The sequence below is a fragment of the Ambystoma mexicanum genome, chromosome 2q (assembly GCF_040938575.1).
Source record: "Ambystoma mexicanum isolate Mex_15411 chromosome 2q, UKY_AmexF1_1, whole genome shotgun sequence".
NCBI classification, from domain to species: Eukaryota; Metazoa; Chordata; class Amphibia; order Caudata; family Ambystomatidae; genus Ambystoma; species Ambystoma mexicanum.
Genome location: NC_090924.1, coordinates 104652074 through 104773969, shown reverse-complemented (window position 1 = coordinate 104773969; position 121896 = coordinate 104652074). Strand labels below are relative to the sequence as shown.

At 45.5% G+C, this 121896-nt stretch overlaps 1 protein-coding gene and 1 pseudogene across 1 annotated transcript; both read right to left on the bottom strand.

Annotated features, from left to right (window-relative positions):
• Nucleotides 1-14905: 14905 nt before the first annotated feature.
• On the bottom strand, nucleotides 14906-78009 carry LOC138569193 (V-type proton ATPase 16 kDa proteolipid subunit c). The gene is made up of 3 exons (XM_069646952.1): nucleotides 77592-78009; nucleotides 59815-59998; nucleotides 14906-15806 (listed from the first exon to the last, which is right to left on the bottom strand). Exons 1-3 carry the CDS (start codon nucleotides 77656-77658, stop codon nucleotides 15602-15604), a joined length of 456 nt encoding a protein of 151 aa, XP_069503053.1. The 5' UTR covers nucleotides 77659-78009; the 3' UTR covers nucleotides 14906-15601.
• Nucleotides 78010-93754: 15745 nt separating this feature from the next.
• Nucleotides 93755-112604, bottom strand: LOC138568669 (serine/arginine-rich splicing factor 9 pseudogene; annotated as a pseudogene).
• Nucleotides 112605-121896: the final 9292 nt, after the last annotated feature.

Sequence of the window (121896 nt, the reverse complement as noted above, 5' to 3'; positions counted from 1 at the left end):
CCTCTCTATCAAGCAGGAAGCCAGACACCTAGAAAGTGTGACAAAAAGAGCCAATGTCACACCTGAACACTGAAACGGTCAACAAATACAATATAGCCATACACAATGCCAAAGCCAATCATTAACCCGAAACTGCCACTAATCACACAAACTATTCAACATTGTCAAATCCCTCACCAAACTATCATCCACACCACAATCCACTGCAGTATACAACTCCTTTATGGACTACGTCAACTCCAAAATACACATTAGCCAAGCCCTCCCTCTGATAGACCAGACCCGCCCCCCTACATCAAAACATTCCAACCGATCGACAGACTCCCTAATCACCCTTCCTACCAAAACAAAACCAGCACACTTTCTGGATGCCACATACCCACCAAGTCGCATTGACCTGCATCGCCACCCTCACTCCCCACTGGCTCAATATGAGAAGGTATTGAGTTTTGGAAGAATTGGGCTCGAGAAAGTGGGTGTCCATCCAGTTGGGGATGGTGGAGAGATTGCTTTTGAGGATGAGATTTGGACATGTATGTGGGTCATCTGTGTATTGGGCGAAATGGCTGTTTTGCAAAGTATCTGTTCCAGGGATGCAACATATAGGTTGAAGAGGCGTTAAAACGGGGATGAGGCTTGTGGGACTCCATACCTGACCGGGTGGGGTCAGAATGAAAAGGTGGTATGGCAACAGTGCGTCCCATCAGTGAGGAAGGAGGTGAACCAGTCTAGGAAGGTGCCCGAGAGTTCCATCCTGTGGGACAGGTCGACTAGAATGGCATGGTTGATGGTTTCAAACGCTGCAGAGAGGCAGAGTACGAGCAGGGCTGTCTCTATCAGTGATATTGTGGAGCTCAGATTATGCGTAGCGGTTTGTGCTGTCAGTTGAAAGCCAGATTGGAAGAGCAAGTAGGTTCTATCTGGTGCGAGTTGTGACAAAGCATTCCATGATTTTGGAGCGGTATGGCAGGATAGTGATGGGGTGGTAATTTTTAGGGAGAGTGGGGTCGAGAGGTTTTTTGGGGAGAAATTCATCCACTTTAAAGAGGCGATAGTACCCATCAGACAGTTCTGCCCCTTCATCAACTCCCCTACCAAGCGTCCATCCTAATCCTCCCATTTCAACCTGAAAAAAATGTAACTTCAGTTTCACTCCTCCCTACCCCCTTTCAACATTTGAAACTAGTAAGGCGCTCCAAGACCATTTGAGTAGGGCCAGCACTAAACAAACAAAATGAATAAATGATAGAAGAGTCTGGGGTAATCCAGAACATTTGGCAGGAAGACTTACAAAAGGAATGCTACGAGGCAAGTTAGCTCTAGGAGAATCCTAATTGCAGGCCAAATGTTAGAACTACAAAGGGCATTCTGCACTTTTTATCTATTTGGATTTAAGAGTAGGTGTATTAGCTATGCAATACACTTACCAGCAATAATCTTTCTGAAGCTTGTATCTGCTTAGAATCACATGCTTAGTCTGCATCTAGTGGTTTGCTAAGAGTAGAACATTGGTCTCTCAAAATAAAAATAAAATAGGCCGCTGACTGATGTTCCCATCACCACCCCTCCCCCAGCCCCCTCTCCCCCCAAAGATCCTTCATGCATAGACATACTCTGTCATTTTTAAGGGATGTGTGTGCAATGCAGTTATATATTTGTACCTGCATTCTGCTTAGAATCACATGTACTCTTGCAGGGAGAGTACATGTGATTCTAAGCAGAAAAAAGTTGCAGGAAGACCATTATTGGCAAGCAATTGGTCTTCTGGAACTTGTGAGCCTGCTTAGATTCACATGCTTCGCATGGCTTAGCAAGCAATATCTGATGCAGGTGATGGGAATCCCAGGACAGTGAGAATTTGATCTTGCCTTTATATCCACAGTAGTGTCTTGTGAAGTAGTGAAATGAACTACAATTTGCAGCCTTGCAAATCACCTCCAGTGGCACTTTTGCAATAAATACCATGGTGGCTCCTGAGCTGGGTGCTGATTGTATCGTGGGTTTAAAAGCTAATGTTTTCTTTGCAAGTTCATAACAGTTGTATACAGACAACCCATCTAGAGATTGTGGCTTTGGAAACTGGGTCACCTTCCCTACACGCAGCAAAAGACAAAAAGAATTAGCTCGCTATCCCTAATTCCTTGGTCTTGTGTGAATAGAACAGGACTACTCCATGTACAGTGTGTAGTGCTCTTTACGCCTCCATTTTGGTGGTTAGGGAAAAAAGAATGGTAGTTCTATAGACTGTTTAACATGAGATTCATTTAGGAGGGAAATGTGGCAGTGTACGAAGCAGTACCTTGTTTTTATGTATGAGACAAAAGGTTGACATACTGAAGGCCTGTAGTTCAAACTACTTATAGATGTTACTGATTATAAACAAAATCTTGGTAGGTATATTCTTTTAACACCTTGCATGTAGGCTTTAGCCACACGGACTCTTCCCCGCACCAGGCTACTTCTTGATATCTCATAAGCATAGTCCACATATATGAACCTTTGAGTGAGATGTGAACTAGCACCAAGTCTAGAAGGAAAGGGAGGCAAGATCCAATTTGTATAGGCATACAATCAATGGTGTTAACACTTTGAGTTCACCAAATAATAAAACATTTCCACCTGTAATAACAGTGTCCTGTATTTGGTTTTCTGGCTCCCTTGAACATTTCAATACATTTGAGGTAAATCTAGATGACCAAACTTTAGGACTTCAGGAGCCATGCTGCCAAATTCAATGTCTGTGGGCACAGATGGGTCAGCAGGTCGCAGTTTCAAGGGTGGTTGCATGGTCATCTTTAGAAGGCGAGGATACATGCTTGTCTTGCACACATTGGTGCAACTCATAAATATTGCACTCATGAAATAGTTTGTGTAACACTTTGTAGAGTAATGGGGTGGAGAGTACAGCGTAGGCAAATGTCCATGACCAATTCACACATAGCACATTTCCTAATGACTCCTCTTCTGAGATTTCCTGGATGCAAAAGGTTTGGCATCTTCTGTTTTGCACTGTTGCAAGCAGATCCACGGTTGCACTCTCCCACAGCCTGAAAATCAATTTAGAGCAGTGCATTTCCCATTTGTAAAATTGTTGAAAAACCCTGCTTAGGTTTTCTGTCCAGTGATGGTGTCGACCTGGAACATGTTGCACCTGAACGAAAATCTCTTGATGCACCACTACCATATTTCTTGTGCTAGCATGGTCTGTGCTTTTTAATGTGTTCCTCACAGTTTATGTACAGCACAGCCTTGGTGTTCACTTTACTGATCAAGATGCTCCTGCTGTAAATTCATATTGGAAAGATAGTACCATCTTCATTCCTAATAGCTCTAACAAGTTAATGTCATTTTCTTTTTGGGTCCACGCAGCCTTTAACATTGCACATTCCTCTTTCATTACCACCAGTAGACCTTCCCAGTGGGCCAATACTTAAGACCATTACCTTGACAACCATTGATGGATGATTTTCATGTTTAGGCGCACATGTGAAACTGTAAATTCACCATCATACGAAATCCCTTTATGATTTTACTGTTACCTGGACACCTTTCTAAAAGCAAGTTTAGGAATGCTTGCACCTTTCTGGTGGCTCCCATGAATGTTTTTTTTCTGAGGGGAACCAGGCTTGATTTCATTACATTTATGTTGAAATCCAGTTGGAAGCATAGGTCCACTTTTTTTGTGTTGAATAGGCAGACGCACTACAACTCCCTTGTGATGAACCAGTCCATATAAGGGCAGACCGGAATGTTTTCCCTGCGCAGGTTTACCACCACCAGAAGCAGACAACGTGCTGACTATTCCAAAAAGGTAGTACCGTGAATTGGTAGCAACTTGAGGTCTTTCACCTCGCGATTTTCTGTGAGCTGAAAAGTATGCATCGTTCATGTAGTGCAGTCATGAATTACCCTTAAGTGGAATGACCTCTTGCAGTGTTGCCATTCTGAATTTTTGGTTTAAGAATAGATTTGCTGTCTCAGATCTAGGCCTGGCCTTTTTTGGGTACCAAGTAGTAAAGATTGAATACTCTAGTTTACCTGATGTGGATGGATTTTCTCTATGGCACCCTTTTGCAATAGCAGTTGGTATGAGCTGTGGGGCTGTGACACTCAGTATATTCTGAGACCAGCACACATGGAGAACCACTTCCATCCGTAGCAAGTCAGTGTTGAAGAGGCTCTGGCCTTGGCCGGGAGGTCCTTACATTCCACTGGTAGTGAATGATGTCCAAATTCTAGGGCTGCCGGAGCCAGGCCCTGCACTTCAGCAACACTGGGACGTGGTGTAGAATCACCCCCCATTCTCAGGAATTAGTGGCAGCGTGAACAGCACCACCAACAGACAAAGCAGGTCTGGATACCAGATTGTCATGGCCACGCCAGAGCGATGAGCATCCTGCAGCAAGTGTGTTGATCACACATAGCAAGAAGGGGAACGGAGGAAAAGCTTATACAAAAAGTCCGCCACAGGAATGAGAACACCTCCCCCTTGGTCCTTGGCTGTGGGAACATGCCAGCAAACTTCTGACGCTTGGAATTTGTCACCGTCGAGAAGGGGGTCGACCTGAGGTTTCCCCATTGATAGAATTATAAGATCAACTTAGTACTGGCGAAGCTCCTGCTTTTGCAAAGACTGTAGCTCCCTACTGAGCGAGCCTGCAATGGTGTTCTTCGTGCACACCAGGCCAAAAGGGACAACAAATATGTCCTGACAAATGGGCCAGTGCCGCAGATCCTGGGCCTCCCTAGAGAGCCGGTGAGCACGTCCCACCCCGTTTCTGGATGTAGAACATGGTGGTGTTCGTGAAGATCCTCACCACATTGCCCCTCAGCAACACCAGGAAAGACTGGAGGGCCCAGAAGGCGGCCCAAAGCTCCAGGACATTGATGTGAAGGGTATTTTCTTCTGCCAACCAAAAAGGCCCGTCGTGTTACTGTCGGTGTGTGCTCCCCAACCATCCAGAGACGCATCCGTGGTGACAGTCTCCTGGTAAGGAGGGACTTGAGACAGAGCCCCTTGCTTGAGATTAGGGCATATGCCCCACCAGTGCATCACCCATCAGAACTCAACAAATCCAGCAATATCTTCAAGAAAACCACATCCTAGGCAAAACACAGTCCAGCTTCCCACCGGGACATGGGACTGAGTCAGCCCTACTTGATCTTAAAATTCAACTTGGTGACAAAGGCAAACCAGCACTTCTCCTAGACTTGTCCGCTGCCTTTGACCTTGTTAACCACAACATCCTAGGCATGCACCTAAAAAACGAAGCACATTTCTCGCCAGAAGTCATCGCCTTGGTGGCCTCCTTCCTAAAAGGAAGACTCATGAGTCTTCTCAGACACTGCATCTGCCTCCCGCATCACCATCCACTATGGTGTCCTTCAGGGCTCATGCACTGCCCCCACTCTACAATATATTCACCCTCCCGCTCTTCAATGACCTCGACTGTCGCAACATAGCGTACACCAATTACACTGACATGACACAGGTACTACTCCCACTAATTGGGCCCTATGAAGATGCGGCAGCCCCAACCAAAAATCTATTCAGCCATCCAGACCTGGATGGCCGCCAATGGCCTTTGCCTAAATGTCAACAAAACTGAGCTCCTAGTAGGTACTAGCGAAACTCAAGCTCCCACCTCAATACAAAACCTTCAACATTGACAACTCCACCATTCCAGTCTGACTGTTAGAACCCTAGGTGGCTATCTAGACTCACTATCCATGTCTCGCCAGGTTAACGCCATGGCTTCCTTGGCCGCACTCACCACTAAAGTAATCAATGCAGTTAAGCCCTTTCTCTCCACCATAAACTGCTTATCCATCGCCAGAGCCACAGTAGGTACCAAATTGGACTACTGCAAAGCCCTATTCCTAGGCACCTCTGCAAGAAAAACCTGAATAAACTTCGTCACCCAAAACAATGCCCTCAAGGCAGCCCTGAACATTCCCAAAATGGACCATCTCAAGCTAGTAAAGATGCCCACTAGCTACCAGTTAAGGAACACATACTATTCAAATCCATGGCCATCAGTCATGTCTCATTAGATGCACCACCATACCTATCCAAAAGGATCACACTCAACTCCAACAGACCCCACCTCTCCAATCAGCTCTGTGTACCCATGTTCAAAAGATCAAAGCAGGGGGTCCAGTTTTCAGCAATTGGCACCAAAAAAATTGGAATGCCTTGCCCATCACACTTAAACGAAAGCTCCTACTACACCTTCCGCAAAATGCTAAAAACCCCTACTGTTCTAACCAACCTGCGGTATACATGCTGTTTCCTTATAACCCCAGTAACAACCCAATGTATGCTCTTTATTTCTGCAACTAGGTCTTACATCCGTTTATCCATTGTCCTCACTACTGTTATGTTACCCATGTAAGCTAAGCAATCTGTAAAAGCACCACGATGCCCCAGGGCCGCTTGAGCGCTTTATAAATGCAAATAAAGAGTGAAGCAGCATCTCTTCTCCTCGGTCATGGTGAAAACGCATGACGTAGGCCCAAGCCTGGGCCTTCTCGAAATGCAATGGAAGATACTAGATATATGATCTTTGCCAACAGTGGGTCCATCGACCTCCAGTCAAACTATCAAAAACCTTTCCAAAAGTGCAATATCAAAACTTGCTCAGCAAGCAAGACTAGTCCCAAAAATCTGAAGATGCCCACCAGGTGTTGAGCTTAATGTGAGGACTGTCTTTGGACAGGGGCGGTATAACCCAAAGGACAGTGATTGGTTCAGAGGAGAAAAACAGTTTAAGCTTAAACTGAACTGTTTCTTTTATTGAGGATGCCCAACCTGACTGAATATTCATGAGCATGTGAATCCATGCCAGATCCTGTGCTGAAACTCACCTACTGTCAGGGGGATAATTCTTCCAAGCATAAATTCATTGGCCCTTTTTCCTGGTACTGGTATTAAGCAACTCTGGTGCCAGTTGCCCTCGGGTCTGAAGATGCAGGCTTCTATTTTTTCTCTCCACTCTTGCATTAACAGGCTTAGAAGGGACACGGTTTGGTAATAAAGGGGCAATTTGCTTTAATTGCTGAAAGGAGAGAGATAACCTGGAGGAGAAAACCATGGTATCTTCTATAAAATCCATCCTAATATGGTTCCTCCAAATATTGCGAAGCATTCAGCTATCCACTGTAGAAGGTTTGAACACCAAAAATGAACACATGTAAGCTATGAAATGACTGATGGGTCGACCTCATCTGGGGGATGTAATTAATCAGGGTCAATGTCTTGGCATTACTAATTGTGGATCAGAGTCCTCAACAACCTCATGGTCAGGAAGTATCCAGGTGAATGTCCATTTGCGCTTGTTTTTCAGGTGGTTAAGGGCGCAGTATGGCTCTCCCCTTTTCAGGGTGGGTCTTGCCTTTCCATAAAGGATATATCTGTAATATGGTTACCATGAACTCCTACTCTTCTGGGCTTCAGTTCTGGTGGTTGAGCTAGAGCTCAGGGGAGGGGATTGAAATTAAACATCTTGGTAGTCAGCCGTATGGTCTCCCTCTTCCCTACTACTGGAGTCTCATTGCAGAAGTGTTTTTTAGCATCAAATTCCCCAGGCGTGGATGGTTCAGTGTGGAAGTTAATTTATGTTTTAAAGTCCCCTTTCATGTTGGTTCAGTGTGGTCACTGGCATGTGTTTGACTCACCCTTGGTTTGCAAAATTTCCACTCAATGCCACGGGTTTCAGTTCAATGCCTCCATGCTTTTCTTGGCTTCGTCAGTTTATGGCTTGTAGCAGTTTCGATCACCAGGCGACTCCATAGCCTGCCCCAAGGTCACGAGAGCTGGGGGGGGGGGGATCTGCTGTGGTACCTTGTTCAAAAGCACTGGGGAGAATCAGTAGGGGCCTGCATCTAAAATACAATTTGGACATCAGATGCTGCTGCCCACTCCACCCACAATGCATACAAAGCCTAGTGCTTTTGACAGCACTCCAGAAAAGTCGCAGGTTTACATTTGACACCCTCGGCAGCAGCGTGGCAGACAATAGTTGTCTTGGGAGACAACTATTACACACCTTGTGTGCCTCACCAGGGAAATTTCGAATTACACTGGGTATAACTGAAATGCTGTACTTCATGTGAAACATGGGGGAAATCTATGAAAGCCTATTTAAGCGTAAAAATAATTCTCTAGGACTGTAGGGTTTTAAAAACTGATCTAGGGCCTCCACTCCGAATGTTGAGATATTTTGTCATACTGTACTTCAAGGTTCTAGTTGAGTGCAATGGCACCAAAAATCCTCTCACTTGCTGCCAACCGATGGAGAAAAACCACTCTCGAGATAGCAAACCATGCAGTATCTTGGGTACCTGTACAAAGTATTGGAATAGTGTGACAGAAACGCCCCACTTTTCTAATCTGTGCCAAACACTAGATGGTGAACTATGCAATGCATGTGAACACGTAGATTCACAAGCTCCAGAAACCCATTTACAATACAAAGAAATAGCAAACAGTGCGGTTTTGAACACCAGAGCCATTTAAAATCCTATCGGACAAGCCAATTTTTGCCGACAGCCCTGGGATTTAAAGCTATGCTCCACGATATTAATTTGCCATAACGTTAGATCATCATATCAGCCAGGCCCTCTTCGATACATGCCAACATTATCTATTTTGGGACAGTAGTATAGTACTTAGACTGCAGTCTGGGACTTTTGGTCCCGAGTTTATAATGTGGAAATTGAGGGCTAAAAGTCCAAGAATGCACTAGTCTCCGAAATGGATGTATGCTCTGGGTTGTGGCGTACTAGATTAAAGCTTTGAAGGCCACCTCAAAGCTCATCACCTCCACATCTGCTGCTAGCAAGCTACTGAATAAATCTAGACCATTAGTAAACACATTTCAAAGACCCATTTGCAGTCAGGGGTGGGAATGCGGGTCCAGACTAGTGCCATAGAGTTATTTCAAAGTTAAATTATGCTGCACAGCAAGTCATGCAAATTGAATAGTCCCCCACATCAGGTTTGTGTATACCACTTTATGAAGTAGTTTCTCCATTAGCAATTTCATGTGTGGTAGAACAATTGCAGCACAACACAAGCACTACTTGTTTAGACAGCCACTGTCAACCTGTAGTTTGAAACCAGTGCCAGGTTTTTGATAAATCTTGTCAGCCCACAGGGGTCTGCAACCTATGGCTCTCCACATGGACTAAAATCCCATGGAACAGGCTTGCCTTGGAGGGGAGTTGTAGTCCAAAACATCTGGATAGCCAAAGGTGAAGCTATTCAACAGGTCAACTGAGCATGGTCAATGACAGATTAAATTCAGCAAGGTCATGTTGTTGTCATTGATACTCTGCAGCCTGCACATGTAGTTTTGTGAGCAGAGTCCTCAGATACGCCCAGTTTCCTGTAGTAAAAGGAAGGCCGTGTTCTCGTTCCATCTTGCTCATATTTACATTTTTATTAAAGATTTAATAAACAAAAAGCATAACAAAAGTGAAAACCACAAGAGTGGTCAACTCAAATCCCCTACAGCCTGCACCAAACCCTATAAAACATCAGAATTGCATGAGAAATCAAACAATGGCACATTATCATAACTTGTGGTATTGTCGAAGCATCTCTTATAACAATCCAGCCAATCTTTGGTCTCTTCCCTAATCCCCTCTTCCCATAGGAGGGGGCAATTAAATGTTACCTTCCCCTTGTGCCAGTGGAGAATCAATTGTCCCAAGTTACTGAATCCTTTTGTTCTCCCACCCCTCCCCCATGCATGCAGGTTCCACTTTCCAACTAGCAGGGCCCATTCTTCTTGGAACACCCGCAGGTCAGTGACTAGCAGTGAGCTTTTTCATTATGAAAATAACAGCTTTGGAGTTCCCAAGCAGCCCTACTCGCCAGTGTAATCGATTTCCATTTCTGGGCCATTGCAAATCACCATTATAGCCTCACATACTCAAAACAATTCATCTTCATTTGGTGGGGGTATTCCCAACAACAGTCTACCCCCAGTTCAGTTTGATCCGGCTCAGTTCTCAGCAAAATATCTTCAGGCAAAACCACCACATGTGGAAACGAGGACCAATTTGATCATATGCTCTTGAACGTAGCAGGGATGCACGTTTAAACATTTGAGATCCTCGGAAAGTCTAAGCCATGTAACATTTTGAAATAATGCTCTATGGCAGACGTGAATAAGTTACCGTGGAACATATTAATTGTAAATTAATCTGATCACTTTGGATTGGCATGCCAGATTTGCGTACATTTATCTTCAGGACAGAAAATGGCCCAAAGGTTGAGATTGTAAAGTGCTGGAAGAGTGATAAGATGTATGCACATATATTGTCTGCAAATAAAGACAATTTTTACTGCCCAGAGGGTCTTATCTCCCCTCCACCCCCCAATACGTTGGTTCGCACATATGGCCAGCTGCTCCATTGGCATTACATAGAGCAAGGTGAGGGGACAGCCCTGCCTCATCTCCCGCAGGATAGGGTGATCTGGGATGTTAATGTGCAGTTCACTTCAGGGAGCTATACAGGGCTGCTAAAGTTCTTCCCAACACCCATGTTTTCCCCCCAATAGACTTCGCATCACCACTCCACCTTACCCACCATAAGACCAGTGCTGCCTCAAGGCCCCTACTTTGTTCCACATACACAAGGTTGGTCTTCCTAATGTTGGACCCGAATGCCTCCCCTATGAAGCCTACCTGGTCCCCATGAATTAAATATGGGAGAGCACTCAAATTCGATTCATTACCCAGTAGTTTAGCCAGAATTTCATGTCAGTGTTTATACCTCTAAGAGGCAGGGCCGGGGTGTCTTCACCTGGTCCGTTTTAAATAACCATTATAGCCCCCAACGTGCCTGGAAGTGAACCCCCCTACCAGAAGATCATTGAAAACTTGCACCATGTATGGGGCTATAAGGAATTCGTACATTTTTATTAAACCAATCTGCAAGCCTGGCACTGGAATAGAGTTCAGTAACTATATGCGTTCTGTTCTAAAGTTTAAAAAGCGTTCATAGGCGTCCCTATACTCTACCTAGGTTTCAGGGCCATAAACTTGGCCTCCCCCTGCCTCTTGATAAATCTCCCTCAGCTTCCAAGCCAAAATCTTTGTGTCTTGTAATAGAAGGGTTTTGAGCTGAGATGTTTCCTTTTAGCTCTGCCATCCTTGCTGGAGACAGGCCACCCGTTTGGGTGCTCCTGGTTGCATCCTTAAGTGTTTCCTTGCAATAACTGCCTGCCCCGCCGTAGGGTGGCTTTAAATCCTTCAAAAAGAATGAGAGCCAACCTCTAAAACATGTGGGCTGTCGTAATGATTCACTGCTGAAAGACATTTCCATCTCCCTTTATTTCTATGTGCCAACCAGTTCTCAAGATTAACACAGACCAAGTCATGCTACCACCTTCCATTCAGAGACAGCTCATGGGAGTCACCCGCAGACAAGTGAGGTGTCCACCAATCCTAGTTCATTTGATGGACTAGAGACTTCATTGACCTGGGTGGTGGGCATCTGAGAATCCTTGGGCCTCCACCATGTTAATATCTACCCCACCATCAGTGGGCTGCTCACAAGGACCCTTCAATTCGCATTTACCCAGTCCCAGAAAGTGATCCGACCTTCATTCATACAGTACACTGATCACAATGTTATTGTGCTCCCTTGTAATTGAGCCCTTATAAAATAGAACGACCTTCCAGATCTGAGAACCTTGGCCACCACCAGTCCAATCTTACTAGACAACTAGCATCACACCTTTTTTGTCTTGGCTGACAAGTGAAGCTCGCCTAATTCCCTGAATTCCATCTCGGTTCCTTCCCCTTTAACCAATGGGTTTCCTGTAGAATCAAGCTTAGACCATTTAAATTCCTCACCAGTGAGCGTTTTGGGGAGGAGTTAACTACTTGGACATTCAGAGAACCACCAAATAAGACTAGCCATACACAAAGAAGTGTACCTCAAGTGAAGCGAAGCCTGCACACTAAACTGCAATTACCAGATGCATCCACACATCTGCCCAAACCCATTCCCTCTACCCTATTCCTTTGGATTACACCCCCCTCTCCCCCCGCCCCCCCCCCTCAAGGCATCCAGTCTTAACTTACTGCCACACCCCACCATGGACTGGACGATAGTGCTCCAGGTCACCTAGCCTAAAAACACCTTTCATGGACATGCCCCCACCCCCCAAACCCTAGAGATCCAGAACCATCAAACAAAAGAAAACTGCATTTGAATATTATCACTTGTGTTCCTTGAGGTGGTATATTGGCCCAGCTCAAGTCGTCTGTTGGCCCCTGTGGTCCAACACTCTCCAAGTTGGCATTCTTTGTCTTGGTTTGACTTCTGAGTTTTCTGGCGTCAAGTTCGGCTGGGACCCTCTGGATATCTTCAGTGATCAATTTGTACTCCAATGACAGTACACCCACCCCACTCGAGATCGTACTCTTGTCATTCAGCCATTAGAGAGTGGATTGCACATTATGCATTCGCCAGTGTGGAGGCAAAGTCTCAAAGATCATAATTTGAGGTACCCATGCACACCATGCCAACTTTGAGCCTGGTCCAAAAAGCCTTTCCTCTAGGTTAATTGTGGAATCTGGCCAGGACGGACTGCAGCCCCCTTGCACTCACTCCTGCTCTGTGAGCAGGGTCAAAATCTTGGGTTCATCAATGACGTCATCCCTGAGCAGCTTAGCCACTTGGTTTATACTCGGAACCCCCTCCAGTTATTCCTCACTCCATTTTCAAAGTCAGTAATTTCCGTTTCTCTCCTTCCACATTCCAACACTATCCATCTGCATTTCCATCGTGGCTCTACTCCTTGAATACAAACTAGACCAGAGGGTCAGCTGGCTAAGTCTGACCCCGCCCACTTTTTCCCCATATCTCAGCTAGCAAGGAAGCAATGTCTTGACAGCCACTGGTTTCTTGCTCTTTCGCCATGACAGTTTGATGCATCCCCCGGCATAGACGTGGTGTACTGACACTTTTAGAGAGAAATAAGACTCACTGATGGGTTTGTGTGCTAGCAGGACTAGGGGATAGATTGCTATCCCCATAGCTATATATCTACTGGAGTGGTAAACCTTTCCATGTTGGCTACCTCCACGCCCTCAAGAGTCTTTAAGCCAGATGTCAGCTCTCCTGCTGGGCTGAAGCTGTAGTCGTGGCCAATTGCTGCTGGGTTATCCCACAAGGCCAGGATCCTGTCACCAGTGCAGTCCACCGAGAAGCCCCAATTCCACTAGGCCACACTTCTATCATGAAAGTATAAAGCCCTTAAGTCTCTTTGAATTGCTCTCCCCCACTTCTGTTCAACTGGTCGTTAATACTCCCATCTTCCCAGGCCACTGCCAAGGAAGCTTGGTGAGGTTGACACCACTCCCCGGATTAATCCCCAGCAGCTATCCCACAGTGCTGTGTAGCGCTCTTCGTGGACCCACTACCTTGTGGGATGTTGTGCAGCAGTGTAGTTAGCTCACCACTGCAGCAGTGGTGCAGTCTTGAGGTACCGCTAGAACTATGCCAGTGGAAATGTGTAGCATTCTTCTACATGTTGAATGTTAAGCATGGAACTTAGAATCTACAATGTGGAAGAAAGGATGCAGGCATGTGGGTCAGTTGAGAAGAGATGCTGGTGGGGTGTATAGGTTTTACAATAGAACATTTAAGCCACTTACCTGGAGGATCATTTCAGAATCTGTGTCCAGGCAGATATTCCTGCAAATCACAATCAATTAAATAGTCTCCTGGGGAGGTGGGTAGCGGGGGATCTTTTAGGTGGCTGACATCTGCATGGCCCCCTGGTATATTTGAAAGAATACTCTGCTAGTTTAACCTTAATGTGGCTCATTACTTTTAGGTCTGAAGGAGGCCAGTGATTGATTTATGAATCAAGTTCTGGCTAGGAACTTGAATTTAAAAATGTAAGGCAATCGGCCCTTGAGTCTCATTGGTTAAACCCACTGCTAGGTACCAATCTGCCCTGTATCTTCAGCGATACCATAGAACAGTTTACATCATGTAGCGCTTATCATGGAGACTGCAATTTCTTCAGTCGTGAAATTCCAAAGTCAATGTTATTGGCAATTAAATGGTCATTTAATCATGTGCCCATATTTAGCAGTCCCCTGTGCACATCTAGGCCAATGGCACTCTTAGAACCAATTCTAATCAGTCTTCAGAGACTTTACAGAACAAGCCTGGGTACCGAAACTCACATTCAAATCCATAAAAGGATAACAGCACAATTAAGCTAAAATGCACTATAAAAACAATTTGCCAGCGAGTGCAAGGACCTGGAAAGGGAAAACCAACAACTGAAAGGGCGACTTAATGCAGATGGTAGTCTCATGCATGGAAGATTAATTCCTTACTAAATTCACAAAGTTAGAGCAGTCATAAATTGCAGAGACAGCAAATGGTATTGAAAGGGGTGCAGTGGTGCAGTTTTATTGGAGGATTGATGAAATTATGATGCTATCCATCATAGCTCATAGGGATGAATGTAGGCCAAAATCCCTACATCAATGTGGAAAGACCAGAAGGTAGTCTCTGCAGAAATGTAGTCGGCTTCAAGTAGTGATTATGTGATCACTAGACTTCACCTTTAGGGTGCAGTGATCTGCACAGTCAACATACATTTCTGGGCACCAAAAAGTGAAAAATGCCATACCCATTAAAATCCTGGCAAGACCCCTGAAGTAGATGCTTTTTATTTACTGAATAAAATCCTAGTATTGACAAATATAGCAGATCTTTAGGCCGTTTGCATTGACATCAAGTTGGAGGCACTACACCAGTAGCATTTTCATCGCCCCTGCAGCATGCCCCATACTCGGTGACTAAGAAAACATTCAGAGCATAGTTCTAATCAGACTTGGGAGCAAAACAGTCAGACACGTAGTTATGGTGGAGGGAGTTTTATTTGGAAAGGTCATAACTGAAACCCAACACTGGGTGCACCATCAAATGTTGCATCATAAGTCAACGTTCATTTTAAAACTCCCCCCCCGGCCAATAACAGACTGGCAAGTTCAAAAACGTTTGATCTTTGTATTAAAACACAAACAGAAATCACGCCAATTTTTAGGACACTACAGCAATCTTTACCATCAAATTGTTACATCCAAGGAATTCAGTACTTTTCACAATGAAACCCCACGTGTAGCCTAAAGCTAGACGAGATATTATATATGCAGTCTGAATAACCGGGAGGGGAGGAATGAGTGGGGAGAAATTGAGAAACAGATCATATTTCAAGTATGACAAATTATCTTAATATAAATAAACATCAAGTGAAGAGGAAAAATTACAGTTCTAATATCTATACATAGATTACTTCAATGGCAAAAATGGTTGGAAAATTGCACACAGACAAGCTACCCCCCACGCCTGGACACTAGGCTAGGGAGCCCATCCAATTCATATTTAATAAGTACACACAGACATGGTCACTAACATACATTGCGCATTTACAAGAGATCCACTACCAAATTGAGACGACTGTACACATTGGAGATAAAATGGGCTGTTTTGCGTGCTTTGCTGCACGATGTGATACTCTGTGGTCAGATTAATTTCTTGCATGTTGGTTACACCCTTACTTTGTGGAAAGGATCAAAGCCACAATGAGACCGTAGAGACCCAAGACCTCAGCAAAAATGAGAATTAGAATCATGCCAACAAATAACCGGGGTTGCTGTGCAGTCCCTCGCACACCTGCATCACCCACGATGCCAATGGCAAAACCAGCAGCCAAGCCACTCAGGCCCACACTTAAGCCAGCTCCTAGGTGAAGGAAGCTCCTGTGGAATAAAAGAAAAAAAAAAAGTCAATGGCTTAGCAATTATATCAAAACCCAAATTAGCACATTGAACCCAGAGGTATCGGGGTGCTTAAGGTGGTTGGTTAGAGGGGGTTGCTTACATAGTAAATTACATACTAGTTACAATATGCATGGTAATTAACAGGAAGGTCGGTAATGCAAGGCTGCCAGGTCAGCTCTGGTAGGTTACATAGCAGGCAGTGCAAGGCTGACTGGTCCAGATGGTATGGGTGGCTGCATTGGGTGAAAGCCATTGAGTAGCAACAGCTCATGGTGTGAGGCAGTATCGGTACGTGGCAGAAAGGTCCCGGACAAATATGTCAGTCGCGAGAAGACATATAGGAGTATGCAGTTCGAAAAGTCATAGGGGGAGGATTGTGGCCCCCAAACACAGGTTACACCTTCATGACTGAGAAAGCTGCACCTGGCGTCTCTCTATGACTATGTCCCTGCTTTAATGTCAATTTTAAAGGGTGAAGCCTCCTTGCCTTAGTCGCAGCGGGAACGCAGCGAGTAAGTGAAAATGTAGCATTGCTGCAACAGACGGGTCCTTGAGTGTGGGCCACAGACGTTCACCTGCCGCCTCCCAGATTGGCTGCTCGTTCCTGAAGTAGCCCAATCACTGCTCGCTCCTGAAGTAGCCCAATCACAACGCGAGCAGGCAGCACACCAACTGCTTGTGGGTGAGGTGGCCATTTTTATATTCATTCTGAATCGGTAGGGCCAAGCGTAGACGAAACACTGCAGATCGCAGTTTTAAAAGCACATGGCACTCAAGTGAAGAAAGTTGCACGCTGCGTAGGAAGTAATGCGTGCCTTAATCCCCTGTCGGCCCCGACAAGACTCATGATCTTCCTTCGCAGAAACTATACATAGACATTATGTTTTGCAAATGGCCAAGCATTTGTACTTGGCTAAAGGACAAGGTGGTATTTGTACACTCCAGCCAAGGGCAATATGGTGCCAAGTAAGATACCTAGCTTTGCCCAGGGTTCATGCTAAAGCCACTCTGGCAGCTGCTGGGGGTACCAATACTTTTAGCACCTGTGGGGATGATAAATTTAAGCAGTGCAGACAAAAAAAAAGTCTTCATGGGGTAGGAATGGCACTCTAGCCACACCAAGCAGTGTGCTGCAGTGCAGTCAAGATGGGAGTGGTCAGGAAGGAAGAGTGCATAAGCTGCTAGACCTGGGCAGGGCAAGGACTGAACATAAGCAGCAGTCCGGGGAAACCACTGACTATATTGTAATCAAGTGCCCAAATGGCACCATCCTTACAACCAGTAGTCATTTTACGTGCTAAATGATAGTGACTTCTGTAGAGTGAAACCGTTCACTTCAACCAAATGGTCATGTGGAAATTAACAAGACATCTCATGAGGTTGGCTAATGCTTTAGGCATGATATCACTTACCTACAGCAAGTCCTAAAACAGGAAACCGTAGCTTCTAAACTTACAGAAACTGTTCACACCTACTACAGAGTAGGTTCTGATCCAGTTTTAAATTACTGATGGTCTAGGGAAATCTAATACCATCTGTAACGATTTTTCCCCTCCAACATATGCAACCCACATTCCCTTGCAACCTCATTTCAAAACATTGGGTGGGTGAACATAGGATAGAAATTATCCTATATTGTGAAGGCCGTGGAGAGTACTCATTCTCCATAAATCAACCATGCTACCATCACGTGAATCCTTGCATTTTAGATTATATTTTCAGCTTCACCACTAAACCTCCTCCCCACCTTTGCAGGAGCGCAATCCAGTAATTGACATTCACACATTCTTAAACATGCATGTGTAGTGAATGTTGGTCTAATCTAGTAGATTGTGGTGCTCCAATTTTATGCTCGTTGTGGGTCAGCTCTACACATCTGCATTTCAGCTGTCCATCGCTCTCTAGGTGGAAGACTGCTGAAACTCAATCTTCATGCAACACTTTTGAAGTGAATGTTTTTGCAAGGCAATGGTCTGATCAGCTTAGCTGTTAGTTCACCTGGTCATTTGGAGAATTGAAGTGATGGAGGTAAAAAGGAGCGGAGAGTCAGATGCAACAGCTGGGAGGAGGAAGAAAAAGGGGAGATTTGCCTATAGTGCATAGGTACAAAGTGTTACTAACAACCAGTTTTCCCATCATGGTACTGCACATTTGACTGCAGACATACCAGCTTGTTCAACCTTGTTTTGTGCCAATCTGCTGCAGGAAGGCGGCAGACTAACCTTGTAACAGCCCACCATCCTCAACCCGTGTGCAGCAAGGGTCTCTTAACGAGGGTGGCAGGCCTTAAATCCTTGCATGTCCCGGTGCAGACAATGCTGCTGTTCCTGAAGTCAGTTTCATGCCGAGGCCTCATGACCAGTCCAGAGAGGTACTGAGGGGTGCACAACAAGGTACGATTTTTTGGGATGTATATTACAATGCATTATCACCATTGTAGGGAGGTGCCAAGGTGAAGGGGGAATAGAACCCCCCTCCCAACACCAATGAAAATGCTCAGAATGCAGGCTTTCCTACAGCCAGTGTTCAGAGCATGCTCATTGGTGACTGCAGTTACCAGGGTGCCAATGAACAGTAATTAAAGTACTGGAACCTCAAAAATAAGACTCTGGAGCAGATTCTTGGCTGCAGTGCTCTAGAGTACTGACTTACTAAGCAAACCATCTACTTACCGATTCCATTTACTCTTGTAGGTTAGTCAGGCGCAAGTGCAGCCTTTGCGCAAAAGAGCTTAGGAATGCAAATGGCGATTGTAATTTGGTTCCTAGATGGAGAACGACTTTTTCTTAACTGTGCAAAGCAGTAAGCTTTTGCAGCACAAAACCAGTCATACCCTTCCTTTTGCAGAAAAAATGTGGGGTGATTACTCTAACGGATACAAATATAAGTGGCACTCGAAACTGCAAGGTCCCAGTACATTCAATTAAAACATGCCGGAATTCTGCCTGGCCTTTGTTGCAAAAACTAAACATCCTGCTCTTGCTGGCACCCCTTCCAATATTAGTGCCCCATTGCATAGGATACTAATCAAAGGTAAATCTCGATCAGACAGGGAAAAGTTCTCAAATAACCTGCTAGGGTTCGGTTCCCAAGTGAACATGTGAAGGGTGTTGGTGTATAGGAATCGAGTGATTTGGTGGAGATCCAATCTGCCTCATACTCAAGGGATCCAATTTTCTGCACTTAAAAAATGTGCACGTGTTAGAGGAAAGTAGACTCAACTTCATAAATTTAAAAACGGGGGGACATGTTCCATCTTAGCCACACCACCATAGGGTTAAGGCCCAACCAATATCTGCCACACCCATAGAAAGTGCCAGAACTCTGCCATAGAATTCAATCCATCTGTTTCAGGCAGCAACTTTTGCATTCTAAAAGCTCACCAATTGAGCAGCTGTGAAACGACCACCTGTGTTTCACCCTACATTTGGGCAGCATGTACCAAAATCTTTAGAACGAAAGATTATTTATTAAAAATGAGCAGCCGTAGAGATCAACAAATCCTTGTATAGTCAGTGTATAGCCCTCTGAAGACCAATGGCAGTACAGGCAAACACCAGGATGTTAGCATACAAACATTGAATATGTGCTTGGCCAGTTGCCACTGTTTAACAGCAGAGCTCTATAGCCATACTACTTTATGCCCACACCCATTTGAGAGTCCTGCAATTCGCCCACTGCTGCAAAGGTCTTCTAAAGCACCTACCTCTGCAGATCCCCGACCTTACCCTTTCTGTACTGCTCAGCCCAGATCTTGCATCCATCAACACAAGCTCCTATCTAACACTGCTTGGCACCATGCACCCACTGCAGCTACACTCCCATAAAAGCTCCTTCCCACGGCCCTCACTCCTGCCATACACCCCACCCGCCCTCCCCAGAGGCCTTTATTTCACCTTCTGCATTCTCACCTCCTCCCCCGAGGCATACACCATACTGTGGTTTCACCCTGTCGCAGATCACCACCACACTTTAATTCATGCCCACAGATAGTGGTGCAAAGTATCCTAGACCACTCATTTGCCAACTTCACTACCAAGATCCCCATCACTGGCAAACTGGTCCCTGCTCCCCTCATCCATTGTCTGTCACCCATGAAGCTGGACCTGGCTCCCCTGCAGCTTTGATAAAGATGCTACAAGTAGTTCAGACCATCCTTCCCCCCCCCCCAATTTCTACATGGCTACCAAACTCCACTGTCATTTAGCAGCAGTATACACCACGCACAGCTATTCCTGAAACCGTATCATGTGAAACACTATGAATAGCCTCCCAATAGCGACCAGTCACTAAAAAGCCTGGTTTCTAAAACCAAGGTTTAAAAGCCTACATCTAGCTAAATAAACAAACCTATGCCACCACTACAAATGTGCACACCACAGCCATCCTGGCTCACGACCTTTATATTCTTATCATGGCTCTAGACATCCTTGCCATCACAAAACCATGGCTAAATTCAGTACCACAATAACCGATATCCTTTCAGTCAAACTGACCATCTCCGACACCATCACTCCTTTGTTGCCCCCAACCCGCTCCTAATTTACCTTATACAAATCTTGGGAGCCCACTTCTAAAACAATTATCCTAGGTGATTTTTAACCTGGAATACAACAACCCGACCGAACAAACAGCCATGTCAGTAGCTAATTGGCTTGGTGCGCGAGGATGCCTACGTGTCGGCGCACCCAATCGCAATAACGTCACATCATAGATTGTATTGCAGCCCTCATCTGCCAGGTCACTGTAAGGTCTAACAGCACATAGTGCACTTCACAATCTCTCCCATCAGGCATTCCACACCCGCCACCCTATCGCTGCCCCACTCTGGCCTGCAGCTCCAGAAACCTTGCTCAGCTCTCAACCAGCCCGAATATACTTGCTGACCTGTACTTCAGCCACTGTTGAAGTGTTAGTGCCACAAAAATCCAAATCATTAGCAAACTTATGGTTCTCTTCAGACCCCCCCAGCTCCCCTCCCCTCCAAGTGCTCAATGCAAAAACCTACAATATTGTTAGTTATTTTGCATTTATATAGCGCCTTATATACCATTGGTATGGTCTAAAGGCGCTGGTAGGTTGAACGCCCTTGGGAACCGAAGTTCGGGTCAGTAGAGAGGGTGAAGAGAGTCAAAAGGTGCGTGTGCGCACAAGGTATGTGTGCAGCTGGTGCGGAGTTAATGTGGTAGCTGCTTCTTAGCGGTAGGTGTGGTGGTTGAGAGGTCAGGAGAATGTGTTCGCTCTGGCAGAATTTATCCAGCTCGAGTGTGGCTGCGTTAGGCCTGAGGAGAAACGCCTGGCTGGGGGTGTAAAACCAGCGGTGGTTACTTAGAGTGATGGGGAGTGAGCGGGAGATGTTGATATGAGAACAGTTATACCGAATGGTGTCATAGTATCCCTGTGTTCTATTTGAGTGGTGGTGTAAAGAGGAGAGTAGGCGTGGGGTGTGGTATGATATATGTTCTTTCAAATGTTCCCGCATACCAATGCATATTATGTACGTCACGCAATTTATGCGATCAGGTACACACTCGCGCATTCATAGTTCGTCTTGGGTGCTCTAGTCTATCCCTCATTTTCAGTGTGCTTCATGCATGCTCTCATGTGTTCCATATGCATGCACTCCCGTCCTCCTCGCGCATGCACTCCAGTCTGCCTATGCGCTCATCCGGTCTGCACGCTCATCCGGTCTGCTCTACGCAGGCATCCGCTCTACGCAGGCATCCGCTCTACGCAGGCATCCGCACCACATGTTCTCGTCCGCTCTACATACATTCGTCCGCGCCATACAATCTTTCGCATCCAAACCCGTCCACACCCTTGTTCAATCCGCATGCTCATCGGATCCACACACTCATCTGGTCTATCCACTTATCGGCACAACATACTACTCGTCTGCTTGATATATTACTCGACCGCTCTACGTATTTGTCGGTTTACATTCGTCCGCTCCCCTCATTCATCCCTTCTATGAATTCACCCGTTCTACATACTGATCCGCTCCACCCATTCGTCCGCTCCACCCATTCGTCCGCTCCACCCATTCGTCCGCTCCACCCATTCGTCCGCTCCACCCATTCGTCCGCTCCACCCATTCGTCCGCTCCACCCATTCGTCCGCTCCACCCATTCGTCCGCTCCACCCATTCGTCCGCTCCACCCATTCGTCCGTTCCACACACAGACACATACACATCTGTTCTGCAAATTTATCCGTTCCATGTATTGACCCCCTCCACACACTTGTCGGCACCATATTCACTCACTCCAGATATTTATCAGCACCAGACTCATCCATTCCATACACTCATTTGCTCCACCTTCTCATCTGTTCCACACATTTGTCCTCTCTACATACTCGTCCGTTCTATGTACACCGCTCTCCTTATCGTGCTCGTCCGATCCATTCGTTCATCCGTTCTACGTATTCGTCGGCTCTGTTCTACGTATTCGTCTGTTCCACACACTTTTCTGCTCTGCGTACTCGTACGCTCTGCCCCACACTCAGCCATGCCCCACACTCAGCCATTCTCTCCTCCGCCCTCATCCTCTTCATTCATCAGCTCTCGACACTCATCTGATCCACGTGGTCATGCGCTCTACAATCATTTGCTCCCCACACTTGTACGCTCCCCACACTCGTACGCTCCCCACATTTCTTCGCTCTCTATGTGCCTCTGTTCTCAGCGCTCTTGCGCTCTGCACGTCCTTCTGCTCTACACATAACCGCTCTCCGTACTCAGCCGCTCTCTACAATCATTTGATTCCACATCTATTTGTTCTTATTATTCATCCGCTCACCACACTCAACCATCCTCCAGGCTCATCTGCCAACAGCATTTATCATCCATACTCATTCGCTCTTTTCACTCATCCACTCGTGCCCTCCACGCTCATCCGCTCTCCACTTTCCTTTTATTCAGTGATTCTTTTTCTATTTAATCATTTCCCTGTTTAGATCTACCTTATTCGTTTTAGTTCTGTTTGTCAGTGTAGGTTATAATCTGGTTAGTATAGCCGGTTTTTTTTTTTTTTTTTTTTGGTGGTTTGTTAGGTCGGTGTTATTGTGATGATGCTGGTTTGGGGCCGGTTGGTTTTGGGGAAGAGCCAGGTTTTCAGTAGTTTGCGGAAGGCCGTTAAGTCCTGAGTTAGGCGGATGTGGGGAGGGAGCGAGTTCCACAGGGTTGGGGCCAGGGCTGAGAATGATGCTCCGCCTAACCTGACTGAGTTTGTTTTAGGAATTACTAGGAGGCCGGCTGAGCTTGATCTAAGGGTGCGGGTAGGGTGATAAGGTATTAGCTTTTTTTTAAGATAACGGGGTCCAGTTTTATGTAGAGCTCGATGGGTGAGGCATAGAGTTTTGAAAGCCACCCTACGGGCTACCGGAAGCCAGTGCAGTGTCTTGAGGGCTGGGGATACGTGGTCCCTTGGACCGAGCGCAAGAAGCACTTTGGCTGCTGCGTTTTGTGCCCTGTAGTTTATTCAGTTGGTAGGCATGAATTCCGAGGTAAAGGGGTTACCATAGTCCAGTCGTGATATGACGGATCGCGGAGACTCTGTTGGGGAATGAGAGATATGGAAAGATGCGCCTAAGGTTTTTGAGGTGGTAGTGGCAGGACTTTGAGACATTGTTGACTTGGCGCGAGAATGTTAGGTCGGAGTCTAGGGTGCACCCAAGATTTGTTACTGTTTTAGAGGGGGTCGGTGAGTTGCCCATGGCGGGTGGCCAGGGTAGTGGGTGCGGAAGAAAATCTGAGTTGCCGCAGACCATGATTTCTGTTTTGGAGGGGTTTAACAGGAGGTGGCTTTGGGTCATCCAGCGTTCGATGTTAAGGAGGCAAGAGGTCAGGTCAGGTTGGGAGTTGGGTTTCGAGTTTAGGAATTTTAGAATTAGTCGAGTGTCATCTGCGTAATTGTAACACAGGATGTTGTGAGCACGAATTATTGGTGGGAGGGTGATCAGGTAGAGATTGAACAGGAGGGCGGATAGACATGCTCCTTGTGGGACTCCTGTGTCAACTGGTCGAGCTTGTGATGTAAAGTTGGAGAGTGTCGTTATTTGGTGCCTGTCTTTGAGGAATGAGGCTATCCATTTAAGGGCAGTTCCACGGATTCCTAGGGAGTGGAGGCAGTCAAGGAGTATTGAGTGATTGATCGTGTCAAAGGCGGCTGATAGGTCGAGAAGGATTAGTGCAGCGCATCCTGCAGAGTCAGCAGTCATTTTAAGGTCATCCCAGATCGAGGTTAGGGTGGTTTCAGTTCCGTGGCAAGATCTGAATCGTGATTGGGCGGGGTCTAGGAGATTGTTGGCTTCAACAAAGGCATTTAGTTGGGAGTAGGCTGTTCGGTCAATGAGTTTGGCAAGGAACCTGGTGTTAGAGATGGGGCGGTAGTTTTTTGTGTCGAGTGAGGGTTTTTTTAATCAGAGGTTTGACGTGCACCAATTTGAATGCATCTGGAAAGATACCGGAAGAAAGGGAGGCGTTTGATAGATCTTGCGTGTTCTCCTGCGCAGGTGGAGGCAAAGATTTCTTTAAGGGTTGTGGCTGGGCAAAGGTCCAGTGGTGATCCAGATGGTTTGCGGTCGGATAGGAGTTTGAGAAATTGTTCTGGTGATATTGGACTGAAGGATTCGAACGTTGGTTGCGTAGGGGGGGGTCGCAGTTGGTGGGCTGGCCGGTACGGGCTGAGGATTGCCTGGTGGTTGTAAGAGAGCCAGTTTGGTGGTCAGAGTTTTTGTCCTTTCGATGGCCGTGGAGTAGAAGTGGAGGGAAAGTGAGTTACATAGTGATTGTGACGCGGTCGGGATGGTTGTGTTACATGCCGGTTTGGTGAATTCGGAGATAATTTTGTGAAGTTCTTTGCATGGGTTTTTGCAGTTTAGGATTCGTGAGTTGTAGTGGGCTTTTTTTGCTTTCCGGATTTCGGCTTTGTACCGATACAGGTGTCGGGCCAAGGTGGTCCTGTTGTCATGGGTTTTCTCTTTATGCCATTTGCGTTCTAGGTATTTGTATTGTCGTTTAGTGTTCTTTAACTCAGGAGTGAACCATCTGGGGAAAAGGCCAAGTCGGGTTGATGGTTTGCACGAGGGGGTCAGGCGCATCAGGGATGAGTTGAGCCATGAATCAAAGGCCTCAGGGGTTAGTTGGTTGTTGAGATGGCAGGTAGGTTGTGGAGACTGGAGGAGTGCCTCAGCTAGGTCCGGGGTGATTATTAGTTTCTTCCAGCTTTTGCGTATGTTCGGAGGTTCAGATAAGAGTATGGGAAGGGGTTCAGGTGAGTGGATGGCGAACGAGAGAATGAAGTGGTCGGATCAGATGATAGGTGTGGGCGGCATTAGATGAATCAGTGTGTTGGAGCTGAAGATGGCATCAAGAGTGTGTCCTTTATAATGAGTCGGGCCGTTTATGTGGGGTTGGAGATTAATTGCATCAAAACCGTCAATCAGGGAGTATGTCATGGGGTTGGTGGGAATGTCGAGCCATATGTTGAAGTCTCCAAGAAGGGTGAGGTTGGGATGGTTTAGTTGGAGGGTGGAGATGGAATCGCAAAGGTTGTTTGCGAAGTGTCTATCGTAGCCAGGGGGCCTGTAGATTATTAGGAAGCTGTACGAGAGCGAAGGGGAGAGGTATAGTTTAACAAGGAGCGATTCGCAGGATGGAATGGAGGGTTGGTTGTCAATGATTGAGGCGCGGAAGAGGGATTTGAAGACGAATGCTACCCCTCCTCCCCTGGACGTGCGGTTCAGTGGGATGAGGTAGTAGTCCGGAGGAAAGGCTTCATTAGCGATTGGGCCGAAGTCATCAGAGAACCAGGTTTCAGTGATGAAAACTAGGTCTGGCAGAGGTGAGGAGGTCAAAGATGGAATGTCTGTTTTTTGCTACTGATCGGGCGTTAAATAGGATGCAGTTCACATCGGCAGCTAAGGATGGTCTCGGGGCGGTGACGGGGGGCGTGGACGGAAGAGGGTGGGTGATGAGATGGGATAGTGGGCGAGCAGTGAGATTGGCAGGGTTCGGGTGGGGTTGGGAGGCTGCGTGTGATAGGATGGTCGGGTTTTGGTTGGGGGTTTGAAAGAGGGATGTTGGCGGTTAGGAGTTGGAGTTGATGAGAAATCGAGGGAGAGGGGTTTCAGGCAGGGAGAAGCCGCGGGGGAAGGAGGGGATTGCGGGATAGAGGTGATGGGTCGAGACAGGGGAGGCGAGGAGTGCTGTGAGATTGAGGGGGACCAAGAACGTTTCCTCTTTAGTTTCTTTGCTGTGACTGGTGTGTGGGAGAGAGTGGGGGGGGGGGGGGGTCGGAGGGTGAGCAGGAGGCAGCTTCGGTTCTTGCTAGGGCTAGCCGTGCAGTTTTTAGGGAGAGGAAAGGGTGTGGTCGGGGGGAGGGTGGCAGGGGTATGAGGGGAGGGCGGGAGGTGGGTGATTGCAGGGTGGGGTGTGCTAGGTATGGTGGAGCGGGTATGGGAAATGCTGGTGGGTCGGGGTGGGGTTCAGGGGATGAGTGGGTGATTCGCCATCGTGCTCCCCTGGCTTGGTGTTTGGAGAGGGGAAAGTGAGGGAGGGTGAGGGGGTTTGGGAGGGGCAGGATGGGAAGGAGGACAGATCGGAGGAAGGGGGTGGTCCATGGGAGATGTGACTGATTCTGGTGGAGTGGGTGCACTCATGATTGGTGTAAGCTTTAAGGTTGGTTTAGGAGGGCTTTCTGATTGTAGTTCTAAGATCGGTGATGAGACGCTTTTAGGTACACTCCAAGGTTCAACTGCTCAAAGATGGTATTAGGTTTATTTGGTGCTTTTCTAGTAGAGTTGTAGATCGAGATTATTTTAGTTTATTGGGTACACTTCTAAGTTCGTTTGTCCCCAAGGAGGATATTCGGTCAGCCTCTAGATTCTATTTGCTTAGAGGGGGTGTTAAATTATTAGTCATAGTTTTAGATTCTATATTATACAGTGGTACTGTTGGTTATACTGATAGGATTGAGTAGGGCACGGTAGTGGTGGACTTCAATTCACCTTTATACAGGGACGGTGTTTTGCATGGATCTAAATCAACTTTGTAGTCACCATTTTAGATTCTACATTGCGCAGTTATACTGTTAGTTATTTCTAAGTTAGAGTTGCATAGACAGGTTGTTGGGCGCACTTCTAGATTCACAAATTAGCCTGTTGGGTACACTTCTAGAAGCAGCTTCTAAACGCGCTTCTGGATTCAACTTTTCTGAGGGGCTATTGGGCACACTTCTAAGTGCACTTTTAAGGTCAACTTTCCACAGAGAGGCAGTTGGACACTTTCTAAATGCAGCTTTTAAATGCAGTTCTAAGTTCAGCTTTCCCATGTATAGGATCGCATAGGAAATGCAATTTTCTCAGAGAGGCTATTGGGCGCGACTTCAGAGTATAATTGCAAACACTTCTAAATGCAACTTTCGTCTGAGGGGCTATTGGGCGCGACTCCTAAGTGCAGTTGGGAACATTAATAAACTACTACATGTAATTTCTTAGAGAGGCTATTTGGCGCAGTTTCAGAATACAAGTGGGGGCACTTCAAATGCAACTTTCCTGAGAGAGGCTATTGGGCGCAACACCTAAATGCAATTGGGAACACTATTAAATGCAATTGGGGGCGCTACTAAAAGCAACTTTCCTCAGAGAGGCTATTGGGCGTAACTTCAGAATGCAGTTGGGAACAGTTCTAAATGTAACTTTCCTCAGAGAGGCTATTGGGCGCAACACCTAAATGCAATTGGGAATACTATTAAACTGTAATGGGGACACTACTTAATGCAATTTGGGAACACTTCTAAATGCAACTTTCCTCAGGGAGGCTGTTGGGCGTAACTTCGGAATGTAATTGGGAGTACTTCTAAACGCAGTTGAGAACACTTCTAAATGCAGCTTTCCTCAGAGAGGCTATTGGGTGCAACACCTAGGTCCAATTGGGAACACTGCTAATGCAATTGGGAACACTTCTAAATGCAACTTTCCTCAGAGAGGCTATTGGGTGCAACTTTTAAATGCAGTTGAGAACACTTCTAAATGCAGTTGAGAACACTTCTAAATGCAGTTGAGAACACTTCTAAATGCAGTTGAGAACACTTCTAAATGCAACTTTCCTCAGAGAGGCAATTGGGCGCAACTTCTAAATGCAGTTGAGAACACTTCTAAATGCAGTTGAGAACACTTCTAAATGCAGTTGAGAACACTTCTAAATGCAGTTGAGAACACTTCTAAATGCAGTTGAGAACACTTCTAAATGCAACTTTCCTCAGAGAGGCTATTGGGTGCAACTTCTAAATGCAATTGGGAACAATGCAATGCTGGGATTCCGAGTTTAACTATAGAGGGATTGATGCTGTGTTAGAGGGGTAGTAGGGTAGTATGGCCTGAAGTAGTTGCTTCTGGCCCTGCCCTTGCCACACTTGTTGTTGGCTTCTTGCTTCTCCTGCGGATACCTGCAGATACGATCTGGAGCCGTCTAGTTGGAGCCGTCCTTTGCCTTGGGGTCCTTAAGCCGATGGGGCTGCCGGGCAGAGGCTGCCATGGGGAGATTGGCTATGAATGGAAGTCCCCTTGATGTGGCCAATGGGAGGGGGTGGGCGGGAGCGGGAGGCGGGGAGGGCCGGGGAATAAGGAAATGGATGCGGGGAGAGAATGGGAGGTGGATGGGCTACCGAGGGGGCAGGGGGACCACAGATGCCACCAGGAAGGACCAGCATGGTCAACACGAAGTCCAACACCTGTGAGATCATTGCCATCCTTGGAATTTGAAACTCCTAGCCCACCTGTCATGCACCAAAGATTAATCGTGGTGCAAAGATTTTCACAACAGCATGTTGGGCAAAATTGACACTCCCTGGAGAAGAAAAAAATCCCTGCTCAAATCCTCTCGCATGTCGCTAACGGCCTCTTCGCCCACTTTGTCATCAAGACCTGCCCATGTTTTGCTTCACCAATGTCTCAGAAGCCGGAGTCAAACCCATTTTTAAAAAGGTCTTAAACCATCAAGATGCAAAAGAGACTGCCTAGTGGCCCTCATCTGAGGTCCTGGCACCCCTTATATCAATGCCTCCTTTTTCACCTTCGTAGTCCCCACGAGCCTCAAGTAAGCCTGGGTACTCCCTCATATTAAACATATCCTCACTAGACCCCCCCCATGATTGTAGCTACCACCCTATCTCAGTCCCTTTCCTACTGAAAATCGTGGATAGCACTGCTGCCGATTTCAGCATTATCTAGCAGCCAGCCATATCATTGGTATGTGCCAGTCAGGGTTCTGCCCAGGCCATGGGGCAATCGGCACTACTTGAACCAGCTCGAGATCAAGGACAAGCCTGCCCTTGCTATTCCTTGATCTATCTGCTACATTTGACTTGGTGGAACAAGATCCTTTGCAGCGAACCTCTCAGCAGAGGTCACAATGTGGCTTTCCCCCTTCCTGTGCAATCGATCCATTAGAGTAATTTCTGAGAATGCTAGTGCCGCCTGCCACCATCACCTACGGTGTACCACAAGGGTCCTGTGCATCCCCAACCCTGAATTTTCATAACCTTTTTGACCTAGACCACCTACACTATGCTGATTTACTCCCACTTTCCAGCAACTAGTGAGGACTACAGTCTACATGACCATCCAGGCTTGGATGGCCCAAACCGCCTTTGCCTGAACAATCCTCTTGGGTCCCTCGGCTTGATGCCTAATCTACCTACAAAATCAGCATCCGATCCCGTCTCACCATCTGTGAAGATCTTTTTTCTGGATGCTACACTATTGCTCACCGAGTGCCATCACTGCCTCCACCACAAACCATCCAGATCCCTCCTTTCAATGGACAGTTGCCTTAAAAATCACCAGAGCTACCACTGGATCAATGCTGGACTATTGTAATGATCTTTGGAGGAACCACTGATCGCAACAATGCAGGTTATTCAGAACATTGCCATTCGAGCTGCTCTAAATATACCCAACTAAAGCAAATCACCTCAGCAAGGAGAATCCCCATTCGCCAGCGGATTCTCTTTAAAACTTCAAATGCCGTTCCAATGATGCCCCCTACCTATCACAGAAAACACTAAAGCAAATTAATTCCCCTCTGCCTAGCGACACATCCAGCCCCAATTTAAATGTGCCAAATCAGGAGCTGTTAGATTCCCTACCATTGCAGGGACACATGGAACTTCCCGCCAACCCTGCAAGCTGAGCAGTCCTACTGCACCTTCTGGAAATCACTAAAAATATTGCTGTTTGCCTATTGATGGTAACGCTGATTTGCTGTATATGCACAGTCTTTCTGACCAACAGCGCCTTGGGCTTGGTGTGATTTTTAAAATGGTAAAAATGTCTGGTGGAAACTCATCGTGTCCAGGGGAGGTTGTGGTTCTGACTCCTAATCACTCAATTGGAACTGAAAATTACCCTCCTGAATCAAGAGCTGGTGTAATCGGTGTCCCCACAAGGAGTTCTGCTGATCAGTTATGGGATGCTTGCAACTGCTGAGCAGCATTGGACCCGAGCCAACTTGAGTGGGACCCACAGCACAAAAGCAGGCTGCACGAGCAATGCATGCCTTGCACATCCAGCCAGCAGTGAATGTGTAGGACCAGGAAGAATTGCCCAGTAAACTAGTAAATCAGACCTGGGCGAAGCACAGGGACGTGCATAGTTTGTGCTAAACCACGCCACTAGGCTGAGTTTAGCCAAATGCACGAGGCAGGCTTGGTGTTCAGTACAGTCAACAGTAAAGTGTTATGATTGCATAGGGGCCATAAAAGTATGAAGTTCAACACTGCTAGCACCAATGGATTACTGATTTTAGAATGCAACATAGTCATACATGTACTGGACCACAATAATGCTGCTGAAGTCAGTAGCCACGGAGTCTTTTGACCACAAACCTTAGAAACCAGTTGGTCACTAAAGGTTTCATCTTGCAACTTTGGACAGGGTAGTCTACAGTTTCTAGGCTCCTTTGCCCAAGTAATGTAGCTATGTTATGTACAAGCTATACATCTGTGGTGCATGAAGACCCCCGCCTCACACCAGGACCCTACTTGCAACACTAGGACTGGAAATGTGAATAGGCCTCGAGTAGGGGAAGTTGCTGAAGGCTCACAGGCTGAAAGTTTGAGGCTTCCAAAAATAGTTGGGTCGGGCACACAGACTAATGTACAGGTCTAAGATGGCAGTTTCATTTCATCCACCCAAGACTACTATTAAAGAGTGGCAGTGTTAAGCAATATTGTATGTAGTAACCATGTGGGAGACTACACCGGTCTGGTCCTCTTGGCAATGGGTAACCCAACCTGGTATAGGCATGTACTACTGCCTGAGTAGCCAGGCCCATCTCAAGAGGGGTCAATGCGAGCTGTATGTGCAACAGATCACAGTGACAGGTATCCAAACACTTAGGGATTGAAATTATTTAAAGTAAGCTGCCTTTAGAAAGGGCAATATGCAGCAATAAAATACACTTAAAAATACTAAAAAGTAGATGCCCTTCTGGGATGTCACTACCAATAATCCTGAGGTGACATTTAATAGCTAGGACACTGGACATTGATCTATCACTTTGAAAAGGTTGGGGAAGGAAACAAAGATAAACAAGTTGACAGGTCGAGTAATCCCAATGGAAGTATAGTTACCACCCCCCACCCCGCCCATCTATATAAGTAACGAGTTTGAGGGACAGATACACAAAGTCAAGTCTGCGGGGAGCCAGGACAGCCAAGCCAATTTCAACTGAGCAAAGTCTACGGGAGCTGAGGCACCTGTGGAAGATGCACATGTTATACTGGAAGTTTGTAGAAATTAATCACTGTTGGGCTGGGAGGCTTGTGAAAAGCAAATATGCAACCAACTGCAAAGGCCAACTAATGCAAGTCTCCAGTGAGAGCAAGCAAGCTCCCAACAAGAGGCAAGTACACCTAGTTAGACAGTACATTAGGTCTGAAGAAAAGGGACTAGCTGGTTTCTGTTCTTGGGGTCCTGCAGATCATGTGCTCACATCTGGGGACTCTGCACTTTGAAGTTCAGCAGCAGCAATGGGCTTATTCCAGATCAGTTTCAGCTACCAGTCAATAAAACACCCAGGTTCTTGGGCACCTTGTGGGATCCTCAGGGTTCTGGGGTCCAGCACCGAGGTGGGTCAGGCTTGGGTCGTCCTGCTTTGAGTCGTCCTTGGGATCTTCCTAGAGCTGGAGTCCAGTCCAGTTAGTTAAAGACAATGCACTTGTTCCCTGGCACTTGCAGCAGGGAGAGCCAAGTTGGTCTTGGGGTCAGTTGGTACCACTTAACCAAGGGAAGTTGTCAGTTCCGTGCTTATCTAGTCAATTTGAAACTTGGAGCTTCAGCACTGTCCAGAGATGTAAGCCCAACTTTAGAAGTCCATCCCTAAAATGTATGGGGCTTTGTGTCCAAATGCAGCATACAGGTTTGTGAAGGTGGAAAAAAAAATGAAGGTAGGATCTCTGGGGTGTAGTGAAAGTTCAATGGTTAGGGGACATGTTAATCTAACTTGAAAAAAATACTTTCAGAGTGCTTGTGTAAACAAGCAATGGCAAAGCCAAGTTACCAAAGCTGTGTTAGGATGTATTGCTACAACTCACCCCCCTAGTCTGATCCGTCACAGGGCTCAGCAGGTCTGTAAAGGGTCTAATGTTGCTTTTCCCACCGCCCAGCCTCAGCCCTCGATTCCCAGGGTTCACGCAGTTCTCTGGACGACGACTAATTTTGGTGCAAGGGATTCCAGTGAAGCAGGGCCGCCAGGACGCAAGTAAGCAGTTCCAGATGACAGCCACTGATACTTCCCGCAGTCAAACTTCATCCCCATCTCTGGTCCCCTCGACGCTAGGACCATGAAATTTCAGAGTAAGTTTGGTTCCAAGCTTTAGGACAGCAGCAGAAGTTGATTGCCAGGCCTTCCAAAGGGTCTCTGATGGTCGTGCAGCTGTATCTCTAGAGTGGGTGCAGGGGTCCCCTTATCCTAAAAGCCAGGTAAGAGCAGAAACTTGCACCAATAACTGATCAGTAACACTAGCGGCAAAACGCATGCATACCACAGACACACTGGCACCAGTTTGTGGATTGGGACCACAGTCCCAGCCCACTCCCTGGCAGCAAAAAAACCCACCACTCGTAGCCTGCCAAGTGAAAAACTTGTGACATGGTCATGTTTGACCACTAGCCACAGTTAGTAGCCAAAAGGCTAAAACTAGAAGTCACTGAAGCCACCAGCATGTCCATTTAGCACACCTAGAGTAACCAAAAATCCTGAGTGTTAATCTAGGGCAAAACAAATGTACTCCATAAGTTACTAATCAACTAAGACACTACACTAAGGAAAACTGTTTCCCAGTGGGGACAGTCTGAAGGCCATGTCAGCTTCCCCGTAACAGATTAGTAAAAACCAGTGTAGTGAGGCTTCACTGAAGATCAGGTCAGATGCAAGAAAGCAAAACGTGGGGGGGTCCATATAAATTTAAGGAAAAAAAAAAAAGGAATACAAACGTGTGTTCCTTTACTCTTAAGTTAGCAGCTTTGATATATTTAGGGTAAGTCCATAGTCTTTTTTCTATGAAGTTGTTCCTCACATGCTTGACCCACAACAGACCCATAACCCCATCCAAATTGATCACCTCAAGGATCAAAATTAGGATTTGTAGATCATGAGCAAAAAGAAGCTCCTGGGTATCTGGCATCACCATTAGTGGGAGCTACTGCCTCTGGGAAAACGGGAGCCAGTCCATCGTGCACAGCAAATGTAATATATGGGCAAGAAGCAAAATCTAACTTTTGCCCATTACATACTATATGCCCCTTTGGTGTGCCTTTATTCTCACATTCCCAAATCTGCACAGATACCTGTATGGCGAGTCAAGTTTGCTCCTGGTAGCTGAGGGTTTAAAGCTAACCAGGCGTCCCTTGGCTACAACTAGGAGCTAAATAGCTCCCAGCTTCAGGCAATTTTGAACCCCGTCAGCTACGCCAATGCTTTGCAAACTAGGCTAGGCTTGCACCATACACAATATTGGTTTCATTTGGAGCTCAAAGGGCCCACGGCGACCTCCATTTGTTTAAAGGCATTAGGAGTCACTGAGCTAGCAGGATTATACTGGTTTTCACCCTTAATCTTGGTCATTTATATAGCGCCTATACACTTAAGCGTTTCAAAACGCTTAAACGCATGGGAGAGAATAGGCATCGCCATTCAGAATGGGCAAGTGCTATGTATTTGGTGGTACAACATGGAACAAAGCGGACTAAAAACAGATAACATGACAATTATTGTACATGCCCAACAGCCGTTTCAATAACGCAAGAGCTATACATAAGGGGAGGGTAAGACGAACAAGGCAATGAGTCAATCATATGTGCCCGACAGCATTTCTGATGGTGATAAGTGCATGAGACATGTAGGAGAGGAGATGGTGTGGGGAGGAGTGTGTGGGAGAGGCACGATAGGCACAGAGAAAGACTGCAAATGTAAAGAGGAAGTAGAAAAGGGGGGCTGCACAGTCCTGTCCAGTCTCTAGGAGGCTGGGTGCCATGAATGTAAACAAAAAGGATCGCGATTATATCACAAGATATAAAGAGCACCGCAACACAATGCAAAATGGATGCCGTGATTTAAAAAAGGCAAGGAACACTTCGATTTTTTTAAAGAACACAAGTGCAGTGTGAGAAGGAGAGGTAGAGAGGCAGCATGATATAGCCAACAGTTAAGGTTAAGGTGCAAGAGGAGGCAGTCAAAAAGTTCAGCCACTCAGGATCCACAAGCGAGCAAGGAGGCCCAGAAGCCAAGTTAATTCGAGAGCAGGGTGTACCAAGCTGCTGTCGCACGAGTAGAAATGTTGAGAGGGTAGGGTCCAGCTCAGACAGGGGCCATTTTGCGGGCTTGTGTAGGGGCCGACACTCCATGCCTGCCAGCATCTAATAGGGACAGAAATCAAGCCAGCCAATCAGGGGCAGTGTGACCGCTCCCATAGTAACCCTTGGAGGCACTATGCCGAGGAAGCGGTCCACCATGATGGTAGAGGCTACCTTGTACGGTGTAGCATGCACCACAAAAACCAAGAAAGCAGCACAGGGAAACAAAAGATTTAAAGGATGCTGCGGCTATCCTGGAAGTAATAAGCGCTGGCATTCTGAAAAGCCAGCCACACGAGTCGTACCTTCATGGATCCAGACACCAGATTGTTAGAGTGAGGAGCAAAGTGACCACCGCACCCCCAGCCGAAGCAAGAAAGGCAGGAAGCACATGGGGCCTGGGACTTTGTGTAGGGGCAGACCCTGCCTGCAGGCATTAGAAAGGGCAGGAAATGCAGCAATCCAGCATGGCCAGAGATTCCTGCTCTATTAGAAGCAGCAATAACTGCCGTTTCCTGTATACAATTAGCACAGGTGAAGGTTTGTTGAAGAACGACTTGACTCCACCACTATTTTCTATGTGTTTGCTACCTGTGTGACCTCATGTTGACACCCCAGGCCAACAACTTTTGGCGTTTAGTAAAATTAAACAGGATGGACTTCATTTTACCCATGTTAGTATGAGGTGAACCTCCCTGAATTTACTCATGCACGTCAATGTAGCCTGCATTCCCGTGTCGTGGATAGAAACAGCGTTGTCTGCAAAGAAAAGTGCCAGGTATCTGCCCAATTTGGGTAGATCACGACACTGCGAACAGGGTGGTAACAATGTTTCAAGAGGAGTGAGGATGTACCCCCAACACGGGAGTCAACCCCCTGCCAACCCATGGAAACCCACAGCTTTGCCAGTGATTGAATGCTCATAAAGAGATTGTATGGCAGGGCGTGGATTGAAGCACCAGCATTGGTCGCTTCCGAGAGCCTCCGTGGAGAGCCAGAGAATCCTGTGAATATCTGCAAGGCATTGAGCAGTCTGCATCACTGATCAGCAGAGCTTGAGGAGTAAACAGCAAGTCTTGAGAAAGCAGCAGCAAGGAACTTTGCACACAAGCCCAGATATTGCTGATGCGACACAGAATCAGCCCGCAACAGTGCTGCACAAGATGGCGCCCACTACAGAGGACAGGGAATGAGTACACTCCGCCTGTTCACACCATCTGAGACACTCCATGTTCAGATAGGAACGCAGCTTCTGCTCAACTAACACATGCTACCAAGTCAGCAAATTATGAAGTAGGGACCAAGACGGGGCCCAGGGAGCAGAGGCACAGAATTCTGAAGGGGAAGTACATGATCATGGGGGACCGAAGTGAGTAGCACAAGACCGGATTGCGGTCAGTACTGTGTCCTGAGCTACAGAGGGACAGCATTAAGCTGCACCCAGACCCATCAACCCGCAAGATAAATCCCTGGTCCCTGCCCCCCCCCCCCCACCAAGCCAGGAGACCACTTCTCTTGCACCCCTGATGGAACTGTGGCCACAAGAGTGAAAACAAGCAGCGGGTACATGCAGCTGCCAGCCCTGTCAATCTCAAATACGAATCAGGAACCTGGGCCTCGGAACTGATGGAGCAGGCTATGATCTCTTCTGCTCTCCCTACTGCAGGAACACTCCTATGTGAAGCCCAGGGGGCAGAGAAAGGAGGCCGAGCAACAGTCTACATACACAGTGCCTTGAGTTTGACCCAAGTAGGAAACACCAACCCCACCAGCAAAGCAGCAAAAACTGCAGATATAGCCATGCTGTTGCAGCTGCACAATAATGGCAAGAAACCAAAGACGGGATGCGGCTCGATTCACTCACCTGAGAGGCCAGTAGGCCCATGGGCCACGAAAGACTCCAAACAAATTTGGAATTACATGACGGAAATCTCATCTTTGGTGGAGTGCTTAGACAACTGGATGATGGCGTTGGCGATTAGAGTCAGACAAACCAAAGACCAATCTCTGGACCAAGCAATGCAGAACTGCGAAGGAAGATAGGTCCTGACAGAACGAAAGCATGATAAAGAGGATATTGAGAACCAGGGATTTAAACGAGAATTAAAGGGGTACCCTATGTGGGCAGCCTCTTTCAAACACTACCAGATTGTGTTAAGGCAAGGCTGCTGCTAGATCGAACCCACAGGCTGTGGAACTGCAGAGGAACCTCCACAGAAAACCCACCAGATGTGAATTCCAGAGTTCACTTCAAAGAGATTATGGCTGCAATCCGAGGGCAAATTCACCTTCCAACGGGCACCGATACAAGTCTACCAAGACCTGGCAACAGCGCAAAGGCGTAGGGCTCTCAAACCCTTGACAACGTTCCTCCAAGACCAAAAAAAAATGCTGCTGGCTGTTCCCTGCAACCCTCCAATTTACATATTAGGGCAAGACAATTCCTTGTAAGAATGTAAGAAGCTGAAGGCTTCAAAGAATCAATCTGCTGCCCAGATAACGTGCTCAACCCTTCCAGTGAAAATCCCCTAAAAACCACTCCTTCAGCGACAGGTCTCCCGGGTTTATCTGGAAGGGGTAAAGTGCGGATTGCACCGAAAGTAATGACAGATTCTGCCAAATGGGGGATGGATGCTCGTAGCACAGGCGAACATTCTCGTCTGGTTCAATTTCACAAACTCCCTGAAGTGGGTGTCAGCGAACAAGCTAGGTGTCCTGCTCTGCTCCCTGCTACATCTCTTCGGCAGCATGCAAATTCTGGACGAACAGTCTCTCCCCTTTCAAAACCACCTTGGGATTGGTTTGGTACCTCCAGGGAATGAGCCCATGCTTGCCATTAAATACCCCGACTTTCACACAGGCCTCAGAACCACCAACTAAGAACTGGAGTTGGGGAGGGTTGCAGACGCCCTCAACTTTGAGAATGGCACACCATTTGCCTTTGAAAAAATGTTGGACTGACATTCTCATATACCCAAATCTGCCATTCGATTGCCCAGCCACTCAACAAGGGGTCACAAGGGAACTCCTTAAAACTCACGCTAAAGGAGAGCCCTCAGAGGAAACCCTTAAGACTAAACTGCTGCAAGGCGATATGCCAACTGTACAACCTACATGCATTGCTCTGTGGGAGGCAGCCCTGGGTCACCCAAGGGACAAACTTGGGTTGACATCTGGTCCAGGAACAATTCAGCCACTGAGGTGTTACCAATACCGCAGTACACCTACACCACTTCGAGAATTCTCATGATCCCAAACGCTGGAGACAATGTGGGGCACAGGGGTCCATTTCCATGTGGTGGACGTGCCCTATGGCTGGGAGGAAGTGACCAAAACAAGAGCAACCCATGTTGCATTACTAATGAAACCGGTAATTCTACAAGGCACTCCACATCTAGAGAGTTACCCAAAAACTGGAACTACCAAGCTAATTACTTAACTCCTAGTTGCGAAAAATCACTTGTAGGTGGAACACATAGCAGGGGCCACAGCTACAACTATGGTGGGTCAGATCTGGGATATTTGGTTGCAGAAAGGCAACTGCAGCTACAGAAGGAACCACCGTTTTAGACATGTGCCCCAATGCCCCCCCCACCCCACCCCACAATTAGGACAGTCTTTCCAGCGCAAACACCAACCATGTCTGGTGAAACTCTTCCTGTTGCCCAAGTAATGTTACAGGGCGCCACCCCCAAACCCCTTAGATCATTCTAGCCCAACAATGGTGTGCTAGGGAATGGAAACTGGCGGGTGGGCTCATAAGCTGTTGCAAGATTGATATATGCAACCGGTTTCCAAAGTTGTAAAGATTATCCAAGACCTGCCATAGTAGGACGCAGGACACCATCAAAAGCAGGCTTGATGTATATTCCACAATATGCTATATTTTTGCATGATCATAAACTTGGTGCACAGTGCCCCAGCCATTTTTAAAACCCTGCCTCTAGATTAGGTTAGTCCACCCATTAAGAGTTTTAAAATCACCATGGCAAAGATTTCCAGTGCTGTCAAGTAGGGAGAACACCAGGTTCTGCCCCACCCCCTGTGTTTAGGGGTGATGGCAACAGTCAACTTTCCCCAATTCAAAGATGGGCAACTTTTAAAAGGAGAGATTACCATGCTTGACCTGCATAGTGCAGATGCACACCAATGGCCCTTGTCGTAGCCTGTTTAGAAGCAATGTTCCAAATCATGTGCCCTTCCAAACAAACTGGAATTTCAGATTGGGAAGCATGTGGAGCCCTCCACATACAAATCATGCAACAAAGTAACATGTGTAGGCATTCTCAGCGTCTGGAATAAGCCCACCCAGTCTCCTTGCTGTACATTGGGTGACAAGATGACAAAACCGCCATTAAATGGGATAGGCTAAAGACTGGCCGAGTTTCCAGAGATATTGTGGGACAGTATTAGTATTGTGTCCAGACCTCAGTTCCATAGGAATACAGGTCTACATCATTAGGGATCAGCCCAACACTAGCCTAGCTGACAATTCAAAGGACAACCTACAGCGTGGTTCGGCATGTGAATCAATTAGGATCCCAATGAGGGAGGACTACAGTTAAGTAGGCTTGATTTTTTTAATGGTGTACAGAACTAAGCACCTGGGGAGTGGGTCCAGGTTAGCATTGGACTGCTTGGCAGACAAATCAGATAAGGCTTGCAGAACAGTCAGGAGCTCAAATATCCCCATTGAAAAATTGGGGTTTGAAAAGGTGAAAGCCACAGAAAACTACTGCAATTCTGCTGTAGAAGGAAATAGCAGGCCCCTTACCAACTACTAATGGAGAAGTTTTCTTTTGAAGGCAGCGATTTGATGAAAACCACCAGCCCCTTTGCATCCAGACAAGACCTGGGCACATTGAGACGCTGGGTATGGCATATTCTACCTGGATTATTAACCAAGCACCTTGCGACAGCCTACTCCCAACTGACCCGGACTACGTTCCGAGGACAACCTACCAGCTCTTTTGGGGTCATACCAATGAGAGCGCTATATAAATGCCAAACATAAAAGACCAAGACTTTCCATGACCAATTTATCCCATGAGGTGCCTAGGCTCAATGTGGCATGGAAGTTTTAAACGAGAACCACATTGAACTCAGGCTGGTCCATGAGAATCATCCTTAGACAGGCCTCTTGCAGTAGTAAAATGCAGGATGCAATGTTAAGTCTAAGCCTGGTAGATGGTGGGTATTGTGAAATTTCATGACCACCTGCTGAATATATGGATCCTCCCCCCAGGGTGGGGTCAGGCAAAGCTCCCCTGCAGAAGAATCTAGGACTGCGCCAATAAATTGAAGCTTTTGGAAGTATCAGGAGCAACTCGAAATTGAGGGCGAAGCACAGCCTGGAGAGCGTGGCAGGTGCTGCTGAGATGAAGTCTCAGCATGGTAACTAACCCGTATAAGCCAATTGTCCAGGTAGGAGTAGAAGCAAATCCATCCCCTCCTTAGATTCACAACCACCGCCATCAACTAAGGCCTTGGATGGGAGGTCAGCCCAAAAATCAGTACTGCCGATCTGGCCTGGTGGAAAAATGTATAGCAGGCCAACCTGTGACAGGGACAACTCTAGGGAGCTGTAGCCAAACCAGTTCTGGTAGCAGTGATAGGCAGTCTAGGCTAAGATAGAGGTGGTGAGGTTGTAACAAGGTCCACAATGAGTACAATGTATAACAAATGCACTTAAGACAGGATGTACAGAAATAGTAATTAGCCAATAGTAGAAAGTAGAGTGCTCACTAAACACTGAATAAAAGCGATACATGACATGCATTACTTACCGTAATAGCATTTGATTTTATCTGCTTATATTTACATGCTGTGCATAGTCTTGAGGACCGAAAGGGGAAGTCGACATGGGCGTGCTTTAACAATACCTAACGTGACATGTAGTGTACCCAAAATCCTTCATGCGTCAAGGTCCCTGGTTGTGTTTTTTCCGCTGTGAGGGAGCCTTATGACTAACGTGAGTACAGATAGAAAGTGAGGTCCATGTTCCTTATACTCCGAGCAGGGAGTAAGGGTGGGCGCATGTGAATCTAAGCAGATACAATCTGAAATGCTGTGAGTAATGCACGTCTTCTGATGTGTCAGCTTAGAGCCACATGCGGTGCATAGACTAGCGAGCAGTGGAGGTGGGGCGTGAGACGGAAAATAGAGGTACCACATGTCCCACCTGAGAATCAGGCCTGAGCGAGTATCTAGGCAGTAGTGTTTTGTAGAGTGTATAGAACTCCAGGTTGCTGCTTTGCAAATGGATTTGAGGGAACAACTGCAATGAATGCTATGGAAGCCCTAGTGTGCTCCAAGCATGAAGGGCAGATCTCTTGGCAGTTTACAATCCACTGAGATGGCCGCCTTCGAGAAAGTCCTGTTCTTTAACAGCAGCCACTGAAACAAAAAATGGATGTCTTTCAGTGGTCTCGTCTTTTCCAGATAAAAGACAGCCTGCGCACATCAAGTGTGTAGGCTTCTGCCATCTTAGTGGGGTTCTGGAAGAATGCGGGTAGTATTGGTTCACATGGAATTTTGAAATGAATGTAGGCGCAAAGCTAGGTTGAGTGCGCAAACTTTGTGAAGTGACAGGTATTTAACTGAAAGGGCCTGTATTCTTATTGAAGTGACTGCTACTAGGATGGCAGTCTTGGCTAGCCTTATGCATAGGTTCAAAGGAAGACCCCAATAGTCTAGTTAGGACCACATTTAGGTGCCAAACCTGGGAGCTGGGTTTGAAGTTGGGGGATGAAGTCTTTTCACCCCTCCCATAAATGCCTTAGTCGCTGGGATCTTCCACCACACCGTTCGTGACGTAGTGTATGCTGAAAGTGCAGCCAGGTGGACCTTCAGGGAAAGCCAGAACCGAGTATAAGACAATGTGCTGACAAGCAGTCTATAGGATTGATGCTCTAATAGCACCAGATAAATAAGCATTTCCAGTTGGCGTTTGGCTGTCTAGCCTCTCCAAGAATGCCCATGCATCTGAGGAAGTTGGAGCCAGACCAAGTTGAGAGTTTGCGGGCAAGGATGTAGTGTTTCCACGTGGTCTTGCAAGAGCATGTTGTATGGGCATGTAGCTTCATCGGAAGAGTGAAAACCAGGGTTGGCGGGCCCACATACAGGCCACCAGAATCTGGTTCCTGGTGCATCTTGTGCACTATCAAGTAGGCGATAGGGGAGGAAAAGGGTAGCCAAATTTCCCTGACCATGTTATCCAGAGACTGTCCCCCTTGGAGCGGTTCTGGGGATACCTGGAGGTGTAATCTTGGCATTGTGCGTTCTCCAGAGTAGCAAACAAGTCGGTCTCTGGGAAGCCCCATTCTGCAAAGACAGATTTTTTGTGTAGTTGCCATTCGTATTCTGTGGGTCGAGGAAGTCTGCTGACATCTGACAGAAGAGCGAGTTTCCATGGAACATGTTGAGACAGGAGGAACATCTCGTGTTACTACCAAATGTTATGGGATAGTTTGGATAGCCCTGGAGTGTACTCCTGTTTGCTCAGGTAATCCAGGGCTGTGGTGCTGTCCATGAGGACCAGTACCGTCTTCCCTTGTAGTTGTCTGAAGAGCTTTTAGGGACTTGAACACTGCTAACAACTCAACAGATGTGTGTTTAGACGCCATTGCTGGGGACCAAACACTGCGATGGAGGTGAGCCCACCCAGTCAGATGTGTCCGTAGTGAGAAAGGATTCTACTGCAGGGCTGGTGAAGGGTTCCCCGCCCCCTTCAAGGGGTTTCCCCCCCTTGACCACCACTGCAGAGAGAACGAGAGTTGCTGAGACAACGACTAGATGGTCCCATTGTCTGCTGGCCTGACACCATTGGCTGTTCAGCCAATATTGCATGGGGCGCAACGCGAGTGTGGAAGTAAATTCAGGAGGCCATCATCCCCAACAGTCGCATAGTGAGGGATTTGGAACAGCACGTTGGAGCAGAAAACAAGGCAGTCCGTCTGAATTAGAGACCCCAGAAATTGTTTGACTTGGCTGGGTGTCTAGGCTGATTGAGAATCCCAGACTGAAGAGTAGATCTACTGTGTTCTGGGTGCTTGAAAGGCATGTTCTGTAAGAATCCCGTTATTAGCCAGTCGTTGAGGTATGGCTAGAATGGAATGACTGCCTGCGCAGGTGAGCCGCTACTACCGCCAGCACCTTTGCAAATATCCTTGGGGCTGAGGCAATGCCGAAGGGAATGATTTTGAATGGATGGTGTTTGTCCTCTATGAACCTTTTTTCTGTGCACTGGCAAAATTGAAATATGAAAGTAAGCTCATGCCCAATTTTGCCATGTAATCCTCGTGTTAGAGGGATTACCTTTTGCAGTATTGTCATTTGAAACTTGTGGTTTTACAAATTTGTTTGCTGGGTGCAAGTCGAGCACAGAGTGCATGCAAGATCCTTTTTTGGGGTACAAGTACACTGAATAAATACCCTTCTTTACCAGTAGAACAATGTGAAGGGGGGAAATGGGAAATATTGTCCTCGAAAGGAGCGGCAAGAGTTATCCCTCGCTGCTGATAGGGCCACTGTTATCTGGTTTAGCGACTAAGGTTTCATGTTCTTTTTGCAGTCTCTAAAGCCTCATCCACCGCCTTTCCAAACAGGTTAGTTTGTGCTACTGGCTTGTTAATGGGGTATGCCTGGGTTTCAGGTTTAAATCCTGAATTAGTTAACCAAGTGGGTCTTTCTTTTTAGCAAGGTATTTTGGGCCAGTGTTAGTCCCTGTAGCATCCAGGGTGTTCTTAAGGTTTTGATTAACCAGCCTCACTGCAGACAACCGCCAGCAGGCATGATCGTGTTGGCTCTGGGACTTCATGTAGGCCCTCCTGGAGCAAATTCCACTGGGCGTGGCTGTAACTAGCCAGCAATGTGGTGTTAGATATCCTGGTGGATTAATGTGCTACTGTTGTAATGCGCTTCCGCAGGGCATACAACTTCTTGCAGTGCCTCAGCTGTAGACAAGGGTACCCATGCTCTCTTCCTAGTTGTCACCATTAGGGAATAGGTAGTAGCATGTCCCCGGATATAAATCGTGTCTGTACGCGAGACTAAAGCGTTGCGACTCGTGGGTTAAAAAGCTCCCAGTTTAACAGAGGTACCGCCTGTCTTGAAGGTGGTTTTTCTTTCAAAATATCCTCTAGAAAGTTGGTGTCTTGTAACGCCTCGAGTGCCAAGCTGAAAGTGTTCCGCTGCTTTAAGGATAGCACTGAATGCCATTGATGAGGGGCTTGTCTTGTAGGAGGGGAGGATCTATACACTGGTGTGGATCAGGGGCAGAGTGGATGGTGCCATCCATGATGCCTCACCCACTGGCTCATCACCCCAATTGGGGGACTGGTTTATAGATCAAAAAGATATTCTCCCTGATCATAAGGGTCAGGAGGGAACTCCTCCGGCTCTGTTAGGTCCAACACCGCATCTGGAGCTTGGGTGGAGGTCTTGAAGTTCAGACATTAGGGTAGTCTTCCACTCTGCCTTTCAGGGTTGATTAAGTCCACAAACTTGAATTTTACACCTCAAACCGGTCCCCTTAAGGATGACCCGGTGGGGCCTGGATTACGATGATTGCAAGACTCTTGTGGATTTCCTGTGCATCGGGGAGAGATTGACATCCCCAACAGCTTCGTCTGGGTTTTCAGCACAGCAGAAATCTATGGTGCTCTTATGAGGCGCCTTGGCGACCTTATGAATGGTGCCGATACCCTTCTCACTGGTGCTCCCTAGACTGTTGTGGGAGGGCAGCAGATCCAGAGGACTGGCAGGTTCCAGCGAGAATTCGGTGTACCTGCAGGCGTCTGGGCCCCACTCAAGTCTCAGTGGGTTGTGACTTTTCCCCCCCTTCTGTGGTGTGTGGAACTTGGCTGTTCCATAGGTCAATGGCCTCCAGATTGGAGCCATGGCCGTCGCTGTCTCAAGGCGCCTGCACCGACGGGGGAGCTACACTGCCTGCTGCATCGTGTAGGCCATCCAGTTTCACTCTTCGATAATTTAACGTCTTCAACCGTTAAGTCAACAGGACTGCTCATTATGATAAGAGTTACTTATTACACCTCCAGTGAGTCTGCAGGGATATTTGCAAGAAATATTTTAAAAATGTGTCCTGCCCATAGCTCAGTTTAATAGGGACAGAAAACAACCGGGAAAAGAGGGGCAAAGGAAAAGCATTCTACAAAAGAATTAGAACCCCAGCTCCCATTCTCCCTACTGGAGGGCTGAGGCCACAGTTGACAGTGTCAACCAGAGCACCAGACACTGAAATCTGCAGTCATCTTCGGCGTGCGGTGTAGAGAATGACTAATATTAGCAACTGGAGGTTGTTAACAAAAATCTCTTAGCAATTCGAGCTCCACTTAAGTCGACCAGCTAGCTGGGTGGAAAAACGGAGGGACCTAGACGTGTGAAGGATTTTGGGTACACTAGACATTGTTACAAGCATCGCAATACTCGATTACCACTAGATGTCAAGAGTATGCACAGCATGTGACTAAACAGATTCAGAAGCATCAGAAATACATTTGTTATAGGGCGTAATGTTAAAGGTCATTTGTACCGCGCACTATCACCACTGGAGTGGTCCCATACAAGCAATGACAAAGCCAAGATTGTTAGAATTGAGGTTTATTATAAGCCCACTGACTACGGGTAGGTAATAAGCTGTAACTCACCACTGTACTCCGATTCTTACCCAGACTTGGCAGGACAAAGAGATCCGAAGTTGCTTTTTCTGCTGATAGCCGCAGTTCTCAATTTGCAGGGCTTGCAGGTTCTAGCTGCTCTCCGGTTGGCGTCTGTTGCAAGGCCACTCGTGCAGCAGAACCCCTCTCAGGACTGGACTTGGGTCAGGTAAGCAATTCGGATAGTGGTCACTGCAGCACAGCAAGGCAAAGGGAACAGCCACAGTCAGACTCTCCCTCCGATCTCAGGTCCCCTTGGTGCTAGACGCTGGAATTTTGGGCTCCACCAGGACAGCAGCAGAAGTTGGTAGGCAAGCCTTCCAACGGGTGTGGTCTCTTTTCTGGGTCTTGAAACTAGATTGGTTTCTTGGCTCCTTCAGGTTTCTCCAGGATCTGAGGAATGGGTGCAAGGGTCCTCATCAAGCGCCAGCAAAAGCAGAGCAGCTGCCTTCTCTAGCCAGGACTAAGACACACACACACACACACACACACACACACACACGATCCAATCAGGACCACTGGCAGCACCATCTTCCCAAATGTCCCATCTTCCCAAATATCTTCCCTAGAGCTCTTCGCTCATCTGCCTCCAACTCCCTCAGTGTCAGTCGCTTTGCTAAGCAACGAGTTGGTGGTATCTCTCTCTTCGGCAGGGGCCTCCCTCTGGAACAGCCTTCCTGAAACTTGAGAACCATCTCTGGTTTCGTAAGCACCTCAAAACCTTCCTCTTTCTCCCTCTCTCCCCTGCTGAATTCCTGGCTAAATCTGCAGTTCTAAACCACCTGTCCGATTCTGGAGCAGGCACTGCCAGTTGCACACCTGCACTGCCTCCCCTGCACCAAGGGACTGTCCCCCTACCAGCACTTGTCTGCGCTTACCTTGCACTTGCCACCATATGGCTGTTATCTTATTTATTCTACTACCCCTTGTACTGCACACTGCCCCCCCTCCCCACCCCTTCCAATGCACTTGTGCGATCTGAATGACACCTGGCCTAGTAGGATAGTTTGTCGTCCCTTTGTTTTCCCCCCCCCCCACCTCGTCGCGCCTTGAAAACACTTGTGTATAGGCACGTTATGAATGCCATATCATTCATGCATACCACACACTGAAACCAGTTTGTGTATTGGGACCAGACAGTCCCAGCCCACAACTTGCAAGCCAACAGCCCTCCAGTAGCCCTGCCAAAAGCTACTGCTTCCCCCAGGCACAGGAAGCCTTATATATAAAAAAAAACCATTAAAAGAGGACAGGTGAAAACCCATGTGGTATGGCCACATTTGGCCACTAGCCACAGTTAGTAGCCAAACACAGTAAACGTCCCAAAGTGGGAAAAGTAACTGCTGCCATCAGCATATCCTTTTGGCACACCTAGAGCAACCAAAAATCCTCTTTTAGTCTAGGGCAAAAGAGAGTACCCCATTGTACGAGGATAAAAAGTTAATACAAAAGTAACACTAAGTGAAACATGGCAGCCTTATGCGTTTTCCCGTAACATAAGAGCAAAAGCCAGCATACTGAAGCTTAAGGCTTCACTGCACTAAAGTACAGGTCCGATTCAATCAAAACGTTTGGGGGGGGTTCCATAAAGATGGAAAGGTGCAGTAAAGTGAAATTTCCTAAAAATGACAGAACCATACTTTGTGCTTGGGATGTATAGGCACATGGAAGTATGCATCCCGATAGTGACAACATCCAATCCAGGAGAATCTGGACAATCAGCAAAAGAGTTAGCATTTTCAACGTGTCCTTCCTGAGGAACTATTCAAGCACCAGTCCAAGATGGGTCACAGACTTACTTTAATTCCTCATTACGAGTAGGATCCACGATTACTCTCCAATACAATTCTATTGCACCTGTCCAACAGGGTAATCACTTTAAGAGGATCTGGTTGCTTTGCAGACAATTCGTAGGCCTTATGGGAATGGTAGACATCAACACTGGGCTCACTGGGTTTCAAGTAGCAAGCATCTGAAGTAATGCTTGGCCATTCTTCCAAATGCTCCGTTTGCCTCCCACCACAGTCCTGTGGACTAAGGCCTCAGGTTTTGGCCTTGTGACTGTGACTGCTGAGTATGGCAAAGAGGCAGACGTTGTGGGTAGCTTTACAGTTTCCCACTGAACCCCCCATTCCTTGCAAACCACAAGGCCGTCTCCTCCAGCCCCTGAGAAAATGTCCCCGCTCGCTCTTCAAAGCAATGAATAAAAAGGATCACCTGCCAGAGGACAAATTGTTTGCTCTGGATGACCAACTTGCTGCTCTCAGCTATTTACAGCTGCATTGAAGCCTGCAACTTCTCCAAGCTTCCGCCAGTCAGTGGTGCGCCTTCAAATCCAGCTTGATCATTCCTGCGCAGCCACGCAAATATGGTTAGCACTTGCTGCCATAATGCAATCTGTATGTCCAGACATCTCCATGAAGGAGCTGGGTTTGTGGCAAAGTTAGTCCTGGAGGAGTTTTATATGGTTCAGTTAAGAGCACCCTAAGAAGGTGGAGCCAAGGGCAGGAAGTAGCTAGAGGGCTGAAGTGTAATGGACTAGAAGAGTAACTAAAGGGACTCAATGTTCATTAGAAATGCTGAAGAGTATAAATTAATGCTCGCCTAGTCGAATAGAATCAAGACTCAGAGCTGGGTGCCGGGGTAATCTTCATTGGCAGTACCCCTTTATAACCATTTAGGGCTGCACCCTTGGACCAATTTTTAGCCCTTGGGGCTATTACCCATGAAATCAGGAATAAGGCGGTAGACTTATGCAAGAATGTTGAGGTAGACCCTCACATTGAGGTCTTGAAAGCCAAATAGAAACTTAACCTTACAGCCAAAACACCCTCAAGGTAGGCAAAAATGTCCCTTCATCTGTGGGAGACCTACTGCAACTGTGTAGTCGGAAGACAGAACTGCATTATTGGACAATGTATAAAACCCCAAGTGTAAAGATAAGCAGTGTTACTGGAAGTACATGACATGAGTTAGGCATCTCTGGATAAGGATTCCCAAAGAGGAACAGGTATTTTGTGAAGACCAAAAATAAATCTGATGCAATTGAGAATGCATTAGATTTTTAAAGGACATTTTGCATGCAAATTAGTGGAGCAGCAATGGTGCTACCTTTGTAAACTGAATTTAACTGTTGAAATGTCACCCCACTGGGGGATGGTACTCAAGCAAAACAATGATTTATGGAGGAAGCAACCACCAAAAGAAAATCCATGCTTTAAGATATGCATACAAAAGGGGAAAATTCTTCAGAAAAGAGCAGGTCCGAAAATGCAAGCACTACCACCCCCGCTGGATTAGATACAATCTAATGTAACCAGGTGTAATGACCTCAAAGTTAGAGCCCTAGGACCATGTCTGAATATTGGTACACTAATATGAAATGGATTAATTGCTAAGGAAATACAGAGCCTACCAGCAACACTCGCTAATAAATAAACTGGCAGAAGTTGCAATAAGTGGCACATAATTCCACGCCAATATTTCAGAGATCATAAACAAGAACAGTTTCCTTGTGGCGGTATGGGATAAAGTAGCTCTAGACAATACAACTTGTTATACCTGCAGAACTGTAGTATGTCCTATGACCGAACTACGATAGCTTTGAACACCCCTCTGGATGCAAAAGAAAAGTACTGCCATTCAAGCGTTTGTTGAAATTCCACATCAAATTGGCAGTTCAGGATCAATGAAATGTCCATACATCCAGAGTCACTACCCGGGGTGCAAAGTCACACCCCAACGAGATACATAGATAGACTGACCAGGTTAGATTACCGAAAATCTAAACAGAACAAGTGAGAGAACAAATGTTTTCTAATGACAGGTTGCAGGGGCTTCAATGTAGTTCTATGGATTTACTGACTGAATCATGTGCACTTAGCTTGATCTCCAGAATTATGGGAATATACTGCCCACTTATGCAGGTGTGGATCTAGATCAATGGGCCGATTCTCCAGGAAGACGAGAAAGACTAGTGAGACCAACGTTCAGGGTTCAATTTTAAAAAAAAAGTTAGCTTGGCTGGTTGTCACTTTGTTTTGCGATCCCCAAGTCCAATGATCAGCCTAAAGAAAGAGGAATAAAGTGCTTTGGCCCCCTGATCCAAGGTTGACACGTGGCCATTCCTCACCGATCACCCCCAATCAGAGCACAATTTGCCAATCAGAACTCCGATGATGCTCCAATTACTTGGCAGTTCATTACTTAAGAGATCAGTTTCATCAATATCCTTACTTCTAGGCATCCTCTGTACAGACAACCAGCTGTACAACCTGCTAAGTAAGGCAGAACATATCATGCAGTTCTGGCCCAATACATTCTGGCTCCATTCTTCTAGTCCCATAAGATATGGCATTTATAACGTGCCTATGCACGTTTGCTTAAAGACAAACCCAAAACCCATATACACATTCCTATATGTCGCAAGCAGTGAAGCCTGCAAGAAAGAGTATATTGACAGGCAAGAAAGCCCCGTTTGCCAAGTAATAAGGCTATGGGCTGGGCAGATACGTACCGTCTTGGAAGCAAGCCAATGCAGAGCAGCATGATTCAAATCCTGGTCCCATGTTTGCTGAACTCGTCATGAAGCACGATAAAGAACCAATTTAATTTTTTTTTTTAAAAAAAGTGCTGCTTACTCAGTGCTCAATTACAGCAGTACCTCAGCAAGAAGTGGACACTGCACGCCCATGCAGTGTGCCAGACAAATTCTATTCTGCGCGATAATCATGTAGGACATTCGTCTTGATGGAAATACTTCCTGTTCTGTGAACTGCATTCATTACTTTTTGGTAGAAAAATAATGTAAAAAACCACCAGGCTGGAATGTCAGAGTAGCAAGTCAAACTAAGAAGCCACCGTTTGGGTTGAGAGGTTATGGGCTCATAAGGGGGGAATCCAAAAATTAGGCAGTGGATTCACGTTTAAAGGTTTGGCAGGGTCTGTTTTGGGCAGACACTAAGATTAGGAATGTTTTCCCCCTTAGCCAACTGCAATTAGTTGAGGGAATCTACGCATCTACTTTGTAGTTTCCCTTCCTCATTCTGCAATCAGGCACGTGACTGCCGGCGCATGAGGGAGGCCAGTCTGGGCTGTTGTGCATTTGGTACGCCTCCCAGGGTTTTTGCACTCGTGTCTTCCCTCTCTGGTGTTGCAATTCTGTATTGGTTCCCTAATCCTTACCGGCATGACCTGCCCATGGTCATAGCATGCTTCATTTTTGGACCTGCCTGCAAGACTTTCTGGCTGAACACCAAGCCTAGTGTCAAAAGGTCTGGAATTACTGGAAAATACAGCAGTGTCTGAACTAGTCCCTCCTCTGCTTGCTAACCTTTTACACTCAATTTCACACACACTTTTAGGCCAAAATAATGATCATTTTTACCATTACAAACCGTCTAGTTCCCCCAACAGTTCAACTGAAACTTTCTAAATCTTGGTTCTCCGAGGAAATCCTCACTAACACTAAAGAGACAAAACAGGCATGGTGAAAAAACATGACTGCACCCTTGCTCTGTATCATAAGGTGGCAGCTAAGACTGCCATTACTGTGGCTAAACGAGACTTCTATGAAGAATGCCTCAAATCTAGCTTTTCTCCATCTTCGGGACTTAACCAGGGCAGAGAAAGAATTATCCTTCCTTTCAGAGTGACCAATGGTGCTCTGACATCCAACCGGGCCTAGTGATAAACTGAACTCTCCCCGCAGTAAAATGGCATTACCGCAATCTCCTTCCTGGCCCACAAATAGTATTCCTACCTTTTATGTTCCTTCCAGCCCTTTTAACTAAAGAGATTAGTCAAGCTAACCTGACAGTCTCTTGCCTCAAACCTTCATGTCCTGACATTTGTCCTCAGTCTAAAATTAAAGAATCATTTGCCTGCGTGGCGTGGCCCCTCTGGTTAGATGCTTTGTTAACTCCTTTCACCACTTCTACTTCCTTTGCTTGAGTCTTTGAAAAAGTTGACTAAAAAGGCGAGCCATCGTCCTGTCCCATCACTGTTACTTTTCTCATGAAGATGAGAAAGTAATCCAACATAGAAAACCTCCTTGGTCCTCTCCAGTCTGGCTTTCAAGCTCATGGCACAGACTGCTCTGGTAGGCTAATTTATGCCACATGCAGACCCGGGTCACATTACTTATGCTCAACCTCGTCGCAGCGTTTGATCTTGTGGCTCATTCTTGGCTGCTGGAAAGGTTGGGAAATATACTATAGTAGCGCTTTACAATAGTTGTCCTTTTTGGGCCCTAGATCTGCCTGTGTGGCTTCCAATTGCTTTAATTTCCTGCAAAACCTCATATGGTGTCCAACAAGGAGCCCGTCTTTCTCCCACTTTCAACATGTACATTCGTCCTCGCTTTCAACTATGGCGACGATCGTTGGGTCATCATTAAACTTACTGGCAACTATGAGAATGACCTTCAGAAAATTATTCTTATGCCAATCTCCCCCCCAAATCTCACGGTCCGTCATTTCTCAAAGAAATGACCTGGGGGTAGATTAGTCAGCTGACGCCTCCCTCTGGAACTCCCTGCCACAAACTTAATGAACCATCTCAGGTACTGGAAGCACCTCAAGACCTTACTCTTTGCTTCCGACTTGTCTTATCTGTTTCACTTTGGCATCATGCATCCAGTTGCCTCTGATCTTTGGGCCCCCCCACCCCCCTCCCCATCTGTGCCTTAAGGTGCAAGTGCTAGGAACAAATGGTTCGCTGTGCCGAATTACCCATTTCCCAGGCTTTCCAGAACAGGTTTAGTGGAAACCAAAACACATTTTTATATGGTTACCATTTTGAGAGAGGGCACCCCCCCAAACAGGACATGCGTGGACGGAATGGAAGAAAAGGGTAGGAAAGCTGAATGGGAGGACAAAGGCATACAAGTTGGAAAAGTAGACAAAATTCTAGGTTTAGCAAGGGATGATTTGTGCAGGTCAGGCAACAACAATGTAGGGAAACATGGTTGGCCCGGTAAGACGATGGCTTCTGTGAATTTTGAGAAAAATAATGCTCTGCTATATTCCCGACTCTTCCAGTTAGGAAATCACATTTTTAGTAATGTTCCACAAAACAAGCAATACCACAAGCCAAAAATGCAGCCATGGTACACAGGAGTTTTATGCTTAAGGTCCAAACAGACGTACTTAGCAGGTGTAAATAAGGAAAACAAGTGGTGAGGAAGGGCAAGCATACATTTTTTTGAAAGAGCACAGGCAGACCTTTTGATGGGTAGGTGACTTGTGTAGGTTACAAATAGTATAGTGCCTAGGTCACATTTGGGAAATGAAAGGGTTGTGTGACAAATGGCAGCAGCAAACGGGTAGAAATCTTATGAAAACAACGCCAACTCAACAAATGTACCTTCCCACAGGTGTCCTGATGCAGTCCCTCATGTTGGTGCACACACCCGGGTGCAAAGGGAAAGCCTGAAACACTGGTACCTGTGCCAATATTTCTGGTGGCCTATCCCCACCCCACATGGATGGGGCATCTCCTGTACTCCTTCCTAGGGGCAGAAACCTGCCCTCAGGGAGGTTTCCATGTGCCCCCCCCCATCCACATGGTGGGGGCACAAAATCCTGGTGGTCTAGGGGGCCCCACCCAAAATGCAATTTATTTTGCCCCTTTCCTGGGGCAAAACGTACTGCCCCACGCTTAAGGAGCCTGTGACAATATTTCTGGTGGCCTCTCCACCACCCCAAAAGGATGGGGCATCTCATGTACCCCTTCATAGGGGCAGAATCTGCCCCCACGGAGGGCTACATGAGGTGCCCCCCCACCCTGCTTTCAAGAATGCAGGGTGGCTAGTGGCCCAACCCCCGGTTTTAAATGTTCACATAGCCCAGGGGTTGGATTACAGGTTTGTATGATCCCTGCTTAGCAGGAATCACACAAAACGGTACCAGAAAGGATGAGCACTGAACCTAGTGTCGAGATATCCTTGGCACTTACTTGCCACTTGCTGGCCGCACTAGCACTTTGGTTTTTCATTCCAATGCGAACACTACACTTCACCCTCCACTGCACCCCTGCATGTTCTCAAAGTCACTGGGCGCATAAAGATGCTTCTCCCTTACATCATGCTGTGTCTAAGTGATACAATATCAACTACCTGGCCCTTAAGGCAACCAAACCAAGCTGCAGAAGCTGGACCCTAGATATTTGCATTTGATATTGCTGATCTCCCATCAAAACTAGCCCAACCATTAAATATGAAGAAACATGCCAGTCAAGCGAAAGCATCATGTGCCTACACTACACTACTCAGCAAAATAACATTTTATCTGAAGCCATCAATGGGAACTGCCTACTGGCAGGCATGTCAAAAGCCAACATGAAAATGCTTCAGGTTGCCATGCAGTGCTTGCTGTTAATGGCCTCCAGAAGAAAGCAAGTGACTGAGGCTTGCACTGGCTTCCTATTAAAGACTGCATTACATAGGTCCTACTACTCCGTTCATCCCCAGAAGATCAGGAGGGTAGGGCACTTGTGGTACAGGGGAAAACCTAGACTTTGGTTAATTACTACAGCACAAACCAAGATATGACAGTCATTAGTATGGATAGTAAAGCAGCTGGGGAGAGGGGATGGGAAAGAATACCCGAAAGGGCAATAATCTGAGCTGGCAACTTCAACGTGGTAATGGACCCAGCATAGGATTGAACAGCAGGGACCACACACCCAGGAAACAAGGGCACAAGCAAACTACAGAGTATGCTCCTAGTAGGGGAAGTTGATGTGTGGAGGGTGAGGAATCGAGCCCTGCGTCAATACACACATCACTCTGCACCCCGTAACTCAGCATTGTGGTTAGATTTTTGGCATCACCGCTGATTCTGGGACAAGTCAAAGGGGTGGAAATACAAGCCCACATGCCCCATCTGGTTAGACATAGAAAAGAAACCACCCCATCCCCCCCCATCCGTCCCTGGAGCTTCAAGAGTGAAGGGCTTACTGACACGGTTTAGAGAAGTGCTGACAGTGGCTATAGACAAATGGGTTTAGTAGGTGGGGACACTGTGGGAAGGGTTTAAATGTGTGATCAGGGGGGAATGTATGGGCAGTGAATTGGTGTGTGCTCATTAAACAAATCAGGAGAGAATTGGCGAATAAAGAGAATGACATGCGAGTGAACGGCCGCCCCCTAAACCCTCGAACGCTGAACAAGTCGAGATACTGCAACAGCTTCAGGAATTCTGGGACTTGGCTCAGATGGCAATTAAGTACCTATGGGGTAGGACAGCACCCTGCCAGTATTGAGGGACAAGCCCCCGGTCGGAGGTTAGCTAGGGCCAAAGATATCAAGGGGGAGAATCCCAGCAATAGCTGATGAACAGGGTGAATCAATTTGAAGACGGAGATAGTTCTGTAAGCAAGCACGCACTGATTCTCAAGCTGAAAAAGATTCATATCTTGATCAGGTGGGACTGTACTGGTGCATGGGGGAGCAGAGAGTGGCTGAACCGTCCAACACTGGAGGCAGAGTGGCGGCAGGACAACTACCGGATTCCGAGGGAGGCGGCAGTGGTTTTGCTGCTTAAGCCGGATAAGCCTGGTAATGAATGCTCATCCTACTGCCTGATTTCACTAAGATACTGGCCAAGATTCTGGCAACCCAATTATTGCCCTTAATGCCCACTATGGTTAGAGGGGGATCAAGTGTTCTTCATCCCAGGGCAGTCTACATTTTATGGATGAAATGGTTTGGCTTGATGGCGGCAGTGCCACTGGACAACCCAGTTCTAGCAGCCTCGCTAGACGCCACAAAGGTGTGAATGGCTGTTCCTGTTCAGTATTAATCGCCCTGGTGTCCTTGCTATGATTATCCGATAGCTACGGTGAATGGGCCGGAACAAAAATAAAACCGAAAGAGGGGGGAGGGAGTGATGGGGGTGGCGGGGCGAACGAGGAGTCAGGGGTGCCCGCTCTCCATCATTTGGTCTGGTGAACCAACCATTAGCGTAGAGGATAAGGGACTTGCATATATTTGCCGGGGAATTCAGCTACATGCCCATAGGGTATGCAGACGATATGGTGCAGTTTATACGAGACCCAGGGACTAATTTGGACTCGGTCACGCTAGAAGTCTAGTGGTTTGGGGACCCATCGGGTTAAAAGTGAACACCAGCAAATCAGTAACATTTTCGCAGACCAACAAGGTGAGGCAATTTCAAGCCACGTGGGGGTTCCAATGGCACATGGTCCAGACCCGCTACCGGGGGGTGGGGGGCAGGAAAATCACTAGCGAGAGACAGGGGGGTGGTATAGCAGTAATTATAAAGGTCCTGGAGCAAGCAAAGGTTAGATGGAGGTCTCTCCCCATTAACCTATACAGTAGGATATCTGATTAGACACTTCTGGCTAGATTTCTGTACAACTTCCTGAATGCATCCATAGCGGTACCCAAAGGATACTCAGGAACTGAAATTGGTAGTCACACAATTCATATGGGCAGGCAAACAGGCGTGGGCCTCCTGGGATAAACTGACAGGCACCTATACTGGATGGGGGCCTGGCATTGCCAGAGTTCGAAGTGTATTACAATGTGGTGCAGGCCAGGTTTCTTCTACATGGTATGGGGCGATACTGGTATGGGGCAAAAGGGGACTGGCAGCACATGTGCAAAGAACACTTGTGGCACCTGCACTATCAGAACACTTGTGGCACCTGCACCAAGATCCATGATCCTCACACCCACAAGCAGGATGCATAAGGTGTGCAATATGGTAGATCTGACCTGCAAGGCATGGGTACGCTTAGAATGTACGACTAAAGGGGAGGTTCTCCATTTGCCCAAACTCCCGGTCACGCACAATGGGTTTTGTGTCCCTGATGAAGATTGTGGTGGCACACTTGGGGAGCTGTGGGTAACCGTGCAGCGACTGTTCCCTACTTAACCTCAGATTACGGACACCCATGCATAAGCAGATTCAGGGAACTCTCCGGCACCGGGTGACATAAGGTTTATACACCATGGCCATGAGCTCTCGGCCGAGGCAACAGCTTCCCCCAGAAAGCATGGAAGCAGACTGGGGAGGGCTGTGTCAGAAAGTGTGGAGATACTGGTGAGAGGATTAGAAAGGGGGCCATTAACACGACTGATTCACTCAAATACCTACCATCAATATTCCTACACCCCGACGCGAAGAATTTTCCAGAAAGTTCCAGTAAATGTAACAGGTGATAATGCACCAGCGGACTTCCTTCACGTTGCCTGGGGTTCTAATGGTGTCAGGAGGTTTTGGGAACAAGTATTTAAGGTTGTTACTTGGCAGAGTGATGGCTCTACTGGGCTACACCAAATCAATAAACAAGTATGCTAGGAAACTGGTGGGACTATTTCTGAACCTGGCTAAGGAGAGTGGCGATGCTGTGGGGTGGGACACAGCCCACAGATAACCCATAGAATGAAGATATTCTGTATTGTAATGACATGGAAGCCAGATGGGGCAGCATGACAGGTAACCGATGTGGGGACAGGAAAATATGGTATGCATACACGCAATACTGGATGCTCTGGTGAAGAGGGGGAAGAGGGGAACGGATCCTCCCACATGAGTTGGCACCAAGGGCAGGATTATAGGCAGATGGATATGAGGACCACTGGATGTGCAAGCAGATGAACAATGTCCCCAGCACTTTATTGCCCAATGTAAAGTCATTCCACCATGCAATCCATTTAAGTTTCAACAAACCAATGTAATCTGGTGAATGTAAGAACCAAATAAGGCAATTACTGGGAGGGTGGAATTGTGTATTGTTCATGGTTGGCACATGGTGCCCGTGTTAAGTAATCATCCTGTTACTCACGGTCCAACTTCATCAAGAAACTTGATCCACCTAGATAAAGCTAGAGCGATCATGGTGGCATCTGCTTCGACATTGCGAACGCCACTTAACACATAACCTCCAATACCGATCTAATCTTTCTCCTGGTTCCTGATCTTTCCTTTCTGACTTGCTGTGTAATGAGGCCTTTGGGCGAGTTGAACCCTACACAAGACACATAAAACCATAACAATGATCTAGAGACTATTTTAGTAGTGCCAAGTGAGATGTGGAATTGCCTTTTTGCCCTTATGTCAAGCACCAACATGGCACAGTGCCTGCCCAAAATTGATCCCCTCAACACTAATGCTCTACAGAGCAATGGCACAGAGATTTGTTCAAATAGCTACATTTTCAGCTAGAAAGGCTATACTGGCTGGAAGGCAGCTGCGACACCAGGCAAACACAACAAACTTTGTCAAGGGTCTGATTTGGAGCGGGCCAATCTCAAAAAGGCAAGACCTCAACCACTGGTGGACAGGTTTAGCAAACTAAGGGACACTGCTGTAGATGCAGCTATGCTCCCATCATGGACCTTGACTTGCAGCAAATGTGATGTAGTGAGACCTACAGGCCGTGATCTCATAGTAACTGTCACAATAGATGTGACAATCACAGCAGCTGCTCACGCCAGGACAAAGGTAAGGGCGGTAGGTATCAGACAATGGACCTTGTTAAGTACCAATAGACATTATCTTATTCAAAGTATTCTGAATGGGAACACATGTGGTTGTTGGGGCGGGTATTTGTATGGGTGGGTGCCGGCCATTTCAGTGGTTGATTGGAGTTTGAAGATCGGGAGCGACTAGGGCTATACGTTATGTCGGATTGGAAGCTAGTGCACGTAATTACTGTGTTGCTGAACATAAGACAGCTTTCTTGCTCCCAGTGTACGACGTTTAACCCGTAATAAGATTAAGTACAAATATGGCTTCTGCCTCAGTCCCAAGATGGCACCTAATCGTCGAATAAAGCATTTCTTCAGTCTATCGAAAAAAGCGCTTCATCAAGCCAGCATACATCCACACCGGACTACTAAAATTCGCAATATTTAGTACCAATACTATAGGCTGTCATGTGATGCAATCACAATGAGGTAATGGCGATTGCATTTGATCCAGTCTATTCCCTGGTAAATGGATAAAATACCACTTCCCCACTGGATACCACACAGAGGGGACTTGGCCATGTGTGCAACTGAATGCATATACATGACCCACAAATATTCTAGCTGGGCTACATTTCACTGAATAGGCCACTAGACAAAAACATTAATGCAAGCCACATGAAGCAACTGGACAATCATGTCCGTTTGTCGAGTTACCAGTGGATATCCAAGTTATGCTCAGTGTCATGTTGCCATACACATCATTTGCCTACAGGAGTCACACCATATCGGTCTGCATAATAACACGAGTATAGATGACAACCCAGAATGTCTATCTAGGGTTTGTTGTAGCAGAGCAAGCCTTAACACACTATGGGCACTAAAGGTTCAGTAATAGTTTAGGAAGCTCCATGGTAGGTCGAACAATTTTTTATAATACCCGCCACTACACTCCTCCCTCTGCAACTAATCCAGAACAGGACTGAGACTTGGCCTCAAGCCCAGGTATCATCTCTCTCAAGGTCTGAAATCTCCCCATCGACTCCCAGTGGATGCAAGGATTAAATTAAAACCTCTGCATTGTCTACAAGGCCTTCTGGGGCCTAGGGCCAAAATACCTTAGGCTATCCCTCTGCAAATACCTCCCCGCTCCGACCACCAACTCCCCCAGGATCAGTCTTTCAAAGAAAAGAGCTGGAGTAGATCTGTCTTTGGCTGGGCCGCCCCCCCACCCCCCCCGCACCTCCCCCCTGCCACTTGAGAACCAGCTCTGGAAGCATCTCAAGACCTTACTCTTCTGCCTTCGCTCCCCTCTCCCCTGCTGATCTGTTCTCTTGGCATTGTGCACCTGGCCCCCCCTCCGTCCTCGGGCCCAGGTACCTACTCACCCTCCTGCACTGCCTCTGGGACACCCCTTGTATGTTTACAGATGCAGTCCCCCATACAGCACCCCCCTTTTTTTCTTCCTGCAATCATCAACCTACCCCGTCTGCTGCCTTAAACCCAGCACTTGCCACTTGCTGGCTGCACTACCACTGTTTGTTGCCTTTATTATTTATAATTTATGCGTTTCTCCTTTGCTCTGCACTTCCCACTTCTCCCCCTACAATGCACCCCCCCCTCTCCCATGCACTTGCGCATTCTCAATGTCACTGGGCCTAGTAAGAGCGTGGTTTAAAATATCAATTACTGTTCCATATATACAAACACTGGACTGGCTATGCTGCAACAGGTGCATTTCGTTCAATAGGAGTAAACGCCCAAGTAAAGTTGTTATGCTGGAAACAGATAAGAAATTGATGAATATGGATTTCCAATGACCTTACCTAGAAAGTAAGAAAGTAGGTTGTTTCTTGCATCCATTTGGCACATCAATTGACCAACTACCACCTAATGTAGAAACTGCTCAATATCTTAGTGTTCCTAACCATCAGTTCTCTGTATTGCAGACATTAACTCACATGTTCACATCTGCCCATGCCATGCTTGCAAATTCAGGCATAACCATTACTTACTTATATAGCGTTATCGTGTCTGTGAGAGAATTTGCAATGAGGACTGCCACCACAAGGCCATATATGGCAATGATACCAGCCATGACAACTGGGATAATAGATTTCATGATCAACTCCGGCCGCATGACAGACATGGCTGCAATCCCAGTCCCACTCTTTGCTGTGCCATAGGCTGCTCCCAACGCTGAAAGAAAAAAAAAGAAATACTTTAGATTAGCATTGATCTGCATGCAGGGACAGCATGTATCATGGAATGAGATTTGCCCTGCGAGTTGACAACGATCTGAATAAAGACAAGTGCATGGAAACAAGACTAGAGGCAAGATAACCTAAAGTTGATAACTGTTAGCATATACATTTCTCCAAAACTAGCCTCTCCATCACATGTTGGTGTGCAGGCCCATATGTTGAAGCCCCAGCCTCTTCTCTTCATACTCGGAGGTCCACAAAGATGAAATTCAGCAACACATGACAAACTACTCTTAACGAATGGTGTAAAACGAACTGAAGCGGCCAACAGCACATCACAGCTCTCACTTTCCCTGCCCAGGCCTACTAACTTACCCTGCCCTTTTTCTTTTCAGATCTGCCAAAGGACCACATGGGTGGTGGTGCGCTGTATAAATATCCCCAAAATATTTAACGTGTAGGCAATGTGCCTAGACTAGCGCACTGTTTTTTGCAACAAGCTACCATTTTGATCCCGTTTAGCACCCGTTTAGCACACCTGACATTTTGGCCATGCAAAAACAATGCAAACATGGTTAGTGATAGGAAGGGAAACGAGAATCGAGGATATGATGGATGAAAGCCAGACGCAGCAGATCGAGTGCTGGTTTGTGGCAATGACATTCGATGGTTAATGTGAAATACGAGGAGGAAGAGGGAATTTGCTTTCAAGTGGACGATGTCCAAACTACATGGAACAAGGAATAACGACATACAAGAAGGGGTCCTGCAGTAATTGTTTCGTCTCCACTTACTTTACTAGGGGAAAAGGAAATTCAGTTCCTAGGGCTATGATCACAATACAAGGCCTGCCAAACCAAAACCTGCTCTTGAATTACCAGTTAGCCCAAGTTGCTGCTATTAGTACAGCAGCCCAAGGAACACGCCACTGTTGAGCACGTTGATTCAGCTGTCGTCACCCAGAATCATAATGAGGTGTGGGGAAACTGGTGGAGGTACGGCAAGCCTGCAGTTCTGGGATGCTACAGAAATCGAGGCAGGCCAGCTCACCACCCACAATGCGCTGACATGCAATGATTAGGCGAGTGCTGTCCACTCCCCAGTTACGATGACCAGCAGCCAGGTACTATGCCAATTGCAGAACTGCCCCAGCCCAGTTCCTAATCCCTCAGAAGAGGCACGTGAGTCTTCTCACTTAACAAGCCAGGAAATTGTTCAATTGTGTGAAGCAGATTTATATATAATAAAAAAAGTCGGGGCAGTTGGTGTACCTCTCCAACGGCTATATATTGCAGTCCACGAGGTGTGGATCATGGAAAAAGTGGTCGAGCACCTTTCAATGGTGCATAGGATCAGTTTATAGACAGGAAGTGGCAGATTTGCTGGCAGGATTTAAGTGCTCGACAACCAATGCATGCAGCCATTTGCAAAAACATGAATTGTTTGTATAACCAGGTTTTCAGAGTTTACCAATTTCCAATCATCGCATCTTTGGGCAATATTGCCAAGATCAAAAAAATAAGTGACCTGCGACTTCATTGACAGCAATATTTTGCTTAAGGACTGGCTCAATGCTGCCACGACAACTCCTATTGAAGAAACGCTCTGGGTTGGACCTCTGACGAGAGCTTGGTTTTGCAAAATTACAACTGCTCATACTGGCCAAGCATTCGATGCTTCTGGTGGGTCCAATGCAGCAGAGCGATAGTCTATTTGAGAGAGTGATACCAAGGGTAGCTACAGAAATTGTTGCTATGATCAGGAACTGCAGAACCCAGAAGCATGGTACAACAGATTGAGAAACCACTGGCAAGCTGCTGTGACGATTGGGTGGCACTGAAGGGTGATGCCCCTCATCCCAGTGTGTATTTACTCATACCGAATGGGCTCAAACAGGTTTACTTACAGGCCTAAGCTGTAGCTGGATTCACTAGGGAGACCTGCATCTGGATAAATGCCTGCATTGCAGATGTACAGGAGCACAAGAAAAACTCTGCAGGTCGAGGGAGCAAGAAACGCAGCCATGTAGCTGGCCCTTCTGGTGCAAGGCCCAGGCACCACACCATCTCTAAACTTTACCTTACTAAATACACTCCACCACTCATTCCTCTGGCACCAACAGTGCGTGTAAAGTGCTTTGCTAAACAGAGGGTAGGTGGTCGATCGCTTTCCTTAGCTGGATCCCTCCTATGAACAGCTTCCTCTGTGTCTTCAACAGGGCTTAAATTCCAAAAGTTTCTCAAGATCTACCCCTTACCTGACAATTCCACAGTTGCAGAGCCCTTCTTTATGCATCCATGGGTCCCCTGACCTCCCACACCTAACCAGCCCAGCTCCTGTCTACCCTCAGCACTTGCCTTGGCACACCCTCTGCCTCTTTGCACTAACCAAACATGGCCCCTGGTCATGTATCAACCCAAGCACTTTATCTGTGGCTCAGCCATGAGCCCAGACATCCCAGCACTTTCCCTTGCTGCACTTGCATGTTCTGAATACACACAAAGGCATAGTAGGTTAGTCCTTCCCCTGCCCCCACTCCCCTGCCATTTTAATTGTGTTTTGCAATGCATTTACCTCCCTTGTTCACTCCCCACACCCTGTGGGCACTTTGAAATGATTTTACTTGCTGTGTAAACACCCAACAAGCAAACATATTTAAATACTGAATTGTTGGCCCTTTGCAGACATGGGCAAGAACCTTTAACATAACATGAAAGGTCAAGCCTAATGGTCACAATAAAATGTCAATTTGTTTCCCAACTGAACGCTTGATCAGATCAGCCCATTGCAGGCTGGACTTTTGTAGACAGACGCGTCTGAGAAAAAGGCAGAAAATGGATCCGAGGGTTGCATGGTGGGTACACTTGGATGCCACATCCGGCATATGCAATATGCAGCCCAACAGTTAAGGTACCCAAAATCAGAAAGAAATGGAGCAGCTGAAAAGAAAGCTGCGCCCATCAAACTAAAGTCAGTCTATCCAGGACCTTAGCTATGAAGAAATTCTTGCACGCAAAGGGCGGCTCCATATTGTGTTTGCGGGTGTCGGGGGAAGCCAGCGGCTAGCTGGCCAAGGTAGGAGTGGGCCAGGTTAAGAGCCCCACTCTGCCCTGAATAACTGGCCACATAGTCCCTCATACTTGGGGTGTGTTTTCCTCCGTTATTTAACTTGAACTCAAAACTGAATTGTGAAACCTAGGCCTCCCCCTGCCCCCACACAGACTCAATTTCTCCTGTATCCAACGACATTGCGAAAGTAGGGCCATTCCGTGGTTGACTTCTTAAAGCATTCATCTAGCAAACTTCTACCAGTGTCTGAACGCCCATCGTCTTGTCAACTGTCTAGTCTGCTTGCACGCCCCTGCGTCCTTTCCTAGGGTTATCCCCAAACCTAGCACCCCCACTCCGTCCTCTCCCCACCTACTCATTTAATTTGGTAGTAAGAAGTTTACAAAGGTCTCCAACCCAGGCCTCCCCATTGCTGACATCTATACCAGTGCCTCTGCTAGGCAAACCCTCACCGACATCCTCCTTCATTCCCTTGCCAGACCTATGGACTCTTCATATGGTCTGCGCTTTCTCCTCCCTTCTCCCATTAATGGTGGCAACCGGTGGGAGGCCCTCATGGCCGCCTTCGACTCCTCTAAGGTCATCATAAATGTTACCTGGGTACCATCTTGGTCCAAGGCTCTCAGGCCAATCTCTTTGATAGATGCTTCCCACACCTTAACTTCCTTCTCCTGCTGTCCCCTCTTCCCTTCAGCTTCCTTGCCTCCTCCGATGTCTCCTCCTTGGCTACCTTGCCCCCTTTACCCTTCTGCTCCCCCCCTCTCCTTGGGCTTCTTCTACACCTCCAGAGCACATAGATTTGTACCCTTCCAATGATGGCAACCTTCTCCACATTGCCACTCTAAAAACTCACTCAGCTGTCACACTCCTCTGACATCTGCCACCTCCTGAAGAGCTTGACCTAGGTCTCACCAAGACATGGTTCAAGGCCAGCTCTGTCACAAGCTTTGACACTCCTCCCCGACGGCTACAAGATCCACTCTGCACCCAGGTCCAATTGTTCTAGAGAGGGCGTAGTCCTAGATTCCTGCCTCTGTCATTCCTTCTTTCGAATGCCTTGTCTGCAGGCTCCCTCTCCTAGCCATTGCCTTACTTGACTACCATATACTGGCCACCTGGTCAGACCTCCCTCAGAGTGGGCAGACCCCCCTTCCCTCCTGGTCTCACTCAACTCCTCAGACTTTAACATCCACCTGGATGCTTCCTGTCCTTTCTCTGGACTCACTCCATCCTCCCATCCTCCCCTCCTCCCCTTAGGCCCAACTCACTCTGCAGGGGACACCCAGGATGTTTGGATCTCTTCAGACCTTCCCTTTCCACACCCCTCCTGAGTGGACAGTCATTTCCTCCCAGGCCAAGCCACCTCCAGCACCGCCACCCACCTTCTCGGTTAGCTGACCCATGAATCTCATGTCAGTTGAGGCTCTCACCCCCCCCTCCTCACCCAACCACTTTGGCTGACTCACACCCCACGACAGCCCTTTCCATGCTCCACTCTGCTATATCTGATCCTCTTGGATGTTCTAGCCCCAGTCACGAGGATCCACATGAAGGCCAAAGCAAAGTGCAACTCCTGGTACGACTTAGACCTTAACGCAAGTGCAGGGTGACTGAGGAAATGGCATGCTTCTGGTACATCCCATGACAAACTTTGCCTGCTCCAAAGGCAATACCGGCTCTGTCTGCACAAAGGAGAGACCTCATATCCAAGCCTGCGTCTCAAACATCAAACTACTCGGTCGAACACCATCTGTAAAGAACTGTCCCCTCCCAGGCCCTCTTCATGGCTCTTGCTTCCCATGCCATCTCTAAAACACAGGACATCTGGCCCTCTACCTCTACTCCCTGCTCTTCTTCTGGCCTTTCTTAAACCATCTCTCCTCCCTCCTTCCCCTGTTCTCCCCAGGCAAGGTTTAGACAAGCCTGATCTATGAAAGTCGTCAAAAGAGGTTCACCCCTGTTCCTCCAAAACCATCATGGACCATAACACCCTGGCTCCTGTTCTGGCTGACTTCTGCAACCACTCCATCACCACTGGAGTCTTCCCTTCCCAGTGAGGCATTCCCTTGTGCACACTCTTAGGTGCCAACCCGTCCTGCCCGTCTATCACCCAATCTTCATCAATCCTTTCCTGGGCAAACTGCTGGAAAAGCTGGCCATCTCCCAGCTTAATCGCCACACTGAAACTGTTGTCTCCATGATCATCAATCTGGCTTCAGAGCTGCCAGAACTGCTCTCCTGAACATCCGTTAAGACCTGCTCTACAACCTTGATTCCAACACCCCATGTGTCCTCATCTTACTTGATCCCTCTTCCATCTTTGACACGTCAGCCATGCCATCCCGCTCAACCGTCTCCGGTATCACCCATCAAGCCCTGGCTTGGCCGACTTCCTCGCCCATCAACCCTCCCAGTTCCCCCTTGGGTCCTTCCGCTCACGGTATAACCCCTCTCCCTGGCTGTTCAACCAATACCTGGCACTTCTTGCCCACTGCATTGCTGCTCTCTGCCATATGCAGACAACTCTGCTCATTTTCATGCTCCCTCAGCCTCCTCCTCCCCTCATCTGACTGCTATCCAGGAGTGGTGTACCGCCAATGATCTCTGCCTTAATGCCAGTAAGAGAGATTCTCCTCAGCACTCATGCTCCCTCCTTTCCGGTCACTATGCTGGCCTCTTGGCCCTCTTCCTGCTCCCACAAAACCTCTGGGTCATCTTAGACTCCTCTCCTCAGAGGTATTTTTCCATTCCTTTCCCCAGAAGCTCACTGTGCAGAGCTCTGGTTCTTTCTGGGCTGAATACTGCAACAGCCTCCAAGTCTGCCTGCCTCTACTCTCCACCCACTGCAACTTATCCAAAGCAGGACTGCAAGATGTGTCCTTTGCCTCAAGCCCTGGGATTGTCCCAGGACTGAATCTCTGCACTTGCAAGTTAAAAACCCCCTGCAACATCTTCTGGGGCCTCAATACCTTCAACTCTTCCTAAATAACTTCCCTTGAGCCCTTTGCTCATCCAACTCCCTCAGGGTCAGTCGCTTCTCCAAGCAACAAGTTGGGAGATCTTCAGATGGGGCCTCCCTCTGAAACAGCCTCTCTGGAGAACCAGCTCTGGTTCAGGGAGCACCTCAAGACCTTCCCATTTGCTTCTGCTTTCAATCCTCGCCCCTGCTGAACTCCTGGCTGAAACTGAAATTGTACGTCACTTAGCAACCGCCTGCACTCAGGGGCAGTTTCTGTATCCCTACAGCCCCCTACCATCTCCTGACAACTGATGTCTGCACTTTGTTATCCTATGTACTGCACTGCCCCCATTCCCCCTGCACTTTTCCCCGTACCCTGCACTAGTGCGATCTCAATGTCACCTGGCCTAGTAAAATCGGTGTCACGTCTTCCCCATCTGCCCCCTCCCTTGCCTCGTTACGCTTGTAATTTGTGTATAGGCACGTTATAAATGCCATATCACAGAATACTTTCTAGTCAGCAAACGTGGGTGTGCTTGAGAAGGCCTACCAAATGAACTTGTGTTCCAGATGCAAAGGATTCTCACAGCTGGAACAATTGCAAATCCATGGGCGCCATTTTAGGGCAGAACTTACTGCAATAGCCAGGTCACATACAGGGTAGAAAACACCCAGCAGCAACTTTCTGCTCCATGATCTCTGACATGAGTGACTCATTGCAGCCTGTAAATTATTGGAATCCAGTCTCATGAATGATATCATGACATACCATGTAATGGCTGACCAACAGAATAGCAACATTTAAAAAGCTACATTCCTACAGTACTGTGACCCTCATGCTTTTTTGAAGTTTCCAAATGCAACTTTATTAAAATCTCCAAGTAATATTGGACAGCATATTGTGGGCGCACATTTGCATACCACTAGTTGGTTAGCTTGACACCAGGTACTACTTGAACCAAGTTAAAGGATAACCAGTAGCTAAGTTGCAACAATGGTCAATGATTAAGTATATGGACATTGTGCTGGCAATTTTCAAACATTCTACAGGTGTGGCATTTAAGGATACAATGCATAAAATGTATCCAAAAGCAAAGAGCCCAATACCCATTCTTCTCACACTGGCCCAAGAAGGAAATAAATTCAGCAAGATCAGGGTTGTGATATTTTTATTTGGTGCAAGCCAACTATCGGAATCAAAGGATTCCCTGGATAGAAGCTAGCATCTTCACTATAGATCAAATTCACTCTTGCCATTCTCCACCTTGCACGATGGCGAACTAGAGCAAGGGTCTGCAACTGGCTCTCCACAAGTTTTATAGAGTCCATAATCCCTCGCCTGTTAGCCACGTCTGATGAGTTGTAGTCCAATCTGGATAGCCAAAAACTGCCAACACCTGAATCAAGAGTATAGTGAAGGGTCAGCCGATTTGACCAGTTTCTCCCAAAAAAAAACCAAATTGCTCAGAAACTACCCTACAAGTTATTTGATCTACTTCCTCAAAATGTACAAAGATAACAATAAATTATTCCAGAACAGTAAATGAGCAAATGAATTGGCAATTAGATTGAGAGCAGCATATTTGAACTATGGGTGTAGATATGGGAAAGGGTTAATGGCTCTACAATGACGGCATCTGTTTTAAACACTAGTCATGTTATTAACTACTACAGGTTTTGGTCCCAACGCTCACCTCCAGGTAAGCTTAATCACGTTGATTTAATGCATCCCAGTGGTCTTTTTTGTCCAAGGCTAGTCAAATATTGAAGCACCCTTTTCATTACAAGAAGTATATTATTCCCCACCTATAGACCTAAACAAAAAGGGCTCCCGGCTATTATTTTTTATTTGCTATCTGCCATAGCAATTGAAGTCATTACTAGACACTGAAACCGAACCTTTATGAAGCAAGCTAAAATCTACAAAAATAGACAGGCAACATAACCTTGTGCAATCACAAGGTTTCTAAGCCATTAAATGGTCGTAATATAACTTCAGGTTTTAGGGTGCTTCAATGAATAGAATATTAAATGTACAATAGTTATGATGGATGCATTTAACATGCATGCACTATACACAATTCCCTTAGGTGATTCAGTAAATGCAACTATTTATGCTGACACTCATGTTTCATTACATCATCCTACTTTGATTTGCGGTCTTTATTTGGTTGTGAACAGGTGTCAGTCAACCATCAAGTCCACCATCAAGCTTTATTGGATAGCCAGTTATGACCATAACACCAATTCATTATCTAAATAGTAGTTATTTCAAGGTCTCGAGTGGCATGGTCAGAGTAACACAAAGTATTGTCATTTTCCATGCAATGTAGGATTGCTAGACTAACAGCAGGAAATTTAAATGACTGTTCAAAGAAAATGCATCTCGAAACTCGTTTCACTCCCAAGTGCGAAGGTGCTAAACGGGACTGCATTTTCTTGCCCACTAAAATGCCAAGCACCTCTGCTTGAGTTAACCAGGATAAAGTTTTATTCCAAATAATTGCAAACAGTAACTATTCCAAATAATTGCAAACAGTAGTAATCAAGCAGACACGTATGTTAACAAGTTGCTTTGCAAGGACGAATCTTGTTTCCATCCTAAAAAACAATTTCACCATGACTGGTTACTATAAAAGGATATGGGTTACCTAAAATTGAATCCACTGCCCATTTGTTTTTGTTTGGCTCCCCCTGAAACACCCCCCCCCCCATCCATTTTTTTTAATTCAAGTGTACCATTTGACCTACCAACTTAGGTTAAAAAGATGGTCAAAAATGGGAGTAGATCAAGTTAGCATTAGGTCAACTACGCCAATAAAAACGTCCATGATTCAGGAAACTTCATATTAAGGGAGGAGCTGTATATTCATAATCATGCCACAGCCAAGTGCTTTGGAAACCTAGTTATGCGACATGCTGGCATCTGTGCAGCTGCTTCTCAACCCACGAGCAGATCCTAACCTCTTTAAAGCAAGTTTGCCAAGTTCTCCACCTACTATAGCACCAGCCACGCTTACTAGCGGTCTTTTCACTTCACATCTAGTTGCGTTTGAAGGGCCGAGCAATAGTCTCACCCAGCCGTACAGACTTTGCTCCATAAAAATAAACAAATGCTGCCAAAAAATAGGGAGTAGAAACGGCACAAGAGTATTTTTACTGCCTGATCAGAAGTAAACATTCATCTTTTAATGTGCATTAGAGGATATTTTCTAACTCTAGGCATTTGGGATTTTCCGCCATCACCTGCTCCACATTTAATTTACGCAGGGTACAACCCTGAAAACGCCATAGCAAAAATGTCCCAATTAGTGGAACGGGGACATCCCCACCATTTTCTGCAATGCAGAAAATGCAACAAACGCATATTTGGCATTTTACCCATTAATAACTAGGTGCACAGAATTACAAAAACCATCCGTTTTCCAGGTAAACTTTTTTTACTCGCTTACAAGATACTATTGGGATTACATTTTTACTCCCCAATTAAAAAAATAGGAAGTAAATACTGGAGCACTGGTCCCACCAATTCTGTACATACACAAGCCTACCGCAACACCATCTCCACTGGAGTCTTTGATTAGGATTATATATTGGCACGTGGGGCTGGCAATGGAGGAGGGATATACATTTAACCATCGCCATCAAGTTTGAGCAAGGAAAATGGGATGCGTCACAGGCACCACTCACTGGAATTACCTACACAACCCTCATCCGCCTCAAAGTCTGGGAAATTGGTTAGTTTAGAAGCACCGAAGGAGGGTGCCAGATAATGGCACATTAAGGGCAGCAGATATGTTACGGCTGCACTAGACCTTACCTGTCGGCCCTGCACCCCCAAGTGGCATTTACTTTTTTTCATAATCATTAGCTGCAAGGCAATGGGTCCAGACCACGCAAAATAAAGAATCTAGAATTTATGAAGACAGGGTACCATTTGCATAGTACCTGACCAGTACAATGAATTGTGACAAACGCACAATTACAGCCAACAAATAGCCATGGTGATCTGTACCATGATTGTGCTGGTTTTTCAACTATCGCTATGCGTTGATGGCAGTTTACAAGTTATGTTACTCAACCTGCAAGTCTAGCAGATTTTGCAAGGTCCGAGGATCAGCTTGCCCAACCGAGGTTGAGTTGGGAACTATGATAAGTGTATGATGGGGCTCGACGCAGCTGCAAAAAGCCTTCATCATTTCCATTTGGTGTCTTCCGAGGAAATCAAGCGTTACATACATTCATCTCAATGTCTTTATTCAGTATTGTTGCTAGTTAGTACGGGGTTTTGACACATTACAAATCGGTACAGAATTCGAAAAGATTTAAACCCAACTTATGCCTTGCTAAAGGATGCAGTATCGCTGCCAGAATATTGAAAAGAGCCAAGTCAATCAGATCCCTATACCCATCGACTCACCATACCAAAAGTTAGAAGAGCCAAAAGGAAGGAGGGGTGAGCTTCCAACCAATGGAAAGCCCTCCCCTAATTGGTCCTTCCGCAAGGCCTAAAAATGTTGCCCAACAGACCCCTTCCTTAGCCAGTCATAAAAAGCTGACAATTGTTTTGTAACCTGCACTGACTTTTCAGTATGTTCCTGGCATGCTCATACTGCTGGGGGAAGCTTATGCATCATGTAACTGGTTTGCAACAGAGCCCTGGGGCCAAAGAAATCGCAGTGGGGCTCGACTAAGATAAATTATGTGAGTTTTACATCGCGAAGTAGCCTCAATGCTTAAGCCATCATTTCCACAGCATTGGATAATCTAACCAACATGAAAATGGCCCAAACTGTCACCACTACCACTAGCTTCATAATTGTCCGCAAGTGTTATGTCAAAAGGATTTTTTAAACAAGGGAATTTAGAAAGACCTTTCTAAATCCAACTGTCACGCACCTGCGGCACAGGAGTCCATGTAGGGGGCAGCAGGCTGAGTAGCAGGTAAGTGAATGTGGGGCTGTGAGTTTAGTAAATGAAGTGTTGCGCCAAAGTTTTTTTTTCCCCCCCAGCCAAATAAAGAGCAAGACTGCCGATGTATATAAATACTACCAATAAATGTTCAGGGCTTAATCAGCATTTGAAGTCAAGACACCCAACCCAAAGTACGTAGCAAACTTCACCGCTTGGATTTACAAAAATACTCATGGTAGAAGCAGTTGACGTCCTGGAGTCAATCTAGACAAAAGGAAGTGTGCCATTAAGTTTCTGAAATTAAGGCACTTTACCCCATCTGCTGCTGCTAGAATGAGACATATTCCACGCCCACAAATGTCCAAGCCACACGCATCCATTTGACTACATCCTTGGCGCGAGCACACTTCAAAACACATACTGACCAAGCAAAGCCACAACACTCTAGCAACAAAATTACTAGGCAATGTTCAGCACTAGCACCATTCAGAAACCCAATGTAATCGTGGTGTTTGGCTAGTGTCAATTTATCAAACAGGGCCTTGCCAATTTGTCATAAGTAGCAAATAAATAAGTTGTGTTTTACAGCTTCCTGGCCGCACCAGTCCCGATGCCTCAGTGGAACAGGTACACAACTGATTGCATAAGCACCAAGATCACAAGGCTTGGTATTTGCCTACCAGCACATGCTTGAGATATTTACCATCACAGAATAGGTTTGGTGTAACATCTTGACCTGTACATTACGGCGTTGATATGGCAATACTAGAATGTCGTTTATTTACTATGATGTTGCAAAACAAAACCAAAAATACAGGCAAGGAAGTCTCCATCTGAGCAACTCAGAAGGCAATCCCATTGTCTGCATGCATTTGCCAGGGACCTAGCTCAGCGAGGCACTATACATGCAACTGGTTTGCACTGCATGGCAAATGCAACTCAATAGCTACTTCTCCTTCCCACTGCTTCAGGGTAGTTGAAAGCAAACTTGACTAAGATACAGTCATGGTCACGCAAGAGGTATTAAGACACTCATTACACACCATTTAAACAAGCTGGGCCCCTACAGACTGGATTTCTAACATGCACGTAAAACCTGAATCATGACAGTGGATCAAATGTTTGCTCACTGGAATTTTGTAAATAAGAAATAAGTGGTATATGAAGCAAACATGCAACACTTCACTGAGACATATTGCAATCCCGCACCAGCAGCATCAACTTAAATGCTGATCCCACCGAGATATTTTAAAAAAACAAGCCTAGCAGGATACCACATTTTGTATCTAGCTAAATTAATGACAGATGGTTTTGAAGAACAATGCACCACTTATGAGTCACCACCACGAGTTGTCTCAAAGTACTAGCCTTCTCTGGCGGTTGCCATATGCACACAAATGAGGAATTGCGACCTTAGTCGGAAAGGGATTTAAGATGGAATGGAAAAACAGATGCAAGGATGGGGTGGTGGTTTTGAAGCAGACTTTTGTGATCGCAAGTGCCTGCAAACGTCGACCCATATGTTTGGACTACAACTACCATCAGTCCCACTCAGCATAGTCAATGGCAAGGGATCATACATATCATCCAACACATCTGGACATCACAGACCCTTGCATTAAGGTGTACTATAGATTGGGATTGCAGAAAGGAAGTTGTGCTAAAGATGCCTGGCACACGTGATGCAATTTAGCAGAGCAGCCAGTGGTGTTTAGCTGCACGATTGCTCCAGCCACCACAAGTTGGAGTGTTAACCCCGGATAACCTTCAAATTGTTTTTAGAGGGTGGAGCTACCAAGCAAAGAGGCCAGACCCGGTCCAGTGTAAATGAGTTATATTCTGATTATATGGTCAGTGCAGTGGTGCAAAACAAAGCATTGCTAGCATGTACAGTGCCGGTACTGAACCAATGCACAAAACTGGCCCTTATCTGCCCAACACAGCTTTGCAGGAAGACTTCGGCCTCTGAAGGCTACACCCAATATCGCACACTTTACACAAGTTATATATTACACACGTATCCAAGGGATCCTTATGATTTAAGTAATCCACAAAACCCCCAGAGTTCTCTGAACATTACCAAACAGGAGAAGCTGGAATTGTATATTTAAGACACCTGGAAGCGCATACTACCGTTCACTGTGCATGGGTAATATAAATAACCCAGGCGCTGCCCTTTACAAATACTGTGCAAAAGGCGTGTGATACTTAATGCAGAATACCACTTCAAGCCACTCAATTTCAGCATCACTATCTTCATATGGTTAATCTACCATTGAAGGAGTAACCCGACAGTAAATAAACGCAGATCATGCCTCACTTCCATGCACTCTGCATTCATGGCAGTCGCACGTGCACATTTTGCACCATGCACGTTTCCCCAAGCCTGCAAAGGGCTCCAAGCCTTGTGACGGCCATTGCTTTCCTCCATCAAATGGGAGATGAATACCACAGGAGGACCTAGTTTACATTCCAAAGCGACCACTGGTTTACAGATTATACAATTATAGGTAACCTACTTTTTCCTTCAAGAGCTGCACTAGAAAATAAACTGTCCATTCCTTTGATAAAATGTCAGGCGAAGTAACAGACCAACCGGAACACAATGTTGTGTCCATTCTTCAGTAAACAACAAAAGTTTGCTGGAGGTCAAACCATGCAAAAGCTAGGGTTCACATATGTCGATCTAGCATATGTTCTGTACTTTTTGCGGCACACTGTAAACTGCAAGGCCCCTTCTATAATACAAATCATGCAAAGTGGATTATTTTAGCCTCATGCTGAAAAATAGACGTGCATCATTTGCAGTGCCGCATTATATCATGTGTCATCACGTTTGCCGGGTTAGCTTTCTTGCCCAAGCGCCAATCTAGTTCAGGGGCACGGGTTACACAAACATTTTGCTAAAGACCATTTGAAGAAGTCGTGGCACGTGCTCACTGCTAGTCAAACTTGCCAGCATACACTGGCCGCTTTCATCGTGAAAGCTGGGAGCGTGATGGATTGCTTTGTAGGTCAAGGGTGCAACCTTGTAGTAGGGGGTCCCTTCAAGAGAGACCCAGAGTAGGGCAAGGCTGTGCTCAGGGAATACCAACTACTTACACAATTGCTTTTTACAGGATGCTGCAAGTGAGCTTTATATTTTACATCACTAGCAATCAATGTTAATTTGATGCGATTATAAACCTTAACTAATAAACCTTACAGGCGAATCACAATGCAATGAGCGATAGTGCTGTCAAACATCTCGGGTGGTCGCCATCTGAAAATCAGGTAGATATACAGTTATGGTCTAAGCGCTACTTGCAAACAGTCTCCCTTTCTCGAAAGTATTCAAAGGACGATCTCATCTTTTTCTCCTTTAACTACCCACTCCCCCCTCCACGGCCGTTTAACCGATTTCCAAGGTTTAACAACTTCTTCCCCTGCCGAGGTAGCTGCTGCTTCAATCAGGACTGGAGATTGAACTGCTCCATCATTTCGCCAGGCTTCTGTTGGCGTCTCCCCCAGTTTTGGGCTTTTGATCACGCCAGATCTGCTGGGGCACATGTCTTAAGGCAAGTAAATTGACCCAGCTACTGCGCAACTCCCGCTAGCTAACTACAGGATCAAAAGGCTTGATTGGCCTAGTTCTATCAAGGAGGCATTGTGCTGGTGTACTCAAGGTCTAAATCATTGGGTCGTCCCTGTGTCGCATAGTTGGTCATGTGAACCGTTATTGACCCATCCAGAACTTTCTACTCCCAACTAAATGTATAGTCTTTTGAAGATGCCCCCCCCCGCCCAAAAGTCATTTAATGCTCTCCCCTCACCCCATCTACAGGAGATTACAGTCGGACAAAAGTGAAGGTTGTCGGTTAAGACTGTTTAGTTACTATCAGTTAAGGATCTTTGTTACTCCGGCTTTCAGCAACCAGGTGCCTTCGAGCCATGGTTCCACGCTTTATAAATCCATAAAGAATACAATACAGGCACTTTGTAATTGGGATGACAGCTAGCATGTTTGGGTTGACTGGTTCCTGGGAGGTGCCCCAAGATTAAGACTAGCATTACCGTTTTTGATGCTAGTGTTTTCGTAGGTTGTTCAAATACACTGCGTGGCGAGGGAACACTGACTATTAAGTACCAGTCAAATTTTACCGGGTCATAGTCCAAACAGTGATGCAAGGCAGTTTGTCCCTTACAGCGTGTAGAAATGCTAGAGAAATTTGATAACATACAAGGATTTGGTAAATTAGGCACAAAGCTCTTGCAAAGAGCCAAGACTGATCATTCACAAGCTACATCAATCGTTGCAAGCATGAACTGTATGCAACATCCCAATATTGTGGACTAAAAAAGCAATAAGCTAATCCTGAATCTCCAACTCCGGCCAAAAATCTTCAGTACAGAGGAATAAGGCATCAATAGATGCCTAGAATGCAGCTAACCCCCCAGATATTTGGTTGAGTTGCACACATGGTCTCACGTTCTATGTGTTACTTTGCACCCATCCACATGCCGAGTGCCTAGCAGGGACTTTGCCAACCCTACCCAACTACACACCTTCTATTACGAATTTACCATACCCGGACTTCGGTCCCACAACTACTGAGTGCAATCTACAGTGGTGAAAGGCGCTATACAAACGCCCAATAATACAACACAGTAAAGTTAACAGTTTCAAGAATATACCCACCAACTGAATGCTAAAGATTCAAAGTTAATGGGGTTGTTACAATAAGAAACCTGATATTTATAACTACCATCAAATATATTATGCAAAGGGTGCAAATTACTGAAAATAGGATTAGGCTTCCATACGCCATGTGGTGCAGTAAAATAAGCGTTAAAGGAAACGTGCGGTTTCTAGGTTTCCTACATGCGTACTCAAGACATGAATAAAAACCACCTTAAGTTAGTCACACGGATGTCCTTCATATGACCACAGACAATGATGCTACTCAGACATTATAAACTCATACCTTAATCACACAGCTCATTGGAAGGCAAGGGAGGGCCAAAGGCTCCGCCTATTTAAGAATACTTCGATCTGCCCGTATTAAATTACACAAATGTGCTGCCCTCAGATCCTCATCGATATGATGGACGCCATAAGGGCCCGAAAAATTTCAAGGACTACCATATAAGAGGAGAAATACAAATCACCCCCAAACGTCTTGTAATAGGAAGAGAGCAAATCTGCGGCATGAAGCTTACGTACAGCAGCAATACACGAATTTATCAGTCAAAACTATTAAGCAGTCCTGCAAAACTCGGTGTCAACGAAGATGAATGTCCAATACCAGCAACCGGGTGCATAAACCGGAGAAATGTAAAGCAACCAATGTAAATTGGGCCCGCTTGGCTGATGTTAAAAGGACCATATAAATATGCTAGAGTAGGTCGAAAATCAGTGATTACAGAAAACGGCTCCTTTTAATACTGAGCACAGGGGAGGGTGGACACCCTAAACATACACGTACCTCCCTGTCCTATTTTCATACCCCCACTCCAAAGCAAACGTGGTTTTAATGTTGCAGGCCATATGGTAATTTTATAAAATATATCTTAAGTGGTATTTTGCTGACGACACGTACGTTTGACCATATTTGAGAAAGCAGAATATAATTCCGAGTGTCTGGGGGTATTCAGAACTAAATCTGAAACGCCGGATTCCCCTACAGAAGTAATCATTTACTGCACGGTTATTTTAACAAGAGTAATGCAGATAATGTTGACTACTTGTGGCAATGCCATGAAGGGACGATTTGTGCTGCATGGGAATGGGTGCCGATTTGGATGGAAATAAGTACAGGTGCCACTGGAGGGGTAGAGAATTAAATCGTCACTTAATGCGCCTCAATATAAATAATTTGTCAAAAATGAGGGTATTATGCTCGATACAGGCGGGGGAAGGGTGTGGAATGGATATCTATGGGCACACAAACGAGTGATAAATGGGTTGGACCTGTAAACATACCAATACACCCCCGTCGAACAAGTCAACCGTGCATTGCTGATCAGGGTGCGCCTGCACAGCGTGGCAAGAAAAAAAATGGCCTTCATTAGGGTCGAAGATGCGGGAACGATGGGAAGAGAGTTTAATTCTGCACATAGACTAAGGTGTGTCGGGATGCAGTCAGAACAGAGAGTCAGGCAACACCGAACGCCTTACAAGATGGTGGGAAAGGCAACAATACGGTTGCGTCGTGTAGTACTGTGCAAGCGGTTCTGCACCAACAATATGGAGCTATCTATGGACACTTAATGAAGGATTCCTTAAGGTCAAGACCCATCCGTGTGATATGTGGGGGTTCCAGCCTTGCTATAATAGGGGGCCCTGCCCTGCCCGTCAGGGTTTGACAATTCACCCGCAATCACATGACCAATTCGCGAGATCCGCTGACGTAAGCACGACCAAAAGGCACAAGATCATCAAAGAAGACTCACGAGAACGATACACGATAGGACAACCGAACATGAAAGGGCGGGGCTACGAACCGGGTGAGCCGCATAGCCGAGCTCCTACGAAGGTACCCGAAGAGCGTAGGGACAACACTGGGACTTAAGGGGCCGTTGTGGATAGCGAACGCGCCGCCCCAATAACCGTTAAAGGGGAGACGGTTCTAGTAGCAGATAAGAGGGTATGCTATCGGGTACTTACCGCTGAACACCATGGCAGACGACGCGCCCATGACTGCGAAGAAGGATGCATATTCGGGAGCCGACATTGTGTTGGGTAGGAATGCTAGATGGGTGCTAAGGCTTAGTCAGTCCTCTCTTCGTTCCTGCTGCTTCTCTCCACCCGTCAGACTGCAGCCTCCGCCCCCACACCAGTCGCTCTTAATAGGGCGTCGGGCCGTAAAATGGCGACCACGGCAGCGTCATGCGTCGACTCTCCCAAACGCAGCAACGTCACCGCAGGCCCCGCCTCGCTGTCTTATCTGACCGTACCACTTGCCGGTTAAGATCTGGGCTACAGTCTGATGTACGACTCAGAGCACCCCGGTGCTTATGTTGTGTGGCACAGAGCACGTTAAGTCGCAATGACTGCAAGGAGGCTAGCCTGACTGCTCAGAAAACAGAATTATCGCTTTTGTTACCCCCCTAACGGACCATACCATGTACTTTAGCACCAACATTACGACGGCCATATTAGCATAGTAGGCGCGGCTTCTGTACCTTATTAGCATTAGAGCTGTGTCTTTTTGTACTATTGGTCTTCATCCCCTTCGGGTGTTAGGCCTTCTGGACTTGGTCAGCTGTGCTTATATTGTGCTGCATTTTTAGTTTTGGCTCGCGGAGGTGGCATCAGCTACCCGTATAAGCAGCAAACATTAACAGAAGCGTTGGGTTTTGCTGATAAACGTATTAGCAACATGTCCCCTTACTACATGTATGCTATCACGGTAAAATCCCTTGGAAGTCGGATTGTTAGGCGTTGGTATGATATGCTGTGACGCACACATGTATGCCAGTGTTGCTATCTGATTCCATGTAATGCCCTCACAGTCCCAGTACACCCTCCCATTTCAGTGTTATACTCTCAAAATCCAACACCTTTGGGCAGTTATTTCTCTCAAAACCCAGATACTTGTGATGTTATCAAACAATTCCCATGTACTCTCAACATTATCACAGCTATGGGCAGTTAGGGTAGATAGGCAAAGAAGTACCACGATCAAAAAGCATAGACATGTAGAGCAGCATTGACAGGTTCATGCTTTTCCAACCATTCCAACTTAGAATAGGAAGGCAATATACTATGATTCCCACTTTCCAAGGTAATCACAAATTAAGATTTTCCAATTTAAAATAGTAGGGCCACATTTAATTATTGATTGTAATCACACTGGAGTCAGATATCTTAATGGCACCTAAACACCTGTATGTCAAAATTGCAGTGTGCCTAGACAACACTGCAATGTTACAATCTTAGTGCTAGAAGTTGTATGTATGTGTGTAGTGCTGAGGATGGTGTATGTTCAGAGCTTGTGGAGATATTTGTATATGGGTGGATATGAATGTGCAGTTCTTGGTGTGTTCAGTGCTAGGGCTTTGCATGTGGCCAGTGCAGTGCTGGGGGTGGTGTGTATGTAGTTCAGTGTGTGCGCAATGCTGGGGTGGTGTGTGTGGAGCGCTACACACAATTTGGGTGGAGTTTTTTGCAAGGAACATTGGACTACCATTGCACCACTTGCTATGCCCTGGAGCAATCACCTCGCTAAGAGTTTTCGCCATATTCACCCAGTATACAGCTCTACCAGACCATATCAAGACACCGTCAACAATAGTCAGACCATTGAAGGCTATCAAGCTAGACTAACTTTTCACAAAACTATATATATCCCCTGTGCCCAAACCCAGACTGCAGAACAAGATGAACAACTTCACCGCCTCCACAAATGTATCTCACAAACTTGTGAAGCACTGGCCCCAAAGAAGCCCTTCAAATGCTCCCTAGCGAAGCAAGCTACTTAATGATTCCTCTCCAAAATTACCAATTTCAGTCAAGAGAACACGAGGTCAGTGCATCTCTGGATGAAAAACTAACTGGCAACAGACAAATGGAATACAACCTACAGCTCTGGTTGTACAGAGCAGAAGAAAGAAAGGCTGTTAAAGCTGCCTATGCACATCGCATAAAGTCTGCGCAGTGCACCCAGAAATACGTTTTCACAATTATCAAAGGAATACAAAATGCCTCAGCCTGAAATACCACACTGACTCCACCCCAACAACTCTACACCACAATCTCTGCACACTTCACCAACAACCTTCTACAGATCCAAGGCCACCTGTACAAAAAAAGCCCAATTACATCACCCTAACCGAGTAATGGAACAAGGACCCATTAGAACCTTAATACTTGCACTGGTAGCCCTTTCTCGATGCAAGACTTCAAGAGCACTGCTAATACCAGAAACACATTACGATGACCGAAGACCATGGTCCCTCAAATATCTACAAGGCATAACTCAACACCCCAGAATTACATCTCTTCCACTTACATCACAACTCACCAATGTAAAAAGGTAATATTTTGATTTGATTTTATTTAATTTATAAAGCGCAAAAAAACCAGGCCCAGGGGCAACCGGGCGCATACTCTTAAACATGTTACAAAAAGCAGTAGTTACAGAAGTTACAAAAATATACAGCATATATACATGTACATACTCTTAAACATGTTACAAAAGCAGTAGTTACAGTGAGTTACAAAAATATACAGCATATATACATGTACCGAAGGGTACCATTAACAGCGTATAATACAGGGACAGAGCAGAGAGAAAATGTATATTCAGTCCTGTACCCCACATGGAGTCTGGACTGTGTCAATGTCTCATGAGTCTTGGGAGAGCAGCCATGTTTTAGCATTGTTCTTGAAGGAGTGGAATGATGGTTCAATTCTGATAGGTGTGGGCAAGGTGTTCCAGAGTTTGGAGGCCAGGACGGGGAAGCTCACCCCACCAGCTTTTTGGAGTTTGCATCTAGGCACGATGAGGCTATGAGTTTGGGCTGCTCTGGTAGGTCGAGTGGAGGTGTGGCGTGAGAAGCGAGCGGACAGGTAAGGTGGGGCGTTGTTGTTCAGACATTTGTGAGTCAAAGCTAGGGTTTTCAGGGCAATTCTCTGTTTTACCGGGAGCCAGCGTAAGTCCGATCTGACGGAGGAGATATGAGAGCGTCTCGGGATGTTTAAGGCTGCCCTTAAGGCATTATTTTGTACAGTTTGCAATTTTTTAAGGTTAGACTGACTGGTCCCTAGGTAGAGAGCACTACAGTAGTCGATTTTGGCCATAACAAGAGTTCTGGCGAGTGTGATACAGTTGGTGGAGTTTAGGAAGGGTCTACAGGCAGTGATAAGTTTGCAAGACTTCAAAACTGCTTATGTTAAATCTCCATTAATTGATGAGCACCAGATGCTTCTTGATCAGAGTATCTCCAAGCACTCCTCTGAAATTTTGTACTTCCTCTCTGATGACCAATTCCCTGTTATCCATAAAAGTAACCTTCTGGGTAAAAAAATCAAATACACAAATTGTACCAATAAGAGAGGTGGGGAAATAGCATGGGTACTGAAAAATCTGGTCATAGTCTCACTCAATGCCCACCATCAAATGCATTCTGGACTAACCTGCTCTGTCTGACAAACTTAATCACTAAACTCCCTTCTTATATATAGGCCATCTCCTGTAGCCCAAAGTATTTCAGAAAAATGTGCTGCTGTAGCTGCTAACCTGTCCACAGATCACCAATTTCTAACTGTATTCAGAGATTTCATTTCAACATCTGGCTTGAGAAAGTGGATAGTCCCACCCAAAAATCTCTTGCGGCAAACCTTTACACATTATACCGATGGTTAAGGGTCCTACACACATACCTGGTCACACACTAGATGGCATATTCTGCAATTACATTGTAGTCACTGTTTTCACTTCAGTAGACCTTCCCTGAGGAGATCACTTATCCATACTTTTCACAATCTTCACAAAAGCGTTGCCCCCTTCGCAGAACCTTCCACAGGTCCCTCGACCAGACTATGGAAAGGCATACAACTAAATACTTCACTGGAAATACTTGAAGCAAATAAATAGGCCTCCACTACAATCGACCCAATACCACACCTGACAAGGAACTCTGCAACATCTATAACTCCGTCATTTTAGCTTTAGAACGCATTTCTCCAAAGAAACATTATGAAAACTCACAAAAGGAGTTTGCAAAACGGTTTCCCCCAAAACAAAACCATATGAAAAATGAAAACCGAAAATTTGGAGGAAAAACAACATACTATCTGACAAATTTGCTATGGCAGGGCAGAAATCATCAAAGTAGAGATGTTAGTGCACACATTTCTTAACCATCAATCAATACAAATTCACAATTGTCAGTTAATCCAAGCACATTGCTCACTTGGCATAGAATGTCCACAACACAGCCAGAAGGAAATCTACCAACAGATTGCTGGGCATTTCAGCAAAGAGGTCATACAAATCTATGAACACCTTGATAATAAAGGAAAGACATCCTTACATCCATCCAGTGATGCAGCAACTGAAATTCCATCCTCCCCATCTACAAACTCAAGTAGTTTTCCTTAACAAACTCTTCAAACATAAAAACATGCCTTGCACACATGGATGACAGCAAAATCACTAAAACGCAACCCTAGAAAAACAGAACTGATGCTCTGCGATCTAGCTCGTTTCAACACTGCCTCAATTCCTTGGCCAGATAATATGGGCCCATGCCCAGTACCATCCTCATCAGTAAGCAACCCAGAACCCCAGTGCACAGTACATACACGCTGGAAACGCAGGTGCGAGCTGTTGAGAGAAATTGCTTTTTCTAACTCTGCCCATTAAGCTACATGATTCTTTAGCTAACATTCACCAACAGAACAATGGATGTGATATCACTAGTGCTAACAAGACTGTACTATGCACCCAACCTGTACCTGAGGCTCTGAGAATGCCTCATGGGAAAACTACAAAGAGTCCAAAAGCAGATGCCAGACTTCTCAGGATGAAAAGATTTGAGCATATCACTCTAGCACAGCACAATGTACATTCCATTGGCTCCTCGACCAGAAAACAATACTTTTCAAAACTCCCTGCATCACTCATCATGCCTTTCAAGGAAGGTGTCCATTATACTTCACAAGTAAGTTCCAGCATTACATGCCCTCCAGGACACTAAGATCTAGTAACTCCACACTGGTCTTAGTTCCTAGCTTCAACAAGAGGATCATTAGTCTCCCTTCTGGCTTACAAACTCTGGAACACCCTACCTTAGCATCTACGCTTGGAGAAGAACCACCAGGAATTCAGAAAACAGCCGAAGACACAGCTCTTCAGCTAAACCGATTGGGGATCTATGGACTACTCATGTGACCTCTGACCCCAAAACCACATTCTTTGAAAGATCTTTCCACCTCCAAAAAGTGCTTAAACTGGGCTGAACACAACACATAGTTCGTCACAACAGCACCAGAAGCACTCTTTCCATCTGAGTGAGGCTGGCTGCAGAGGTCTGGGAATCTTCAAGAAACATCCACAAGCGAGCTATGGACTGCTATGCTTCTACATCTCACTCTCTTTATATTGCCCTTTGGAATGCACAATCTGTCTGTAACAAGACTTCTTTTACCGCTGACTTCCTTCTTTCGCATTCTCCCTCTCCTTACTGTTTTACTCTTACATAAACCTGGATTGCCCCCTCAGATTCTGCAACCCTTGCTGCCCTTCACGACCCTGCCTACAACATCAACTCTCTCCACCCATTGGTAAGGGTGGTGCTGTAGGACTGTTGGCATCATCCAAACTTCCTATCTCTCCTACTCCCCTATCTCACGCTGTTTCTCCCTCTTTCGAATCTCCACGACCACTGCTTTGTTTGGCATTCATATTATATCTTTGCATCACCCATATGATCCCACTGGTCAATTTGTTGACCACCTGGCCCAACCAATTGACTCCCTTTCTCCACATCATCACATAATTGTCACTTGTGACTTTAACCTCCCCTCTCTCTCCATTCCTCCATCCACTGACTTTAGCTCTCTTCTTCTTTAGCATTCACTCTCTTCTGTCCACTCTCTGCCCACCCATTCAAATGGTAACTCCCTTGACCTTATTATCATTTCCTCTCAACTCTCCACCTCTAACTAATACCTCCACTGCTCCTACTCCCTCTGATCATTCCATCACATTTGCCTCAATCTCCACTCCTACTTTCACCCTCTTTTTTCTCCATATCTACCTCTTTGACCTGCACCATTTTTTCTCCTCCAATGCAAAATTCACCATTCCATCCACTGATAAAGCCTTCACTAACTTTAACACTGCTTTCAGCGCTCCCTTCTCCTCCCACTTACCTCTTACTACATCACTCCTAAACTTATTCCTCCACTGCCTTGGGTTACAGATACCATCCGCACCCTGACAGCAACAATGAGGACAAACATTCACACTTGACAAAGATCTAGACACTCCATGGATCTCCAACTCTACCAGACTGCTCTTCAAAACTACTCCTCTGCTCTCTACTTCCGAAGGTGACTTGTATCTCTCTCTCATTTTGTCTCAATCCTCTCAACTTTGGTACCTCTAAAAATCTCTCAACTCAATGTTTTCACCTTCTAGACCCCTCTCCATCTCATCTACTCTTTCTGCTAACGATCTAGCTCTCGACTTTTTCAACTTTCAAAATACTCGAGCAAATTACCTTCTATCCCCCACCTGCTCCCATTTTTCCACCACCTCTATCCTCCTCTCCTGCTGCAATATTTTCTTTTGCCCCCACTAACCCTGATGATATTTTTGACCTTCTCCTCAGAGTTAATCCATCATGTTCCCCCATCAACTCTCTATCCCTGCTCATAGTGAAACTCATAGGTCCCAGTGTTGCTCCATATCGTACTTCCCTCATCAACGCCTCTCTTGACAGTGCTATGTTAGAATCATCTTATAAGTCGGCTACTGTCATCCCTATCCTCAAGAAACATGACCTAGATCCTAGCTGTCCTCCCAACGTTTGTCCTGGTACACTTCTACCTCGCTATTCCAAAATCCTAAAGTGTGTAGTTTTCAATAGACTCACTGAGTTCCTTGACGCACACAACCTCAGGGATCCTCTTCAATTTGGCTTCTGACCTCTGTACTTTAGTGAGTCAGATCTCCTCAATGTCAGCAACTACATCTCTTCTGCTCGTCATGCTAAACGTTAATCTATACTTCTCGACCTCTCTGCTGCCTTCAATACTGTCAACCATTCTGACCTTCTCTCAACACTATCTCTCCTAGTCATCAGGGAAAAGGACCTTGCTTGGTTTGCTTCATATCTCGCCCCAGACACTTCTAGGTATCCTGGAACAGCCTTACATCCCCACTAGCCCCCCACCCCCTTACTGTTGGTTTTTCTTACGGGTCAGTCCAGGGTCTACTTCTGTTCACTCTCTACACCTCTGCTCTTGACACCTTGAACTCCTTCTATGGCTTCTCCTATCAACTCTTTGCTGAGGACACTCAGATTTTCTTCTCCTTTCCCCTCATTATCTGACAAGCTATGGACAAACATTTCTAACTGTATCTCTGCCATCAAATACTGGATGGCATCTCACACATGCTCGACTCCACTAAGACTGAAGTGCTCTATTTCCCATCCGAGCAGGCTATCTTTTCCTTTCCCCCTCTTCTATTGTTCTCTCCTATCTTCCCTACTCGGTTTCTGCTTGCACCCTTAGTGTCGTCTTTGGTTCATCTCACAACTTCTGAATCTTCATCTCCCAATCTGCCAATGTGGCCAGACTTAAACTCCTCAAAATCAGAATAATAAGAAATCTTCTTCCCTTCAACAGTGCTAAGCACGTAATCTCCTCTTTAGTACTCTCTTGGTCTGACTACTATGCCAGTCTACTCAGTGGCCTTCGCAACTATGCTTTTTCACCTCTCGACAAAGTCCTCAACTTTGCTGTCCATACTCTTTTCAACCTTCCCAGCTTCAACTCCACATTCCCAGCCCGTCCTCAGGCTGTTTATCTATGAAACAGAGGGCAAATTATAAATACATTCTCATCATCTTCAAAACTGTACACAGATTGGCCCTGCCCTACCTATTGGCCAATCTCACCCCCTACTTTCCCCCTAACTCCCTACGATCATCCTCAGCTCACTGCCTTGCCACCTCTCATGGAATTTCTGCGCTCTTCCTCTTCTCGCTCCCTTACTCTGGAATGCTCTTCCTCTCCCTCTGCGCACTACTCGGACTCTATTTAAATTCAACCTCCCAACTTTCTGAAGAACCACTTGCATAGCTTTCTACGCCTTCACATCTCCCCGTTCTCCTCTCCCCTACCTATCTGCGACAACTCCACTGCACTTATCCCTCACTCTCTTCATCCTAAAACATTGCATGTCCTCCACTATCCCATTCTTATAGCATGCTCTACTGTCCTGGTCTCTGGTTCATGTTTCCACCTCCCTTGCATCATCTGGTCTTATATCCACATCCTCTCACCCATTGTTTAGGACACTTGTCCTCCGCTCTGTAAATGAATAGTAAAACATTTTGTAATAATTTTTGTCCCAAAAATGCATTGTTTTCCATGTCATTTTCATTAAATAAATGAATTAAAAAATAAAAATAAATCTTGGACCTATCACACCTCACTACACCTCATGTCTTAGAGAACCAAACTCCTACCCTCTCGTAACACATTAAAGTGAATATGTGCTACAGTTGACCAATTCATATTTTCAACAATCAGTCTTTTTTAACATTCAACTAAAAAATTCTACTTTGATTTTAAACCTAATGCATCCACCCACACAAGCCACTACAAAGGTCCACTTATCGGACACTCGTTCAGGCATCTGATCTCAAATACGACGTGGTGATGGACCAATGCCCAATCCATCAAATCAAAGAAAAACTTTACAACCAGGACCCAGGAACTATTTAGACCCTACCCAAACCCTCCAACACCACTCTCACCCTTCCCTATCTCCTCGCTATTCAAATCTTTCAACCGCACACCTAACCCCACCATCAGACTACCCAGACGGACTAGTATTCTATATAAACACCTACATTTTCCACCTTCTATCAATAACCCCACAGCCCCAATTACTGCTTGTGCAACCAGGCTGGATGCCCTTATGGCTAACATGCCACTGCATATATTCGTAAACAGTTTCCATTCCGGCACACAGGTTACAGGTACTTCAGAACTGTACTCATCAGCATGACTTGCTTCCACATCTGCCTTCTATCTCACTAACACCCCTACCCATTTTTCTGAAAGGACTACACACAGTGAGGCCAAGATTATTGGCAAAAGGGTGCTATATAAGAACACTTAACCTTACCTGCATAAGATCAGATGCCTATACCTATTTTCAATGGCCTGAAGCTGCTGCAATGCTACTCTGTCGAAATATGCACAGATAAACACCTATAAATAAATACAACATAGCCATCATGAACTTGGCCCCAAAGACCCACCAGGGCACTAACCACACAAACGAGCATACTGGATATGGGACCCATTTGGGTCAGTCTCCCTGACATATACGCCTGTGCACAATGTTTAAATCAAGAACAGCTTCAAGGTTGGACTCAGTAGGGTCAGTCACCCAAATTCTACTCATATAACAGACATCAAAACCACCCATGCAATCATCATAAAATTGAACCTAGAACAACAAGAGCCCTCTGCCAAATCGGTAACAACACAGCAGTACCTCTCCTTTCAAGCCAATGGCAGAAGGGACCTCCATTGGTTCAGCTTAGCAATGTACTCCAGTAACAAGACTTCTCAAGAGCCATCTAATCTGCCTTCTCCCTACCCCAACTAACTATTTCACCTTTCAGTCCGCTAGCACCATTACACTACATAGATTGCCCACCACACACACACAAGCCTTTTGACTGCTACAACTTCCCTAACACATTAACCTCCACAGAGCCATTCACTGTTCAGCCCACAACAGCTTTAGCCCTATTGCATACCGCTTTTAGATCTGCAGCACTCTTGGTGTCCCAAATCTCTTGGATGTTCTCCTTCACATGAAACAAACCCCCAATTGTCACAACGCCAAACTACATAAAACCATACTGGTACACAGGACTCATGTACTACTGGCCAGTATAGGGTTTACACCTGCCTCTCCCTTAAACCAGAATTTGTGCAGCCCCCCGTGCAATGAGGCCGCAAAAATGTCAGCAGTGTGCTATACAATATCACTTTACATTACACTTCAGTGTTGTGATTGTGATTTTGTTTTTTATTTTTATTGAGAAAGTTATAGTACCCAAATTTTAAATCCTTTCTTTTTCCTGCATGCTAACTTCAATAATAAATAGAAAAATAGCAACACTGAAAAAAACTCATACATTAGCCTGATTAATGTATTAATCAATCATAATCTGTGCACAGTCATGACAAGGGAGGAACAGAACACTCAAACACCAATGTTTTTGACCTGAACTATTTTTGTCTAGGATTTCAAAGGGAACAGTACCTAGCGGGAAAACAGAAATCAACACAAACATAATGGCCTAGTTGGCACCAATACTGGCACAAGTAATGCAGATATCAATATCAACAAAAAGTAGGCCTCTCTTATTCACGAGATTGTCTCCCCAGCAATTACAGCTGGTAATGATGCCTGTCAGTGGGTTGTCAATTGCTCTGCTTGGTGTGACCGAAAGTGGTTTCTGCCAAATGGTGTTGTTCCTGGATCTGAGCAATCAGTTAATCTGCTGTGGGAACCGGACTGTTAATGGGGTTGTCCATAGGAACAATCTTCGGGTGCTGGATATATACACCCAAAAAAGGGCTTCATCCTGTAGCGGTATGCAGGGATTTGTAAGCCACTTCAGCCACATCGGGTTGTTCTGCCCAGTTGTTTTTCATGACGTTGGCATATAAACACAGATATTGTTCTATAATTTGGTTAGTGCGTTCTGTTTGGCCATTTGTTTGTGGGTGGTAACCCGAACTGAGGGCACAATGGATTTGTAGATGTTGGCGTGCCTTCCCGAACCGTGAGATGTACTGGGATCCTCTATCGGAAATGGTCTCCGGAAGACCATGTACACAGTATATGTCATGTAGAAAAACTTGTGCCATGTGAACTGCAGTAGGTAATTTGGGAAGAAGAATGAAGTGGGCCATTTTACTGAAACACTCAACCACAACCATAATACAAGTACATCCGTTAGAAGCAGGGAGTTCCACGATGAAGTCTGTGGAGATGGTGGATATAGGGGTTGTTCCATGGGCTGTAATAATCTGACATTCTGGTCTTACTGTTTTGCTTTGTGCACATACCAGACACTCAAGGTGTATTGTTGAACGTGTTGAGCCATTTTGGGCCACGAAAACTGTCTGGAAATCAGTTCCAACGTGGCTTTCTTCCCCCGGTGACTGCCTATCCGGGAGTCATGAAAACACGCATAACAGCAGTATGAAGCTCATCAGTGTCAACATACAGCTTGCTGTAACAGAAAACGAGACCATCCACTGATTCAATCCCCAGTGTTCTGGTAAATTCTTCCATCGCTGGATCGAGAACTAGCTTCTGACGTATGCAGTGAAGATATGGGGGCTCATTATGAGTGCGGCGGTCCAGAAACAAGGGTGCTGGTAAGCTTACCGGCACCCTTGTTTCCAAACCACCACACTACGAGTTTGCCTGCTGGAGCCATCGCGCCCGGCAGTTCTGACCTGCCGGGCACATCGGCCCTGGTAAGCAGACGTTTCACGGAAGCACCAGCACCGTTAGGAACGGTGCCGGTGCTTCCATCTCTGGGAATGGGGAGTCACAAAAATCCAGCGCCTGACTTATCGCCCCGCCGGGACTTGTAATGTCCCAGTCGCACAGGGAAGTTAGGTGCCTGATTCAGTGTTATGGGGTTGGTGGCAACCCGCCCGTCGCACCAGTGGGTTATCGCCAACCTCGTAATGAGGCCCATGGTATCACTGCTCCCAAAAAGTGTCCAAGAGACATGATGTGCCAACATCCCCATCCCCAGGCAGGCCGTCCAAAGACCGGGACAAGGCATCAGTTTCTTTGTTTTGAGGTTTTGAGTACCAGGAATGTATGTGACGTGAAAGTCGTAATGTGAAAAGAAGAAAGCCCATTTGGCTTGTCTGCTGTTACTACATTGTAAAGGACGGAGATACTGTAGGTTTTTATGATCCGTTCTCACTTCCACCGGAAACAGACCTCCTTGTAAATGATGGCACCACTCGTCAAAGGCTTCCTTTTTGACTATAAATTCCCTTTCTAAAACTGAATAGTTTTGTTCGCTATAGGTTAATTTCCTGGAGTAGTAGGCCACAGGATGTTCTTCATTAGTGTCATGTGCTGTTTGAAGAAGAACAGCGTGAGGGCTCCGTGTGAAGCATTGGTTTCCACAGTGAACGGCTGGGTGTCATCTGGATGACGCAAGATGGGGCCAATGAAAAAGATTGCTTGAGATGCTGGAAGGCCTAAGTAACCCAGGGCAATTCAGACGTGGACCCCTTGCTCACTGTGTCTTAGAGAGGCCCAGCTTAAACCTCATTAATATGGCCCGACTAGGCCAAAACAGGTGTCTGGGGTTGGTGATGGTACTCTTGTTCAGAGGATATTTGCCTAGCATTTCGGTGCTGGACTGCCCTTGTGGGCGGGACAAAGACTGATATGCAAATGGATATTTCTCCTCTGTGAAGGGTGTAGTGAGCTAAAATGTAGTTGTAGACCCTCCTGATTCAAAGAAACTCCATAGAACAGTGTATTAACTAACAATTGTAAGCTGTAACACTAGAGGTCATGCTCACCTCCACTTATCATTCAAAGACATGCCCTGTGTGTACCATATCATAGCCCTTCAAGAAACATGGCTGACCACTCCTCCTCTATGGGACAACTATGATCTTACTCTGATTCCGGCTGTCCCAAGTGGAGGGAGACCGTCTTCTGGCCTTCTTGTGGCAGTCGACATCAAGTCAGGCTTCACCATCCCGCCTTGGGCTTCTGTGGATGCCCACATCCAGCTCGTCGAAATTACTAACAATGCCAAGTAATTTGCTTTGGTCAATATTTATCGCAATGTTCTGGCTATGTCTGATGAGGTTTTCTATTCTGGGTTAACTACCATCTTCCATACCATACTCTCGAATTCTGCAATCACCCACACTGTCATTGTGGGAGACCTCAATCTTGATTGTTGGAATGGGAAGTGCCACAGCCAAACAGTACATAAATGGACTACATTTATGGGCGAACGCAATTTTCACATGGTTAATGGTGCAGTATCGGGTGATTTGCCACCCCATTATACGTGGCATCGAGGTTTGAGTACCAGCATTATCGACTACATATATGTTGATCACAGTCTCTTCCAGTACTAACTGTAAGAGACCAAAAGTTTAGTGATCATAGCCTTCTGACCCTACAGCTCGACTGGAATTTCTCTCAGTCAGATAAAAAAATCTTCCATCAGTCTGAACTTATTGTAAACTCAACACGTTCTCACGTGCGTTGGAATGTGAGATCATTAGCCACATTTAAGAGCGTGGTTGATTATAACTCCTTATCAGCGCATCCAGCACAGTACTCAGAATTATTGCATACCTTTGTTAAAACAATTACAGTCCCATGCCACAAAAGAATCAGTCATTCTCACGTCTTTGATCCTGAAACCCATCGCATCAGAGCTGTGTTCAGGAAAATAAAAAAACAGCTTGTTGCCTCCGCCCTTCTGTCCTGCTGGCAAGATCTTAAAACTGCTAAATGCAGGTACAAAAATTGGTTAAGAGGTCGGAGAGCTCAAATATATCAACACGATAGTGAAGCCATGGCCATGGCAATGTCTACAAAAATTCTGCAGGTATGTGGTACCTTTTAAATAATCATACCTATCATCACCAAGGTGATTCCCAAATTAATGGTGTGCAAGAAGGAAATTGGATTAGCCATTTCACGGCCTTGTATGCTGACCCCCAATATGCAAAGCTTCGAAATGTGCCAGTGTCGACATCACCTTTAGCAGATTGAGTCCTCTTATGACACAATTTATGCTCTCATATTGAAGATTAGCGCTTCTAGGGCCATGGGCCCCGATGGGTTATCCAATTATATATTCAAAACAAATCCCCATGAATGGGCGCAAATTCTTGATACCATCTTTAGAGGAATATATAAATATGCGACTCATTCCACTTTCTTGGAAAACCTCTATCATCATACCCATTTTCAAAAAGCGTGACCGGAGTGTCCCTTCAAACTATCGCCCAATTGCGCTCTTGGACGTGCCAGGCAAGATCTTCACCAAACTAGTTTTGCGTGATTTTAATGCTTGGACTATGACATTTCATCTGTGTGACCCTAATTAAACTGGCTTTGTGGCTGGTATGGGCACTAATATCAACTTACTTCCCCTCAATGCCATCAAAGCACAATATCAGATGCAAAAGCAACAAGTTTTTTTGCGTTCGTAGATCTTCACGCTGCATTTGACTCAGTTAGCCGTCTTTTACTCATGTCCAAACTACGGCGAGATCATTGTCCATCTATGCTCTATGATATCATCCACTCTCTAAATTCAAATACTTCCATCCGAATTCGCATCACCATGGATGGTTTACTCTCAGAAAATATTTCCACTGAACGAGGTTTGAAGCAGGGCTGTTTTCTGGCCCATGCTATCTGTAACTACTTTATCCATCACGTTAGAGCACCATTTTCTAATGTCGTGTCAGATTCCCCCAAATTCAATAATCACCCGATCCAAACTTTAATGTATGCCGATGACCTTGTGCTCATTTCGAAAACTCAGATTGGTACTGAGGGCCAATTAGACGCCTTTCATGGTTACATTCAGTTGAATGAATTAAAAATCAATATAGTGAAAACACAAATTGTGAGCTATTCGCCCAGGCGCTCTGGTCCGCTAGCTCACGTTTGGACCAGCAACAAGTCACCAGTTACGGTAGTACCATATTACATCTATCTGGGGATGTTGTTTGAGGGCAAAACAAAGGCACAGGGTCATCTAGAGCGCGTGGAGTCCAAACTAGTCTCAGCTACCTCCCAAGCTCATATCATCATGCATAGATATGGAAAATATTCTATCATGCCTGCTTGGCATTTCTGGAACATGAAAATTGTACCATCCTTGCTGTATGGTTTAGAAACCCTGCCTAGCGATTCTCCCTTTCAATTAATAAAGTGGGAAGCCAAATTTTGGCGGAACATATTACATCTGCCTCAATGTACACCTGCGGCTTGGATTAGATATGAGCTTGGGCTGGTTTCGCTCCAGGCACACTAAAACTGGCGACTGTGCTCTCTATTTAAGAAATGTTTGTTGTCAACAGAGGTAAATGCTATTTTGAAAATATTAACTCGGTATACGTTTTCAGTGAGCCATACCTTCATAAGTACTTGGCTGTGGAAAGTCTATCAAATCTTGGCCAAAGCAGAGATCTCTCGCGACCTACTGCTCGGTAATCCGGATAAAGCCAAGCTTAAGATCCATCAAGTAGATTGAATCAAAACTAGAGAAATATGTTTAATTTACCTAGATGGGAATGTGATTCGATTCCTCCCAAAAAAAGTCTGCACTCTGCCTCCCTATTTGGTACGATCTCCTTCACCCAAAATTCGTACTAGCATATTAGGTCTGCGTTTCAACCTATGGATTACCAACAACATACAAGCAAAGCACAGACTTCTTCCGGCCCACAGTAACATCTGTCGTTTCTGCTTAGATGCTGACACTCGAGAAACTTTAGCACATTTGATTACTGAGTGTTGTGTCCTCCGGCCCGTGAGAGAGATCTTTTTCACTAGACATTACAAGTACTTGGGGAGTGTAGCACAACAGGAATGCTGGTCTATAATTCTAGGTTCGTGCAATATGTCTCTGCAAATGGCAACTATCAATTTTTTGACTAGCTTAAAATTGGAAGATGCAGTAGATGACCTTCCGTTATCTTACACTTCCTAAGACTTGTTTAATAATCCTCTACTTTTTGTCATATTAATATGTTATTGATATTCAATTAGTGCACTATGCTGGATAAAAAAAAACAACAACTCATGTTGAATTTATTTTAATAATTTTGAGTTGTTGCTTTCCTTGTAAAGGTCTGTTTGTTTACTGGTGATATCAATATTTTCATTTTGTGATCACCTTATGTTTGTTCATTATTAATTTGTACCAATGGTGATATGTATAGTGTTATCTTGTGACTATATGTTTGCTTATTCACTATTAATATTCTTGTTTGTTTAACAGTTGTTTAATAGTTATTGTTTAATTTTGATTTTAATGTAATTTTTGCTTGGTGTTGACTTTCTCTGGGTCCACTGTCATCCCTTTTTCTGAAAAGATGTGACCGAAAAGTTTGAGTTTCTTCTTGCTGTATCTGAATTTCTTCAGATTCAGTGTCAGGCCTGCGTCATGTAGGGTGGCGCAGGACACCAGCATGGGCGCATCATGCTCTTCCTGTGATGTGCTGAAGACCAAAATGTCATCACTGTAGTTTAGCACCAATTTGATCTGGCGGATGACTTGCCTGATGCCCTCCTGGAAAATGTCTGCTGCAGAGGAGATGCCAAAGTTCAGTCAGCAGTAGCGGAACAGTCCTTCATGTGTGACGAATGTTTTGATACTTCGCAAGTCCGGGTGTAGTTTGAGTTGGTGCTATCCTTGCTCGAGGACCAGCTTGGAAAAAGTGGTCGGTCTGTTCAGAGGGACTATTATATCCTCGATAAACGGGCCTGGGTGTCGTTCTAGCTGGATGGCGGTGTTGGCCATTCTCATGTCAACAAAGAGTCTAATTAGAGTCCAATTCGGCCTTCTCCTTTTGGGACAATTACTAGCGTTGAGACCCACAGGGTGGGTCCCGGATCAGGTTCTATGATCACCATTTGGAGTAGTTGTTCTAGTTCCTGTGAGATGGCATTCTGAAGATGGAAACCCACTCTCCTCGGGCATTGGGGAACTGGGCGGATCTTCTCATCGACACTTGATGAGCGTTCCTTTGAGTTTTCCGAGCCCCTTGCATAGGTTGAGAAATTTAGATTGGATGATCTCCTTTGTGATGGCGCTGTCTCCCTCTGGGATTCTGATGATTGCAAATATGGTTTCTCTTTTGGTCGAAGGTGCTGTGGTCGACTGCATCAGATTACCCTCCTAGAATCGGATGTCGATGAGTCTAAGGCAGCTCGCTGTGTGGTAACTGAGTAGGCAGCAACCTTTTGTTGGGCTTCTTATGACGTGAATGGTGGTGTCAAGAGTTTAAGGGCAGTGCCATGCCCCATTGGAATATCCTTGTGTTGTTCCTGGAGAGTTCCGGTCTCTCCGGCATCTGTAGGAACGCCTGTTCCCCCATAATGTTCACCGTCGCGCCCAAGTCGATCAGGAAACAGTAGAGTCTATTCACCACATTGACAACAATCCTGGGCGCTTCCCTCGCCTCTCTATCATCTTGGATGAGATTGATGTATTCGTTGAGTTGAGTTGTGTCTGGCTATATTCAGCGTTATAATCATAGTGATAGTAGTGCTGTTGGACCCCATATTGCTGATATGGATGAAGGGGTTCATCATATTCATCGCCGTAACTGGCATATGGGTCGTGCTGTTCGTATCCTTGGTTTGGGTCTTGGGGTGGGGTTTCTTCCAGCGCTCTTACAAATCTTCTTTGGCATTGGTAGTGTGTTGGGTTGAAAATTTTTAAGTAACCCGATGGCGGGGGCTGTCGGTTGTAGGGCCTTCACTGTGGTTGGATGTTTGGTCAGGGTGAGGGGAATGGTCTCCCTTCCCTGCAGATGAATGTTACACACCGGCAGCACGGATCCCCCTCTGCATCACTACGTGCTAATTCAGTACAGGGAAGGACTTCCTTATGGGTTAGATAACTGGTTGCCATGGAGCTTGTATGGACAACAGAGATGGCTGTGTCAGCAGATACGTTCGATGCGTATGATCTGTATGCGGAAGCCCCGCCCCTCTGCTGTTTAAATCCAGTCTCTGCCGTGGGTTTGTTGCTGCTAATTGAAGCGTTAGTCACATATTCATTTGTGTCTAGCTTCCGTGCTATTTTTCCCCTTGGATTACCGTCTGCGGGTTCTCTGCATATTTCCTGGTTACCCGAACTCTGCTTAACGCCTCTCCGGACTGCCTACAGATCATCCCTTCAATCTTGGTTGACTCGCAGTTGCCGATCCTGGAACTCTTTTTGGATTGTTATTGTTGGCTTCCTGGTTATCGACTCGGAACGTCTTCCGAAGCCTTCCTGGTCAATTGCACCGTCGCTCGCGGTTTTGGCCACAGAGAGCGCGGGGGCGTACCGGAAGCGTGAGTAATTACCTTGCGCCTCAATATAGTCTCCTTCATGTTATTTGGACAGAAGTACTGCATTCCGCAATCAACTGTATCAGTTTGTCTCTATCCCATATTGACTTTTCACCTCCCTGTACACTCCAATAGTGATATCCTGTGCCCTGATTCATTGTTCTTGGACTTCATTCCAAAGGCTATTTGGATTTGTGTTGACTGTCCTGCCAAAGTGCATTTTTCAGGACGCTTTCCAGTACATGCACCAACCCGTACCTAGCGCGTCCCTCGTGCTGTTCGGGTGTGTTTTCCCATACTAACTCCCTGTTTGTTATTTTGTCCTGTCGTTGTGTTCTATCCATCTGGGAATTGAAGTGTACAGTTATTAGTGGGATTATTCTGATCTATCTAGCATTCTCTCATTCTGTGGTGCTTTTCTTATATAGGCGCAGGACCCATTTCTCTATTCCACACCACCTAACCATATCTCAGGTACTCATTGTTGATTTAGTTAGTTACTGCTATCTAAAAAACGTATTGTAACATTTCTAACCCTTTTTGTGGTTCCTTTACAGCATTGGGTTGGCGGTTCGCGTGTTCCCCGCTCTTTTATACGATTGATACTTCTGACTGTACAATATTCAAACAGCAGAGTGATACATCATAAAGAAGAGTCCCTCTTCTTGAGGAAGCCTGATTCTTAGAAATCAGGGGAGCTGGAGTACGAGTTGTTAATCTTGATCACATGAAGGACGCAACACTGGACCTTCTCTTTATTGTCTCTGTCAGCTTACACATACAAAAAGAAACTGCCATTCTGTGTCTTGACTCCTCCCCTTCCTCCTATTCCCCCTGCTTCCTGCTCAGCGCCTCGGCTGTGCCTTAAAGGCGCACTGGCTCATAACACATCCAGGCCTCTTTCGCTCCTGCGTTTGGTAGGCAGGCTCCCGTTGTGCGGCTAGCCCCTTGGGTGTTCATGCCGTGGCGCTAAAGCTATACAGCCTGGACGTCATTATTCAGCAGGCTCCAACTCAGCTGCCAAGCGAAGCAGCTATCTTCAAATGTTGTTAATGATCGCATACATGCCAACCCTCCCGATTTAGGCGGGAGACACTTTTTAGGTGAAAAATACAGCTATTTTTCACTGTCTCCCGCCTAAAATAAGTGTTCCCCCAATGCATTCCTATGTGGAAATATGTATCTCCCGATTTCCCTGTGGAAATCTCCCTCCCAGGTGCATCTGAATGTTGGCATGTATGTGATCGTCAACGTGACTGCGTAGCAGACATCTTATGTTGGGGGCAGTGGTCGAAGTGAGCAGGAGCAGTCGGGAGCAGTGCTATTCTACTTTTGTAAATTACCTTTTACAGCTTCTATACTTTTATTTTAAAAAGAAACCATTCCGGAATGGTTTTGTTTTAAGATAAAAGTGTAGGAAGAAGTTGAAACTTGCCCTTTCAGTGCATTGCACTGAACGTTCCCTTAAACAGCAGGTGCAAGTGTTTGGTGGTCTGTATTGTGTGTGGGAGGGGACGTGATGATGGGGTTTGTGGGGAGTGTGTGCAGGCCAGCATATTTCACATTCTCAGCAAGCCCAATCCTTTTCCTATGAGAACATTTGGAAATACCACAAAAAGGAGGCCTAGGGTGCAGAGGCCTTTGGGAAATTTCTAGAGTTCCCTACAGGCCAGCTCACCTCTGGGTGTATTCTCATTTTGTTAGGCTTGCAAAGGTATATCTTTTTTCCATTTTGAGTCTTTGTGGCATCAGATTCTTGAACTTTGACGTTTAGACTTTTTATCTTCCATCCGTGTGCCATCGTGTTCTGGACTGGCCACTTTACACACCACCAGCAACACTCCTAAGGACTCCTCCCTCCTCAGAATATATACATATTCCAGAAAACTCAAGGGTATTCTAAACACTGGAAGAAAGGCCTTGGTGATACTTCTTGTTTAACCAATGTTTTTTATATTTTATTTTGCAGCCTGTGGGAGTGAGGAAGTGGTCTGGGCCCCTGGCTATATGGCCCTGTTAGTGCAGAATACAATTTTTGTGGGTTCTACACTCTCCAGTTATGGGGCCCCTGCTCTTTTTGCTTTTTCCGCTTTTGGTTTCTTTAGGTTTTTTGATTTATGTTGTTGGTTAGTGGGACTTCTGCTGAAGTTCCTCTGCCACCAGTCCTCTTTTTTAGTATATCGACCAATGGTAGCCCATATGGCTCAGAGGACAGGGGTACTTTTTAAGTCCCCCATTTTCTGCCCTAGGGGGATTTTATCAACCTTTGTTGGTGCTAGGCAGTAGGCTGGTGGCAACTAAGTTTACGTTTTATTTTCACCAGGGGTACAAGACGATTTGCTGCATTAGTAGCCCTTTATGGTGGCCATCAGGTTAATAATGTTCTACTCTCAGCTATTTTGCTTTTGGGGCTTCTCTTTATTCAGCAAAACCACGAGGCAGGTCAATAGTGGCTGCTGTGCACAGATGAGCTCAGTGGTGGTTTGAGTGGGTCTATACTGGTTCCTGGCCCTGGGCAGTCAATCACACTTCCTATGGGGATGGTCTTGGGTGTTTGGTCCTTTTCATTTTACTGCAAACTGATTGGCTGGCCGCCAAAACCTTTGTTTAAAACTCCCTACTGTGATTGGTGGCCTGGCTTAGACCAGCCCTTGTTAGTGTGGGCACATGCAAGGGAAACCCTGTTCCTACACTCAGTTCTGCTGGATGTTTGGATCCTGACACCATTGTCTGGGTCGTTTAACTGCTGCTTACAGCCACAAACTCCCTTTCTGGGAAGCTGCCGCTGCCTGGAAGGTTACTGGAACCTAAACGCCCCACCACATGTGCTTCTTTGGGACATCTGGGTCGTCACTACTGTTGTCCCGCTGCAGGGCCGGTATTTTCTGTTGTGCTATCCACGTTTCCGTATTGAGCCAACTGATCTGTCATGCATGGTTTCCTCCATCCTGCAGGAGTCATCACTGTCACTGCTCTCACCTCTGTGTGGTGGATACCACTCAGGAGAAGGTTAAATAGTCTTCATTTGGACTGTCGGGGTAAAACTTTCCTCAGGATTCAAGTCCCTGGGTAACCGGATCCTTCATCTCGCCCTGCAAAAGAAGATTTGTTCTTAACAAGTTGTTTTTAAGAACCGACTTTCTGGAAGTAAACTCCTTGAGTACCTGCCTCTGGAGCCTGCGTTGGTGAGTTATTAAAGATACCCACCCTCAGGGCTCCCCCTGAAGCATGGTCGTCAGGGTAGAAAAATCCCCTCCAACCACATTCCTCCATGGCCTTGGGGGCCGAATCCTGCTCTGCTTCTCTTCTCCTGGGGCTGCTCGGACTCGAATCCAGCAATGGATGTCTTCTTTAGGGTCTCCAAGTATGTCCCCTGTGGCCGGCTGCTGTCTTCTTAGTACCTGTGGGGAGGAAGTGGGACTTAACTAGTATTTCAAAATAGATGCATGTCAGCCTACAGACTTTGTCCTGTTGTTTTTTACTGGGCACCTTCTACAACACAAGAAATCCTGAAAGGTACATACCTGAACTGTGACATTTTTCTATGGTACCTGGAGTTCTGCACCAAATGCTGGATTTTTAATGACTATCCCTGATTTATTAGGGATTATTTAAATTAATAAATTACACTGCTACCTCCTGATGTACTTTGTGTCATGGTGGGGTGGCACTGTTTCGCACATTGGAGTGTGATATCCTCCACTGGGCTTAGGTCATGTACATCTATTTTATATCTGGACCTAGGTAGCCCTCCTGGCTTTGTTGGACATTTTGTACTCATGTTTGCTACCTCTCATTGCTATCACTGTACTGTGTGCACATGCATTTTGTATAATACTTTTGCTTAGAGTTCAGAAGGGAATTTGTTCTTGAATTCTGTGGGGCATCCTTGCATCCAAAATATGGTAATAATTACTGTGTGTATTATTGACTAGAGGTCTTCTATTAGTTTAGCTCTGTAAATCTATATGTATAATGGCTGAATCGGTTGCCAGTGATAGGGTCGAAAACAAAAGGATCGAATGCCTTTTGATCGACAGTCAAAGGATCGAAAAAAAGGGTCAATTTTTTTAAAAAAAAAACATTTTTTTATAGTGGGGTTCCCCCAGCCCCCGTTTTCTTTATTAAATACATTTTTACCAACCCAAACTAAAAAACATATATAAATAAATAAATAAAAAAATTGACCCTTTTTTAGAACCTTTTGCATTCGAGCAAAAGGTCATTCGATCCTTTTTTTTCGATCGTTTGACTGGACACCGCGTGCATCCAGGGTGAAAAGTGAGTTAGGTCTTAACTGACCATTTACTGTTTTTATAATTACAATGTGCTCTATATTTCACCTGGGTACTTATTTTCCTCTCATAGATATTGGACTTCGGACTTGGGTGCCATCTTTGTTTTGGCTCACTTGCGGACGGGACAGGCCCTTTTCTAGGCAAAAATGTTCCTGAGTGGTTCCTCTAAGGACAGTGTCCAACAAAGGCACTCAAAGTCTCAGGGAATTATGGTGTCCCTGGGCTCATCTTGTAATCTTAGTGGGTCTGGTGTGATGAGACCCTGTTCGTAGTTTGGTGTCTGTGCCTTGGCTGTGGCACCCCCTGGGACAGTGAGAGGACCGCAGGCGGTTGATGGACACCTCCTGACCTCAGGGGTCTTCAGTGGACAGGTCCCTAGTTCCCACTACTGGCTAGACTGTTTTTCTGGGGACAACTCTGGTAGGTTAGCCCCTGCCTAAATAATGCTGGATAATATACCCCTCCAAAATGAAGTCTAATTATTGGCTTCAGGTGTCATGCTGATGGTCTGCTACCCGACACATTTATCTGAAACACATCCTGTCGTTCTGGCATAGCTTTTCAGCTCTCTGGGATATTGCGTGCTTTGCCAATCTTAGGGGACATAAAACTCGTGGCAACCATTCCTCTACTCTCCTTTTGGCCCCTGCTAGTTTTGTACCCACGTTCTTAACAGGCCCTCTGTCTTTGCCTAGGTTCTTAATCTAGGCCTTTGTTACTGTGGTCGCCCCGAGTTGATCACATTCTGGTTTTTGCCTCTACCACCAGATAACCCTTTTAGTCCACACATGCCAGTGTGTGCCCTCCTCCACCTCCAGCTCTTACTCCGGATCCCCCACCTGCCCTTGCTCCTCCACCTTCTACTGTTCTTGTTCTCATTCGTCCTCACCCTCCTGCTCCAGATCTCACTCCTTCTCCACCTCCCCTTCTGCTCCTCTCATTCTAGCTGCTCCATCTCGTCCTCCTCTCACTCTTTTTATACCCTTACACTGGAGCATTGCCTGTGGTGCATAATGCTAGTGGAACATGGCTGTCCTCTATAATGGGGGGGGAGAGAAGAGAGAGAGAGAAGAGAGAGAGAGAGGAGAGAGGGAGAGAGAGAGAGAGAGAGAGAGAGAGAGGATGGCAAGCGCCAGAACCATTGTCTATATAATTTCTTGTAATTTTGACCCTCTGAGTCTAAACATAATACTGTAAACTGAAACTCCTGTGAGACTATTGAGGGGCTAACAGTGTCCAGTCCCGGCTCCAGGAATTATCATCTGGGTGGGCTAGGTTTGTGAGCAGGGGGGCCCAAATTCCATTGGGTGTGGGTTTATGAGTACCCTAAACAAAGTGCTGACATTGATCCAGATTTCCCAGATCCTTAATTCAGCAAAATCATTTTTCCTGGATCAGAAAAAATACATTTGTACACCTCAATAAAAAACAGTACAGAGCAAAAGAGAAGCAAGGAAAATAGTGTTATAACATCAATCTAACTATCTTCCCTTCCCATCTGCTGTCCCCTTTCTGTTATATCCGATCTTCCTTCACCTTTCCCCTCCCAGTCACCTTTGTTCAGCTCCCCCTGCCCACCATTCCCATTTAACTCTACTCCCATCTGCTCCCACCAGCCCCCAGCATGCCTTTCTTGGCCTACCTGGGGAGAATCAAGAGTGATGCCTCCTCCTACTCTGAGAGGGCTGAACAGTGAGGCTCTCAGTCTTTGTATCATCTCAGATGGTGTGCCTCCAACAATGTCTTCCTGAACACTGTGGCTACATCCAGCAGGACGCGGAGAAGGTGCTTGTGGTACCTCCATCTTATTGTGAAAGATACCCGCCCTTCAGAATACTGAAGCAAAGGAATAGGAGATTTTGTTCTTACAAAACTACATTTTAAACACAAAACATTTTTTTTTGCTGCATCATCTAAGCACCTTATAATTGAGTTGAGGGTGCGAGGGAGTGCAAGCATTAGGAGAGAGTGCCAGGGCTTGGAAAGCTGCATCAAGAGGCAGACCGTGCAGGTTGAGGGGCAGGTAGTAGATGGCATTGCTCCCCTGCCATATGCAATTGCCCATGATGACTCTTTGTTTGATGTGTTTACTTTGATTTGCTATTGAATGACATAATTTTGTTCAATAATTGTGGCCTGATATGTTCAAATAATGATGTGTGTGTGGCGGGTTCTAATGCCCGTGCTGCCCATCCATTAAACCATGAGTGAGGTTTTTTGGAATAGTTTATAATGTGAACTGAGTCACTTCTAGGGGCTCCTCATTTTAGTAGGTAAGGCATAGTGAAATTAGAGGATTTGCCCAGGTTCATTGGTTAAGTGGTAAAGCCAGAATTTTAGCCTAGCCTGAAATGTAGATACTTGGCCATTCATCTTCCAAGCTCAAGTTGGTACAAGTATGTGTTGAAGTTTGGTTTTGAATACCTAAAAGAATACTCCATTTTATACAGATGATTTTAAAAATGCACACGTCACATGATAAACCAACCTGACAATGCAGTCTTCATTGTCGACATGTGTTGATGAAAAGAGTAAAGGGGGTGACATTTTGTTTTGAATCGTAAATTTCTTTTCTTTTTTTTTCTGTTTTTGCATATTTTTTAGTTTTGCATTTTTTTATACGACTTTGAAAGATTAATTTTCAGTGAAAAAGTTTGTTGGTAAACTAAAACATTCAATAAAAATAAAATAAAAATTGCACAGCAGGTACCACTCCTGTTTGTACTTTTTTGCAAAAGGGACTTTCATTAATTTTAATTGTTTCCAACAAGTTCTGCAAAAGTAAAGCATAAAACATTGGCGAAAATCACCTTTGCTCTTCACTTTTCCATTATGTGTCTTGAAAAGTGTACATCACTTCCACAATTAACGACTGTGGGAGCCATCCACAATGGACTTCTTTCAAATGCGCCTGCTTTTACCACGTGTAACAGTTAGGTGGATCCCAAAATACATGCTGGTGGAAAAGCAATCATATTTGGCAGTAGAGCCTTGGTAACCCAATCTGCTCTCCAACTTCGCCTGCCAAGTCATTCAAATCCTGCATTTCATAAAAGGTGGCGATAAATGCAGTTAACACCACTTCTTCCACTCCGAATGACTTGAAAAATGATCTCCTATGATTGTAGCTTTATTTTCCCCGTCCTGAATGGAAACCTGAAAGCTCCAACACAGAAATTAATGGGAACCTACAAACAATCTCATACAGACACAAAGTGAAATGAAATGCATGACAATGACATTGATTCACACAGCTTGTTCTGTATTCCCTTAATTTCTAATCACCCAACAATCACACTTAAATAGCTTATTAAAACCCTTTATAATGTTAAGAAAAGGTGTCACAGCAATGGTCACTGCCTGTTACTTTTCCCACCTCTAATCGCTCCCTGTTGTAAATAATCTACCTCTGAGACACGTTAAAAAGCTAAGACCTCACTGGCAGGGCCTGTGTAGCCCTGGCCATTTGTATTTGAGGGCAGAGAGAAAGAGATGGGGACATGGGCATCTGTCCCTTGTCCAAATGTTAAAACCACCTCTGATTGCACTGTTTAGTAAATATTTAAATACTGCTTTTTAGTCTTACAAGATGTACACCTTTTATACCTTGCCCGCAACATTATAGGAAACACTCTTATCTCGTGTTATTCTACAGGTGTTCATGTTTCATTTCCAGCACTGCCTTAACACCCAGGACCCAAGATTTACATCATACTTTCCAAACAAGACCCATAATACATATGATGTATTCTGTTTGTTGCAAACTAGTTACTCAAACAGTATGAGGTTATCAAGTCAGTACTTATCAGTTTGAACCATGAAACGTTCTAACAGAGTAGAGTAGGCTTCCACACAGACAAAGATACATTCTATTTAGGTCGGAGCCCCACTGTTAAGTTTGCATGAGAAGATCTGAAACGGGTCCATACTTTTCATCCTAATTTGTACATGTTCAGGTAGGGCCTTGTTGGAGCAACTCAGTGAGGTGCAGCTTGATTCCCTCGGCATAGCCAGGAAGGCACTGACATCTAGGCATATACACGTTCACCTGGGAAGACAAACTGAAGCCAACATGCATTGGCAAAGCCAACAGCATGGCCTTTTGATTAGGCATGGGTAGGCATTTGTCAGGCACTGCCATAAGTGTACCACCTTGCCATAAAATGGAAACATCTTGAAAACGGTGTGAGTACCTGGGCATGTGATGGCATTGCCTGGCAAATGTTTGTCTAATACCTATACTCAAGACAAAACTGTTGCCTTTGCGATTGTTTGTTTAAGGGCTTCAGTGCAAGGAACAGAGGCATTGACAAAGATATTGCTTATACAATCAACTGGCTGAAGACACATATTAAGAGATGTTTATTACACCAGGAGCTCATTAACAGAGGCAATTAAGAAATTAAATACTTAAATGAGTGCTTGGATATAATACTGGCAGGGTATGCAGTAATAAAATCGCTGCAAAAATGTTGCCTGTGCAGAAAATGGCGGCAACAATGCTGTGGTTTGACCTGGTAAAGGTGTACCCCGTTATGCCATTTAAGGGGAGCAGGAGTTGTGGGGGTGTCCCCCGCTCCCCTTAAATGGCAAACCCACTGCTTTTGTGCCGCGATTTATTTGTGTAAACGGCCATTTTTGCTGAGATTTTAACACATGGAACCACTGGCAGGCCCTATACACCAACACATTTAGTGTTACTTTGTGCTAGAGCTTGCGCAAAGAGTTCCATAAAGGATACGTTTTGGTGGCGAGGGGCAGGTCATTAGTGGTAATATCATAGGCATTAACATAGCCATGGCTAGTCATTGGGTGAGTAAATGACCAAACACACCCATAGGATGTGTGTCTCCTCACATTTTATTTCCAGGCTATCTCCTCGCATTTCATTTCCAGTCTATTTGTGTTCCACTGTATGAGTTCTGCCTTGCACCTAATAAGCAAAAGTCTCTGAATCAATTATAACCACTGGCAATGCTGTGGCCAGTGCTGTGGCCAGTCACTAATGTGAGAAGCCCTTCCCAAACCGCTAGACAACAAGGCCTAAAATGCATGTGGTTGCCTGTGTTCCAGTGCCAGAGGGACATGCACTAGCAATTGGGATTGAGTGAACCTTTTGGTGGGAGCACCAAGAGTCATTTGCTAATGGCCTGTCCCCTTCTGTAAGGGCACATACATACTACAGAACTATGGCATGGAATATTGCGCAGAGCAACAATAATGGTAAGAGTCTGGAGACTGCCCTTGAGTGGTAGCGGTGCGCGGTATACATCAAAATGACATAACATAACATGTTTAATTCAAAGCCTTGCATCTATCACTTTTTGATTTTACTACACTCTCCCCTCCAGAATTACATTTTTTGTTACTACCAACCTTACCATTTCACTTAGTTAATGCAGCAGAAAATATACTTTGCATGTAATTTGTTAGGGCGTCCAGTCATTTGGTGCACCTTCTACAGAAACCTGTGTTCAAGCAACATCACCTGTTATATATTGTTTGATATAGTTAACCATTTTATTAAGCATGATGTGAAAGCCTGCTATATTCCCTTAACAAATAAACATACTTTAAATTACAGAAACCAACATTTGAGAACATAGTAGTAGGCAGCTTGCTTGAATAAGTGTGCTACCTCACTTAGGGATGTGAATGGCCCTCCATCTCCCTTGTCATTTGTGCTTTAATGGATGTGTAAATCATTGTCTATGGCAAGCAAACACATCCTGGCTGGACCTCCTGCAGTTCAGCCTCTCGGAATGATGTCTCTGAGGTTGCTTATGCATGTTTAGAGTGAAATCCACCCCTACCCCGCTCACATCTCCACTCCCTCGTGTCCCAGTGGTGTTTAATGCCACCTGATATGGCCTCCTTTCTAGGGGGCGAACAAGGGGTGGACTGGGTGGTGGGGGTGCTGGCCCCCCTGGTCCGCCTGCTGGAGCCGGGCCTCTCTAACACAAAATTGTTATAAAGTAAATACATTCAATTTATTATTATTTCTTTTAATTGCGTTTTGGTTTGATCAAAACCTTTCACAAAATGTATTAAACAGCACACTCACTACACGGAATTCATTATTCTTGAACATTACATTGAATAACCATATTAGAGATAAAATTACACATTTATCTGATATTCATTTCTTTCTTTAAATTGCTTTAAATATCTGCATTATTCAACTAGCTCCAAAGCATACAAAAACTGTTCCTCGGATCACAATAATTGTTTTTAGATATTTAGTGGTGTCTTATACAAAAGTTGCCAATAAGTAACACTAATATGATAGCATGAAATTATCTGTCTTATAATTTGGCTTACTAATTACCATAAAATAATCAATCTTTTGAATTGGCTGGCTAAAACGTTTGTCGCTCAGTTCGCAGATAAAGTATACTCCAACTGTTCATATTCAGAGCCAACATGCTACGGATAACCACACCATGCAATATTGTAAGATATGCAGTATTAACGCCTGATGAGGCATTTTAGAAGAACACAACATAAAAGTACAATGAAGAAAAGGATAATAATTTATTTATATTAAGGCAACCTGGAATTAATTTACTAAGGAACGTTGGACCATTAAACAATGTTACAGCATTTTCAAACATAAATATGTAGATTGATGCATTAAATATGGTATGAGAAGATATCTCTTCAAATTAGAATTACTGTAGCACTGAAGTGATAGACAATGTATCCCTGCCCACTTTCCAATATTGTTCTGAGTATGCCACCATCAGAATGTATCATTTATCATCATTAGTGCACCCAAGTACTCTTCAGAAAATATGCAAAATCTCCATGATTATTCAATTGCTCCTGAAATATTTGCGCTAACTCTTCAAATGGAGTGAAATGGTCTTAAAATACAGCAAATGCAACTGGACTTCTCTGATATTAATGGTCAGTGAGAGTGCCCAGCTTTTAATGTCCTTCTTTTATGCCTCCTATATTTACTTCACAGAATTGTGTAGCCTTTGCTTCATCAAGCCTGCTCATGTTCAACCTGTTGAAGTATTGTGCTCCTTTGTGGGAGAAAGGATAGCTCATCGGCAACACGTTTGTCTTGGAAGCAAGATGATGCAGCGCAACACAGGTTTGAATCGAATCCCGCGCTTAGAAACCACTCGCTGATATTTAGTGCGTTATAGATGAACAATAAAATAAAATATTTCATTTAGCCCCTAGCAGGCATGGTCTACACAGCTGGGCTTAGGGTCTGCCCATACGTCTCAGAGATGTGGTCCAATTTAGAGTCATGCACTATGCTTAACATGTCATCCAGATTTCTTTACAAATATTCAAAAACATGCCACCCATCTATATAGGTGTCCATATATCTATATCCATGTGTAGCCAGATCAGCGGTATTAAAAGGTTTTTATGCAGAGCACCACTTTAGTAAAAATGTTATTGGTGCCCCCCCCCCAGATGCCATATCTGCTCATATTTTCTATTGAAAGCAGTCACACTACTCCCTTTTGGATGAGCCTCACGACCGCCTGAGCATCTTTCTTTACTACTTCCTCTCTGCTTTCCCCTACCCAGGTTCTTAAAGTGATGATCTCGGCAAATTGTTCTACTTACTGTTCTTGTTGCTTTGACTCATGACTTGTACTTATTGCTTCTATTGTATTCTTGTTGTTTTATGTGAAGCGCTTTGGATAAAGCGCTATATAAAATTTTATAAATACAGATACAAATCTTTGAGTCCCCCAGGGGGGCAATTCTAGCAGTTTGAAGACCACTGATCTAAATAGGGCCATACTACCCCCACGTGACCTGGAACATCTCCTCGATACAGGCAACCTAATCCCATTGCTCCCCGCACACCAGCCCATTTAATCTTGTGCCTGTGCAGAGCAGCCAAGGGAGAGCTTTTATCTGGTGCATTTTACCTTGCTTTGCTTCACGAGCCCAGTCTTGTTTTTATTTCTGTTTCTCATGTGTTTTCACCAGACCGCTCCTAGCCTCGTCTTCCCACCCTCCCCACTCCCACTGCCCCCCCTTCCGATAGCTGATAGGGCCGTGGTACCCCACGTGACCCAGACCACCTCTCTTTACAAACTCCCCTAGCGCAGCCTTGCTCAGTGCAGCCAGCAAAGGGCTACAGCAAATGGCAACTCCCTTCCTGGGCAGCTCCCATTCCCTGTTTGCCCCTGTTTGCCCATTGGAGCCAAAACTAGGCCTTTCAACCTACCGGCAACAAGATAAGTATCACTCCCTCTCCTTTCAGATCTACTATTTAGCTATAACCCCCAGCATACTTCCATGCCTGATATCAGGTAACCAAAGCTATTGCAATACTTTTCTTCTTTGTGTCTCCTTTCCACAGCTGTAACTTTGAATCTAGCCTTGAATTGCATCTAGCTGTGATTTTGAGATTGGCCTGGTCGTAAATTTAGCCTTGGATTGTATCTAGCTTTAACTTTGAATCTGGCCTTGAATTGATTGCATCTAGCTGTAATTTTGAGATTGCCTGGTGGTGAATTTACTCTTGCATTGCATCTGGCTGTAACTTTAAATCTAGCCTTGTGTTGCATCTTCCTGTAACTTTTAATCTAGCCTTGTATTGCATCTGGTTGTAATTTTGAGGTTGGCCTGGTGTTGCATTGAGCTATAATTCTGAATATAGCCATGTATGTATTTCATCTAGTTGTAATTCTGACGTTAGCCTTGTATTGCATCTAGATGTGATTCTGAGATTGGCCTTGTATTGCACCTACCTGTAACTTTGAATCTAGCCTTCAATTGCATTTAGCTGTAATTCTATCCAGGTGACATTTGAGGGTGGCCGCTGGGTTGCACTTGGATGAATCTCAGGGGTAGCCCATGTGTTGCATTAATTGAATTGTGAGGATAGCCAATGCATTGCCTTTAATGACGTAAAACTAACCCTTAACTCTTAAACTGAGCCTTGTATTGCATCTAGCTGTGATTTAATTTTAGCCTTGTATTGCATCTAGCTGTGATTTAATTTTAGCCTTGTAGGATATCTAGCTGTTATTTAAATTTTAGCCTCGTATTGCATGTAGCGGTGATGGATAAAATTCGGTCTAGCTGACATACTCTACACAGAACCTCTCCCATTAGAATGCAACTATCCCCCATGATACATTTGTCTAGCTGTACACATAATGTCTCTTCTACCTCCTCACATACTTCGCTCAGCACCTCTACCACCAGAATGTAAGTATCCCCTATGTTAAAATTTGGTCTAACTGTACACATAATGTCTCCCCACCTCACATACTCTGCACAGCACCTCTAGCATTAAAATCTAGCTATCCACTATGATAAATTTGGTCTAGCTGCACACATAATTTATCTCTCGCATGCTCTCCAGATTACCTTTGAGCACCCATCCACTTGCCTGTGCAAAATGGGTGACTAACAGGGACTTGGCCACCCCTACTTCACACACGCATTCTATAAACTGTCCGACTAATTTCTCATACCTGGACATCGGTCACTCAAGGGCATTCAACCTGCAGCGCTTTGAGACAAAACCAATGCTGAAAGGCGCTATACAAATTCCCATTACATACATATATACAATGTTCAGGATGTCTGTGACAAATATGTGAAATTTAGACTTTCACCACTAGCTGGCAGAGAGAAACACATATGTTCTTGTACATAGAAGCGAAAAGGTGGCTACTTGTTCATACACAGATTCGCAGGGACAGCGAGGGTCGTAGCATTCATGCTGATGATCACAGTGATCAAGCGTGGAAGAGCGTGTTTGGAGAGAAAGTCAAAGCACAGAGCCAGCCCAGCAGCTCAACAGTGTCACGTAGGACAGTAATGTTGCCACCTCCTCTACCCCACTAAGTGAATAAAACACAGCACATTGAATTGAATTGATTGTTTATTTGTATAGCACCTTTACACAATGTGTTTCAAAGCGCTTCAAGGAGAGAGGGAACATGGGAGAATACAGTTACATTCATTAGAAGTCCTTGAAACAGTTCAGAATGTGAATGTGAAAATCAGGCTAGCGACATTTAAGATAGTGCAAGTGCAAGGAACAATAAGAGTGGGTAGGGGGGAAATGAGACATGACAAGCGATTACATTACTATGCTTGACGACAACTGATTTAGTGTGGGAACATTAACAAGAGGAGGGGGAAAGGGGGTAAGGAGTGAGGGAGAAGGAGAGGAACAAAACAAGCAACTAACATACTAGGTCTGACGACAATCTAGAATAGTGCTGGAGGGGGAAGAGACAAACAAGAAGAGGGAGGAAAGACAACGAGGGAAGGGGGAGAGACAACCAAGCTGCTATCACAGGGTCCATGACAAATGATAGAGTAAGTGCTAATGAACAGGGATAGGGAGGGGAGGAGGAGAGGACAGGTGGATGAGAAAGACAGGCGGCTACAATTACTATGCCTGTAACGGCAATTGAGGTAGTGCAAGGATTTAACAAAAGTAGGGGAGGGGTGGGGAGGAGGAGAGGGGGGGTAGATGAGAAAGACAGGCGGTTACAATCACTATGCCTAACGACATTTGAAGTAGTGCCGGAGTTAAACAGGAGGAGGAAAGGGTAGGAAGGGAGGGCAGGTAGATGCGAAAGACAGGCGGCTACAATTACTATGCCTGACGGCAATTGAGGTAGTGCTGGAATTTAACAAAAGGAGGGGGAGCGGGAGAGGGCAGGTTGGTGAGAAAGACAGGCGGCTACAATTACTATGCCTGAGGGCAATTGAGGTAGTGCCAGAATTAATCAAGAGGAGGAGCGGTGAAGGGATAAGAGATGGGGGGAGGAGGACAAGAAGGTGGTCAACGTACTAGGCCAGATGACTTTTCAGGGTAGTGCTGGAGGGAAGGGATAGGAGAGGAACAAACATATGGTGGGGACGCAGACAGGCAACTATCATACAGGTTAGGAGGCAACTATGAATAGCAAGTGCTAAAGAACGGAGAAGGGGTAACACGAAACATAAGGAGAGAGCAAAGGGAGGAGGGGGAAACAACACAACCATAATGGGGAGGGAGGAGGGAGGGATAAGCCGGGGGTCAGTGGGAGGCACACAATCCATCAAGGGGGCGGCAGGGGGGTGGGTGGGGTGCACACAATGCATCACAGAGGGCAGGGGAAGGGTGCGGGGGCACACAAACCATCATAGGGGGTGGGTGGGGGCACACAATCCATCAAGGAGGGCCAGAGGGGAAGGTGGGGGGCACACAATCCATCATGGGGGCAGGGAGTGGGTGGGGCACACAATCCATCATGGGGGCAGGGGGACAGATGGGGCCCACACAATCCATCACAGGGGCAGGGAGGTGGGTGGGCAACAAACAATCCATCACTGGGGGCAGGGTGTGGGTGGGGGTCACACAATCCATCACAGGGGGCAGGGGGGTGGGGCACACAATCCATCACGGGGCAGGAGGTTGGTGGGGGGCACACAATCAATCCAGGGGGTGCCGCGTGGTGGCATACCACGGTGGACAGGAGTAGACAGGGCCTTTGTCGTGGGCCTTAGTGCAGCTGGGCCGGCTCCCGCCTCCCGGTTGCTATGATTGGCCTTTCAAGCCTAGGTAACCTATGGGAGGGAGGAGTGAGGCCAGGCGGGACTGCCTAGGAAACAAAAGTAGTGCAGCCATCTTAGAGTGCCCAGGAGCAATGCTGCACAATGAAGAAGATATTGCAGAAGTTCGAAATAAACATGCATTTAGAAGAGGGCAGGCAGGGAAAAGGCACATCCTGCAAGCATCATCCGCCAGCGTTTTGAAGGCACAATGTCTTGAATGGATGACAAAATTCAAGCAACGTGCCCAATATGTTGCTAAATTACCAAGGGCTTACCCCAGTAATGCACGTGATAGTCAGGGTCTTGTAGGCAGCAGAAAGTGTTGCAGGAGCCAAGGCAACCCGTACACATTGGGAGACGTGTCGGCTCATTACGATAGAGGGAAAGAAATGTTGTATCGTCCAATTTACGCAATGCATACTCCATATCTTCCCTGCGGAGAAACTCGACGACTCCCATCCCATCTTTCTGCACATCCGCATAACAGACATCGCCGGCTTCACGCATATGATCCATGAGATCCTGCCAACTCCCAGAAGAGGGAAGTCCTGAAACAAGTAACTTTGCATTTGGATTATCTTGAAGGGGGGCCATTCCTTCCATGGGGTCAACCCTGCCAATGCCACCGCAACCTCGAACGACCCAGGGGAATTCGACACGCAGTCTGCAATGACCATAGTCATAGCCGTTCCTTCCATAGATTGCATCTTGTGAATCTCTGGGGTCTTCAAAGCCCACAAAGGCAAATGGCACTAGGCCACTCTGGTTCTTAAGCTCAATGTCACGTATGCGCCCATATTTGTAAAACAGGTCTTCCACGTCCTTCTTGCGCACATAGGCTGGCAAGTTACCGATGTAAATGCGGCCATCCTTCTCCTGGTCCCGAGAGCCACCAGGCCCTGCTGAGTCCCTGTCGCCCCAGCCACCAAAGCCAGCCATTCTCTTTGCTGGGGTTGTGGCCTGTTCGCTACGACTCGCCAACGCCTGGCTGCTGGATGTCAAAGGGATGATGGCTTTACGGGGCTGGGTGTAATGCCTGACCGGATTCTCCTAATCCTCTTTATTCCGGGCTGGGCCTGCTTTGTTCTTGCCACCCGGCCCGCTCTGCCGCTCCCGCTCTCTTCCCTCGCTTGTTGCATACAGCAACATTAAGGAGACTAAAGCTGCATATACCTGTTGCAGCACCCTCACCCCCTCACCCGAATGCCCCACTTAGAGAGGAACCATAGTAGCACTTTTGCATCTTCTAGATTGGTGTATGTTTTGCCATAATGTGTTTTAGGATAAGTATATATACATCTAGAAACTGCAAGTACAGCAACATTTTAGTGTAGCTGGCCAGACCGATATTTTATCTGCCTAGACCACACACTTCAACTAGCAAATCTCATTGTGATAGAACTGCAAGAGTCCCTGGTCTTGTTTTTTCTTTTCATTAAAAGGCAATCGCCTTCTTTTGGATCACCTTACAAACCAATGTCTCCGAGAGATTTCAGGGAAATCATAATCCCAACAAATCTTTAGCAAACATCCTACATAAAAGGTTTAATCTCCATTGATTTCACTGGCACCCCCTACAGAAACAGCTGACATCCCCATCTCCAGAGACCCAATAGGCTGAGAGTTACGGCTCTTGTGTTTGGTCGCTGCCCAGTAACTTGATTCAACACTTTATAGGTGTGATGAGCGATTGAAAATACCAGAGAGCACCATCTCATACTCAACAACTGTTTTGTTAATTGGCATTTCATCATCATTTTGTCATTTGTATAGCGCCTTTCACCATTAGGTATGGTCCCAAAGCGCTGTAGGTTGAACACCCTCGGGGACCAAAGTTCAAAGTATGGGGAATTCAAGGAGGGATTACAAGGTTATGGGGGGGGGCAAGGCCCTGCTAGCCACCCATTCCTAATTGGCATTTCAATGGGTCGAGAGAGGTAGTCAAGGTAAACTGGAGGGTGTGTTTGAGAGAATAGTCATTATGTGTGTAGCTACAGTTCGAATTTCTGTCGTGAAAGGTAGCTGCAGTCTTATGGTAGAAGTGATGTGCAAAGTGTAATTCAAGTTGTGTGTGAAAGTGGATGCATGCGTGAAAGTGGCTGTGCCTTCTGCTAAGATTCCATAAACATCAATTGCGAGAGCTTTGAATACATTGGCCACACTAATTTATTCCTAGATTGGGTACATTCTTTTGAAACATCTGGGTTGATAAAGTTTAATGGCTACATTATAGATGCAATATATATGCTATCCTCGTCATAGCTTCCAAGTGCATTAACATGCTAACCTCATACATCTTCCAAGTGCAATATACATGCTATCCTCAAAGTGTCATCCAAGTGCATTACACATGCTATCTTCATAAAATCTTCTAAGTGCAATATACATGCTATCCTCGCAATATTTTATTTATTTATACATTTGTATGCATTTAGCAAACAAGGGCTTTACATACACACACAAAACACTAAAAACTTTTCAGGGTTAAACAGCTCTATACTACACAATAAAGCATATAAAAAGAGCTAATTTAAACTAGCTAATTTAAACGAATTATTTCCAACATATCTGACATATTGAATTTAAACAACAAATATCGCCTAATCGATTCACTATCTGGGAACGCAGACTGATATCTAGGAATGTCTAAGCGTCACATCCAATATTGCAGAAATGTACCACTATTAGCCTTTGTTGCCCGAAATATCATATCTCATTCATTCCCCGCCTCAAATATGACATTTTTCAATTGGCGTTTGATTCTAGCATGTGTTTGTTACATCAACACATATGCACTCTCCTTGGCCCATTTAATATAGATGGAACTAAGATGTCCCAACACACAGAGTGGGTCACTATTGTCTATCCCTATAAAAATTCACATCAATTCGACACTAGTAGTATCATTATCTAACATGCTTAGATTGGCATATAGCATTGCGACTTTGTATTCCAACACGTCATCTATAACCATCATGTTACATTCTAGTAATATGAATTCGCATGGGAGGGATTTAGGCATCCTTAACAGAATTTTAAAAATGTTCCTAACTTATTCAACTCCTGTTTAAATGTATTTCCCCATATTTCAGCACCATATAGCAGACAGGGGACAACTTTATTACAATATAACAACAAAATGGTGCTTAACGAGCATCCACCTTGTTTATCAATAAAGTGACTTAGTGCCATGGTGATTTTCAAACACTTGGTTTTAGTCTCCTGCCACTGTTGATTCCATTTCAACTTATGGTCTATGACCACACCCAAGTATCTGTAACAATAAACGAGTTCTATAGACTGACCGTTGATGGTCCATCTTAAGTTATTTGAACTTGTTTGCTTTATTTTTCCTAAAAAACCAATAACGTTTGTTTACCCTAGGTTAATTTTGAGGCTGTTCTCATGCGCAAACTTTTCTTCATGCACAAACTTTTCTGTGCATACGTGCTATCCTCGCAATATCTTCCAAGTGCATTAACATGCTATCCTCATAAATCTTCTAAGTGCAATATACATGCTATCCTCATAGTGTCAACCAAGTGCATTACACATGCTATCTTCATAAAGTTTTCTAAGTGCAATATACCTGCTATCCTCGTGATATAATCTAAGTGCATTGCACATGCTATCCTCATAATATCTTCTAAGTGCAATATACATGCTATCCTCATTGTGTCATCGAAGTGCATCATACATGCTATCCTCATAATATCTTCTAAGTGCAATATACGTGCTATCCTCATAGTGTCATCAAAGTGCATCACACATGCTATCCTCATAATGTCTTCTAAGTGCAATATATATGCTAACCTCGTAATATCATCTAAGTGCAATATACATGCTAACCTTGTAAAACCTTCTAAGTGCAATGTACCTGTTAACCTCGTAATATCATCTAAGTGTATTACACATGCTATCATCATAATATCTTCTAAATGCCATACATTGGCTATTCTCAGACTTCATCTGAATAAAAACACAACTAAGTGGCTATGCAAAGGGCACAGTGGAAACAAGACAAATTAGGAACAAGAGACAGTGATATAGTAATACAGGTGTGTTGAGGTTTTCTAGAGCACAGTAATGGCTGTGCTCCCTCCCTTACCAAATTACCTGGTTGTAGTAGTAGGGTGGTTCACCTGGCAGCCATGGGCGAAAAGGGGCAAACAATGATTGGAGCTGCCCCAGGGGGCTGCCCTTTGACTTGAGGCCCTTAGCCAGCTGCCCTGGCAAGGCTGCCCTGGGGGAGTCACTGAAGAGGGCTGTTTCCAGCCACGTGGGTCTGTGCAGGCCTATCCGTGCTGGTGGGCACAGGGATTGGAGGGAGGCAGCACAGGGCAGGGGATTTCGATTTAGAAAATAAATAATGCGCTCTGGAGGCAGGCAAAATATATAAATAGTGCGGCCGGGGAGGCGGGCAAAATATATAAATAAAGTGGCTGGGGAGGCGGGAAAAATATATAAATAAAGTGGCTCGGGAGGCGGGCAAAATATGTAAATAATGCAGCTGGGGAGGCGGGTGGGAAGACCCAGCGTTGATGGGGCTGGAAAGGAGCAAAGCAAGGGGAGAAGAGGGAAGGGAACTGACAAGCAGAGGGGCTGTGAACAGGTACTCACTTGCAGATGTATTAACACAGGAAAGGATTTCTTACATTTCCAGCATGGCGAGTGATCCCCAGGTTGGAGGGCTGTTTGTAAAGCACACATCAGCAACAGTTACCACCTCATCGAACCATGGACTTGCATCGCAGCCTTGCAAGCTGTGCCTACGTCTGTGGGCAGAAGAGTGCGTGCTTGCAGTGTTTTCCTAATTGGTAAGCACTGCCGGAGAACTATGGACATGGTCCAATTTTGTTATTGTGTTTCTGATGCTGCATAATAGATAAGTCTGACAGAGAATCTGTCAAAGGTGTTAGGTACCTGATAGATTATGTTTACTGGTAATTGTGTGCATTTAGTAGCATTCTACTTGGCAAGCAATGGTTGGTAGTTGTGGAATGCCACAGGCTGGTGTGGCTGATGACAGGCCTGGCTGAAGATGTGTGGGGGTAATTTCAACATGATGTTTGGGGGCCCTCCTTGCTTAGAGCAGAAAATAGTCAGAGGCACCCATGGGGTGTATACATTATAATGGATGCAAAGAAATACAGGTAGGGGTTAATAGCTGTCAATTATCAAGTGCCAGCCAGCCAGCAGGGAGCTGAAAATCTAAATGCCCACTGAAAAGCTATACATCATTCTTTGCCAACAAGTAGCTGATGTGGAGGAACCGGGGTTAAAGCCAACCAGGGGATTAAACTTCTGTATGCCCTGGATGGAGGAGTCTGGCTGCAGACTTCTGAACATGCTATAGTTTGTGGAGCAGATTTCCCAGAACCCCTTGCTAAATCCTTTTGGCAGAGTTAAGGCAGGATTGGCTGACTACCATCGTGGTCTGAACACGAAGAGAGAAGCTTAAAATGGGGAAAATGGACAACAGGGCCTTCAGCAAGCGAAAGGAATAGTTTGCTACTGTGCTGATTTGAAGTGCTAAGAAAATATACCAGAATCTATGATGCAATCAAAGTTTACATTCATGGACAGTCGACTAGGGTGAGTGAGAGCCCAGTTGACAAATGTCAGAATTTCCGTCTTGCCTGTATTAAGTATCAAATGGTTCTGAGTCATACAGTGATCAATTGTGCGTTGGCACCTACCAGGACAGGCAGGATCGGATTCAGAAGATTGGTGTAGTTTGGAGGTCCTCTGGGTATCATTGGTATAGTTGTATCCTCTGAGTATGCATGGTTACATTCTGTGGGGAAGGGTAGGATGCAATATATATCTCACAAACACTAGCTAAATTAGGGTGGGTTCAAAAAGACTTGAAAAAAGGCCTTTCACCTGAAATGTGAAAGTGTAATATTTTATTTGAGCCAAGTAACACACTTCACACATTGCTGGAAGTACACCTCCAGTTCCGAACCTACCTGCCTGGTTTACACTGTAGTACACTGATGATCCCTAATAAGGGTGAAACTAGGTATGTAATTGGCTGCAGTCTTGAGAAATGTCTGTCGTGGCATGTATAAAGTAGCACTTCCCTGTAAAACAAAGGCAATTTATTTTCTGGAGCAAATGGCTTGCTTTTGAGCTAATATGCATACCCACAATGCCTTCCTGATGTGGCTCTGAAATGGAGGTGTAATTCCAGCGATGGTTACTAGGTGGCATGTTGGCATGTGTGATGTGGCTCAAGTAGAATATTACACTTTCACTATATATATAGTGACAAATCCCTATATGCTGTCACTTTTCCCCAATGGGGAGTCCCTTCCCATGATGCCAGGGAGATGAGGCAGCTACCGGATAGTCCCCCTCGGGGTGGTACGCAGCGGAAGGATCTCATAGGGAGAGACTCCCCCTCTAGGGACAGGGACAGACATCTTGGGAGAACACGGTATGACCTTGTCTGTCCAGTGAGCTGAACAAAGAAATACTGATCTGGGACCTACATTCTGAAAAGGCAAGAGAAAGTGACCCTCTCCCTTGTGGCTGTACTTGGCAAGCCAGAAGACCAAGTGGGCTATACTGGGGAAACCCAGGTCAGGAATCATACTTGTGCATGAACTGCTGAGAAAGAAGGAAGACAGTTAAACAAGGATCAGCAGGGGAAGGGAGTCATTCCGCCTGGGTACCGCTGAGTGTAAAGTAGTGATTGTGAAATCAAGATACCAGGAGAAGGGAGCATTCTCCCGGTAGTGCTACATCTACAGGAAAAAGGACAATCTAACCAAGAGGCCAGAGGAAGGAAGTCATTTGCCTGGTAGTTGAATCTGCAAAAAGGACCGGACCACAGAATATAGTGATCCAGCGGAAGGGAGTAATTCTCCCTGGGCAGAGAATTTTTCTCATACAGAGCAAAGCAAGATTGACAATCCTTTGAGAAGTATTGGGACCAAGGGAAGGGATCCATTCCCCCGGGTTAAGAACTTGCAAACCAGAACTGTGCTACCCAGTCAAGGAGAAGGTAGTCATTCTCCTGGACCAAGGACATTGATGCAACCTTCTAGTTTAGCCATAAGTCTAAAGGACAGAGTTAGAGTTTCTGACACATGACGGTTGACTCTTTAGTTTACAAGGGCATTGTGAAAGATCCATTCGTATTTTAGCAGAGGCAGGGAACCCCCTCTTAGAGATAGGGAAAGTTAGGTTTTCTCTTTATTTTCTTGGCTAATAAAAGTCTATAGCAATCACCATGCCACCTGTGTGTCAGTCTCCTCCTTCTGCACCCTTACAATATATATATCGCTTAGGCATGTTTCCGTTCTCAGCTGAAGCAATTTATCAATGTTAGGTTGCCCTTGTCTGTCCAAATTTCAAAGTGCACCTCTGTCTGCCATTCCAATTCAACAACAGCTATCATTTTAACAAACAGAATGAGCATGGTTCTACGTGGTCACCTTCACCTTCCACTATCGCAAACATTCGAAATAATTTCAAGTTACTTCTTTTCAGCCACACTTCTCTTCACACAGGGCACGGCGGTTCCAGTGTCAATGAACAGTTAATTACCGGCTCAACATTTCAGTCACTAAAGAGCGAAATGCTGGAGGACAAATGCCTCCTCACAAACTAAAACTGAATGTAGGCGCTATAAATCTGCTACTACGTAATCTTATGCCATCACGGGGACTCTGCAATGGAACAAGGTTGACAATTACACATTTACAAAGACACATCGTAGAGGCCTGTGTAATCGATGGAACTTAGATACTGTTCTTCTACCGCTCATACCTGCCATTCCATCTGATACAAATATGCCTTTCAAATTCAAAAGAAGACAGTTACCTATACTTTTAGCCTTTTTAATCACGATTAATAAGTCACACAGACTTACAACCCCTTCCTGGAAGCGACCAGTGGTAATCCCGATATTTAAGAATATATATATATATATACACTGAAAAAACTTTTGTTTAAGTTAGTTAAGTTGACCAGATTTTTTGGAAAAAAAAGTTGAAATTCAGCAGATGTGGGAGATGACTGGCTTAACTCAGCGCATTCCCTTTGATGTCCCCCATAATGTTATGTCCCCCAAAATGCTATTTTTATGTTCTTGTGAACCCCTTCTCTTTTAATATGTATGTGCTTATTGCTTTGCAATGGGAACGCACCGAGTTCAGCCGGTCATCACTTCCCACCCACTAGCCACAGCGTTCAGCCATGTCCACTTTCCACCTACCCCTCACTGTAGCTGTAAAAATACTTTTTTTTACATTCTTTTTTTAAAACGTTTTCTCCATAACCACGTTTATAATAGTAATGTACTAGAGATAGCCACGGTTATTTGTAGTTATCCGATCACACTATTATCAGAAAAAACGATGAAAATAAATCCTTCACTCCCCTCCTTTTTAATCACCAAGTGCCCCCCTAATCTGGGCATGTTCCCCCTACTCCCCTTAAGTGCTTGTCACCTCGCCAGCCCTCTCCCATTCCCTACCAACACTTGTTGTTTCCTGTGACACACTTTCAATCCCGATCTCGTTTTCTTTGATAACCACAATTTCTTATCTTCTGCTGTGCTCCTGACACTTTGAGTGTTCAGCCTCTCTCCTCAACCCTCCTCAAGAGGAGTGCCACAGTCAAAAACATTTCAGACCTAGGCCCCGGGACATGGTGTGAGTGTTATTCTAACCCTCAGCCCATTTAAGATATATATATATATATTCACTGAAAAAACTTTGTTAAAAGGACGTTATGGTTAAGATGCATTAATAAAAACCCATGACATTCAGTGAAGAAACTTTGTTAAAGAGATGTTATGGTTACAAGTAAAACCAAAAAACCCTTGAAATTTGCCAGTTATGGTAAGCTAAGCAACCATAACTCGCGCCACCTCCGTGCACACCTTTTTTTCATTTAGCACACATTACAATGGAATGCACCAATCAAAACTATTACTTTACATGGCATATGATCTCCTCAATAGAAATCTGCATGCAGATTGACAAACACCAGGTGCTTATTGGAGAACAAATTCTCACTAAATACTAAGTGAATTGTATTTATTTCTCTATTATTAGCTTTCATTATATAAACATGTGTTATAAGACAGAAGGATTTTCAAAAAATGTATTTTATTTAGTTATGTCGTTTGTAAAGCGCACACACAACCCGGAGGCTTTGAGGCGCTGTTGCACATATAAGTCAGGTACAGAGGTACAGGTGTGGGGAGCACAATTAATCAGACAGTAGGGTGTAGATGGAAAGGGCAGGGAGATGTACGTAAGGATACATCGGTTGCACAGTGAATAGTGTTACATACATATTAGTCATTCTGAGCATACCGAGATAGGGAGACAAGGGATAGTAGAGAAGGTGGTAAGGGTGAGGAGGTTATGTGAAGAGATGGGTTTTGAGGGCTTTTCGAAAGACCCAGTAGGATTTTCTAGCCCTTAAGGGGGCGGGGAGGTAATTCCAGAGTTTGGCTGCGCAATAGGGGAAGCTGCTGCCTCCTGCTCTACATCTTCTTACTTTTGGCACAAGCAGCCGGTCTGAGTAGGGGGTCCTGGTAGGTCTAGTGGAATGGGCTTTAGTGACTTTATGAGTGCAGTTTGGAGGTGCTGTACTAGAGAGGCACTTGTGGGCAATGGACAAGGTTTTGAAGTGGATTCGTTCCTGGATGGGCAGCCAGTGAGCTTCCCTTCTGGCATTGGAGATATGTTCCAGTTTTGGGATGTTTAGGGCTGCTCTTAAGGCATTATTTTGAATAGTTTGCAGTTTTCTGATGTTCACAGAAATGGCAAACACACTTCAGTGGTTAGAGGATAATTTCCCAAAAGAAGACATGAGTGACAATAACATCTCTAATGGTACACAATACATATTTTAATGTAAACATATAATGTCATTTGTACACACCATATTAAAATATACATTTCTGTTTTTCTTACCGTACATCATTTTCATGAAGAAACCATGCCCTCATTTAATTGTACACAATCCCAAGAATCACAAACAGAAGCCCTATCCCTAACTGTAAATAATAAAATCATGAACTCGTCTACAAAATTAGATGCACTAAGTAATGATTTTAAAGAACTTTTACAATATGTGAAAAATCTTGTCATTCAAAATGTCCCCTATCACTGTCCTTCTTGCCCCTGTCCCCTTGTCCCCAGCAATCATCTCCATTCAATTCTGGAAATGTTAATCATAGACGCTTTGATGAAACCTCACTCCCTTTCTCCCCTCATCATTATTGTACATAAATTCC

Coding starts and splice junctions, on each gene's coding strand:
- LOC138569193 (XM_069646952.1), bottom strand. CDS start 77,658: ATGTCGGCTCCCGAATATGCATCCTTCTTCGCAGTCATGGGCGCGTCG. Junction 59,999..77,591: donor GTCTGCCATGGTGTTCAGCG/GTAAGTACCCGA, acceptor TTTTTCTTTCAG/CGTTGGGAGCAGCCTATGGC. Junction 15,807..59,814: donor GACACGATAACGCTATATAA/GTAAGTAATGGT, acceptor TTTATTCCACAG/GAGCTTCCTTCACCTAGGAG.